This window comes from Sminthopsis crassicaudata, chromosome 5 (assembly GCF_048593235.1).
Source record: "Sminthopsis crassicaudata isolate SCR6 chromosome 5, ASM4859323v1, whole genome shotgun sequence".
NCBI classification, from domain to species: domain Eukaryota; kingdom Metazoa; phylum Chordata; class Mammalia; order Dasyuromorphia; family Dasyuridae; genus Sminthopsis; species Sminthopsis crassicaudata.
The window spans coordinates 303947096-304060640 of record NC_133621.1 but is presented as its reverse complement, the minus strand read 5'-3'; the positions used below and the strand labels follow the sequence as shown (position 1 = coordinate 304060640).

General features: G+C 41.9%; 2 protein-coding genes across 2 annotated transcripts; both read left to right on the top strand.

The window, feature by feature from the left end:
- Window positions 1–32526: 32526 nt before the first annotated feature.
- PNPLA5 (patatin like domain 5, triacylglycerol lipase) lies at window positions 32527–51155 on the top strand. Its single transcript, XM_074271922.1, has 9 exons — window positions 32527–32922; window positions 35628–35860; window positions 39296–39361; window positions 40551–40760; window positions 42536–42596; window positions 44586–44798; window positions 47453–47585; window positions 48982–49098; window positions 50712–51155. Exons 1-9 carry the CDS (start codon window positions 32736–32738, stop codon window positions 50851–50853), a joined length of 1362 nt encoding a protein of 453 aa, XP_074128023.1. The 5' UTR covers window positions 32527–32735; the 3' UTR covers window positions 50854–51155.
- Window positions 51156–58390: 7235 nt separating this feature from the next.
- On the top strand, window positions 58391–106302 carry SULT4A1 (sulfotransferase family 4A member 1). The gene is made up of 7 exons (XM_074271921.1): window positions 58391–59137; window positions 91134–91264; window positions 92819–92899; window positions 92987–93113; window positions 101105–101199; window positions 102949–103087; window positions 104387–106302. The coding sequence occupies exons 1-7, from the start codon at window positions 58969–58971 to the stop codon at window positions 104497–104499; spliced, it is 855 nt and encodes a 284-aa protein (XP_074128022.1). The 5' UTR covers window positions 58391–58968; the 3' UTR covers window positions 104500–106302.
- The last annotated feature ends 7243 nt before the right edge of the window (window positions 106303–113545 follow it).

Sequence of the window (113545 nt, the reverse complement as noted above, 5' to 3'; positions counted from 1 at the left end):
TAACAGGGATCCGAATCAATGACCAGAGTTCCTTGGTCACTTTCTGACCAGTAGGAGGGAGCCCCACGGGACCCCTATAAAAAGGCCTGTTTCCCTGATAAGGAGCTGAGCTGAGTGGGGTCAGTAAAACTTCCTCCAACGACACCCATCCCCAAGAGAGACCCCATTCCTGCTCCAAGATGGTTTTGTGGTAGCAGGGAGCCGCTGTGTGAGAACCCGGCTGTCTTGGAAGGAGGGCAGAGACTCCAGGGAGACCTCGGAAGGTCTGAGCTGTGCCATGGCAGTTGGGTTTGTCCAGTCTTGTGTGCCCTGGTCTTGCCACAGTGCCTTCTGGGCCACAGAACATGGAACAGATCTTTGGCTCCAATGCCTGTTGATCGGTGTCCAGGTTTGTGCTCCTGTCTTCTCTCTTCTGCTTCAGTTTCCTTATTCATGGAGCAGAGATAAGACTGTCGTGCTGGCTACTAGACTACTGCAGTATCGTGTGATTGTGGGAAACTGAGGATCATGGTTCAAGTTCTGTAACCCTAGACAAGTCACCTTCACCTTTCAGTGCTGAGAAAGTAAGACCTGCATTGGTCCTAAAACCCCACCGTGTATCACCAAATAAAGTCTAAACTGCCCATGAGAGGGAAGTGTCTCACTGAATCGCCCCATCTTTGTATCTGTTCTAGCATGGTGCCTTCTGTAGAGTTGACACCCAAATACTCATTCAGTTTAATGTGGATGTCTCCCATGAGCCCTCTGTGAGACAAAGGGAGATGGGTCCCCACCGGTGGGTCGGCTTGGATGCTCGGGAAGTGCTGTGACTGTTGAATAGACGGCCCCCAGGAAAAGGTCGAGTTCTGAGCATCATTATCCCCCCAGAGCCTTTCACATCACAGAGAACCGTTCTATCTGCAGCCTTCATGGCTTTGTGAAGTGGTCTCCAGGTCTGTGCCAGAGGTTCTCATGGGCTCATGTTTCACTGGATGAATTTCCTAAGTTCCGCTCTAGAGCAGAAACTCCATTTGGTCTTTATCCCCAACACAGCGTCTGATGAAGCGAAGCCTTTGTGAATTTTGTTTGTAAATAAAATTAAAAAAAAAAGAAAAGAAATGAGTATTTTTGAACCTGTTTCCTCCACAATAAAAAGGAGATCCATCATCTTTGTCTGTCCTACTTCACAGGGACATGAGGGGGCGAGACTAAGAGCAGCAGGGCATGTGGGAGCTGCCAGTGGCACTGCTGAATCCAGAGGTGGGTGTATGTGTGGGCCATGGCTGCTTTCAAATATTCCAGGAGTTGTCTTGGGCAACACATAATGGCTGGTGGTGCTCTGTTGGAACCGAGAGCCTGGAACCAGGAAGAATGGATGGAAATTGCAGAGGCACATTTAGGCTGAATACCAGGAAACATTTCTTAAAGATAACAGGAGGTCTCCCAAAGAACAGGCTGTGCTGGATGAGAGAAAGTTCCCTGTAAAGTCAATGTGATTCTGTAGAATTGTATGTGGGGGATGAAGGGAGGGAGGGTCTTGTAAAGGTCAGATCACCTGCCTCCTCGGAGGCTCCTCCCAACTCAGAGATTCTGCAATTCTAAATCAGAAAGAGTCATCATAAGCCCTCCTCTTTCTCTTCCTGGCTTCATGATCCTGGGCACGTCACATCAACTCTTTGAACCTCCATTTGCTCATCTGTAAAATGGGATTATAACATAATGGGACTATTTTGAGAGCATGTGTGCCAACCTTATGGTAGCAGAGAAATGTGTTGTTTTTATTGAACGAATGAAGCTTGTGCAAAGCACTTACTAAATGCTGGCCATACAACCGAAAAGTAGATCAGACCCCGCTTCCAGGGGCTCCCATTCTAACAGGGGGGACAATACACATCTGCAAGTCTGAGGGATGCGTCCTCTGGTCCTTAGGATGGTCAGTTCTCTCATGCCGTTCTCACAGATGACATCACATCCATTTCTGATGATGACCCTCTGGATAAGACCGAGGGCTTTGATGGCAGAAGGCTCTTGTCTAGGTCCTTCCTCCAGGGCTGCAACCCTGCAGGAGCAGTCGGGCCCTGGGCTGCATCTCCCAGGAGGGGGAAAGAGAGCACGGGACTGTTCTCCTCAGGGTCTGAAGGGCAGCAGAGGCAGTTTGACCTTCCCAGCTCATGTTGCCCCCTTCCTCTCCCTTGGGGTGCCTGACTGCTTCCCTTAAGCTGGCTTGTCACCCTGTGGATGGCAGTGGTTGGTACGGCTGGCCCCTCACAGGAGCTGGATGATGGCTTTAAGGCTTGAGCTGGAGGTACAAATAGTGGCTGGGGTGGCAGGGGTGCTTCTGCCTGTGTCCATCACTGTGTGTTCATTAGATTTGATAGCAGTTGGTCAGAGTTCCATTAGAAAATGGAACAATAAGAATTGACTATCTTTGGGACAACTACACAAGCCTGAAGATCAGATGCTTATTGGTTAAGTCTCATTTTAAAGCCCTTGTCTCCCTTTTCCTCCTTTACCCTTGGATGGGGTTTTAGGGGCAGTGACCTGGACTCAGCTGGCCACTGTCTCCCCTGGGATACACGTACCAAGTAATACAATTCAGGGCCATGTGGTATCCCAAGCTGTGATCAGAGACCATCTAGTCTCTTGCTTTATTCCCCACAACTCATAGTCGAAGTAGATAGAGCAGCTCCCTGCCCTGGGAGTTATGGTCCTTGAACCCCAAAACATAAACCAATACACAAGACTGAGCCTTTCCAGCGCCCATCACAGCCCACTCCCTCCGGAAGGACTTTCTGCCCTGACCCTTGGTCCTGGTTCCACCCCTGAATGGGGCCCGGGAAAAATGCAAGCTCCCAGAATTCCCAGCTAGCAGGAACCCCAGGCAGAGCTGGTCCCACACTGGAACAAAAATCTCCTTTCAAGCAAGTTGCCGTTTAGTCTTTGTATAAGGATTACCAGGGTAACCTTAGCCCAGTTAGGACATCTTGTGCTTTCCCTCCTTCCTCTCTGTTTTTCCCAGTTTTGCCTCTGAGTGGAACAAAACCAAGCCCTTTTCTATTCCACAGTCCCTCAGATGACTTGATAAGGTGTACCAGGAAGGAAAAGGGAGGCACACACCGAGAAGGCTGAGTAGGGGGTTGAGGGATGAGATCCTGCACCAGAGAGCAAAGGGCTGAGGAATGGTGGGGTTAGAGAAACTGGGAAACATCTGCTGCTTTTCTGCATGAAAGCAAAGAAGGATGTCGGGGTAGAGTGTGGGAGTGTTGGCGATTAGTGAAACTGTTTTCTCTGGCAGACTTTAGGGAGAAGGGGTGATGGTTGGCTGTCCCATGACCGGCACAGAACTGGCACACAGAGACAGGACTGGACCTGCGACATCGCACTGGCACCCTCTGCCTAGACTAGTGATAGATGAAGTAACTGGAAGTGTTTGCGTCAAACCCTCCCAGGCTTCAAAGCTGGATTGCAATGTACTACTACCCCAGGATCTGCTATTGGTTCCCATTACTTGTGACAAATTCCACTGAAGGCATTGGGGTTGGGTTAATTTGGTTCTTTTGTTGCTGTTATTCAGTTATTTCAAACTCTTCATAACCTCATCCGGGGTTTCTAGGCAAAGATGCTGGAGTGGTTTCCTTCTTCAGCTCATCTTACAGATGAGGAAACTGAGGCAGACAAGGTAAGTGATTTACCCAGGATCACACAGCTAGAAAGTACCTCAGGAAGGATTTGAACCCCGAAAGGTCCATTTTCCTAACTACAGGGTTGGCACTCCCAACGATACCACCAAGCTTCTCTTTCAATCCTTGGGGGCCAAGTAAAAATTGAGACAAAAGGAAATGGCTTCAGGATTCGCCTTCACAAAAAAAGTCGCTCTGGGAGTGTCACCCTACTCTATTCAGTCATCAAAGCAATTTTCCTAAAACACAAATTTCATTTCGTTAATCTCCTCTCCCCTAATTAATAAACTCCAGGCTCCCTATTGCCTCTGAGGTCAAATACAAAAGGCTCTGTTTGGCATTCAAAGCCCCTTTATAACCCAGCCCCCTTTCAACTTTCCAGGATTCTTACACTTAACATTCCAATGCTATTAGACTGCACCAGAGCTCTGAGCCGATGACACTTTATTAAAGGGTCCATGGTCCCCTCTAACGATGTGGACCTCAGACCTTCCTCATGCTCTGAGATGCTCTATTCTTCCAGGGCTCTATTTTTATAGGGCTAGATAGTTAGACATTCAAGACTAGTTATATCAAATATAGAATAATTCCATCCATCAGCATATGACTCACAAGCAAAAATGATATGTCAGCAGGGTCATGAGTTGAGTGAAGCAAGGAATATTTTTACTAACCAGATTGTCAAAGGATGGATGATCAGGCAGGAGGAGATAGTATAAACTATTACGGATTGGGTGTAGCATGGGGCACCTGCTCATGCTGGACAAGAGGGAATGGTTTGGAGGTTTTTAAAAATATATCAGAGGACTTTCCATGGTGTTGAGTTATCTGCCACATTGGGCTTGGTCACAAAGAAAAACAGGAATGGAGAGCCTCTAGTTAGCTTCCTAACTAAGCAAGTGAATTTAGAATCTCTAGCTTATAGCTCTGGGACTGACAAATAGAACTTATAAGTACTATCCATTTGGAACCATACCAAATTGGTGAATACTGATTGGAACAGAATAGGAGTCCAAATGGATTACTCCTCACTTTTCCCTTCTCCATTTTTGATCCAGAGAAAGATACCGGTCTTTCTTAGGATTGTGACAATCTAAATGCATGGAAAGCCATCCTCCATGATCAATGCAAAACTACAAGGGGACGATCCTCTTACTGAAGCACAAAGGTGACATTATAATGCAATATTATTGTTCTATAAGAAATGATGAGCAGGCTGGTTTCAGAAAAGCCTGGAAAGACTTACATGAACTGATGCTGAGGGAAGTGAGCAGAACCAGATCATTGTACACAAGATTGTATGATAATCAACTATGATGGACATGGCTCTTTTCAGCAATGAGTGATCCAAGATAACTCCAATGGACTTGGAATGGACACACTTGCATCCAGAGAGAGAACCTTGGAGACTAAAGCATATTCTTTTCACTTTTTGTTGTTGAATCCCTTTTTTCCCCTCATGGTTTTCCCCTTTTGTTCTGATTTTTCTTTTTTTCCTTTTCCTTTTTTTTTTTTTTTTTTTTTTTTTTTAGGCTGGGGTTAAGTGACTTGCCCAGGGTCACACAGCTAGGAAGTGTTAAGTGTCTGAGACCAGATTTGAACTTGGGTCCTCCTGAATTCAAGGCTGATGCTCTATCTACTGCACCACCTAGCTGCCCCCTGATTTTTCTTTTACAACATGACTAATATGGAAATAGGTTTAAAATGATTGTGCATGTCTAACCTATTTTAGATTGCTTTCTGATTTGGGGAAGGAAGAAAAAAAATTGGAACTCAAAATCTTACAAAAATGAATGTTGAAAACTATCTTTACATGTAATTGGAAAAATAAGATATTATTGAAAAAAAACACAAAGATAACATTAGAGTACAATTTATAATATACTGATTGTGTTCCTTTTGATTAAACATTAACTCATAACATACTAAATATATGACTATCTGAGGTGACTCTCTCACTGACCAAGAGCCATAAAGGACATATATCTCCTATAAAAGCAAACCCTATAAGATGTAAAAATTATAGGGCCATTTGTTCAAGAGCAGCATCTCAAACCATGTCTGCCCTACTTATTTACAAAACTAATTCAAACAATTTAAACAAACAGCCACCCCGTTATGGAGATGAGAGGCAACATCCCTGAGGACAACTCAAACAGATCTAGACTTCTGTAGCATAAGAGCATGGAGGAAAAGAAGGATTGGTTATTATTGTCAGTGGTGAAGCAAAGGCTAAAAGAAGAGACTGAAAGGAGCATTCAAAGTTCCAATCACTGTGAGCTCAGAACAACTTGGTTATGAAACATTTATGGAGGGGAAGAAGATGATGAAAATGTCAGGCTTACTCATCACATCTTATACAGTTGTGCAGTCTCTGAAACATCCTTTGACACAGTTCTGTGGTCTTCAGGAGAGCTATCTTCTTAGGAAACCTAGAATGAGTAGGACTTCACAGCCACTTCTAGTAGATTTGCTTCTCTAGTTCAGACCACTTGCAGAAGTCCCCTTTTCTGTTAAAAATCTCTAACAAAATAGATCTTAATACAATTATATGTATTAATAAAAATAATTATTAATAATTAATTAATTTCACCATCAGATGGTGAAAGCCAGCTCAAATCTTAATAGCACTAAGATGAACATCATCAGACTAGAGAATTTACATTTTTAGGTGAACAAATTCAATTAACTGAAAAAGTAAAAAATTCTGATTCCAAATTTTATGTTTGACATATATAATTAACTAATCTTAATGCAAGTATTTATTAAAACCAACTGAAAAATTATCACACTAGCTATTTTCTTTTCTACCAATTTTCTTTTAGCTATTCATCTCTCGCTTAGAAGGATGAGATTTTTGCTAGGGAATTATTAAGAGCACTTTTACCTTCCCCCCCTCTACTTTTCCCCTTTCCCTTCCACCCCAAGCCATAACTAAAGATGTTTCTGCTTAATTAATAGAACAACAATTTGGCCCCATAAACAGTTCCATCAATACCCAGCTATTGTCAATACATTTTAAGGACTGAAATTTTAGACTAAATAGATCAAATCTTATATCTGTATCTCATTATCATAACTCTGATGTGTTCCAGTATTAGTTTATGAAATAAAGATTTAATATTGTCTTTATACTGATAATTTGCCATGATGATAAAAATTTGCAATAGAAAGAAAGTTGGGATGTTATATAGTAAGGAAAAAATGCTTCTCTAACTTCATGCCAATTACAGGATAGTCATGTACATGGTCAATTTTACTAAACTAGACTTAAAAGGTGGAATATTTTCTATTTAAGAAGAAATGTCAAGGGAGCGGAGCCAAGATAGTGGAGAGGACACACATTTCTTTCTGACCTTCTCCCATGACCTTTAAACTATGATCAAATCCAGCCTCTGAATAAGTTCTGGACTGGCAGAACCCACAAATATTGGAAGTGTAACAAATTACCAGCAGAAGATAATTTCAAAGATCGCCAGAAAAGGTCTATGTCAATCAGGCACAGAGGGAAGTGGGCCAAATGCAAACAGGCTCAACACAGATGCCGAGTGTGGGCAGCACAGACCCAGAGAGGTGTGGGATCCGGGCCAGAGAATCTACAGGGAGAAATCTACAGCAGTGTTGGCTACTCTGCCCTGATTGTAAGCCAGTAAATTAGAAGAAACACCCAACACAAATACAAAAGGTAAATAATAAACCCCAAACTGCCAGAATTTTATGGAACCTGGCCATGCCCACCCAGAACCCAGAGTGAGTTAGCACTAACTCAGCACAGCTGCTGCAGCTTGTAAAGGAAGCTCAGACAACCTCCTTTTCCCTAAAAGCAGATCTCAACATTTTTTAATGAGTAAAAAAGCAAAAAGAACTCTGATCATAGATAGTTTTTATGGTGAAAGAGAAGAACAGATTTTCAACCCTAAGGAGACTAAAAGCAGATCATCTCCATATGAAGCCCCAAAGCATGATATAAATTTGTCCCCATCACACAAGACTCTCCTAGAAGAAATTGTAAAAGATCTTAAAAGAAAGCTGGAAGAAAAATGGGAAAAGGAAATGAGAACTTTACAAGAAGGTTTGGAAAAGAAAACACAGAAATTATGTGAAGAAAATTTCACTACAAAATAGACTTAGTGAAATGGAAGCATATAACTACTTTAAAAATAGAGCTGACAAAATGGAAAAGGAAAACAACTCCTTAAAAAACAGAATTTGTGAAATGAAAAAAAAATCCATAGAACAAACATTTAAAAGTTCAATTAGACAAATACAAAAAGAAGTTAAAAAAAATAAATGAAGAAAATAATTCACTAAAAATCAGAACTGAACAAATGGAAATGAATGATTCAATGGGACATCAAGAATCAGTCAAGCAAAAGGGAAAACAACTGACCTGGAAAATAGATCTAGGAAAAGACAATCTAAAGATTATTGAACTCCCTGAAAGCCATGATGAAAAAAGAAAAATAGGAAATCATCAAAGAGAATTGCTTGGATGTCATAGAACCAGAAGGTAAAATAGTCATTGAAAGAAGTCACCGAACACTTCCTGAAAGAGACCCCAAAATTAAAATTCCAAGGAATATTGTGGCTAAATTTCAGAACTATTGGACCAAGGAAAAAATATTACAAGCATCCAGAAAAAAAAAAAAAAAAAAAAAAACAATTCAAATACTGAGGAACCACAATAAGGATTACCTAAGACCTACCAGCCTCCACCTTAAAGGACTGAAGGGCCTGAAATCTGATATTCCAAAAGGCAAAAGAACTTGAAATACAGCCAAGAATAAACTATCCTGCTAAACTGAGCATTTTCTTCCAGAAAAGAAGATGGACATTCAATGAAACAGGTGAATTCCATTTATTTCTGATGAAAAGACCAGAGCTAAACAAAAAATTTGACCTCCAAATATAGAAGTCAAGAGAAGCATAAAAAGGTAAAAATAAAAGAACTGTTGAGAAATGTATTTATGTGATGGGTATACATAGAGAGTGCATGTATAATTTGATTTTACTGTTATAATATAAAAAAGGAACTAGAGATGAAAAGGGGATTATACCAGAAAAAGAGGAAAGTGGAGGTAAAATGAGAGAAATTACATCTCATAAAGAGGCAAAGGAAACCTACTATATTTGAGGGAAAGAAGGGAAGGGGATGAACATTGTGTGAATCTTACTCTCATCAGATTTGGCTCAAAGAGAAAATATTAGACATATTAGGTTTCACAGAGAAACTTCTCTCACCTTATAGAAATGTGGGAGGGGAAAGGGGGAAAGGGAAGGGGTAGGCTAAATAGAAGGGAAAACAGAAAAACAGAAAAACTTGCTTGAAGCAAGTGGTACTCATAAATAAAATACTGGGGAGGAGAGAAAGGGGAAAAGGAAAGAGAAAAGTATAATTTGGGGTTAATAAGATGGCAGGAAATACAAAATTAATAGTCTTAATCATTAATGTGAATGGGATGAACTCTCCCATAAAGTGGAAGTGGATAGCAGACTGGATTAAAAACCAGAATCCTAAAATATGTTGTTTACAAAAAACACATTTAAAGCAGAGTGATACATATAAAGTAAAGGTAAAAGGCTGGAGCAGAATTAAACTTTGTATTACTGTTTTCACTTCTTCACCATAACTTGATATACAGTGAAAGATCGTTCAAAATAATGGCATTAAAAGACATAGTTATATGAGTTTCTAAATGATATCAAATGACATCTACTTTACTATTAAAATTTTTTATTTCTCTACTTTGGATGGGAGAGGTCCTAATTCTTCAAATGACAATTAGAAAAAGTACCTATATATGGCATAGCATTTTGTTTAATTGTATTCCTACAAAGTCTGAACATTACAGTGTTCATCCTTTCACCAGTGAGGCACTGTGTTAAGCATTCAGGACTGTGTGTTTTTCCCAACAATTCTGGGAGATAAGTGTAAATATTTATTATTCACTTGGTATACACAAGAACTGATTAAATTCACTAATTCACTACCATTACAATATCTTCAACCCAATTAATTTTGATTTATAATGACTGATGGCACTAATAAAGCTTCATTTTGCACAAGATTCCATTATTCTGAATTGGCTTATATTTAAAAAAAAAATTCATGATGACACTCCCAACTATTATTATGATGTTATTTTTATAGCTACTATGCTTTTTTTGTTTCTTTAATTTACCCAAAGAGCCAAACCAATACCTTAAAATTTTCTTTTATCTCCATTTAATCTTTTATTTTTCCCAATTACATGTAAAACTTTTTTTAAACATTTTTAAAAACTTTTGAGTTCTAGATTTTCTTCTTTCTTCTCCCCTCCCCTCATTGAGAAGGCACATATGAAGTTATATAAAACATTTTCATAAAAATCATGTTGTGAAAGAAAACATAGATCTCCTCCCCCCCAAAAAAACCCTCAAGAAAAATAAATTAAAAAAAAAAGTCTGCTTCAGTCTGTATTCAGATTGAAAACATTTTTCATCCTAAGTCCTTCAGAATAGTCTTGGATCATTGTATTCCTGACAATAGCGAAGTCATTCGACATCCCACAATAGTGTTATTACTTTGTACACAGTTCATTTCACTTTGCATGAACTCATGAAGGACTGAGAATATCCAGCTCATCATTTCTTATAGAATAATAGGATTTTATAATAATCATATAGCACAATTTTTTCAGCCATTTCCCAACTGATGGACATCCCATTAATTTCCAATTCTTTTTCCTGAGGAAAGAGCGGCAATAAATAGTTTTGTACATATAGATCCTTTCCCTTTTTAAAAAATCTCACTGGCTCCCAAGACCCACTTCTGGTTTCCCTGTATCCCAAGGCCCCCTCATCCTAGTGAGATAAACTTTTCCTGCTGGCTTTCCAAGGTCATCTTTGATGTTTGTGGACTGAGAGATCTGGAAACCATCAGTGCTGCCACTGATTCATAGGCCCCAAAGATCTAATCCTGGTTTTCTAGTCCAGGGGCTAGAACCTTCATTGGGACTGAGCTGCTCTTCCTCCCTGGTACAATAGACCTTTCCTGCTGACTTTAAATTGTCTTCAGTTTGAAAATGATTCCACTCCATCCTTTTGTGCGTTCTGATGCTCTAAAATTTGTTTAGAATCATTATTTTAAAGTATTTGGAGAGATTTGGGGGAGAGCTCAACAAGTCCCTGACTTCACTCTAACATCTTAGCTCTGCCTCCCTAATTTTTTAAAATTATAAATCCTTTAGCAAGATTATTGAAACCAGAGCACAGAGTTAATACTTTATAAATCAATCAACATGCATTTTATGAAACACATTTTTTAGTCATCTATTGATTGAGAAATGAAAACATGCAGCAACTCTCAAAAAGGTATTGCTTAAGAATATTTCTAAATCTTATCTATTTCAGTAGGATTAAAACCCTCTCTGAAATTTCTTTTTTTAAAACTCTCAAGCCCTTTACTTTCATTTTAAAAGTTTATTTATTTATTTATTTATTTGTTTGTTTGTTTGCTTATTTATTTATTATTAAAGCTTTTTATTTACAAAGCATATGCATGGGCAATTTTTCCAACATTGAACCTCGCATAATCTTTTGTTCCAAATTTTCCCCTCCTTCTCCCCACCCCCTCCCTTAGCTGGCAGGTAAGTTCAATACATGTTAAATATGTTAAAATACATGTTAAATCCAATATATGTATACATATTTATACAGTTATCTTGTAGCACAAGAAAAATCAGATCAAGAAGGTATAAAAAGAAAAACAGAAAGAAAACAAAATGCAAGCAAATAACAACAGAGAGAGTGAGAATGCTATGTTGTATTCCCACAGTTCTCTCTCTGGGTGTGGATGTCACTGAACAATTGGAACTGGTTTGAATTATCTCAGTGTTGAAGATTGCCATATCCATCAGAACTGATCTTCTTATGGGGGCAGCTAGGTGGCGAAGTGGATAGAGCTACAGCCCTGAATTCAGGAGGACCCGAGTTCAAATCTGATCTCAGACACTTAGCACTTCCTAGTTGTGTGACCCTGGACAAGTCACTTAACCCCAGCCTCAGGAAAAAAAACAAAACAAAACAAAACAAAAACAAACAAAAACCAAACCAAAAAAAAAAAAAAAAAAAAAAAAAAAAAAGAGCTGATCTTCTTATAATCTTGTTGTTGCTGTGCATAATGATCTCCTGGTCCTGCTCATTTTACTCAGCATCAAATCATGTAAGTTTCCCCAGGCCTTTCTGAAATCATCCTGCTGGTCATTTCTTATAGAACAATAATATTCCATAACATTCATATACCATAATTTATTCAGCTATTCTCCAACTGATGGACATCCATTCATTTTCTGGTTTCTAGCCACTACAAAAAGAGCTGCCACAAACATTTTGGCACATACAGGTGCCTTTCCCTTTAGTATTTCCTTGGGATATAAGCCCAGTAGTAGCACTGCTGGATCAAAGGGTATGCCCAGTTTGGTAACTTTTTGGGCATAATTCCAGATTGCTCTCCAGAATGGCCGGATTCTTTCACAATTCCACCAACAATGTATCAGTGTCCGAGTTTTCCCACAGCCCCTCCAACATTCATCGTTATTCGTTCCTGTCATCTTAGCCAATCTGACAGGTGTGTAGTGGTATCTTAGAGTTGTCTTAATTTGCATTTCTCTGATCAATAGTGATTTGGAGCACCTTTTCATATGGCTACAAATAATTTCAATTTCTTCATCTGAAAATTGTCTGTTCATATCCTTTGACCATTTATCAATTGGAGAATAAGCTCTTTACTTTTAAACCCTGAATATATGCTGAGAATATATGCAAACAGGCTCCAACTTTCTTTACTCATCCACTCATTCTTAATTTTTCCTATTTCTTTATGCAACACTGCTTTTTCTTTTAGCTACTTAATTCCTTAAACCCCTTTTTGGTTCTTTAGTGGTTATAAATGCACAATTTATGCCAATTTCTTTAATGATTTTAGGAAATTAGAATTAGTTACAATCACTTAGTTTTTGATGAGTGATAGACAAATAGACTCAAAAATAACTTACTCAGAGCAAGTTCCTTATTTTAAGCAGGGGTTCTCAAACTATGGCCCGCAGGCCAGACGCGGCCCACTGAGGACATTTATGCGGCCTGCCCGGTTATGGCAAATGGGCTGAGGGGTGAAGACAGAGTGTGAGGTTTTGTTTTTACTATAGTCCGGCCCTCCAACAGTCTGAGAGACAGTGAACTGGCCCCCTATTTTAAAAGTTTGAGGACCACTGTATATTTAAGGTATCAAAGATATTAACAATCGGATTGACTCAAAGAAGAAATCATCTGTCTCCTCAAAGTTACCCTCATTTATGCTGGAAAGGCAGTCATCCAGCTGCTAGAGCTCAAGGAGACCCCAGAATATTGGTATTCTAGACTGGTGATGCAGAGGTACCAAAATAATTTGGGGAACTTAGGGAATCTCCAAGTCAAGAGGTAGATTTTAATTATTTTAATGCCAGTTAAAGTGGGCTAAATTCCAAAAGAGGAAGATAACAAGGAGTAAACACATACATTTGGGAGTATGAACAAAGAACAGAGAAGGTTAAATGATATCATGGGATTGGGGTTCACATGACTGGTAATGGAGACTAATAATGAACCCCTTTCTTCTTTCATGAAACTAAGAAGGGCTCATTGTTTGAATCTAGGTGTGAGAAACCAGCCCAGACTTTTGGATGACAAACCAGACATCCTTGAAGGATAGCTGAGTAGGATAAAGATATCAGACTCCATTCCCTTTTTTCACACCTTCTTCAAAGCTATTCCACACTTTTCTCAATAGTTACATTCTGAAAGTTGAACGACCTGGGGATTTCTTGAAAAGTTTTGGGGTCTCTATTACTACTGGGGTTTCCAGTATTTCATTCTCAAGATCAAGTAACCTGGGGGTTATTACTTCAACCTTCCAAAGAGCTGTACTAGGTCACTGCTATTTTGGCAATGCTCAAAGGGATTGGTTAAAACCCAAACATGGATAGGAATGTAAACAGAAATTGAACTACTAGAAGAATATCAGATGGAGATGCTAATTTTTTAAAAGACCTCAGGATATAACCTTTATTCTACTTTCTTTCAAATCACTCCTAAGTCCTTTATTTCATTTTTTTTTTTGTTTTTAATAAGCAAATTCTGCTTTTCCCTCTCAAAATTTCACTATTTTACATCTTTGTGAGCTATATGCTCATTTTAATTTGATTTTTAAAAATCTGACCATCCTCTATTATTTATTTCTATATCTATTTTTATATACATGTTCTTGTTTAATTCTATTTTCAGTAATTATGTCCCTAATTTATTATAGCCTTATTCATATAATTTGATAAATTTATGTAATTTTCACTAACCAATTGATTTCAACACACTTTTTAAAACTAAAAAAATTCAGTAACTTTTTATTTTCAAAATACATGCAAAGATGGCTTTTATCATTCACCCTTGCAAAACCTTGTCTTCCAAATTTTTCTCCCATCCTTTCTATCTCTCACCTCTCCTAGAGAGCAATTAATTTAATATGAGGTTAAACATGTACAATTCTTCCACACATTTCTACATTTGTCATGTTCTCAAGAAAAATCAGATCACAAGGGAAAAATGAGGGGGAAAAGCAAGTAAACAATAATAAGAATAAAAAGGCTCACACACTATGTTGTGATCCATACTTAGTTCCCATAGTTCCCACTCTCTGGGTGCACTTAGTTCTCTCATCATCAAAAGACCATTGGAACTGACCTGAATCATCTCAATCCTGAGAAGAGCCATGTCCATCAGAATTGATCATTGTATAATCTTGCTATTGACATTATGTTATCTTGGTTCTGCTCACTTCACTCAGCATCAGTTCCTGTAAGCCTTTCCAGACCTCTCTGAAATCATTGTTTCTTTCAAAACAATAATATTCCATAACATTCACATAACATTCAGCCAATCTCCAATGATGGGTAGCCACTCAGTTTCCAGTTCTGTGTCACTACAGGAAAAGCTGCCACAAACATTTTTGTGATACCTTTGTGATCTCTTTGGGAAACAAGCCCAGTAGAGACACTGCTGGATCAAAGAGTATGTACAGTTTGATAGCCCTTTGAGTATAGTTCCAAATTGCTCTCCAGAATAGTTGAGTCAGTTCACAACTCCACCAATATTGTATTAGTGTCCCAGTTTTCCCACATCCCCTCTAACATTTGTCATTATTTTTCCTGTTATTTTAGCCAATCTGAGACATGTGTAATAGTACTTCAGAGTTGTTTTAATTTCTCTGAATTTAATTAATTAAAATGGATCATTTCTCTGATCAATAGTGCTGAATTACATAATTTCAAAATTTGTTTCTGGTCTACCTAAATATTTGACTTATACTGCAATAGTATCAATATATTTCACTTATCTTTGTTTATTCTCTAATTTCATCTCGGTTCCTTTTTTTGAGAGCACTTTCTGAGATTAATCTTCAATAGGGAGTCCCAATTATAATTTGCTTGGTGCCCTCAGGTTGGTTGCTTAAAAGCAGTGAAAAGGCAAATGCATTCCAATTCTACTCACTTTTCTTTTCTGAAAATGGCTAAAATTTCCTTATTCTGCCTTCTAGTAATAAAAATTCCTTCCTCTAATAAAGTGTTTAAGTATACATTAAAATTAAAAAGGCACTTTCAAAGATTGACACCCCAAAACTTCAGGCTTAGATATTGGCTGACAAACTTTTTCCAGCTTAGTAATTGTTTCCTTTTTAAATTCTGCGTTGTAGAATTATTTAAGCTCACAAGAGTTTTAATCTAATTTCTCCTAGACTATTTCTCAAGTTTTATTTTTTTATTTTAACATTTCCCTGGATTCTTATTTCACTGAATTTCCATGCAACGACTAATAAGACAGTTCTTAAAATGCAAACTTCAGCCATAAATCAATCCCTAATCATTTTAAAGGTCCCTTTTAAAGAATTACTGGTCTGTGAATTTTGTTATTGTTTTCATTAAACTCTACAGAGTTTGCTACTGCCACATAAGCTCATCAAAGTACTTTGTAAAGACACCCCAATTGTAATTTAGAAGTAAAAGATTGAGTATTCCTTTTTCACAAATTTGGTTTCCAATCTTTTTTTTTTGGTATCTTAGTTTTCAATTAATTCCTGTATCTGTTGTTCATGTCATCAATCTCCAACATGGCCAGTGTTGGAAACAGAGGGCAAAAAAGAGAGATTTGTCCTTTTTAAAGCCCTTTTTGAAAGCTTATTTTTTAAAAATAGACTATTTCCTAAGGGTAATTATCTAAAAGAAAAGGCAAAGATAAGACAACTATTTGCTATGAATTAGCACAAAGCATAAACACATTTCCCATTCTCTTGAGATTTTTTGTGATTGTATAAGGTCCCTTTCTATCTGAACTTCATTTCATCATCAACAAATACACACAGAACATATAACAAGACACAAGATTAAATCAGACCTGAACTTCTCACTTTTTTTTTTCCTCCTAGGAGATTCTGAAGTCAAGATCTTACCTGTCCTCTCTTTTAAGTATAGAATTTACGATCACCTTGTGGCTGGGGTTTTGCCATCAGCTTAGGATAATTCTTCTATTTCCTAATTATGTTAATGCTTTTAGACTCTTACAAAAAATCTAATTTAGTAACAACACAATTTGCCAATTGGGTTCACTCATTTAAAATATACTTTATATTTAGTTCCTTATATTAGTCCCTAATAGATTGAAATTCTGGTTAAAGTTCCATTTTTCTAGACTTTTTGTCAAAGCATTACCACAGGAAGAAGACCTGAGAATGATGTATAACCTAGCAATTTATTTGTTCTAAGCTGATTTTGGAAGATTGTTCAACAAAATTCCATAACTTTCTAAATAATCGAAAGTTCCATACTCTGATCAAAACAATCGCCTAAATCCTTTGTATTCTGGGATCAAACTTTAAACAATTTAATAACTCTTCGATCATTCCCTGACAGGGAGTATACCCTTGTGCCAACCAGGATCCTGTAGCATGCATTTCTCCCCTTATGTCTGACCTCATCTCTCCTGTGGGCATCCATGATCAGGAGTGGAACTTCTTTAGAGGAACTTCCCCTAAGGGAAATGAACTGGATTCCCAAAGACCACCTTATTGGCTATTCCTTCTGAGAAGTTCCTCAACTCAAGACACTGGAGATTGCTTCCCTTGAATATGAATGAAGCAAGTGGGGTAATTTTCTACCCACCTGAAACTTACCTACATGGGGCATTTTTTCCTCATAATTCCAGGAAAGGAATTATGCATCAACTCCTATATCAAATAAAAACAAGAAATCCACAATTTTCTTGTGAAATGACAGTGCTCTAGAGAGAGAACAGATTTTTTCTTTTTGTTAATATTTGAGAGTCATACTATACTGTAAAGTTCTGATCCTCTCTCAGTTGTAATCCTTCTCTGGGAGGAGGTTTCTTTTCTGTATGATATTCAGGGATTTGTTGTTGGCAAATCCTCCAATACTTTCGATTCTTTTTTTTTTTTTTTTTTTTTTTTTTTGTTAAGACAATTGGGGTTAAGTGACTTGCCCAGGGTCACACAACTAGGAAGGGTTAAATGCCTGAGAACAAATTTGAACTCAGGTCCTCCTGACTTCAGGGCTGATGCTCTATCCACTGCGCCACCTAGCTGCCCCAATACTTTCAACTCTTAAGTGTCTTAAGACCAGTCAAATAGGGCCTAAAGGTACTTTGTAAGTGAATATTCAGCAAAATTTATACCTACTTTCCTTTAAAAACTTCCTGATAAATCACTATTGATTAGAGAAATACAAATTAAAACAACTCTGAGGTACCATTTCATACCTCCCAGCTTGGCTAAGATGGCAGGAAAAATTAATGATAAATATTGGAAGGGCTATGGGAAAACAGGGATACTATTGTTGGTGGAGTTGTGAAATTAGCCAAGTATTCTGGAGAGCAATCTTACTCTATGCCCAAAGGGCTATCAAACTGTGCATACCTTTTGACCCAGCAGTGCCATTACTGGTTCTGTATCCCAAGGAAATCTTAAAGGAGGATAAAGACCCACATGTGCAAAAATGTAGCAGCCCTTTTTTGGTAGCAAAGAATTGGAAAATCAGTAGATGTCCATCAATTGAGGAATGGCTGAACAAGTTATGAAATATGAAGATAAGAGAATATTATTTTTCTATAAAAAGTGATGAACAAGTTGATTTTAGAAAGGCCTGGAAAGATTTACATGAATTATTCTGATGAAACAAGTAGAACCAGGAATATGTTATACACAATAACAAGAAGAATGTGCCATGATCAACAATGAAAGACTTGGTTCTTTTCAGCAGTTCAGTAATCCAAAGCATTCCTAATTGACTTTAGACAGAAAATGCCATCTGCATCCAGAAAAAGAACTATGGATATTGAATGTAAATCAACACATGCTATGTTCACTTCTTTTTTTTTTTTCTCCCTCTCCCATGATTTACTCTTTTGTTCTGATTTTTCTCTTGCAATATGATTTATAAATCAATATGTATTAAAAATTTTAAAAAATCCTGAAAATTTAGCTGTGATTATCAATAAGTCACTCAATCCTAAGCAAATAGAAGTAAAAAGAATCTTTTCTTTTCCTCATTGTGTAAAACTAAAATGAGCCTTCTTCTCAGGTCATAGAAAAGGGTGGAATTGCTGCCAGAGTGATTACATGCCTCAAAAGCTTACAATTGAGGTGGGAAAAAAAAATAAAACTGAAAGTTTCCCCTTAACCAATTTAAGAAATTTCTCTCTGATGACAAGAATGATTTGGTTATTCCTGGCTAAAAGAATTTAAAGGAAAAAAAAAACAAAATATTTTAACCCTGCCAACAGGAAGTTTTAAAATTAGCTAGGTAGACAGCTGGCTTGAAATGAGGAACTAGAAATTCCATTGCTGAATCTTCCTGGTCTTAAACAAAATGAAAGTGAGAAAAACAGAAGAAAAAAACCCAGTAGGCTATGTATAAAAGTTAAAATTATGGTCATATAATTTTTATAAAAATAGAATTTAAGTGTTCTGGAGCTTATAAATGTAGGTAGATTAGTCACAAATTCCAAAAGTCCCCCTTAGCCCAATCAGGGAATCTTCTTAAAGAAAATGAATTTAGGGTAAATCAAGGCAAGCTCTTCAATCTTGAAGAGACTTATTTGGGTGCAGATAACAAAGGGAGTCCCACCTCCCAGGGCCTATAACTATGGGAGGGCTATCAGCAAAATTGGATCTGGTGTACAGTGGGTCCCTTGCAGGGGTTGGCCAAAAGAGGATAAGATTCATGCATTGCCATCCCCTCTGGGAGGCCAATAATGTGGGGATTAAAATTATCCCACCTAGAATAAGAGAGACTGCGGTAGAGCTCTGAGCCAATGGCACTTTATTAAAGGGTCCACGGTCCCCTCTAATGAAGTGGACCTCAGATTCTTCTCATGATCTGAGATGCCCTCTTTTCCTAGGACCCTATTTTTATAGGCCTAGACAGCTAGCCATTCAGGAATGGCTGAACCAAATACAGAATAATTCCATCCATTGATACATGACTCAGAAGCAAAAATGATGTCAGCAAGGTCACAAGTTAGTGAAGCAAGGAACATCTCCCCTAACTAGGTGGTCACTAGGTTGGGCTTCTCTTTGAGTTAGTTTGGGTGAAGCATTGGGCATCCCCACTGACTAAAGGGTCATAAGATGATCATGTTGGACAAGAGAGAAGATCTGGAGGTACACCGGACTTCCCATGTTGTTGAGTTGTTTGTGTCGCTCTAGGCTTGGTCACAAGGAAAAACAGGGGTGGAGTGGCTAGCTTCCTGTGATTAAGCAAGAGAACTTCGAGTCTGTAGCCCATAGCTTTTGGACCCAACATCCAGAACTTAGAAGCACTGCCCCTTTGGAATCACTCCTAATTGATGAATACTGATTGGAACAGAGTCCGAGTTCAGATGAATTATTTCTCACACTGGCCTGCTGGATGTTTTCAGAACAAGGCACTCGATCTCTCTCTTCTGGGCATTCTCTCTGGCTGTCCCCCTGGCCTGGAATTCTGTCCTACCTCATCTCCTTGGCTTCCTTTAAGTCCCAACTAAAATCCCCCTTCGATAGAAAATCTCCCCAAACCTTCTACATTCTAGTGTCTTCCTTGGGTTATTTCCTATTTATCCTGTATGCAACTTACCTTGTATATATTTGTTATCTCAGGGACTATCTTTTGCATCCTTTTTTCTTTTTCTTTTTGGTGGGGGGAATGAAGGGATATCCCCAGAGCTTAGCAAAGTGCTTGGCACTAGTACAGGAATAGTTAATGTTTATTGAATTGAATGGAAGCTGGAAGCTGATTGGACCCTGGAAGAAAGCTCTCACTTGAAAAGTCCCCAAAAGTCTGGCTTTGGGGTAAGTTTGGGGCTCTCTCACCTCTTGCCACCTTCACCCTCATCTGTACCAGTAGGGAGGTTAGGGCACTCATGCAAAGTGCAGCTTCTCTTCTGGCTCCCCATCCTCTATCTCAGAGTCCAGAGGTGGGACAGCCGGACTAGAGGTCCCAGTGTTGACACCTCCAGGGATGGCTTGCCCTTCCTTCTTGAAGCCCCTGCCCCAGCCTCCCCACAGGGTGTTAAGTTCCCTTCCATGGGAATAGAGAGCCAGAGCCTGTTGGGAGTCGAGTTCCTCACTGTGGAACTCCTGTCTCAGACTGTTATTTCTCCAAGTTTCAGGCTTCAGGGCTGCCCCCTCATCTCCCAATGCCAACCATCTTCCCTGGCTGCGGCCCATGCCTGGAATGCTCTTCCCCCTCATTTCTACTTCCTGGCATCCTTGGTTTCTTTGAAGACCCAGCTCACCTTCTGCTATGCTATTAATTATTCAGTTAATTGAGCATCTAAGCTCTCAAGGTACTAGGTTGGACTTTAGGATAATCAAGTGAAGAAATCTTGCTCAAGGGAAGTTTGAAAGCTAAGGTGCAGCTAATAATAAAGGGTGACTCAAAAAGATGAGTGGGATGAGTGATGAGCATTTTCATCCTTGCCTCATAGATCAAAAAGGGAAAGGTCAGAGTGTCAGAGGGACCATATCACAAGGCAGCCCAGGGAAAAGCCCCATGGACTTGGAGACTGAGTGGCTTTGACCATCAGCAAGTGTCACTTCCCTATGGTTCAGTTTCACTGTCTCTGTGTCTCTTTCTCTCTATCATATATATATACATACATACATATACACACACTATATACATACTATATATACTATCTAGCTATATAGCAAGAGTGCTCAGTGTGATTAGTTCCATTTTACAGGTGTGTATACACACATATATGTATTACACTTGTGTAACATATTTGCCTTCCACTTGGAATGTAAGTTCTTTGAGAATAGAAATTGTTCCAGTCTTTGTATTTGCATTTTTGGTACTAGAACAGCTACTCATAGTAGGTGCTTTTCCCCCGATGCCACTTTAAAAAATATAATAGCTTTTTCTTTTTCAAAATACATGCAGAGTTCTCAATACTCATCCTTGCAAACCTTCCCTCTCTCCCCCCTCCCCTAGACAACAAGTAATATAGTATATGTTAAACATGTGCAATTCTTCTCATGGTAGACACAGAATAAGTGTGAGTTGATTGATTGATTGGCTCAACAAATCAATGTTCTGGACCTAGACCATCTGTCATTACACTTGGAACTGTTACTCCCAACTGCTCAGATACAACATCGATTCAACAATTTAAGAACAGGATTCTAAATACTGTGCTGATCAATCCTCATAATGTCCAAACTGTATAGAATGAAGTTGAGTGTGGGCATAGTAGAATCCAGTTACAAGTAAGGGAGAAGTGAGTGGCAGAGTATAGCAAAAGAAGGCACTAGAGTTACCAGATGTGATATCTCAGGGCAAATCACTTTCCCAATCTGTGCCTCAGCTTCTTCTTCTTCTTCTTTTTTTTTTTTTCTGAGGCTGGGGTTAAGTGACTTGCCCAGGGTCACACAGCTAGGAAGTGTTAAGTGTCTGAGACCCAGATTTGAACTCGGGTCCTCCTGACTTCAAGGCTGGTGCTCTATCCACTGCGCCACCTAGCTGCCCCAACCTCAGTTTCTTCACCAGTAAAATAGGAGTGATACTCTCTCAGCCTCAACAAATGTTATGTAAATTGATCGATTAATTGACAAGCAATTATTATTATAATTAGGCTTAAATGACTTGCCTAGGGTCACACTGCTAGGAAGTGTTAAGTGTCTCTCCCTTTTCTTTCTTTTCTCTTTACTTTTCTTTACATTTAAAATTTGTTCTCATTTGATTTCTTTTCTTTCTTTCTTTTTTTTTTTTCTTTAGCCATTTTTATTGTTATACTCATAGTGAAATGTATTTTTCTTATTTTGGTTATTTTGTCTGCATCATTTCACAAAGGTCTTCCTACAATTCTTTTAATTTGAACTCAGGTCCTCCTGACTTCAGGACTGGTGCTCTGTCCCACTGCACCACCTAGCTGCTCCTCGACAAGCAATTATTAAGAATCTTCTAAAGGTCAGGTTCCATGAAGAGCTAATTCCAAACCAATCTGAATATAAAGGAGATTGAACATGATGGACAAACTAGATGCTTTTGTTTAAATAAAATGAAAAAACTCCATGAAATCATAAGCCACGAGGTTGCTGACAGCAGAGAAAGTTCCTCACTGGGCACTCTCTCCACAGATGAAATTACTGGGACAATTTTAAAAAAATTAAATTTAATTTAAATTTAAAAAAATTAAATGGAGAGAATATAAAGAATTTCTAAAATAGGAAAACATTTGTACCAAACATCACCAATAAAAGCCTCCCTCAGAACAAAGAAAAATGGCAAAAAGAAAAACAACAATGATCATGTCTGTTCATGTCTGGGGCAGCATTCTGCCCTAATCATCCCTTACCTCTTGTCAGTGAGGAGGAAAGGAGGGCTGTTTCATGAAATATTCTCTGGGACCACCAGCGACTTTGCAGTTACACAGATTTCCATTCTGTTTTGGTCAGAGGTTCCTTACCTGACATGTGAATTCATTTCTGAAAAATAGTCATAAATGTAATTGGGTATCCAGTGTAATTCTATGCATTTTAAAATGTTATTCTGAGAAGAGGTCCATAGGTCTCACCAGAATGTAAGAGGAGTCCGGGACACAAACAATTGTAAGAACCCAAGAAATCTTGATTTTTTTAGAGATTTGTCCCTTCCTATCTTCTCTTCTTTCTTCTCTCTCCCCACCTTTCCCTTTCTCTTTCCTTTTCCATTTTTGTTTCCTTTCCCTTTTTCTACTCCTTCCTTTTCTTTCTTGTCCCTTTTTCTTGTCTTTTCTCTCCTTTATTTTTAAACTCATTCTCATTTAATCTCTCTCTCTTTTTTTTTTTTTTTTTTTTTTTTTTGCCATTTTTATTGTTATAGTCATTTTGAAATGTGTTCTTGTTTTGGTTATTTTGGTTGCATCATTTCACAGAGATTTTCCCACAATTCTTTGAATTATTTATATTTGTCACTTCTTACTACACTTCAAAAATACATTATCATATAATGTAAGCTCCCTAAGGGTAGGGCCGTACATTTCTTTCCTTGTATCCCAGCACCTAGACCAATGCTTGGCATAGAAAAGCACTTAATAAATGTTTGTTAATTGGCTACTTGATTGGTATAACATTGTTTTTGTTTTTATTTTCAGACATTTGCCAACTGATTTCCTAATTTATGCTTCTAAGAATATTGCTGTAAAGACTGTGCTGGTAAACAATGACTCTGTTTCTGTCTTTGACCTCCTTTGACATCTTCCTGTAATCAAGGTGTGGAATCACTGAATCAAAGTCAGGGGTGGTGGGGATTGGGGTAGTTTCTCAATTGATTCAACGAGATATCTATGAAATAGGTAGTGTCAGTTAGTATGGCATAGTGGAAAGATTTTTCTCTGACACTGTCTCTACCACTGGTCGGTGGGAGATCATAAAATTGTCCATTCTTGCATTATGACCATTTTTATTATCTGGTAAATAAAGGAGATGGACAAGATAAAAGTGCGTCCCAGTTCTGACTTTGTGACTTCATCCATGTAGGTCAGATCACACCCCTCATGTACTTAACAACTTACAAGGGAACATCCAGGTGTCCAAGATGTTTGAACCCTGAGTAGAAGTAAAGAAATATTGTCTGGAAAACATTTCTAAGCCAAGGCTTGAATAACAATGCTAGGTGACCTACTAGTAAAAAGAATGGAGATGATGAGTAATGAGCCTACTTGTCTCTGACCTATGGCTCAGAAAGTTCAGAATTGGAAGGGATTCCAGAGATCAAGATGGCCCATTTCAATCAAGAATTTGGAGTTTCAGGATGGTCACACTTAGCTGGTACAGAGTAAATGCTTAATCATTGCTTTGTTGGCTAGATAGTCCTAGTTATCCTGTGTGAGCAAAGGGAGCTTAACCATCTTGTTAGTCATCTCCCAGCACTGAATCAGGTCTGAAACAAATTTGTGGGTCTAGAGTAGAGTAGCCCTTTTACAAAGAAGAAAGCATAGTGCCCAGTTATCTTGGCACCTCAATGCTAGGTAGTGCCAATGGCAACGAAAAACTCCTAAAATCATAGTTTGGGAACTGAAAAAGAGATTGCAAAATGTCTATTCCATCACACCTGGTGACAATGCTAGGTGACCTAATAGTAAAAAGAATGGAGATGATAAGTAATGAGCCTACTCGTCTCTGACCCATGGCTCAGAAAGTTCAGAATTGGAAGGGATTCCAGAGATCAAGATGGCCCATTTCAATCAAGAATTTGGAGTTTCAGGATAGTCATACTTAGCTGAGTTTGAGGAATGCTCAGTGACTTGCATAAAGTTACACAGACATAGAAATGAGGGGAGATTTCAAATCCAGTGCTTTCCTCTGCCTATTTGGCTTTTCTCAGGACCACTCAATTTTCTGAAATTATAGCACTTAGAATTTCTTTGACACCTTATGGTTTACAAAGTGCTCTCATAAATATTATCGTACTTGTTCAGCTTGCTCTTGGTTACATAGTTAGTAAGTGTCTAGATGGAGTTTGAACTTACCTATCTTTTTCTGGTCCATAAAGACCACGTAGTTCAGTTGTATAAGGTATGAGAAGCTATCAATATCTTGGAGAACACTACAAGAAGCATGGCCTTCATGTCTTGGTTCTTATTGAACAAGTTATTTTTTAAAAATATGTATAATAATTTTACATATTTCCATATGGATCATGTTGGGAAAGAAATAACAAAACAAAAGGAAAAACCATGATGAAAGAAAAAACAAAATAAAAGGTGAAAATAGTGCGTTTCAATTTGCATTTAGTCTCCATATGGATAGAAGTGGATAGAATTTTCCATCCAAAGTCTATTGGAATTGTTTTGGATCACTGTATTGCTGAGAAGAGCTAAGTCTACTCATCACACAATCTTGTTATTACTATATACAAGTATTCTCCTGGTTCTATCCATTTCACTGAGCTTCAGTTCATGTCTTTGAAGGCTTTTCTGAAATCATCCTGATCATCATTTCTTGCGGAACAATAACATTCCATTAACATTTATGTACCATAACTTACTCAGCCATTCTCCAACTGCTGGGCATCCACTCAGTTTCCAGTTTCTTGCCACTACAAAGAGGGCTGCCATGAACATTTCTGCACATGTGGGTCCCTTTCTCTCCTTTATGATCTCTTTGGGATACAGGTCCAATAGAGACACTGCTGGATCAAAGGGAATGCACAGTTTGATAGCCCTTTGGGCATATGAACTGGTTATTCTTAACAAATATTTAGTAAGTATCTAATGTAATCTATCCAGTGGATAGAGCCTAAAGTCAAGAAGACTTATCTTCCTGAGTTCAAATCTAGTCTTAGAAACTTATCAGCTTTGTGATCTTGGGCAAGTCGTTCCACTCTTTTTGCCTCAGTTTCCTCATCTGTAAAATGAGTTGGAGAAGGAAATAGCAAACCACTCTAGTGTTTCTGTCAAGGAAACCCTGTATGGGTTCACAAAGAGTTGAACATGATTGAACACCATCATCATCATCAATAAATAGACCAATAGCCATACATATGCCAGGTGCTGTGTTGGGTACCAGGGATACCAACAGAAAAACTTACATGAAATAGTCTCTGTCCTCTCTGAGTAGGGTACTTGATGGATCCTTCCCACTGCTAGATGATAAATCCTGAGATGAGAAGTGAAATGCAAAGTGTGAATGGGTAGGATCTGGAGCCAGGGCATAGAATCCCAGCTTGGTCCTTAGCCAGCTGTGACCTTGGCAAGCCCCTTTCCCTCTCAAAGGATTGGGATGGATGATATCCAGGCTTACTTCCAAGCTCTAAGACCTTAATGTTTCTGGGTCTATCTCTTCTTTTCTTTCCTACTTATTTACTCCTCTCTTTTCTCTCTCTCTCTGTCTCTGTCTCTCTCTCTCTGTCTCTCTCTCTGTCTCTCTGTCTCTGTCTCTCTCCCTCCCTCCCTCCCTCCCTTTTCTAAGGTCACACAGGAAGTATATGACAAAGAACAAGATTTGAACCTAAAACTTGGGACTCCAAAGTCAACTTTTTCTCCATTGTATCATTATCCTTATGGTTTGGTGAGTTCCTTTGGGAAGTGATTTGATTTGTTAGCAGTCCTTTGGGGATGAGCTTCCCTGAATTTGACGGCAAATCATGGAGAGTCAAGATCTGGATTCGAAGACCGAGGACTTGGATTCAAATCTTATTTTGTTCCTTATTAACTATTTGACTTAGGAGAAATCATTTAACTTCTTTATGTATCTGTAAGATCCAGAGACTGTCCGTTAATAAATATTTATCAAGTACCTACTGTGTGCTGGGCACCATGCTAAACACTAGGGATACAAAGCAAGGCAAAACCCCAATAGTCCCTGCTCTCAAGAAGTTCACAGCACAAGGAGGGAGATGATATGCAAACTTGTTAACATCAGAGGGAAGGTTCTAAGATAGAAGAGAAATGCACAAACATTCTTATATGAAGTGGGATTTTGGCTAAGACTTGAAGGAAGTGAGGGAAGTTTTGAGGTGGACAGGGGGAGGGAGAGAGCTCCTGGTTTCAGAGCAGCCAGAGAAAATGCCAGAAGTTGGGAGATGGATTTCTTTGTAGAAGAATAGAGCAAATGGTACCATTGGGTAACAGAACATGGTTGTGGGGGGGATGTAAGATGGAGAAGATTGGGAGGGGGCCAGGTGTGGGGGCTGAGAGTGCCTGAGGATCCATCTTTGATCCTGGAGGCCATGAGAAGTCACTGGAGGTGGTTAGAACTGAATATTAGGAAGATCATCTTGGCAGCTGGAATAGGGAAAGATCTGAGGCACTCTGAGAATGTCTGTTCTAGAATATGAGCAATAAGAAACAGCCCAGGGAGGGGGAAAGAACATGACCCAGAATTGAGTCTTTACCCTTGTAAATCACAAAATCACTAAAGCTTTCTGGCATAATAGCTGCACTCCTGTTTCATACATGGAGTTTAAGATATTGGTAAAGTCCTTTGGAAACTTATTTATCAACATCCATCAGGATCATTGAATTTGCCCCCTTCTCTGGGTCCTTCTGTAAAATTGAAGGCCATACTGATTTTTAATGTCTTTTTCTGTTTTCTACTCTGAAAAACCCTGTGGTTCAGATGGGAGAGCCATGGCCTTGCCTCCCATCCTTAACTTCCTTTGGCCACTATTCAGTGGTCCCCAACACAGTGCCTTGAGCAGATGCTGGGTTCTGCTCTGACAGCTTCCCTCCACCAGGGGATCTCGTGCTCAAGTCCACTAACCATCTGCTCCCCACCACCCCCAAACCATTCTCCCCCTTCTAAAAGATCAGCATTCTCCCCCCCATTTATTTATTTATTTACAAAGCATATGCATGGGTAATTTTTCCAACATTGACCCAAATTTTCCACTCCTTCCCCCATCCCCTCCACTAGCTGGCAGGTAGTCCAATACATGTTATATATGTTGAAATATATGTTAAATCCAATAAATGTATACATAATTACAGAGTTGTCTTGCTGCACAAGAAAAATCAGATCAAGAAGGAAAAGAAAAACTGGGAAAGAAAACATAATAAAGCAAATAACAACAGAGAGTGAGAATGCTATGTTGTGGTGGATACTCAGTTCCCACAATCCTTTCTCTGGGGTACATGGCTTTCTTCATCACTGAACAAGTAGAACTGGTTTGAATCATCTTATTGTTGAAGACAGCCACCTCCATCAGAATTGATTGTCATAGTTTTGATGTTGAAGTGTATAATGATCTGGTTCTGCTCATTTCACTCAGCATCAGTTCATGTAAGTCTCCCCAGGCCTTTCTGAAATCATCCTGCTGGTCATTTCTTACAGAACAATCATATTCCATAATATTCATATACCATAATTTACCCAACCATTCTCCATTGATGGGCATCCATTCAGTTTCCAGTTTGTAGCCACTACAAAAAGGGCTGCCACAAACATTTTGGCACATGCAGGTCCCTTTCCCTTCTTTAGTATTTCTTTGGGATATAAGCCCAGTAGTAACGCTACTGGATCAAAGGGTATGCACAGTTTAATAACTATGAGCATAGTTCCAAATTGCTCTCCAGAATGGCTGGATCCATTCACAGCTCCACCAACAATGTATCAGTGTTTCAGTTTTCCCACAGCCCCTCCAACATTCTGCATTATCTTTCCTGTCATCTTAGCCAACATGAGAGGTGTGTAGTGAAGATACAGCATTTTTTAAAGTAAACATATACAATGTTACAGAATGCTAGAGTGGTTATTGAGGAATGAAAGTGACTTGTCTAAGGTCTCATGGTGGTCCAGGGACAGAACCAGTTCTCTTCAGCTTCTAGCATTTATTTCTATTAATTTCTATGGGCAGCAAATTTATTCCCTTAAGAAATAAAAGCCTGAGCTTCTGGGGAGCTTGGTTGGGCAGAACCAAGAGTGATAGGTACAAGTTGGGAAAAGATCAGCTGAGGATCCTATGAGAACTGCCCACACATGGAATGGGCTGCTGTGGGAGGTGGGGAGTCTCCCATTACTCCAAGCTGATCCTTACGTTTAAGAGGAGATCCCTGGGCAAATATTTCTAGTTTTTTCCCCCTATAGAATTTAAGCTTTGAAGGGAGGGATTGTTACTTTTTTGTCCTTGTATTCCCAGCATCAGTCCAGGCTGGACACATAGTAGGCTTGTTGAGAGCTTGATTATGTAATATATCATAACAAATATTATTTGATTGATTTAATGTGACTCCAAATAAAAGTTGCTATTTCCTTATAGAAACCCTTAGGACACATCTGCATATTCCTTTCCTTTCCAAGAGATGATGGATGGCGGGCCTTGATGTAAGTAAGGCTTCACAGGATGGATGCCTTATGTCTCAGGTGGTGGAAGGAGGGCAGTACTTGGGGCCAGATGCCCCTATCTGTCACTGGCTGGTTTTGTGCCTCAGGAAAGTCTTTGCCTGTTTGGGCTTGGCGGTCCTTTTTTTGTAAAGTGAGGTGACCCGTCAAAGCCTGTCCAGATCGAAATCCATGATCCTATTCTAGAAACAGAGCCATGTACAGATTCATATGGTATTGTCTTCGTTTTACAGATGAACAAATGGAGGTGAAAAGAATCCAGATCTCTGGACACCCAGTTCATTGTTTGTTTGTTTTTTGGTCACAAGGAGGGGGATTATGTAACTTGAGCTGTTTTTTAGGAAGCTAGGTCAGACAGTATGTGCAGGGTTCAAGGGAGTAAGAGAAATTAGAGCCAGAGAGGCAAACCAGAAGGCATGATCTGGGACACGAGGTCAATAGAGGACAGAATTTTAGAACTGGGAGGAACATTGGAAGCAAGTCATTCATTCCACAACTATACAAGAAGTCTCTCTACCTCATACCCAACCAATGGCCGTCCATCACTTGCTTGAAGACACTAAGGAGACTCGAATAGTCCTGACAATTGGAGTTGTCTAAAAGTGGAATGTGTTATCTTGGGAGGCAATAGGTTTCCTTCCTTGGAGGCTTTCAGGCAATGTCTGGCAGCTACTTTACACCACAGGGAGGATTGTATGTGAAGCTGGTGCCTTGGGGTCAGAGGACAGAGAGTTTTGAATGCCAGGCTAAACCATTTGGATGGCCATACATTGTATATATATATATATATATATATATATATATATATATATATATATATATATATATATATATATATATTTTTTTTTTTTAACATATCTATCTTTATGATTGTTGATTATTAAGTTCATAAATAAGCAAAGAAAATTTAAATTAATGTTTAAGTGCTTGGTAAATGATATCAGCTACTACCAACTGGGTCAGATCTTGAATTGTTTGTAGTAGGGCACTGTGGAGCACTTCCTGAGCAAGGCACAGGTGGGAGGAAGGAGAAGAAAGATGACTCTTTGGGAGGAAAGGTTACACCAGAAGTACATGCAATGCCACAGAGTGGCTTGGGGAGGACTCAGGAAGCAGAGGCTCATCCCCTGAGATGACTGGCTCAGTGGGTGAGAGGGCAGTATTAAGGAGCCCAAAATACAGACTGGCTTATGGAGAGATAGGTTCTGGTCAGGGATGCAGGAGCCTTGGATCTGAGTTCTGGCTTGTCCACTGACTTCCTGGGTTTGGGCAAATTCCTTCCTTTCTCAGTCTCTCAGTTTTCCCTTCTGTAAAATGAGTGACAAATTCTGATCTCCTTGCCTTGTAGGGTGCTGTTGAGGATCAGGTGAGATTGTGGGTATAAAATGCTATTGAATCAAAGACTCAGAATCCAGGGCTCAGGAGGCTGAGCTGAGATGCTCAAGGGGAACTCCCTGACAAGTCAGGGTCCATCTTTATTTGAAGATCTGTCACATAGCAAGTCACTCCCTTATGAGGCAGCCTATTGCTCAGCTCAGAGAGAAACAGGAGCTCCTTCAGTCACTTGGCATCCATAGCCTCACAGAAGGCTTCAACTTTAACCCTGATGCCTGTTAACTTTTTTTTCAGATGTAGAGAGAGGGAAGAAAGTTGGACTGAGTATAGTTCTTCCTAAACTTAATTTCTTCATGTGTGAAATGGGAATAATAGTACTTGTCCTTCCTCATGGGGTTACTGGAAGCAAAGTGACCTGTAAACTGTAATTCTGCTGTAAAATTAAATATCTAGTTATTTCTATTGTTGGTGGTCAAAAGGGGCTACTGGGTGAGAGTATGGAATGGTCATGGCTTCTCTGTTGGAAGTGACCTTTCCTCTTGGGAGTCTCCAACAGGTCACTCTCTGCTTTATTACTGTGAAGATGGCACACTCTCTAGTTTTATAATGATTTCTCTCCTTGTGTCCTTCCCTCTCTCCCTCCCTCCTCCTCTCCCTCTCTCTCCTCCTCCTCTTCTTTCTTCTTCTTCTTCCTTCCTTCCTTCCTTCCTTCCTTCCTTCCTTCCTTCCTTCCTTCCTTCCTTCCTTCCTTCCTTCCTTCCTTCCTTCCTTCCTTCCTTCCTTCCTTCCTTCCTTCCTCTTCTTCTTTCTTTCTTTCTTTCTTTCTTTCTTTCTTTCTTTCTTTCTTTCTTTCTTTCTTTCTTTCTTTCTTTCTTTCTTTCTTTCTTTCTTTCTTTCTTTCTTTCTTTCTTTCTTTCTTTCTTTCTTTCTTTCTCTCTTTCTCTCTTCCTTCCTTCCTTCTTTCCTTCCTTCCTTCCTTCCTTCCTTCCTTCCTCCTTCCTTCTCCTTCCTTCCTTCCTTCCTTCCTTCCTTCCTTCCTTCCTTCCTTCCTTCCTTCCTTCCTTCCTTCCTTTTTCTTTCTTTCTTTCTTTCTTTCTTTCTTTCTTTCTTTCTTTCTTTCTTTCTTTCTTCCTTTCTTTCTTTCTCTCTTCCTCTTTCTTTCTTCCTCTTTCTTTCTGTCTTCCTTTCTTTCTTTCTTTCTTTCTTTCTTTCTTTCTTTCTTTCTTTCTTTCTTTCTTTCTTTCTTTCTTCCTTCCTTCCTTCCTTCCTTCCTTCCTTCCTTCCTCTTTTTTTCTTTCTTTCCTTTTCTTTTCTTTTCTTTTCTTTTCTTTCTTTCTTTCTTTCTTTCTTTCTTTCTTTCTTTCTTTCTTTCTTTCTTTCTTTCTTTCTTTCTTTCTTTCTTTCTTTCTTTCTTTCTTTCTTTCTTTCTTTCTTTCTTTCTTTCTTTCTCTTTCTTTCTTTCTTTCTTCCTTTCTTTCTTCCTTTCTTCTTCTCCTCTCTTTGTCTCTGTCTGTCTGTCTTTGTCTCTGCCTCTGTCTCTCTCTCATCCCTTTTTCCCCTTCCCTCCTCCTGTGTTAGATAAGTGGAAGTCAAAAGCTTTTTACCTTAGTAGCCACCAGTGTGGTGATGAACAAAGGGATCCTTTGTAAATTTATCACAGAACAAATGAACGATAAAATAAGCCAATGAATGTGGTAATTAATAAGTGCACTCAATAAACGATTGAATATATGAATGAATGGATGAACGAGTAAAGGAATGAATGGATACTGGAGAAACGTCAGAGCAGCCCTAATGAGAGGGTTTTTTTTTTTTATTCCCCCCCTTTTAATCGTGGAAGTCTAACATGTTTTCCTGGCCGGCAACTTACTGACAAACCTGCTCCGGTCTGACCTGGGCATCCTCTCCCTGGGAGGATGTAAAGCTAGGGACTGCGCTTCCCTTCCAGCTGGAGCCCTCAGGCTCTTAGGAAAGCGAGGAGCTCCCGTCCCCCGCACTGCAGAGGAGGCAAGCCCCACCTGGCCTCCCGGATGCTCGGTATAGGCTGGACAGCGCCATTGACCTGGAAAGGCCGGGGGACTGCTTCCAAGGAGCCTTCGGCAACCGAACCTGGGCGGGCGCTGGACCGCAGGCGGATGAGGGAAGGGGGAAGGGCGCAGCCGCCAGGATTGGCCGGGCCGGCGGGTGACGTCACGGCCGTGGAGGCAGTAGAAAGTTGGCCGGCTGCTGGAGGCCGCAGTCTGGCCGGCGCAGGCTGCTCTGGGCCAAGTGCGCCCCGCGGCTGTCCCGGGCTGCTGGGCTCAGCGTGGCTTACCCCCTGAGCCCTTGGAGGCGGACGCCGGATTTAGGACGCTGCAGCCATGTTCGAGCAGGAGGGAACCTGGGATGTGTCCTTTGCAGGGTCGGGCTTCTTGGGGCTCTACCACGTGGGCGCGCTGGCCTGCCTGAGGGAGCGCGCCCCGCAGCTGCTGCGCGGGACCCGCCGCTTCTACGGCTCCTCTTCGGGCGCGCTGTGCTGCCTCGCCGTCATCACCAACAAGTCCCTGGGTGCGTGGCTCCTGCGGGGGCAGCTCGATGGGGGAGGTCCCCTGGCCTAGGACTCGGACCGCGTGGCTGTCCAGCTGTGCGCCCCCGCAATGTCTCCCTTCTCTTAGAAAGGGGAGGGCGCAGGCGCTCTCTAAGGCCTCTCCTCAGTTTGTAGGGCAGGGTCCGAAGCTCTGGGTCTGAGCCCCCAGTGATCCCGGGCATCCTCCAGCTCCTGGAGCCTGCCCCATCTCAGGACAGGATCGGGAAAGCTTAAACCTTAAAACCTGGAAGGAAAATGGAAAGGGGGGCAGGAAGGAGATGGAGAGCAGGCTGGAGGCTCTCTGTGGGGCTCCCCAGACAGAACTGCAAAGAGCATCTAAGAGCATCCCTATCTCCCTTGCCTGACAGAAGGGTAAACTGGGGCCCAGAGGGAAGGGAAGCAAGTTGTGGAAGGCGGCCTTCTGGGACGCCCTGGCCTTCGCCTTTTGAGAATTCTTGTGGGGAGCAAAGGGAAAGCGGGAGAGGAGCTTTCTGTGACCCCTGCCCCGCCATGCCTGAGCCAGCTCCCAATAGAGGCGGGAGAGACTCCAAAAACACAATCCTAGTCTGAATCCATGGTCTGGGCCAGAGACGAGGCTGTGGTGGCCAACTGGAGGGAGGAGAGAAACAAACTGTCATAAGAAGGGAGGGGAAGATGGGAAGATGGACTATCTCCGTGTTGTCATGAGGGAGAGAACTCAGATTTGTTCTTTTTTGCCTCAGAGGGAGGAACTATAAGGAGTGCGTATGTGTGTGTGTGTTAAAGTCTGTGAGTGTGCATCTTAGTGAGTGTGTAGGGCAGAACTGCAAGGAGCATATAGGTGTTTGTGTGTGAGTATGAATGTATATTACTGGGTACGTGTGTGAGCATGAGTGTATATGTCAATATGTATGTTAGTGTGAGTGTGCGTGCGTGTGTGTGTGTGCGTGCGCGTGCGTGTGTGTGTGCGTGCGCGTGCGTGTGTGTGTGTGTGTGTGTGTGTGCAGGTGTGTAGGAGTTGTAGAGAGATTCCTAACAACCTTCCTAAACCAAAGACTTCCCAATAATTAGAGTTGGCTAACATGGGATGGGTTGAGTCCAAAGGTAGTAAGTTCCCCTGACTGGCGGTACAGAGGCTGAGGGACCACTTGTTGGAGATACTGGAGGGGAGGATTCCTATTCATCTGGGAATGAAACCAGATGAGCTTTGTGTGTTCTCTCTGAGGTGAAGAGTCTGTGAGGTTACAAAGGAGAAAGCTTTAAGGCAAAAAAGACAGAAGCTCATCTCAGAGCTGTTATGTTTTGCAGTTTGCAAGGTTCGCTCCTTATAACAGGCAATGTAAATAGATAATGTAGATAATGAAACTGAGGCTCAGTAGGAGAAAGAAGTTGTTCCCACTGACACTGTAAGAGTGTTGATCCCTTGGATCAAAATATGGTGTTCATCTCCTTCCTCTATGCTGAATTTCAGTCCCATAATTGAGAGGGGAAAACGCTGCTAAACACCCTCAGTACTTTCCTTCCGCTCTTCCCATCTGAGATTTCATCAGTTTTAGAAGTCTCAGTGATAGTGTTCTCTTTACTGGCATAAGGAGGCAATTCATCTTTAATTTAATGACTTGCCCAGGCTCATACAGCTAATATGTGTCACAGGTGAGACTTGACCCCAGGTCTCTATTCTGAGACCAGCTCGCTATCCATTAGGCAACACTGTCTCTCCTTCCCCCTTCTTTCTCTCTGTTTCTGCCTCTCCCTCTCCTTTCTCTCTTTCCCCCTGTCTCAATCTCTCTCTGTCTCTGTTTCTTTCTGTCTTTGTCTCTGTCTCTGTAGTTGATAAGCATTTTGTAAATTCTTACTATGTGCCAGGTACTATGCCAAGAGCTATGGTTGCAAAGAAAGGTAAAAAACATAATCACTGCCCTCAGGACAACTGGAAAATGATTGTGCAGTATTAACAGATCTGTGGGAGGGAAAGGGGAAGGATGAGAGGAGCAGAAAGGCTTTGTGCAGAAAATGGACTTTAAACAGTGCCCTGAAGGAAGCTAAACATCCCCAGAGTCCTCCAAGCTATTGTTAATTTGTTCTCTTTTCATTTAGATTTTGTCATCTTTATTTAGTATAACCTTGCCCAGTCTGGGATGGGAGTGGTCTGGTTTTGTTTTTATTAGGATAGGCATAGGTTGGCCATGATGGATCTCTTGAGTTTGGGAGCTCTGAGTTGTAGTAGGACTAAAGCTGATCAGGTGTAAAGTTCTCTTTCTCTTTCTCTCTTTCTTTCTTTCTCTCCTTCTCTGTCTCTGTCTCTCTCTCTTTCCTTCTCTCTCTTTCTCTCTCTCTTTCTCTCCCTCCTTCCCTTCCTCCCTCTCTCCCTTCCTTTTCCCTCCCTCTTTTCCTCCCTCCCACCTCTCTCTGAGTTTAAGAGGAAGAGGATTAAGCCTTGGGGTGGTAGTGGAGAGCACCATCCCAGACTGCCTAAGGAGAGATCAAAGCGTTTGGAATTAGGTCTGAGAGTGGTCTCTGCTTCTCTATTTTGGGTGAGAGAGAAACTCATTGTGGAAAAGGAAGGGGAGGGAAGGAGAAAAGAAGGGGAAAGGCGAGGAAGGGAAGGAGCCACTAGAGAACGGGTCATGGACGCCCTCCATCTCACCCACTTCCTCAAGCCTAAGTGAAGGTCTTATCTAAGACAAGAGCTGCTCTTTCCCCGCAGATTTCTGCTGTTCCAACCTCCTGGACATAGTCAAGGAAATCCGGAAGAAAAGCATCGGCATCTTCCACCCCTCCTATGATTGCATCAGCTTTGTGAAGAGTCGCCTTGAGAATAACCTTCCTGACAACGTCCATGAGTTAGCCACCCAGAAGGTCGGCATCTCCCTCACTCGGTGGCCAGATGGGAAGAATGTGATTATCACTGACTTTGCCGACAGAGAAGAGCTCATCCAGGTGAGTCTCTGTGCCTGTCTCAGGCTCGGGGTCCCCAGCAAAGCCGATGGCAGATCAGGCAGCCCCAGAGCATAGCCGAGCCATGCTAGTTTGGGCTGGGAGAGCTAGCTTTGACCCTAAGCTCTGCTGCTGACCAAGCCTGTGGCACTTTGAGCATCCTCCCGTGAAAGAGTCTGGCTAGGAGATTCTGGCTCTAAATCCTCTGATTTCCCCAGTGGCTCTGGAGTGGGCCTGGAGCATAACAAGATGCACTTCAGGTGGGGATGACCATCCCTGGAATCTTTGCCTTCCCTGTGTCCTTGCATGGAGAGGATCTTCCCAGCCTGCTTTGGGGGAAATACCAGGTCTGGCTAGGAGGCAGTAGTGGGGCAGGGCAGAGGTGTCAGATAGAAAGGAGGATTGCATCACTGTACCCGATGATACCTGGGGGATGCAGTGACTTGGGAAACCACATTAACATTATCATGTTTTCTAGCTAGTTCAGGGCCAGTGTTACAGTTGCATGAGGTATCCTGCTGGATCCTTCCTGCCTTGGGTTGGGAGACAAAATGGCCTTCAAGGCCCCTTTCAAGCCTCTTAAATTCAGTTCGACACATTAACTGCTTACTGTGTGCAAAGTGCCATGCAAGCTAGGTAGGAAGAGCCAGACAATCAGGATGCAGAATTCCTCTTAAATAACTTCTAATCAAATGCAACTGATACCGAAGAAATTGAGCTAGTGTTCTAAGAGGAACTCTACAAGGGAATGATCACTCTCAAATGGTCAGTGGAGCATCCTGGGCCTTAAAGGAAAGAAGGGACTTCAGCTAAAGATGGGACATCATGAACAAAGATGGATGAGCAGTGATGGGAGGGTCAGCTTTGACTGGTCTAGACAAGGCATGGAGACTAGAACCAGAAAGTGGAGAGCTTTGACTGACAAACTAAGGACTCCTGAGGTGACTGAGGCAAAGAACCTCTTTCACCTAGTCCAGAAAAATGTAAATAAATATATAAACAAATAAAGAAATGAATCTGGGAGGGGTTTCTGGCCAAAGCAGAAATGATTGCTATTTACATGCGATCTGAGTCAATCAGAACCCAAACAAAGACCAAATGACCTTTGGGGCTTGACTTAGGACCTATTTGTGGCCAATTAAGATCAGATTGGTTTTGGTTTAAGACCTTGTTCTTAAGAGAGAAATCTAGGAGCAGCTAGGTGGCACAGTGGATAGAGCACCAGCCCTGAAGTCAGGAGGACCTGAGTTCAAATGTGGCCTCAGACACAATACTTAACCCCAATTGCCTCCACCAAAAAAATAAGAGAGAAAACCAGTAAACCTCTTGGAGGCAATCAGAGGTGCAAAAGAGGAAAAGAGTGCTTTTAAGAGCATTTGTAGGTAATGATAAGTATGATATGAGGGAGGAAAGAAGCTCACAGCTTTACTCACAGATGTTGTTATTTGTCCTTTGTTCTCGAAGAGGACCAGGACATCAGGAAGTCGATGCCATGACATACAAGTGAATTGGATTAAAGTGAGGGAGGGCTATGCAAGGTCATCTACCTCAGCAGAGACAAGAGAGCAAAATACATCGAGGATATGACCTACTGGGTGGAGTGTAGTCAAGAAGAACAGAGACAGAGAAAAGACCACTGGACCAAGCATCAAGGGAGTTCTTGGTGATGTGGAAAGAGCCATCCTAGTGGGATGGGCAGGCCAGGAACCAGGTGATAGGAGGCTGGAGTGGGTGGCAAGGGAGAAGGCTATGAGTGTGGAAAGTTTTTATAGCCCTTGGGATACAGTTCCAAATTGCTCTTCAGAATTGGATTATTTCACAACTCCACCAACAAAGTATCAGTGTCCTAGTTTTGCTACACCCCCTCCTACATTTGTCATTGTTTTTTCCTATCATCTTAGTCAATGTGAGAGGTATGAAGTGGTGTCTCAGAATTGTTTTAATTTGTCTTTCTCCAATCAATTGTGTTTAAGAGCTTTTTTTATATGACTATAGATGGCTTTATCAGAAGACCTTTATCAGAAACACTAGCTGTAAAATTTTTTCCTAACTCTGTATTTCCTTTTTAATCTTGTTTGTGTTGTTTTTGTTTGTGCAAATCCTTTTTAATTTAATGTTATCAAAGTCGTGCATGTTGCATTTCACTACATTCTCTAATTCTTCTTTGTCATAAATTCTTCCTTAGGATTAGGAGCCAAAGATCTCCTAATCTTCTTATGATATCACCCTTTATGCCCAAATTAAGTACCCATTTTGACTTTATTTTGGTATGGGGTGTGAGCTGTAAATCTATGCTGAGTTTTGGACATATTATTTTCCAGTTTTCCTAGCAATTTTTGTGAAATAGTGAGTTCTTACCCTAGCATCTGGAGTTTGGGGGTTTATCAAATACTAGATTGCTATAGTCATTGATTATTGTATTGTGTAACTTTTGATCCACTAGTCTATTTCTTAGCTAGTACTAAATGGTTTTGATTACTGCTGCTTTATAATATAGTTTTAGGTCTGGTACATCTAGGCTACCATCCTTTGTATTTTTTTCCTACTAATTCCCTTGATAATCTAGATAAGCAATTTTGTAGATAGAGGGAAGAAATGATTTATTTAGCAGGCAAAGAATCTGTTTTCTTTAGCTGGTGGAAAATGGTTTTTATAAAAGAAAAGGAAAGACAATCTACTGGAGCATCTGGAGCTAGGAAAGGCCCTTAGATGTCATCTAAATCTATTTCCCTAACTTTTTTTTTTACATGAGAAAAATAAGGCACACTCAAGGAAAGAGAATGACTAAAGGTGATAGCAATAATAAGTAACAGAGCTGAAAATCAATCAATTCATTCACGAACTGACAAGAATGGAAATGCCTTCTTCTTTGGATATACAAAATTGAAACAGTCCCTGCCCTCAAGAAGCTTTCATTCTATCTAGGGATACATATTATCAACCAAATATGTACAAAATGCAACCAAGCTACCAACCAACCCATCAATCACCAAGCTTTTATTAGGTGCCAAGTGTGCCAAAACAAAAGGGAGAACACCACCTGCCCTACAAGATTTAGCATCCTTTTAAAAAATTCTTTTCTTTTCTTTTCTTTTTTTTTTCCCCTGAGGTTGGGGTTAAGTGACTTGCGCAGGGTCACACAGCTAGGAAGTGTTAAGTGTCTGAGATCACATTTGAACTCGGGTCCTCCTGAATTCAGGGCTGGTGCTCCATCCACTACGCCCCCTAGCTGCCCCCATTTTATTTTCAATCCAAGGAAGAAAATGAGCATTTCCATAATCCATGACAATGGTCGCAAATCTACTATGTACAACCTGCTATTCTCTCCAAATGTACAACAAAGCTATCATATAAATGTGGTTTTTAAAGCCTGGGAGGAGTCAGACCTTGACCTAGCAGTGATAATTGAGCTCATTTTCCCCCTTCTTCTCTTTCCAGGCAGTCCTCTGCAGCATCTATTTCCCCTTCTACTGTGGCGTCATACCGCCCCGGTTTCGGGAAGACGTAAGTCAGCAGGGGCTTTTCCCACTCCCTTGAAGAGCTCTGGGGAAAGATGGCAGGGACAATCACACTGGACTTGGGTGCCACTTCTCCCACTTGCCAGCTGTATGACTCTCTTTGGGGATAAAATTGTCCCTGAGTGAGTGAGGTCCTTCCAGCTCTGAAGCTGTAGGCTGGCTGGCTAAATGACTTTAGACAGTAATCACCTGTGCTTATAGAGTGCTTTAAAGATCGCAAAGCCCTCCATGTCCTCAGGAAGGGAGGTGCTGCTATTTCCCCCTATTTTATAGATGAGAAAACTGAGGCACAGAGAGAGGAGGAGTGATTGAAGCAGGGTTTGAACGTGGGGACTTCCCATCTCCAAGTCCTACACTCTTCCGGCTTCCCCACCTCTGGGCCTCAGTTTTCCCATCTGTAAAATGAGGTTGGACTAGATGCCTCCCGTTAGATTATCTGTGAATGTATTAGGAAGGGGTTTGAAGCCCATTCTTGTCTTGAAGCAGCTTGGAATTGCCTTAGGAGAAGAAAATCACTTATTATTCTGCATTTACTTAAGCTGGGTATGTGCTGTTTTGGGGCGCTAGAGGGAGCCAGAGTGCACAGAGTGCAGGGACCTGGAGGGAAAACTCATCATCCTGAGTTCAAATCCAGCCTCAGACACTCCTCATTTGTGTGACTCTGGGCCAGTCACTTACCCCTGTCTGCCTCAGTTTCCTTATCTTTAAAATGGGCTGGAGAAGGAGCTGGCTAATCACTCCAGTGTCCCTGCCAAGAAATGGGTTATGAAGAATCAAACAGACTTGAAACAACCCAATGACAAGAGCCACAGGACAGAGCTCTGGGAGAGAAGGGCTCACTTTGCTTTTGTCTCAGTGCTGAGCACAGTAGCTGGTGTGGGGAGGCATTTAATAAGCGCTTGTTAGTGGTTACATGAATAAACAAACGGACAGTGGAGGTCGCTCCTGAGGATCAGATGCCCCTCAGGTTTCTTGGCTTTGGCTCTGGACAAGACGCTTTCCTCCTGGAGCCTCAGTGTGCTCATCTGCAGTTGGGGTCAGTAATGCTTGCCTTACCTCCTCCTGTTAGATCCAGCAGGCAGAGCGTGGGAGGAGGCACTCGAGAAAGGGGGGGGGGGGGTCCCGTCTCCGGGCATCTGTTCTTCAATCTTCCCTTGTCTCTCGCCGTCCCTCAGCGCTACGTGGACGGAGCTCTGAGCAACAACGTGCCCTTCACAGACTCCAACGCCACCATCACCATCTCCCCTTTCCACGGCTCCGTGGACATCTGCCCCCAGAGCAGCTCGGCCAGCTTGCACGAGCTGAACCTCTGCAATGGCAGCTTCCAGATGTGCATCAGGAACTTCCACATGGGGATTATGTCTCTCTTCCCCCCCGAGCCCGAGGTGCGCCCCCGCTCCGCTCTGGCCCAGTCTGGGGCCCTGGGGTTGGGGGGCTCAGTTTGGTGTTGGCAGTGGGCTCAAGCACAGACCCCGGCTCGGAGCAGCTGCGTGACCTTGGCCACGTGGCTCCCCATCCCGAAGTCTCAGTTTTCCCTCTTGTCAAATAAGGGGTTTGGAAAAGTTTGCAAAACATGTTATAGATGGAATCCATTTGATCCTCACGATAGCTCTGTGAAATGGGTGTACTTCTTCCCATTTTGCAGATAGGCAAACTGAGGCAATTGACATTAAAGTGTCTGAAAGAGAGATTGAACTCAGGCCTTCCGGCCGAGGTGCCTTCACGGGTTTGAATTTCTCTACATTCAGTTCTGCCTCTAAATCTAGGATCTTGCCACTTCTCTGGACCTCAGTTTCTCCCTCAGGAAAATGAAAGGGTATAGCTGATGATCTGGAGACATGGTTTTCACTGCCAGAATGAATGAGGAAAAGCTAGGTTGAGTTGCTGGACTCAGAAAAATGGACTAGGTTGTTCCAGAAGGTAGTGAGCTCCCCATCCCTGCAGGTCTTCAAGTCTGCACCCCATGAGAGTCTAAGAATCTCACTAAGGAGGGCTGGCTGCCATTGGACCATCAGATATTAAAATCCTGACCATGTTCATCCCTAGGGAGCTTTAAGTTTTCAAAATGCTTCTTTCCCCAGCAGATTCATCAGTTAGGCAGTGTGAGTACTATTGCTGGAACATGCTAATCACTTAATAAATGGGTTTTCATCCATTCATACCAATTTAACAGATGAGGAAACTGAGGCTGAGAGGGGACATGGCCACATAACTAGTAAATGGCAGTCTGCCAGCCTGGTGACCATCACCCTAGCCAAAAACAAAATGCAGCTTGCGGCATGTCGGGGAAAGCTGACTGAGACGTAAGACAGAGCAGAGTCGGGACTTTGTACCGAGTGAGATAATAGGACAATAAGGCTGAGCAAAAAGGCTGGCTGGTCCAGCCAGACCAAGCTGAAACTCCAGGAACTACCATCATCTAAGGGTGTCAGCCTGGGGGTGGTCAGGAAAGGTTCCAGCAGCCTGTGCAACTTGGGCTGGGCCTTGAAGGTAGGAACAAGTCAGGTGAAGAAAGGAGGCGAAGGGCAGGCTCTTTTACTGCAGGTTCCTGGATTCAGAGGGTGCCCCTGGCCTGGCAATGGAGCTCAGGCCTGGGGGTCTTCAAGCAGAGGTACGTTGGCTTGTCTAAGTTTGAATTAAGGGCACATGGAGACCTCCGGAAGGAAGAAGGTACTGCAGGAACGTCTGGATCGGCACGTTCACTCCACGCAATTCCTCTGGCTCTGGAGAGTCAGGAACCCTGCTTGTGCCTCAGAGTTTTCTTCGGTGTGTGTGTGTGTGTGTGTGTGTGTGTGTGTGTGTGTGTGTGTGTGTGTGTGACAGAGAGACAGACAGACACAGAAAGAGCGATCGAGAGAAAAAGGAAGAGAGAGAGACACAGAGACAGAGACAGACAGAGAGAGACAGAGTACACCCAGAGGAAACTTGGATGGTGACAGGTGGGTTGGAGGAAGCCTCTAAGAGCTCTCTCCATGGGAAGGGCATAAGGAACTCCTTGCCAGGGGCTTCCATTTCCCAGCCTGACCACAGGACTGGGCCCGTGGGAAGGGCAAGGGTTGTGTGGGGGATGGGAGTGGGGGGGCGCAGGGCATTGAGAGCAGAAGCTCTGCTAGGGTCCATGCCTCACCTCCACGGCAGCTCTGGTGCCTTCTGTTTTCAGGAGGTGGCAGATTTCTGCAGACAAGGCTACCTGGATGCTCTGAGGTTCCTGGAGAGACGAGGTAAGTCTTTGCTGAGGTGGATCTCAAGAATGGGGCTCTCCCCAACACAGGCAGTGTCCCATAAGGGAGAGAGTTGTTAGCATGGGCTGAGCGGATGCGTACAGGGCAGCATGGACAGCTGGTACAAAGGAAAACGCACGGGTCGAATCCCTCTCTTGTACCTGGGCGATCTTGGGGAAACACCCATCCTCAGTTTTCTCTTCTATAAAACGAGGGGACTGGACTGAGCACCTTTCAGTTCTAGAGCTCTTCTTGTAAACCTTGGCTCTGACCCCAGCAAGGACTTCACCTCTACTCCCCTTATAAAAAGGGGGTCTCACTGACCTCAGGGCGATGTTGTGAGGACCGTACAAAGTGCAGTGTGGATGTGAGGTAGTGCTAGTCACTATTATTCCTTCATTATTCCTTTAATGCCCCACCATAATCTAGAGATGCCTTGTGGCTAGAGGGAGGCAGTGCCACGGCCTTTCTGTGGGCCTGGAGAGGATGCGTGTTGTCCTAGGTCCAGTCTGGCCAAGTGTGGAACGGCCTGGAGGGAACAAATTTTTCCAGCGACATCAATTCAGAAAAAAAAAATATTGGAGGAGGAGGAAGGGCTGGGGTGCTGCACTCTGTATTAATGTGGGGAGAGAGAACTCAGTGATAACATTGTAGATATTTGTAATATGGAAAAGATTTTTTTCCTTAAAATTACAAACGACATCAGGAGTCCTCCTGATCCATGATATTCTGGGAAGTGGGCTGTTCCAACCAGTCCTGTCATGATCTTCTTTCAACTTTGATAATGGTCTTTATATACGAGTGGAGAGAATTTTGAGATGGGAGTCAGGAGACTTCCTAATAATCAGACTGTTCCACAGTAAAATGGACTGCCCCGAGGGCTTGTGGGTTCTCTCTCTAGGGAGATCTTTCAGCAGAAATGAGATGACCACTTGTCAAGAAAGACATAGAAGAGATTCTTGTTCAACTGATGGCTTCTGGCATTCCTTTCAATTGTGAGATTCTGCAATTCTAAGAAGTGCTTTTGGGTCTAATCTCTGAAAGTTGGTCATCCAAGCTACCCGAAGACCTCTGGGTTCTCTGCAACTGTGTACAACTGATTTTTCTAAGTCTTCCAAAGTTGTTTATCTTGACAATACTCTTATTGTATAGATGATTGTCTTGGTGCAGCTTATCTCATTCTGCATCAGTTCATACAATTCTTCCAAAGTCTGAAGGTATTTTCCATTTCATGACTCCTGGCAATTCCCATCCATCTTGCTTGTTCTGGGTTTCTAGAATCTTCTTTGTCCCTAACAATGGCCACCCCTTCTATGGTACATCCAGGGCTATTCCCTCAACGCCTCTTTGTGAGGTACGGGGAACAAGAATGTCAGCCCTACTTTGTAGGGAAGAAAAATCCAGCCCAGAGAGCTCAAAAACATTTGCTCCAAGCCATCCAGTTTATTAACTGGAAAGACCAGGCTTGGATCCAGGATATCTGCTGCCAATTCCAAAGCTCCTTTTGTTTTTCCACAATTCAGACTCTGTTCAAATAAGGACTAGAGAAGATGTCCTTCTGGATGGGAGTGTTTTGGTCACCTTGAACCCATCCCTTCCCCTTCTCCTCCATTTCATCCTCTACATATTGAAGAAGTTGGAGCTAGGTGGCTTCTAAGTCTCCTTTCAGCTCAGAATCCATGATCCCAAATCACAACCTCTCCAACCCTCTGTTTCCTCATTTGTCAAACAGGGAGAACAATTTTTAAGCTACAAGCTTCATAGAAGTGTTGTAAAGGGATTTGTGAATCTTAAAAATGTTCAGGAGACAACAGGCTCCACTTCTTGCCCTGGACTCTGCTTTGCATGCCCACTTCTCCATAAATGTGTGGGTGTGCACATATATAAAGCTAAAACCACAGTGTTCTGTTCACACTGGGAAGTCTGCTTCGTGGTATTTTTCCTTTGTGGTGATTGGCATATTATTTTTCATCTTTTCTCTTTCCTCAGGTATCACGAAGGAGGGAATCATCACAAGCTTGTGTAATGGGGCGACCTCATTGCCTAGCTCTGTAATTTGGCCAGCCAGCAGTAACCAAGGAAAAAATGGTGGTGGTGAGAGAGAAGGAAAATCTGGAGGACCAGTTATCAACTGGAAAGTGCCCAATGTGGTGGTCAGAGACATAGCACAGTTTGAGCTCCTGTCACCAGATCTTGAAGCAGGTAATACTAATTCACCCATCCATCCATCCATCCACCCATCTGTCTATCCATTCACCCATCCATCCATCCATCCACCCATCTGTCTATCCATTCACTCATCCATTCATCCATCCATCCATCTATCCAGCAGGAATCCATCAGCATTTACAGGGGGCAGCTAAGTGGCAAAGTGAATAGAACACCAACTCTGGAGTCAGGAAGCCTCCTCTCTTTGAGTTCACATTTGGGCTCAGACACTTACTAGCTGTGGCCCTGGGCAAGTCACTTCACTCTGCTTGCCTCAGTTTCCTCATCTGTAAAACGGACTGGAGGTTCTGGCAAACCACTCCAGTATCTCGCCAAGAAAATCCCAAATAGGATCAAGAAGAATCGAATGTGACCAAATGACTAAATAACAATGATGATAAACATATAGTACATGCGAGGCACTGAGATGGCTTTCAGGGACAGAAGTACAAATAATGAAATAATCTGGACTTGACGTTTTAGAAACCTCTTCTGGGTTCAAGTCTCTGTACCCTATACAGGATACCATGGGGTCCCATAAGTTGCTAAGATCTTCCTTCCTGTCCAGGAGCTTTTCTTCTTTCTGAAAGCTCTTCTCTCCCTGCTTCCCCCCTACCTTTCTAATCACTCCTACTCAGCCTCCCTCTCCTCCTTGTTTTTCTAAATGGGGATTTTTTCTTGGGGATTATTTTTGGCTTGAGGGGTACTCTGGGATCCAAAACCACTGAATATTTTCCCCTGGAGGGTTCAGGGCCACCTCCAACTTGATCTGGCATACCCCGGAACCTACCCACGTTCCTTCTTGCTGTTTGTGATAGAATCCTCCTCATACTGCTTTCATTCTTTGCCCTTTGTTCTACTTCTCAAATCTCTCCCCCATTTGTTCTCTATTCTCTACTTCTACTGACAGCACCTTTAATTTGATCTCATCACTTAGCAGAATTATTACATTAGCCTATTAACTCAACTCCATATCAACAGTCTTTTCTCTCCAATTCATTGAATGTATACTGCTCAAGGAACTATCCTAATTCACAGTCTTGATCATGTTAACTCTCCCAGCTTGAAAATCAATGGTTCCCTATGGCCAGAAAATAAGTGTGAAATCCTTAGCTTGCCAGAAGATGTCTATAATCAGTTCCCACCATGATATTCCCATTACTCCCTTTTCCCTGCTTTGTGTGTTCTTTATTTCAAATTGCACTCTTCACTTTTCTTGGAGTTTTTTATTCCTAATGTATTCTTTTTGAGGGATGGGAACTAGACCTGTGACCTTGATGGGAGAGGATGGGGAAAATATTCCTACCAAAACCTCTCATTCTACAACATATTGTCTTAGGAGAGTTAGGTGGGGAACCACCAAGATGTCAAGGGACTTGCCAAGGACATCACAGCCTTTCAGAAGTGGGACTTTACCAGGATCTCTCTCTATTACATTTCTCCTTGAATTCTGCCTCAGACAACTTACTAGCTGTCTGACCCTCGGCAACCTACTTACCCTTTCTGGGGCTAGGTCCTCAGCTGTAAAAAGAGGGGGTTGGATGTCAGGTCCTTTCCTTTGGATGCTATGACCAGTCCATCCTTTTGCCATCTGCTAAAATTCTATTTGTCTTTTGAATATCAATTCAGATGCCATCTCCCGGATAAAGTCAAACAGGTTCCTTTCCTCTGTTCCCACTAAACTCATTTGCTTTTTCTCTTAGAGGATCATCCATAACACTTGCCTTGCATCTCTCCTATGTCATACTTCTTGTGATGATTATATTGTACTTCCTTACATTCCTATTAATAATAGTTGGTGGTAGAGGGGACCTTGGGCTTTCCAAACCTCTGCCACCTGTGCTCTTTTGTTGGCAGCTCCTCCCTATCAGGCCAGGAGTTTCCAGAGCCATCCCAGTGATGGTCAGAGGCTGTCTGATTACCCAGTCTGGCTAAGCTTAACTGTCAGGGCTCGTGATTGGGTGCAGGGAGATCCATTTTTAGCCATAGAAACTCTTGAAGGCCATGGATGAAGTCACAAAGGAGTCGGAGAAGAGCCAGTAACAAGAATAATGATTGTTATTATCAGAGCTTCCCTTTCCATGATAGTCAGGGCTGAACACAAGTGAACAAGTGATTTCATGGCAATGGGCCTCTGGAGAATGAAGGGGTTGGATGGGATGGCCTCTTACGTTCCCTGTTAGTTTGAAATCTAGGCTGCTATGTCCAGGGAGGCACCATAAATATCATTATCTCTGTTTTACAGAAAAGAAAACTGAGGCACAGAATAGTCAACAAGATTCCTTTGGGGATTGAGAGAGTACGGGAAAGAGCCCAGTCTATATAGACAGTATAAAAATGGCCATAAGTTTGGATAATTGTAAAGGGAGTAGTTTTATATTGAAAATGTTATGATGTGTTAGAATGATCCTTGGGCTGACATGCTAATTCCAAGTCTGTCCACTTCTTATCAAGTTTAGTGACTTTCCTAAGCTCTATGCGCTGCAGGAAAATGAGCGGGTTAGACTAGATCATCTCTAGGTCCTCTTCCAGTCCTGACATTTTTTGCTCCCATGTTTCTCCCAGGCATGACCTTCCCTATTTTATAGATTTGTCCCAGTTTTTAGGGTCTAGGCTTCTCAGTCAAATGCCCCAACATGTTGTTGTAGCCTTGAAGAAGTCATGTGAAAGACCCAGTGGATTCTTTGCCCGATTTTCCCGATCGATACCTGGCCAAGTGCTGACCTATACACTCTTGCCATGCATACTACCTTTGGAATATGTGTACTTTAAAACTAAGAGGTAAGTGAGATCTTGTTGCGGGTGAGGGACGCAATGAGGATGGAGCTGGACACTGCTTTGACAATGAGTAAGTTCAAACTTTAGAGACGTGGGGAATAATCATTTTTATTTCATGATTGCAGTAATTCCTATTTTGATCACATTTTAAGGTTTGTAATAGGAGAAGGATGGAAGACCTGTGGGCTACAGGGAGAGTCCAGCAGAGGTTGGGCACCATACACTGGGAGTGGGTAAAGGCAACTTGGTTTTGGAAACTCCAAACTCCAAGGAGTCTCCACAGTGAAGTAGTTGATGGTAGAAAATGGATGCTGAAGATCCAATGCTGAGAATCAGCTGCTTAAGGCCCAGGAAGGTCAAAAAGTCTAGAAGTTATAGTCAAGAAGGGACATTAGGAAATACCCTTTCATCATAAAACAGAGCATGTTTTGAACTAACCCTAGAAAATAGAATGTTAGAATGTAGAGCACACGACTTAGCACCAGAAGGGAGCTTAGAACAGGGGACGTCAGAGCCCGGAGGGGGCTTAGAACAGGGGGTGTCAGAGCCGGGAAGGGGCTTAGAACAGGGGGTGTCAGAGCCGGGAAGGGGCTTAGAACAGGGGACGTCAGAGCCCGGAGGGGGCTTAGAACAGGGGGTGTCAGAGCCGGGAAGGGGCTTAGAACAGGGGACGTCAGAGCCCGGAGGGGGCTTAGAACAGGGGGTGTCAGAGCTGGGAGGGAGCTTAGAACAGGGGGTGTCAGAGCTGGGAGGGAGCTTAGAACGGGGGTGTCAGAGCTGGGAGAGAGCCTAGAACAGGGGATGTCCGAGCTGGGAGGGGCTTTAGGCTTTGTCCAAGTACCTCTTTTTACAAATGAGAGACCTGAGGCCAGAGAAGGGTGCTGGCTTTGCTCGTCCATGCTCCCTGAGGTTCTCGTGCCATTGTAAGCCTTGGGGAGGGGAAGCTGCGCTGTTAATAGTCTTGACAGATCTATGTCCACTTCTGTATTAGTCTTCTCCAGGGGCTGATTCTTCTTCCTCTTTTCCAGGCTACAAAGCCTCCATTCCTTTAGCCTTGATTCATCTATCTATCTTCCCAGCCTCCCCAAGGTATTTAGTAGGAGTTCTTTTCTCACAGCCCTGAGGGCAGATCTGTTAACATCCCCTTTGTTGTAATCGTGGCTCAAATGACATTTTCTCCTTTAAAGCTTAAAGGGACCATAGATAGCACCATGTCTAACTCCCCTCATTTTACATAGGAGAAAACGGAGGTTGAGTGGGGCTAAGTGACCTGCCCAAGATCATACAGCTTGTAAGTGTCTGAAGCAGAATTTGAACCAGTTCTTTCTGCTTGCAGGCTTGGTCTTTTATCTACTGCTTCTTCCCGTGCTGCTAACTCCCAATCCCTTCTTTTTTACAGAATAATTAACTGGATTCCAGAGGCCCCGGAAGATATCCGGTGGATGCATCAGGAACTCAAGAAGTTTGGGGGCTTTGTCTTCTCTGAAGTGAAAAACAGACTTCCGGGGTCAATTTGGTAATTGGGGGGTGGGAAGCCGAGTCTTCCAGACCATGATGGCATGATGGCTGAGGGCTCCACCTTCTCTCTCATCGGTTTTGGGATCTAAATCTGATCTTACATCTTATCTTACTCTGTCAATTTACAAAAGAGTAAACTGAGGCCCCGAGAAGGGAAGTGACCTGCCAGGGATCATACAAAAAGTATAACAACAGCTTATTTTACTCAAAATCCATTACTCTTTCTTTTACACTACCATAAAATCTCGCTCCCTTCTGACTCTCCCATGGGAGACATGACTTCAAATTTCTCTCCTCTTCCCACCCTCCCACTACCTGCTGATGTGTTCTGGGAATTCTATTGTTTGGACAGTGGCTAATTTTGATACTGCCGCCATCATCCCTTGATGCCCAGGGTTCCTCAAACACCTCCCCCATCCCCAAACTGCTCCCTTCCAGGGAACCAAGAGGGGGCTGGCAGCACATGTTCTTTCATCCCGAGCTAGAAGAGACCTCATAAATCGGGTAATCAAACCCTCCACCTGAACAGGAATCATGTCTACATTAGCATAGGGTCTGGCACATAGTAGGCATTTAATAAATGCTTATTAATTGATTGAGTGATAGATCCTAACCAAGAAGTTTCCAGCCTCCATTCTGACACTTGTATTGATGGGAGGGAATTTTGCACCACCTCTCTAGGTGGACCTTTCTACTTTGGGGCAGCTTTGATTTCTAGGAGATTTTTTTCCTTTTTGACTCACAATCTATTTCCCTTTAATTCCGGCCTTTGATTTAAGTTTTGTCTTCTATGGCCAAGAAATACAAGTAAGAACTTGACAGGAGGTCATTTCCTCATTTTACAGATGATGCCCATGAATAAAGCCACTGGTGGCTAAGGGCTTAAACTTCTGGCCTCAGATCCTGCCTTTAACCCTCACAAAGTGTAAACCCAGGCAAGACACTTCACATCCCCGTGCCTCAGTTTCCTGCTCTGTAAAATGGGGAGAATGAGCACCTACCTCCCAGAGGTAGGTGTGAGGAGAAATATGATCATATCTTCAAGCCTTGTGATGCTACATCAGTGCTAATAATTAATTACAAGTGGCAGAGCCGGGATGAGGCCAGCTGGTCTGATTGTATGGGGGGGGGGCTCCCTCTGAGCTTGCTTCCAGCTCCTTTTACTCATTCTTGCCTCTACAATAGCCCTCCAGGTAACGGAAGGTGGCAGATTAGCCTCCAAGTTAGCAGCTGGCATGTGCCAGTGTGAGGAGAGGAAGCTTGGGAGGTCACTCTACACACCTTCCAGTGTCTGAAGGGCTCAAGGCAGACTGGAAAGAGATGATGGAGTAGGGGTGGGAAGGGAGAGGAAGTTGCGGAAAGACAGAATTATGTGCCTCTATATAAAGGCAAACTTCCTAACAATCAGAGTTGTCCAAAGCTTAAAAGGATTGTTTTGGGAGATGCATGATGAATGATACATGATGGATGACCAAAGGTGCTTCTTGCTCAGGTTTAGGTTGGCCTGGAGGCTCTCTGGGTTTCCTTCAGACGCTGTGAATCTATGACTCCATTTAATTAGAATCCCAATAAACTGACAGTTGGATCTGAGGGCCCTTCCTTTCTTTCCAGGTTGAAGAATTTCTCTTCCCCTGGTTCCTCCAATGTGAAGCAGCCTCCTCCTCCTCAGTCAGACTTGTGGAAATTTGATCACTCCAAGATGCACATTTCCTTGGCCGAGATTGTTTTGCCCCCTCAACCCCTGAGGGCATGAGCTGGCTGAAAAGACAGTTCCTGAATGAAAAATGGTGGCAGGACCTTTGGAATTATTGTCCTTTTTCTCAGCTCCTCCAGCCATGGCCAGAGGACAGCCAGAGTTGGGAGTGCCTGTCAGGCCTGGCTTCCAGGGATGCAGGCTGGATGGGCAGTGGGCACAGTTCTCTAATTGTAAGGTGTTCTGGAGCATACCTTCTGTTCATTGGGTTTTCTAGGCCTACAGCTGCCCTGATTAGGGTTCCAGAGTACTTGGAGACTGAAATGGACCTGATTGGATGCTTGGAACATAAGAAGTATTTAATAAACACATGTAATTGGTTAATGAATGAATCTTGTTCCAGTCCCTGATCCTTCCCTGTTCATGTCACCCCTCTGCTCACATTTCAGATAGTCTTGACCTACACAATAAATTTCAACCCCCTTTGCCTGGCATTCAAGACCCTCTCCTACCTGGGATTGGATAGGATCACATATCTAATGTGATGACTAGCCAGGTCCTACACAGTTTAGGAAAAATGGAGATTTTCAATTTCCCCAGATATGTCTATGCTTTTCTACCTACCTGCCTTTATTAACCCTGTTTCCTATGCATGACGTGCCAGCCTCCACATTCTGTTGTTTAAAAACCCAACTCAGATGTTATCTCCTTCATGATTCCCCCCAATTAGGGAAATTACCCCCCCTTGGAACTCAATAGAATACTTTCTTTGAACCCCCTTTATAAGAAAAATCTAGATAGGCACTGTGATCTTCCTTGAGAAATAAATTAGAAGAGAAGGCAGACTTTCCACAAACTGCTTTTTTTGAAGCAATTGGGGTTAAGTGATTTACCCAGGGTCACACAGCTAGGAAGTAACTCCAGGGCTGGTGCTCAGATAGAGCCATCTAGCTTCCCCTCAAACACTGCTCTTTAGGATACCACATCTTTACCATCACAAACTGCCTGAAAGGTAGAGAGCATCTAAGATGCTACTGCCCTTGGATTAGTGATTAGAAAATCCTAATGTTCCGTAAAGTGAACAAACGTCCTTCTCTCAACAAGGCAACCCCTGGGCATATGTTCAAGTTGGACAAGATTCATTGAAAAGTTACATGACATATTGGCCAACCTGCCATCTGGGGGGGGGTTGAGGAGGGGAAAAATTAGAACAAAAGGTTTGGCAATTGTCAATGTTGTAAAATTACCCATGCAAATATCTGGTAAATAAAAACTATTAAAAAAAAAGAAAGAAAGAAAATTTACATGAGAGATAACAATGTTTGGGGCTCAGATGATTAATATTAAGTGCAATATAAGAGTACATAACATGGCATTTGGTGCCATCATGGAGGAAGTCTAGCACTGTCTGGGTTGAAGATGGATCAAGTTCTTTAGCTGTCCCTGTTCATAGAAAACAAATGCTGATAGAAGGAAAACCAAGCCCAAGACTACACTGCTAAGAGATTCCAAAATGAGATCTATAAACACTCAAAAGAATTTGGCCTGATCATCCACACTGGAAAAACCAACTGGATGAAAAATGTTTGTTCCTCAGACTGTCCTATGCAGTTGGATGGATAGTCTATACAGTTGGATCATGGATATATATACCATGGACAGATACCATAAATGGCCAATGACCTGGATCGCCTAAATTTTCATCTAGGGAGGAAGAAGGAAGAATGCATAACATATGGGAGATCTCATAGTCCTTTAAATGTCTTCAGATTTCTTCCTGAAACAAAAGTTAATATTTATGTCACTGACTCTGTATGACTTTGAATCACAGAATCCTAGATCTACACATGGAAGAGATCTTAGAAGCTATTTAGTTCAAACCCATCATCTTACAGATAAGGAAACAAAGGCCCAGAAGGATGATTCTAGAGACAATGCTCTTTTTACCATGCTACCAGGCTGGAGTGACTGGGGCTTTGCTTGGAGCTATGACTTATGGGATAACACTTTCTCCTGAGAATAGAAGTTGAAGATCAGCCAAAGATAAATGGAGAGATATGGGATGGATATTAGTAAGCAGCAATATATCACAAAGAATTGCATAGTAGAAGTGGTGGAGAGGATGCCATCGGGGAAATGTACAATGGAAAGAAAATATAGACTGGTCATTGAGTAAGAAAGAAGGATAACGGATGAGGAGCCCATGTGTTCTACTGGCATCTATGTAGTGTTAGAATATATACAGGGAGGCCTTTCACTGAGCAGATTTATAGGAGGCTAAAAGCAAGAGTCATACCGGATGGGCTTGAATAAATGAGTATATCCTTATCAGGGAAACCACAATCCATTGATGTATCTAAGATAGTGTCTCCTTTTTATTTTTCTTTCTAAGCAGCAATTGATTTCCTAATCAGATAATTAGCCAGTGGCTTACTGTCTGTTAGGCTACAATCAATTTCATTTATCATGTCTGTGTTTATGAGTGATGTCTAGTGTCTCCTGCCTCTTGGAGGATGAGAAAGTACCCATGAACTAGGTGGTGCAGTGGAGAGAGCACCAGCCCCAAAGTCAGGAGGACCTGAATTCAAATGTGACCTCAGACACTTAACACTTCCTAGCTGTGTGATCCTGGGCAAGTCACTTAACCTCAAGTGCCTCAGCCAAAAAAAAAAGTTTTCTTCTGATTTCATCAGAATCAGAACACCCAACCAAGCCAGCTTAGTTCCTCCATGGGTTTCTGGATTCATTGACTAGAGAGAGCTCATCCTCAAAGTCTAGATTTGGAAGCAGGAAGCAGCTTGGGTAGCTCTGAGAGATTTCCCTGGTAGATCTAGTGCCTTTGATTTCTTCTCTTCCCTTTTGGGCCTGGCTCCTGGCTCATCTGCAGAACCTAGCTGGTGCTATGTACACTGATGTACAGCTTCAATGTGCTGTCCAGGGATTGAAACCATGGACCACAATGAATTCCATTTGGATTATAGACTTGGAAATAAGCAAATCTAGGGGGGGAGAAGCTAGTAATGCCTTTATTTTAACTATGGATAGAAAAGAAATTTCTATTTATTGAAAAATGTAATTCTAATAATAGTTGATACTTAGGAGGTATCTTACAAACATTTTCTCATTTGACCCTTATTTTATTTGACCTTAACAGGAAGATTGCTGTTATTACTATAATTATCTTACAGATAAGGAAACTGAGGCCTAGACAGGTTTGTTATGTTCCCAGGGTCACTCCTACTAAGTGATAGATGGGGTTCTGGCTTCTAGGGTAATGTCAATTCTTCTGTTCCAGACTGCCTCTAAGAAATTATGGAGAACAATATAGATGTAGCTAATTATATATCTATTTCTTTTTACTTGTGCTGCAGAAAGTAATGCAATTAAGATGGATAGAAAAATCATAAATTGGGAAAAATTTTTATGTTATTATAGATAGTAACTTGATCTTTAAAATATACAAGAAAGTAATAGAATTCAAAGAAGACATTCATAAGGAAATGAATGACTAAATCATTAAAGGAATTGAACTAATATTTTTTGAAAAGGGCAAAACAAATTTCAAATACTTAGTTGGGAAACTGTTCAAGCTTCATAATAATCCAAGAAATGTAAATGAAAATAAAAATTCTGAAGTCTGACCTCATATTCACAAAATAAGTCTAACTTAGAATAAAAAATGTCAGACCTAGAAGGGGCCCTAGAACAACATGTCAGCACTGGGAGGGATATGAGAATGTCATAGAACATGTAGTCTTGGACTTAAGAACAAAATGTCAGAACTATGTCAACTAGCAAAGACTTTAGAACAGAAGATATTAGAATACTGAAGGATGTTGTACCTTGGAGGAGTCTTAAAACATGGAATTTAAGATCTGTAAGGGAAAATGGAAAAAATAGAAAAAGGAATGTCAGAACTGGGAGGAGTCTTAAAGATTATATATTCTGAAGATATATAATCTTAAAGATATTATTAAACAAATATAAATATATTTAATATTATATTATATATTATATTTAATAATAATATTAAATATATATTACATATAAAGATATATAATCTTAAAGATTATATATTCATATTATAGAAGACATTAATTTCCAGATAGAGGACATAGCTTGCCTAGGGTAAAACAGATAACAGAGCAGAAAAGCATGAATTTTATATTATTAAGTACCAGTAAGGCACTGTGCATACTACTGGGGCTAATGGCACCCTTTCCTCAAGGAGCTTCCTGGGGAAGATGACACAAAAAAGGGGAGTTGAAAAGCCAGGGATTTAGCAGAGGGCACATATCTTCACAGGGGCATGGTGGCAAAATCCAGACAGTCCAGGGAATTGACAAGTATGTGGTTGAAGGGGGGCTAGAATTCAGGTCTTCTGGTACCCAGTCTAGTGTTCATTGCAAGGCTAAGCTTTCCTTCTGGTTCCCATATTCATCTGCTTCCCTTTCTCTCTTAGGTCACTAAAAGAGAAACCCAAATCATCCTTATTAATTATGTGGATGTGATAGGCATCTATTCCAATCCCACCCCTAGAAATCCAGTTTTTACATTCCTTTTCATGCACTGTTTTTCTTTGGTCTTCCTGCCTAGCCCTCACCACCCCCTCATAGATGAATGGGAATTGAGTCATAAGCTGTGGCCAGGAAGAGAAGTTGGAAACATCCAGGAAGTCATTTAACAAATAAAATCCAAATCTAATACATTGAATTTCCCTTGTAATCAGCGGTTCTTCCTAATAAAGGAAGGGGACTGTGGATGAGCTCTCTGCTGTGTTCTGCCTTCTTTTATGGGAACCCAGGATTGGAGGTGTCATTTGGAGGGTATTTATTCATGAACTCATTCATTTGATGCTTTTATTTATTCAATAAATTAATTCATTTATGATTTTTCACTTTTTTCCTTCTCTTTCTCCATATCTGCTCATCTGCTGAACAGTGAATTTGTTGAGGAAGCAAAGTCCCATATGGACCTGGAGGTCTATAGGTAACAGTCATCAGGATTTAGATTGGATGATTAATTTAAATAATACCATATGTGTCCTTCTTGTTTAGTGAAGGTGATTGAGGGAGGGAAGCAACAGGGGAAAGGAAATATTCTGACTTGGAAGTTAATGGTGGTATGAGACAAAGTGAAGCCAGTACTAGAAAAGATACTGAGGGAAACAGTCTTTGGAGAAATCCATTCCTCAGTGATATCTAGAAGAACAGGCATTCCAGAGGGCACATTCTAGAGTGGGGAACTGGGGAGGCAGTAGGATTGTAGTAGATAAACCTGAGGGAGGATTAAGTCTTAGATAGGGAAATAGGGTTTATAATCAGCCTCAAGGGGTTCAGCTTCACTGGGAAGAGAAAGAATGAGAAGGGATTATCCAAAAGTAGAATTACTTCCTTGGGAAATAATAGGTGTCCCTGAACTAGAGACCTTTGCTGAAAATAAATTTCTTAGTTTTTGTTGTTGTCTTGAATTAGGCGAACATCAGCTCCAAACAGGAGTATTTATACATTCAGTGAAGAACAGAAAATGAACATTCATGAATTTCAGTTATGTCCATTTATTGGGCATTGTGGTTGTTCATTCATTCTAGTTATCTATGACCCTTCAATGATCTTATGTGGGGTTTCCTTGGCAGAGATATTGGAGTGGTTTCCATGTTCTTCTTCAGTTCACTTTTATAGGTGAGCACACGGAGGCAAATAGAGTTAAGTCCAGGATCACAAAGAGAGCCAGATTTGAAGTCAGGAAGACTAATCTTCCTGAGTTCAAACACAGCCTCAATCCACTATGTCACTGGCTGCCCTTTCTTTGGCATTAGGGGCTTTCAAGCAGCATATGAATGATTACTGGACATACAGGTTATAGAGGAGATGTTTTATTTGGTACAAGTTGGACCCGAGGGGCTCTGAGATCCCTTCCAGTTCTGAGCTTCTAATTCTTTGAGCTGGTCTAGTTTAGAGTATAATACATGGTTCCCATTTCTGGAAAAATATGTTACTTTACACTGTACATGAAACAGCTTCGAATCATTGAAGGCAAAATGTACCCATTCAAACTAACTTCATCACTTCCTCTTATTCAATTCTGGGTCCTTTCAAAATATATTTATTGATGGACCAGTCTATAGTCTAGCTGTTTCTCTAACTGTACTGCATTATCTAAACCAGTGGTCCTCAACCTTTTTAAATAGGGAGCCAGTTCACTGTCCCTCAGACTGTTGGAGGGCTGGACTATAGTAAAAACAAAACCTCACACTCTTTCTCCACCCCTCAGCCCATTTGCCATAACCCAGGCGGGCCACATAAACATCCTCAGTGGACCACATTTGGCCTGTGGGCTGTAGATTGAGAACCCCTGATCTAAACCATTCCCTTGGTTTTTTACATGTAGTTTGTGACACTGAATTCTTTTGAGTGGCCATAGATTTCCTTTAGGAGACTGAAGCATTCCAAGTTTCAACAAAATCAACGCAGTATTACCTGCAAAACAATACCTTGCAATCTATAGGGAATCTCTCCTCCATTTGAAGTTGGAACAGAACATCATCTATAACGGACATGAATGTTTTTAAAGAGCTTATGTCTTCAAGCTCAATATCCTATTTACTAAAGCACCTCCCTTACATTCTCTGTTCTAGGAAACTTCTCAGTACTGACACTCTATGTTCTAAGGTCCCTCCTAGTTCTGACATTCACTATTCTAAACTCTTTTCCAAATCACTCATTTTCTGTTTTAAAGTCTGTCTGACACTCTTGGCTTTTAACACCCCATTCCCTGTTCTAAGCTCACTTCCAGCTTTGACTTTTTCTGTTCTAACATCCTTCCTAGCTCTTATGTTCCCCATTCTATTGACCCTTCCAGTTCTGATATTCCTCTTCCAAAGTTCATTTCAAGTCTTAATTTCTATTGGGGATCTCTCTCAATTATGACATCCCCAGTATAAGGCCCATGTCACCTGTGCTATTTCATGTTCTAAGCACCCTCTCAGTTCTGACAGTGTAGGTTCTAAGGGCCCTCAACAAAACACTTTCTACTTTTTAAGGCACTTCCCAGCCCTGACATCCTTGCATCTGACTATTATTGTTGCTATTGTTATCGCAGTGTTGCCTGAAATTAGGGAAAGTCTCCCTTGCTAGACTGTAAGCTCCAGGAGGGCGTGGCCAAGTCTCATATAAACTTATTTCACAGCACAGAACATAGAGCTCCAAACATAACAGGGACATTACAAGTATTAATCATCTGGGATGCAGTTGATGGCTGGTCCTGATACAGGAGAGAAAGAGGCGGCTGATGAGAGTGTTTGGGCCACCTGCCTTAGCTAAGAGCATCTCCAGCACCTGTGTGACCTGGGGCCAGCCCCTTTCCTCTCTCAGAGCCTCCGTTTCCTTCTGGCATCGGACTAGGTGATCTCTAAGGTTTCTCCACCTCTGATGCCTGCAACCCTGGGATCCAGAATAGGATGGCAGGTGCAGGGTTAAGGGAAGGCGGGGCTCCGAGATGGGGTGGTTCCGAGGCTTGGGGCGGAGGGGAGGCGGAGCCACTGTTGCATTACGTCACCTTCTCCTGAGCCCTGGTGCTGCGGGTGCGGGCTCCTCTCTGGGGCGCGGTGCTGTGTGTGCGTGTGTGTCTGTGTGTGAGCGCCGTGGGGGAAGAACCCTGCCGGACGGGAGAACCTCCCTCGGTCCTCCGCCCCCGCATCCCCAGAGGCGGGGCCTTTGGCCAGGGAGCTCAGTCCCTCTGCTTGTCTGTCCATCTGTCTCCCGGAGCATCCAGACTTCGTTGGGGGAGGAAGCACGGGGGAGGGAGGGAGGGAGGGAGGGAGGGGGCCTGGGGACCAGCTGAGCCTCCAGTCCGGGTTCCAAGCAGCCGCAGGAGGCGGCGGCACGAGGAAGACGCGGGGACGGGGCCCCAGGACCAAGGACAGCGGCTTCCTCGGGCTCAGTGCAGCATCCTTCCCTCCATCCCTCCGCAGGCGGCGGCGCCCTGCCCCTGGGAGAGAGGGGCCAGATAAGGACCAAGGACAGCGGCATCCTCCGGCCCTGCGCAGCGTTCCGCTTTCTATTCGGAGCAGCTGGAGGAGACCGGAGAAGCGCGAGTTAAGGGCCGGGGGCCAGGGCCGGCAAAATCCTTCCAGCTGAAGCTGCGGGAGCGGCGGCCGCGAGGTGGGGGGGCAGGATGGCAGAGAGCGAGGCGGAGACTCCGAGCACCCCAGGCGAGTTCGAGAGCAAATACTTCGAGCACCACGGGGTCCGGCTGCCACCCTTCTGCAGGGGGAAGATGGAGGAGATCGCCAATTTCCCAGTGAGGGATAGCGACGTCTGGATCGTGACCTACCCCAAGTCAGGTGGGAGCCTCACTCCTTCCCTCAGCCAGTCTCTGTGGGGTCAGCCCTGCCCGGGAGGGTCCTTCTCCCCCACTCCTTTTCCTCACAAACTCTCCCACATCTTCGTCCTTCGGACAGGGCGCGTGGGGTTGTGGGAGGACTTGGCTGGCCCCAGTCTGGGGTGGGGCCGGAGGGGGGATGGGGAAAGGTTTAGGAGTCTGGGTGGGGGTAGACAAGGGCAGCAGGTGGGAGAGAAGCTTCACTCCCAGATCTCAGAGAAGTAGGGTCACCGATTTAGAATAGAAAGGAATCGTAGGGACCATCTAGTCCAGCTCCTTATTTGGCAAGGAAATTGGGGGTACTGAATCCTAGCGAAGGCAAGGGACTGGCCTGAGGGCACACAGGAACTAAAGGCCTGAGCCAGAATTTGGACCTAGGTCTTTTGACTCCAAAATCCAGGTTCTTTTCATGGCCAGATTGTGGGAAGCTGTGGTGTGGCTGTGGATGAGTCTGTGGGGGGGAGATATATATATATATTAACAGGTGCCTCTGGCAGGTCCTGGGCTCTCTTGCACTTTAGGTCAGGCCTTCCATAAACACAAATCCAGCTTGATCTGCGCAGGGCTGGGTAGGTGTTCTAAATGCCGGGCCACAAAATCTCACTTCTTTAAAACGAGGGGACTGAGCCACACCATCTTGCAGGTCCCTTTCCAACTGTAATGTTCTGAGTGCTAGATTGAAAGTCAGGAAATCTGGGTTTTAGTCATGCTTTTGCTACTGTGCTACTTCGGGTGAGTCACAGCCCCTCTCTGGGTCCACTTGAGAAATGAGTATGTTAGATCAGATGACCTCTAATATCACTTCCATTTCAAACGATTTATTAGCAGGAAGATTCCCCAGCTCCACTTGGCAGGTTAAAAATTAGTCAGGATTTATTGTTATGCCTTGGATAGTTCAGAAATCTCCAAGTCTTGTGTCTATTAAAGCCACCTGGGTAATCCTAGGATTCTTCAACTGGCGCCTTCCTGGGATTTGCCAAGAGGTGGGATGCCCTCAGCTCTTCTCCGAATGGAAGGGCCTAGTTCCATCCAGGATTTACTGTGTGACCTTGGACAATTCACTTGAGCTCTGTCCCTACTTCCCCTCCAACCATATTGGAGAGGGAAAAACTGCTTGTTTGCAAACAATTGTGGGACTCCTATGAGGAACTGGTCCAGTTAGTTAGTAATAGGGTAGAATCATCCATCTTCATCAGCCACTATATTCCAAGTGCTTACATGTGAATTGTGTCCTAGTGAACAGAAGAAGAAAACAACTCAAAAGCACGGTGGGAAAGGACTTGGGTTCTAGGCTGGGTTCTGTCACTAGTTAGCTACACAATACTGGGATCTCTTTCTTTTTCTTTAACATGAGAGAGATGAATTCTATGCTAATGTCTCATCCAGACTGCATGATTCTATGAAATATAAAAATCTGGTTTCTGTCCTCGAGGGGCTTATAATGTAGTTGGAGAGAAAGGACATATAGAATGAGAATAACAGAGCTGGAAAAGGATCCCAGGAGACCATTAGGGCTGCTGCTTCTGCCTTGAGGTAGGTAAAAGGCAACATGATGCCAAGAAGTGCTGTGCGACTTCCTCTCCAACATCATCTGGCACTGGGTTTGTCCCTGTCTAATGTACTAATCTGGATAAGAATGTACATTAGCATTATTGGGGGGGAGTCCTATCTTCTTATTAAACTGTGTTCTTCACCACAGACACAGAACCTCTAAATTTAGCATCTTCCCCAGTCTCCATGCTTGTAGGATCTGCATAGAATAAGTGCTTAATGCTAATTTCAAGAATGAATAGTCCAGGGATGCTCCAGAGGTGTTATGTTGGACTTTTGCCCCTGCCCTAAATAAGTCCAGAAAATTCTACATTTGAAGCATTTTTGGTCAATTAGAAATATTTTTCTTGATCTTCAAGGACAAAGGTTCCATGTCCTTCCTATAGAGCAGGGCTTGAGTGTGTACAATTCATTTGGTAGTTTTATAATGGGATTCCACATAAGTATCACTTGTTCTTCAGCTGAGGAAATTTTAAAAAGTTGTAGGTTCTCTCTCTCCCCCAGTTTTCACCATCTTTCAAGAAAGTTAAAGTACTTCTCAGGGTGATTAAGAGAATTGGGTGTTTTGAATGTTACTTTATTTTGATTTTTCAATATTTTTGTGATCTCTACCATGTGAGCACTTGTTCCAGTGGTATAGATCATGTACCTCTATCCAAGTCTGCCAATCTTCTGTCTTGATGGTGTCCTACTGAAAATACTATGGAGGAAGAGGGGAAGAGCCACCCAATGGCTTGAGAGGGCTCTTCCTCTAGTTTTAACCTGATTTTGATCATGGACTATTTTGGAGAAACTTCTTTGGACAATGTTTTTAAATAATTGACAAGAATGTTCAATTTTAGTTACAGTTTAATGAAAATAAAGATGTCATATTTTCCCTTTTCAAGTTCATGAATCCATGAAATGGCTTGGCTTCTTCTTTTTTTATTTTATATATTTTTATTAAATATTTCCCAATTACAGCAAAAATTTTTTTAAAACAATCCTTTAAAAATTTAAATTCCATATTCTCTCCCTCCCTCCAACTCCCCCCTCTTTCTTGAGAAGATAAGAATTTGATATCAATTATACATGTGAAGTCATGCAAAATATATTTCCATATTAGTCATATTACAAAAGAAAACACAGACAAAAACAAATAAAAAAGAAATTTAAAAAGTCTACTTCAATCTGCAGTCAGAGTCCAAACTCTCTGGAGGTGGATAGCATTTGTCATCATAGGGCTTTTGGAATTGTTTTGCATCATTATCTTCACCAGAGTAGCTAAGTTTTTCACAGTTGATTATTCTTACAGCATTATTGTGTCTGTGTACGCATTCTTCCATTTCTGCTCATTTGCTTTTTGTTTTTGTGTTTGTTGTTCAGTCATGTTTAACTCTTCATGACTCCATTTGGAGTTTTCTTGGCAAAAATATTGGAGTAGTTTGACATTTTCTTCTCTCTCCCTAGCTCATTTTACAGGTGAGAAAATGGAGACAAATAGGGTTTAGTGACTTGCCCAGGGTTACACAACTAGTAAAAGATTTAAACTCGGGTCTTTCTGATTCCAGACCTCCTGATTTAACCACTGTTCTGCTTAATAACTTTCTCACTTATTTTGCATTAGTTCATATGGATCTTCCCAGGTTTTTCTGAGAGCTCTTCTCCCCACCTTGCTCATCTTTTCTTATATCACAACGATATGCCACAACTTGTTCAGATATTCCCCAAATGCTGGATATTCCTTTAGTTTCCAGTCCTTTGCCACCACAAAAAGATATTTTTGTGCATATGGATCCCTTAAAAAATTTCTTCAGAAGTAGTGGTATTTCTAGATTAAGGCTATACACAATTTTGTAGCTCTTTGATATAGTTCCAAATTTTTCTCCAGAATGATTAGACTAGTTCATAACCCCACCAACAGTGCATCAGTGTCCCTGCCTTTCCACATCTCTTCCAGCATTTGTCACCTTCCTTTTCTGCCACCTTCCCCATTCTAATTGGTGTGAAATGATACCTCAGAGTTATTTTAATTTGCATTTCTCTACTCAATAGTGATTTATAACATTTATATATGATTATTGATGGTTAGCTTTGATTTCTTTGTCTGAAAACTGACTTTGACCCTTTATCTCTTGGAGAAGGCTCACATTTATTTTACAGATTTGGCTTGGTTTCCTATATATTTGAGTAATGAGGTCTTTATTGGAGAAATTTGTGGCAAAATTTTTGCTCCCCACCCCGTTTCTTGTTTTCCTGCTAACTTTGGTTACATTAGTTTTGTTTCTATAAAAGCCTTTTAATTTCATGTAATCAAAATAATCTATTTTACTTCCCTCATCCTTCTCTATCTCTTGTATAGTCATAAACTATTTCCTTATCTATAGATCTGCAAGGTGCATCTTTTCATGTTTCCTTAATTTACTTATGCTGTCACTCTTTATGCCTAAATTATTTACCATTGTGATTTTTATCTTGGTATGAGATGTGACTGATTCCCTGCTCTACAGTCCCTCACTGTTGCTGCCAGGGTGCCCGCCTCTCTTGGCATGGCCCTTTTTTCCTGCCTGAAACATTCTGATATGCTGTGGGCTGGACAACTGAGAGTACCACACTCGTTAAAACCATGTGTAAATTAAGAGTGAATAGGCTTTGTGTTACATCTTGAGGGTTTCTCCTTTGATTATCATGCACACGCTGCAGTCAATGGACTTAGCAGCAATTAGTTTCCAACTTCATTGTCCCTCTGCTTCTCTGATCCACAACTACACGAAATCAATTTCCTGCTCTCCATTTCTAGAACACTTGGTTCTTATTTATCTTCTGGCTCTTATTATACCTAGTATTATAGTTATATCCCTCACCATACAGTCAACTCTCTCAGGGCAGGGATCATGTTTTACCTTGGGACAGGCTGCCAGAAGAACTAAGTAGCCCTCCCTTCATCCAAGCAGGAGTTCTTCATGGACTTCCATCCATACAGTGAGCCAGAGGCAGGGATGTGTGTGGTGGTAAATAATTTAACAACTGGCTCTTTGAAAAGCTTGACATACTCTTCAATTTAATCAGCATTGATAACATTCCCCCCCTCACTTCATTAATTCTGAACAATCAGTCAACAAAATAGCTATTTGTCTTGATTTGTATCATCTGCCCATTTTGCAAATGCCCAGACTAAACATTTAACAATTAGCCTTTTCAGTCGAACTCCAGCACACCTGTGGGGAGAAGGAGCATGACTCAGAAATCAGTCATGGAATGTCAACTAGTGTCAAGACTCGGTTCAAGGGACCAGACAACCCCTGGATGATGAAAGAAGCTAGTTTGTTTAGCCCTTGCTGGGAGATACCTGCTATTCAAGCCTGTGTCACCAATCAGGTCTAATGAGCTATAGCTGGTGCTAACAAACATTTTTTGAGAATAGTCAGGAAGTAGCAGAAGGATCATTATCTTAATCAGGAGGGACCTTCATTTCAAACCAACTTCTGATGGTTCCTATTTGAGGGACTCTGGGCTAATCAGATTCCCTTACTTTGAGGAACTTTCATTTGCTCCTGTGAATGGTGAATAGAATACTACTGTAGAACCCACATCCTAAAATTGTTGTAGAGAAAGCCCTTTATAGATTATAAATCCCTGGAGAAATGCAAGTAGTGAAATTAAATATTTCCTGAAGGACAAAGATATATAAAACAGTCCTTCTTCTCTAGCAGCATGTTACCTAGTTAGGAAGACATATCCAGTGATAACAGGGTTTCTAACAGATATTATCATGTCCATTTTACAGACTGAGAAAGTGGAAACCAGAGAAGTCACAATATTATACATTGCTAATAAGTGGGAGACACAAGATTGAATCCTGGTCCTCTGACCTTCAGACCAAAGCTTTTTGAATCATAGCCTCAAAAGACCTTTGAAATCACAGAATCCTAAATCTGGAAGGTCTTTGAAAGATCATGCAGCCCATTCTCCTGCCTTAATGCTGCTTGTACCTAAATCATCCCATATGGCTGGGAATCTGCTGAAACAGACTGTGGATATTAGAGGGAAGAGCATTCATAGACCTTAATTATGATTTTCTCCAGATGCAAACAGAGATTTTTTTTCTTTTTCAGATAGGGGCTGAGGTTACAAAAATTATAGCACAGCATTCTGCTTTTGATCATAGTCAGTACATTAATTGCTATAAATGTTATCCTAATCCCATTCCCAGACAAGCTCCTGTTTCTGTCCCTGCATCATTTAGAGCCCAGTAGGTGTGGGCACACATTCATGGGGGATGGCATGCACATGCCTGGAGGGATCAGCATCCATCCATCCATTCATCCATCCATCCATCCATCCATCCATCCATCCATCCATCCATCCATCCATCCATCTATCCATCCATCCATCCATCCATTCTCTCCTTCATCTATTCAACAAACATTTATTAGTCACTTACCATGTGCCAGGCACTGCACTGAGTATTGAATTGGAGTTACAAAGATGAAAAGACATCAGTCCCTGCCTTTAAGGAGCTCACATTTTCTTTGGAAGAACTCAATATAACCTTTGAAAAGCAAATTTGCTTTAAGATATGAAAACCCATTTACACTAGATCTCTTTTTGATCTTCACAACAATCCAAAAGGGAGGAAGCTACTAATTTTATACCCATTTTACTTATGGGGAATTAAGGCAAACTGAGGATAAATGATTTGACCAGGTCCCACTTGAACTTTAGATTAGAACTCCAGGCCCAGTGCTCTGATCACTAGGTCACTCAGCTACCCATATTTACAAAGCAATTATTGGAGGAGGAGGAAGCTACTAGCAATTGGTAGGAACAGGAAAGGCCCTGAAACATAAGAGGTGAGGATGGAGGGCCTTCCAGACATGGAGGGCAGGCTGGGCAAAGGCAGGGAGATGGGAGGTGAAATGTGCCGGATACTTTAAGAAGACCAGCTTTGCTGGAAGAAGAATGAATAAGGGAAAGGAGTGTGACTGGGGATGTAACCAAAGCAGACCTTGGGAGACAAGGCCTCTGGTCAGGCTTTGCAGAGATCAGAGCAGATTCTGTTCCTTTCTATGAAGGGTGGGGCACCTACTCAGGCTGCCAACCAGACTTGTAGGAGTACTTTTTGTTGATGACGATATGCTGATTGATTATAGAACTCATATTGGAGGCTCTACAAGACAATCAAAAGAGTTCAGGCTAGCCATCCACTCAGGAAAAACCAAGTGGATGAACCATAACTCTTGTCTTGACCATGACATGTAATTGTATGAACAGCCCACAGAGCTGGCTCATGAACACATACATTTTGGATGGACAGGATTGGCTGGACAATGAACAAGAAGAAACTTGCACATATTATGTATATAATAAATTCTTGTTGAATTAAATGAAATGCCATTGCCACCCATGGATTTAGAATTTCACAGAAAAGCAAATAGAAGATTAGGTATCTAATTATCATATGTATTGCATAGGCCTGGCACATGGTGAGTTTTTTTTTTAAATACATATCTGATATGCAAATGATTGTTTTTCCATTTCCCCTTTCCTTATACCAATAAGGTCTATCTGTCCCTAAATATTCAGTCCCTCAATAGTGATAGAAAAACCACCTGGCTTTCCGTTCTGCTTCTGCCACTTAACCATCATGTGACCTTGGCCAAGCCACACTTTCTCTGGTCCTTTGTTTCCTCATTTGTGGGATAAGAAGGACAAGATGATCTCTGAAGTCTCAGATAGACCCAGTATCCCATGTTTTGAGAAAGCCAGGTGATACAGCAGATAGAGCACTGGTTCTGAAGTCAGGAAATCCTGAGTTCAAGGCTGACTTTAGACAAGGTGGTTGGAATGACATAACATTGAGATAATGCTAATAAAGCAATAGCACAGTGACTGGCACTTAGTAAGCACTAAATAAATGCTTATTCCCTTCCTTTTACTAATATTTACCTCCCAGAATTGTTGTAAAGATCAAATGAGATAATGTTTGTAAAGTGCTTATTACAGAGCCTGGCACATTAATAAATGACTATTTCCTTGGCAAAGTCTTTTTAGCTCCAATGGTCTACATTCTGAGGTCCCTCTAGATCTGACATTTTATGTTTTATGTTTTCTGATATTGTTCAGCTTTTAATGCTTCAGGGTTTTAAGACTCAAAATATCTTTATCCACGCCCTGTGTTCTGCACTCAGCCCTGAGGTTGGCACACCATAGGAGCTCCATAAAGCATGGCAGATGAAATAAAGGGCTAGCTCTAGCCCTAGGAAGATACTGACATTTACTAGGCAAATCGCCTAACTTTGCCTCAGTTTCAGTAAAATGGAGATAACAATTCAGAGACCTTGATTATGATTCTCTCCAGATGTAAACAGAAATTTTTCTTTTTCAGATAGGTAGTACCTGAGTCCCAGGTTGTTGTGAGGATCAAATCCTGGAAGGGGCGTTTCTCAGTCTTCTCTAGACCTTTCCTGCTAGAGTCTTCCTTCTGGGATTATTACCTCCATTAACCTCATATAGATCGAGACTGTTTGGTGAACCAGTTCAACTCTACACTGTCCTTTTCTCTTGAGCCCTCAGCCCCCGTGATCATATTTCTAATTATGCCTTGACAAACCTCAGCCTTGGATTATTCCCATCATTCACTGCCTTTGCACTGTGTTTCTAAACAAAGATGGACACAATCACATCACTGTTCTGACTGGATCCACTACAGATATGTTACATGACTTTAACTGGGCTCTCGCTGCCACATGGCAATCCTATTATTTCTCTTTTATCAACTCACTCTCCTACTTTTCATAGCAGCTCTTCCAAATCTTCTCATCCTCCTCAACCTTCCTCTCTCTCACCTTCTCAGCTGAGTACTTTGAGAACTTCATATTTTATAGAAAAAATTGAGGCCATTTGCCAAAAGCTTTCTTATCCTGCCTCCTCATCTCCCATCACTCAGATGCCTTCTGCTATTCTTTCTTTCTTGACTTACATGATAAAGTGGCATTACTTCTTACCAAGTGTAACATCTACTTGTTCAACTGATCTCATTCTATCCTATCTCCTTTGACAGATTGCCCATTGCCCCCTTTGTCATCCCCATGGTATCACTTATTTTAAATCTCTCCATGTCTACTGATTGCTTCCTACCTCCTTGTAAGGAGCCTTTAAATGGGCTGCACCACAGCGCATCATTGAGACCCGGAAGTAATTTCTGTGGATATTAGGATTGCCCTTGGGCGGGATCCTGGCCATATTGAGATAGCTTCGTAATGGGTGACTCTCTCGCTGATTGGCTATGTGTGTGACCTCACAGGCCCTATGTAAGCCCACTGCAGGCAGCAGGCGCTCTCTTTAACCTGGCGTTCTTCACCCTGGCTCCCCAGCCTGGGTGGCCAAGCCAAGATGGATAGCCAAAAGAGGTAAGGGTTTTGGTAGTGAACACGTGGGTCTTCTGACCAGGTGTTCACTCGGGAACCAACAAGTCAGGGCATCAGTTAGGGCATTATGTCAGTAGGTATAATAAAGGCTTTTAAGATTACACGTGGCTGTTCTTGAGTGCGCTACCGGTTATTAAGCTATAGATTCAAGAGATTGTGGCCAGAGACCTTTGAAGGCCTCAGAGGAGGCGAGCCGGGTAGAGTTCACACTGAAGAGGACAGTGGTCAAAGGTACTCTGGTGGATCTAGGACAGACTAGTAATTGTAACTGCCAGGAGAGCACGTTACACCTCCTATAATGCCCCTAATGCCTACATGCCCCTGTTTACTTCATCCTGGAAAAAAAACCCTTATTATCATTTCATATTTCTTTAGCCCTTTGTGGCTAAATTTCTTATGAAGGCTATCTACAATAGGCTGTCTCCACTTTTTTTTCTTCTTACTCCCTTTCAATCTAGCTTCTGATCTTATCATTCCATTGAAATTTTTCTTTCCAAAGTTATGAAAAATTATATATATACACACATACATAATTAAATATTCCCCTAGTACATTAAAAAATTTAACCTTCATTTTTAAAAATTTTGAGTTCCAAATTTTTTCCCTTCTTTTCATCTTTCCCCATTTGAGAAGGAAAGCAAGATGATATTAATTATAAATGTAAAATCATATATAACACATTTCCACTTTAGCCATGTTGTAAAAGAAAATACACATTAAAAAACAAGAAAAATAAAACAGAAAAGAAGTGTGTTTCAGTGTGCACACAGAGTTCACCAGTTCTCTTTGGAAATGAAAAGCAGTTTAGTCCTTCAGAGTTGTCTTGGGTCATTGCCTTGATAAAAGTAGCTAAGTCTTTCACAACCTATCTTTGTTATAATATTGCTGATAATGTGTACAGTCTTCTCTTGGTTCTGTTTAATTCACTTTTCATCATTTTATGTCACTTCCCAGATTTTTGGAAACCATTTTATTTATCATTTATTGTTCTATGAGCACAACAATATTGCATCATCATCATCATACACTACAAAGTGTTCAACTATTGTTCAGTTAATGGACATTGCCTCAATTTCCAATTTTTTGTCACCACAAAAAAGAGCTATCAATATTTTTGTACACGTAGGTCATTTTTCTTTTTATTTCATCTCTTAGATATAGACCTAGTTGGGTATTAAAGGACATATACAGTTTTATAGCCCTTTGGTCATCCATATTGTTCTCCAGGATGGCTAGACCAGTGCACAACTTCATTAACATTGTATTAATGCCCTAGTTTTTCCACATCCCATCCAGGCTCTGTTATTTTCCTTTTTTCTCATGTTTGGTGATTTAATAGGTATGAAGTGGCTCCTCAAAGTTGTCTTAATTTGCATTTCTCTAATCAAAAGTAATTTAGAACTTCATAATTTCTTGACTGCCAAATCCAGTGACCTTTTTTCAGTCCTCATTCTTCTTGCCCTCTTTATGGTTGTTGACACTGCCACTTTCTCCTCCTTCCCTCCCTTTTTTCTCCCAATTCTTTTCTTACCCACCTGACAGTTTCCTTACATTTTCCTTCTTTGGATTTTACTCCAAATCATGCCCACTAACCACAGGTGTCTCTCAGGTTTCTGCCTGGGTCTTCTCTTCTCCCTCCATACTACTTCACTTAGTGATGTCATGAGTTCCCATGGAGTCAATTACCACCTCCATGCTGATGATTTTCAAATCTACTCATCCTGTCTCACCCCAAACTCTCTGCAAACCTTCAGTTTCTCTTCTCCAGTTGTCTTCTAGATAAATACCTTTGTAATACTCCTCAAACACACTCTCTTCTCTACACTTCCACTACTCTGGCACAAACCCTCATCACTTCAGGACTGTATTATTGACATAGGCTTCTGAGGGTAGGGTCTGACTGTCTCATCAGTCCATCCTCCATTTCCAATCCCTCTTAATTCTAGTGCCTTTCTTCTGAATTACTATTTATCTTGTATATAGCTTGTTTGTATATATTTATTTGCTTGTTGTCTCTCCCATTAAATTGTGAGCTCCTTGAGAAAGGGGGTTCTCTTTTGCCTCTTTATGTATCCTCAGAGCTTGGCACAGTGCCTGGTACATAGTAAGGATTTAATAAGTATTTATTGACTGACTATATATCTTGTATTATATTTACATAATTTTTTTCATATTGCTTCTATAGCTGGAGTGTGAGCTCCTTTAGAGCTGGGATTGTTTCTTATATTTTTTGTGTTTCCAGTGTTTGGCCCAATGCCTGGCACAAATTAAGCACTTGATAAATACTTGTTGATTGATTGATTGAATGGATGGAGATTGCAACACATCTATGCTGCCCATCCTGTGAGACACTTGTCCATGTCCTCTCATAGCTTCATCATAAGAAGCCCACCTAAAGTGCTAGGGACTTTTCTGAATTTTTTCTGATGTCACAAGGGTACCATGGAGCACTTGGTCTGTCACCTGATCATCCCTTGTTAATGACCAGCTCTTCTTCTCTTTCCTGATAATATCCTTTACTCCTGTTCTTCGGGATTCCTGATTGGTCATTTGTTTCAGCTTGGTCATTCTCATTTCCCTCTGTGTACCACTCTTTTTCATTTCTTTGGAGATAGTCGTATCCCATGTCTCAGTAGACATGCAACATCAGGAATTTTGGGGTCTTCAGATTAAAAGATGGGCTTTTGTGGCATTGGTTAGTTTAGGGTCATGGACAGCTCTGTGTGATTTTCTAAATGTGATCTTGGTCATCTCCTTCCATTCAGTCCTGGAGTCAGCTTGGTATCCATATACAAGGGCTACCTACATCATTCATGAGAGTATATACCTTTATGTATTAGAAAAAGCATTGGATTGATCATTGAAAAGACTTGGGTTGGAATGTCTGCTCTGAAGATAACTGTGATTATAATGCTGGAATTTCAAGTTCCAGAAGGGGAGAGCTTGATGGGGATTCAGCTAATGTGGCCCATATTAGTCTCTCCCTGCCACACTTGGGGCTGCCTAGCACTCAGTCTTCTATAGATCCTTCCCTATTGATCATCATAAAAATTAATAACGCAGGTTTATAAAGCACTTAATGCAGAATCCTTTATGAGCATATGTATGTTATGTCTCTATATTTAATCTTTACAATAATCTGGTGAGCTAGGAGCTATTATTATTTCCATTTTTCAGATGAGGAAACCAGAAGTACTCAATAAGCATTTATTAAGCACCTTCTATACATCCCACACTGTGCCAAGCAGAGTTTACCAAGGAGGTTACAATCTAATGGGAAAAACAATAAATAAATAAACATGTACAAATAAACAATATACAAAAAAGCCAAATCCTTAAAAAAAGGGAAGGCACTAGAATTAAGAGATTGAGTCAGGTATTTCTGCGTGTCTGTAATAAGATTTGAAAGCAGATCCTTCTGACTCCAAGTTCAGTGCTCTATCTACTGGGTCATCTTACTTGCTTTAAAGGCCACATTCTCTACGTGCTCTTATCTTAGAGATGAGACTGCACTAATTGTACTATGCCACAAAATCAATCAACATTTATTAAGCCCCAACTGTATGATGGGCACTGGGGATATAAGGCAAAACATGAAACAATCCTGCTCTCAAGATACGAGAATAACCATTTAAAAGTGGATTTTATGAGTGTGCCCTGAATCCCCCAAGAGAAGTGTCAGTATCAGACAAGGACTCTGAGCAGTGGTTCTTGGAAGGAGTGGCAATAAGGAGTAGAGGGTGGCAAACAGCCCTGAAAATGGGTCCCTAGACAATCCTGTGTTTGTGAAGGATCTGGCTCCTTTGTCCTAAAACCATGGAACATCTGACTTGGGAGGAACCTTGGATTCAGCCATTGCATTTAATTTTCTCTTCTAAGGCTTAGAGAGGAGTGGAGGCTTGTCCCAATTCACAGGTTTAGTGATAGAGATCCTCATCTCCAGACTTCAAGTCTGTTTCCCTTCCTAACAAGTGGCTCTTTTCTAGCTCCTCAGCCTCATCTCAAGAAAAGAAAGAACTGAAATTCTAGAATAAATGAATATATATATTTTTTTTCCTTTCCATGTCTCAGGTAGAACATTTGCCCAGGACAGAGGGTGAGCATGGGGCAGACTTTGTGAAGCAGATCAAGTGACTGAATGTCCAGAATATAAGATTGCATTTCTATGGGGTGAGAAGGAACAGATTGTGTGGAGAATCACAGCTGTTCTTCTTCCTCCTTCTGCACGCTTTCCTGCTGAGGAAATTGTGCAAAGTGCAGCTTAATCTAAATTGACACAGCTGCTTTAGGTCTAGGAAGCCCACTCCCAAATTCTGGAGCCAGCCTTAGCTTTTCAAATTTCATTAAATTTTTTTCTCCCCACCCCAATTAAAAATATTGATAAGCCCTCAGGAGGTGGCTTAAATATAATGATACATAGAAACAAGCTGAGAGAACAATTAAATATTATTATAATCACTTGAAAAAATTCTCAATCTCATTAATAGTCAGAGATTGAAATTCAAATAATTCCAAGATTTTCCATCACACCCATCAAATTGGCAAAACAATTAAGTGCAAAGGAATTTAGTACTGGTTGGATTGTACAGAAATAGGCACACTTGTTCACTGATGGCGGAACTGCAAATTCATCGGACCTTTCTGGAGAACAATTGGGCAAGGACACAAAGTTACAGAAAGAGCCATATCCTTTGACCTGATGATTTTGTTCTTGGGAAAGACCCAGAGAGCATTATTAAAAACAAGAGAAACAAGCTCTGCTTAAAGATTTTCATCATTTTTCATCATTCAGCATATTATGTAATTACACAGAACTTCCAATAAGCTGTTTACTAGGAGAATACATTAGTGAATTGCATACTTTTGTACGGCACATCATGGTGCAGGTTGACAAGTAATCCAAAGGAAAAGTCAGCATTGAAGAAGGGAATGCACCTCAAGACTCTTAAGAGGAGGCAATAAGAATGAATAGTCTGAGAATCCTAGGGTCAATCTAGGAGAAGAAGGGAAAAGTTGGGAAAGTCTAGGCATGGAAATGAAAGAAAATGGAAAACTGTTTCGGTTTAAATTGTTATTGACATGCTGTTTTTATGGCACCTACATTTCCCACCATATCTTCTCTTCAGAGTATCGTCCTTTATAATAAAGAATAAAAAAAATCAGTCCACTTAAACTAACCTATCAACTGAGTCTAATGTTATATTTAGTGTTTCATATTTGAGCTCTCTCCTACTTCTGCAAAATCTTTTTTTTTTTGAGGGAAGGAACAAAAATCACCATAGACTGTTTTCTCTCCAGACTAGCCCTCAGATCTGACAGATTCCCTGGGGTTTAGTTTCTGAGTTTTGGGCAAACCACTTTTCTTCCAAGACCCCCAATTTCCTTATCTGTAAAATGGGAAAGTTCAACTAGTTCAATTCTCAAGCCTTTAGCACTTGATCACAGGCTATATTTGTGTTATGGACCCCTTTAGAGATCTGGCGAAGCCTTTCTCAACATTGTGTTTTTAAATGCATAAACTAAAATTCAGTGATTACAGAGATTATCAATTACTGAGAATTACAGAGGATTACAGAGAAAATCAGGTGGGCTAAGATACTATCATCAAAATATTTTTAAAAATCATGAACCCCAATTTAATAAAAATGGCTAATATTTAAATAGTATTTTAAGGTTTGCAAAGCACTTTATAAACATTCTCAAAATCCTCACAAGGATGCTAGGTCCTATTCTTATACCCATTTTACAGATGAGGAATACAGAGATTAAGTGACTTGCCCAGAGTTATCCAGCTAGGGAATGTCTGAGGCTAGCTTTGAACTCATCTTCTAGAGCTCCATCTATTACCACTCGCCTGCTCTTCTTTAGCAATCCTGTGAATTCTTGATAGCCCCAGGATTCTGCTGGGCTCTACTGCTTTCTGGTCCCGGAGATGGAGCTAAAAGTCCCTACTGTCTCCTTCTCTAGAATCCTGATGGCTCCCAGTGGGGTTTGGAGGGAGCCTACCATTCCAGTCTCTGACATCATCAGTGCCCAGTCTGCAGCTATTGCCTTCCTGGCCTTTGTGGGGCTCAGCAAGGCTGCTTCCCCCTATCACTGCCATCTGACTGAAGCATGCTTGGCTCCTCTTACCTACCCAGCAAGGTGGCTCTGAGCACAACCGCCCTCCTGTGCTTCTATTTTTAAACTCAGCCTTCTCTCGACATCAGATTGGATTTGCTGTGGCAATTAGACTGCCTCGCATCTGCAGAGTCGCAATTATGAAAGGCAAGTTCCCCTCGATGGGGTTGGGCTCTTACTTGATGAGGGGGAGGGTGTGAGCAGCGGGTGGAGGAGGTGCCCTCCTGCTCAGCCACCTGTCTTCTCAGGCCTTTTGTTTGACCCAGGCTTTCTCCTTCCCGCCCCCTATTCATTCAGGGGCCTAAATAGACTCTTGAATCCCTGCTGAGCCCACGAAGGCATTAACCCATTCAGAGAAGACACCATAAAACGGTTAGATCCAATAGAGATCCAGCAGTCTGAAGTGGACCTGGCCCAAAAGTAGGCTGTGCAGGAGGGGAAGGTTGGCCCGAACTTGTTCCTGAGCAGGAAGCCCCTCATCAGACTCAAGTCTGTCTCAAGATCCTCATGGGCTCCTGTCTTCAGTCATAAAACCTCATTTCAAATTCTTGTTGCCTTGGTGATTTGTTCTATATGACCCTTTCCAACCCAGTCCAGACAGACCTTTCCAACCCTATAAATGTTACTTCCCTTTCAATACCATGTGATCGAGCCAACCGGCCTTTCCTCATACATGGCACTCCATCTCCACACATTTGCACCAGCCACCTCCCTTGCCAGGAATGTTCTATCCCCTTACCTCTGTCTTTTAGAATACCAAGTTCCATTCAAAAACATCTTAAACCCTACACTGCACATGTGGCACCTTTCCTGTATGTCCCAACGGCTGGAGCCAGAACTACCTTGTCAAAAATCTCCACTCTTTTTTATAGACCTTTACATGTACATATTTATTCTCCTGAAAGATCATAAGCTCCTAGAGGCAAGAACCATTCATTGTAGGCCTGCTCACCTGACCTGGCACAAAAGAGGCCCTTAACAAGCACCTTGGGCAGTTGGACATTGCTCTCAGGGAGACCCTGTCAACGGGCTTCCTCATCCTCATCTGGAGAGCGAAGGGATCCAAACAAAGGAGCTCTGAGGCTCCTTCCAGGTAGAAATCTGATGATTTCCTGAATTCCTCAGTTTTTGTGTGCCTTTATTTTTATTCGCTACAGATACTGTCTATATTTATCTATATAGAGAGTGCTTTCCCACAGAAGAGAGTAAGCCCCTTGTGGGCAGGAACTGTTTCTTTGCTTCTCTGTATTTTCCTCTCTATATATATTCTTGTTGGATTGAATCAAATTAAATTGGAAGGGTCTTTATATCCATAGTGATAATAGAAAGATGCTCAATATTAGGTATATAGAATCTTTAAATTCAGATTTGTAGAACTTGGCAGCAGGGCAGCTGGACAGTTTCTAGACCCTCAACTGTTCACCCCTTTAGTCAAGAGAGGGGTGATGAACCTTTTCTGGATTGGCAACATTGGCTCAGCCATCCATCAAAGATCAGTTCTCATGCCAGAAAGCACCTGGAGGACCCCTAGTCTAGACCCTGCCTGAGAAGTAATTCTCCTTCCTAACAAGTGATTATCAGGTGACCAATCAACAGCACACCTACTATGTGCCAGGCAGTTTGTTGGGCAATGGAGATACAAAGACAAAAATGAAACAGCCCCTGACCTCAAAGAGCTTACATTTTATTGGGGATACAACGTGAACATCCATATCACACACACATAGATCTATGTATGTGTATACATCCATATATATGTACATGTACATATATATGCATCTATGTACATACAACTATCTACACAATACATCATATACAACATAGCCATAAGGTAACTGAAGGGGAGCACGCAAAATTAGGGAGAAGTTGAGGAAAGACTTTATGTCGGAGGTGATGCCTGAACTTAATCTTGAAGGAAACTAGGACTTCTATGAGGAGAGAGGGCATGTGACAGTACAAAAGCATGGGGACAGTAGATGGGATGTTAGGTATAGAGAACAATGAGAAACCTAGTTCGCCAAGCTCTAGTGCATGAATGTGCTATGAGCCTAGAAATATAGTTTGGGGCTGGGTTGTGAGAGCTTTAAAGATTTATGTTTGATCCCAAAGGCAACAGGGAGCCATTGGAGTGCATAGAGTTGGGGGAGGTTCCTCCAAAATCACTTTAGAGAAAATTGAAATATATTTTAAAAATCACTTTGACATCTATGTGGTAGTTATAGCTTGAACACCCGTGGGGGCTCAGAAGTCAGTCAGAAAGGCCTAGTAGACCTCTCTCGGCCTATGGCTCACATTTCTCCCACTTGTGCCTGTTGGGATGCTGACAACTGTCTTAGGGACCCAGAGAATCATGGACCCTAGACTCCCAGTGCTGGAAGGGATGGTGGAGGCCATCTAGCCAAGTCCCTTCAGGGAGAAGACCAAGCCTAGTTAGACATGAAATGTGCAGTCTATCAGAGGTAGCAAAGAGGCTAAGAGGGTGAGGGGGGTAAGATAGGGGGGTGCTTGCCAGTTTCACAACCCAGATGGAAAATCCTCGCCAAGTGTCTTGACTAGATTCCAAAGTGCATTGGGCAGCTGGGTGGTACAGTGGATAGAGCAGCGGCACTGGAGTCAGGAGGACTTGCATTCAGATGTACCCTTAGACACCTGACATGTACCAGCTGTGTGATCCTAATTGCCTCACCAAAAAATAAGAAGAATAAGGGAATTGAAGCACCACTCCACAGGCAGGAGGAAGCCCTTATGCATGGGGCTGATCCATGAGAACGGGGACATGAGGCAGCTCAGACACAGCTGAAAGAGTTGATAGTGATGGAACTGGACTTTGGCTTCTTCCCTCTAAGAGATGCTCCTGAGTTATCCTTAGGCCCATCAAGAAGCAGCTGTGGCTGTGCTGGTCCAGAGAGAATATGTGGCCAGTCCCCTTTGCTCCCTACCTAAGTATAGTCATCCTTCAAGGGTTCATCCTCAGATACAGGGGAGCATTTTCACCTCCCAAGGCAGGCTTCACAAGGCATGAGCTAACTCAGGCCAGAGCATGTACTTGAAGAAATGTCTCTGAATCCTGGATCTGACATTTTTCTAGTTCAAGGAGCTGCGGTGAGACATTTCTCAATTCTATAAGCCTCAGTTTCCTCTGCATTACCTTCTCTACCAGGATGTTAGAAAGAAAATGCTTTGTAAACCAACTTCCCTTTATATATGGACTGAACCAGATGGTCTTTGAAGTCCCCTCCAACTCTTGAATTTTGTGAATTAAGAATACTGTGAAATTAATCTGGAAAGAAAGGGTAGCAAGAGATGGTGAAGGCCTTTAAATGCCACGCAGAACTGTTTGTGACTGATCCCAGAAGCAATGGGGAGTGGGTGAAACTTCCTCATGATGGCCTGAGCTTCAGGAATATCAGTGTGGCAGCAATGAGAAGAAAGGATTGGAGAGGGGAGGCAGGATGACCAATTAGGACTCTGTTTAAGTAATTCAGGTAAAACTGAACCAGGAGGGTTGGCCCTGTGAGTAAATGGGAAGGGGATGGATGTAGAGCTGTTGCGGTCAGCAAGATTTGGCAACTGGGAATAAGGAAGAGTGATGAGCTGGGAATGACCCCAATGTTTTGACTCTGGGCTACTGGAGGGATAGTGGTTCCATCCCAGAAATGGGGAAGTGTGGGAGAGGGGTAGATAAGGGTCATAATGACAAGGAGTCTGATGGAGATGGGGTAGATAAGGGTCAATTTGACAAGGAGTCTGATGGAGATAGTGAGCATGGGGGAAAATGTTTTTGGCTCAGTCTCTAGGAGCTCTCTGAGGAGGAGATGACTTGAAGTTGGAGCTTTGTGGAACAATTACATGGCAGGCATGGTGGATGAGTCAAGCCCTGAAGGGTAGGGGGGACTTAGAAACAAATGAGAGGGGTGGGAATTCCAGGAAGGATGATACAGAAAACTAGTTCTCCTCAACCTTCAAGGGCAGAAAAAATATAAGCAAACAGAGGCTGTGGTGGAGCTGAGTTTGAATGCTGCCTCTGCTCCTCAGTATCCATGAGAACACATTTCTCCTCTGGATATCATCTTCCTCATTTATAAAACAAGGAGGTTAGACTAGGTGAACTCTAGGTTCCTTCCCAGTTCCAGAGTAGAAGATTAGGGCTCAGCTATTAAAAACATTTCCCCCAAATAAGTTATCCCCAAATGAAATGGGCTGCTCCAGGAGGTCTTCAAGCAGAGGCTAGATGGCCCCTTTTCAGGGAAGGGGCACGGGGCTCCCATTCAGCTTCTCTTCAGACAAACCTAATCCAAGGTGAGCTGGGAACAAGCTGAAAGGAAGAAGCTTCCATGGCCTGGGGTCTGTATAGGTTGAAGGGAAGCCAGGGAGGTAGTTCTGGGGCTATTTCCGGCCCACCTCACAGGATCCCAAGGGAAGTCCCCACAGAGGGTCTGGAGACCCACACTATCTGTTCAGGCTAGGCTATCCTGAGCCCCAACAAGGGGAAGCCTCAGGTTAAGGGCAGTGTTTGAAGACCTGGGCGGTCTCTGAAGAGGAGGCCACCATGAATAACAACATTTGATCCTTACAATCTCAGATAAAGATGTTGGAAATAAAAAGAGATGTCCATTTTAAAGGTGAAGAAATGGAGGAGGAGGAGGAAATGGTCACAAAGCTAGGGATCAACCTTCACTGATTTAAGCACCTATGGTGTGGAGGCCTGTGCTAGGTATCGGGTGCATAAAGACAGAACTGAAAGAAGGAATACCATCTCTGTGGAAGTGAGTGAGCAGGGGCAGGAATATCAGGGAGCAGGTTGGGAAGGGGTCACAAAGAGAGCTCAGCTTTCAGAGAGAGGTCCTGGCTGCCGCTCAGCAAGAGTCAGTCTTCATTCTCTTCTTCAGACTCGGTGGCTGAAGGCCTGCTATCGATGTGCCTGCTTTGAAATAGTCCATTAAGGGGAGGTTATGTGCACACTGGTTTTTATGGGTTCTCTTCGGAGTTATTTTTGGTTTTCTCCATTTGCTTCCTCCCAGAGGATTCCCACATTCGTTCAAATCACACTGGGGATGGAGTGTCTAGCACAGTAAGAAAGTCATGAATTGTGGACTCTGGGAGTTGAGAGGGACTTCTGGAGTCAGAAGGGTCACAGGGTGAGCTAAAAGCAGCTCTGGAAATCACCTCATTTTCTAGAGGAAGAAGCTGAGGGAAGAGCTCTGTCCAAGGTCACCCAGTAAACTACTGCGGGGAGCAGGTCCTGAAGCTCAGGTTTCTTTGCTGCCCAGAATGGCTCACTTTTCTCTATGTCATTTTGGGAGGGCAACCTTGAGCTTGGATTTGCAAAGGGGGCACCTGACAGTTCAAAGTGGGACTTAGAACTCAAGTAGCTGAGGTAGGTATAGAGACATTTAAGGAATCGGAGAGAACAAGAGCTGCATTTACTGCATGACTTCCCTGGCCTTGAAGCAAACTCCAAGGTCTTCCTGAGCAAGGAGGTAGAAAAAGAGAAGGAAAGGTCCTCCATCTTCTGAGCATCTTAATGTTCTCAGCTTTGCTGCTTCACCATTCCAAGAGCCCTGCACACATCAGTCTCATCCTTGTACTTATTATCCAGGCCTTCTCCTGCCTCAGTTTGCTTCTTTCTGCCGAGGGCTCCACTCCCCATCTAGGGTCACAGCCTTGGATCAACCTTGCATCTTCCTCTCCTTCCTTCCCCACAGACAACCACTCAGAGGTCAGTGTTGATTCTGTTTTCACGACATCTCTCACTTATGTCCCCTCCTCTCTATGCTCAGCGCAACCGCCCTGATGTAGGTCCTTAACCCTTCTTGTCTGGACAGCTGCAATTCTTTCTGCCTGATCTCCTTGCTTCCTTTCTCCCCTCTCCAATCCATCCTTTAAATTGGAAACAAAGTGAAATTCTTTTGGAAAATAGCTTTGTATTGATTTTTGTTTTTACATACATCATCCACATTTTCCAATACATCTTTTTTTTTCTTCCCCTATCAGAAAGCCATCCCTTATAATAAAGAATAAAAGATGATTTTTAGTTTAGTTTTCCAAACTAAGCAACATATCAAAAAAGTCTGATATGATATGCTGTGGGCCATACCCATAATTCCCCCTTTTTACAAAAGCATAGGGGAGGGACCTTCTTATATTTCTTCTTTGGGTTAAGCTTGGTCATGATGTAGATTAGTTTCCTGGTTGTGGTTACTTCCCTTTGCAACAGTTAATATATGTTTCATTATCTATCATATCCATTGTTTCTTTTCTTTTTTTAATTAAAGTTTTTTAGTTTTCAAAACATATGCATAAATAATTCTGCAACATTGGCCCTTGCAAAACCTTGTGTTCCAGTTTTCTCTCCTTGCCCTACCCTCTCCTGTAGATGGCAAGTAGTCCAATATGTATTAAACATGGTAGAAATATATGTTAAATCCAATATATGCATACATATTTATACAATTATCTTGCTGTACAAGGAAAATCAAATCAAACCAGAAATAAAATAATGAAGAAAATAAAATGCAAGCAAACAACAACAGAGAGAGTGAGAATGCTATGCTGTGAACCACACTCTGTTCCCATAATCCTCTCTCTGGATGTAGTTGGTTCTTTTGAACATAAGACCATATATGCATAGATAATTGATCTGAATTAGCTCATCCTTGAAGAAAGCCGCGTCCATCAGAATTGATCATCGTACAATCTTGTAGTTGCTGCGTACAATGATCTCCTGGTTCTGCTCACTTCCCTCAGCAAGAATTCCTGTAAATCTCTCCAGGTCTCTCTGAAATCATCCTGCCAGTCATTTCTTATAGAACAATAAATGTCCATAAGAAGCAGTAATACATTATTACATTCATGTATCCCCTGGTCGATGGGCATATATTTTATCCCCAGTTCAAAGGGACTATCTTAAGGCACAGGCCTGATCTGCCACGTTTCTGCTCAAAAAGCTTCACCTCATTCCCTCTAGCTCTCTTCTTTGCTTGACATTTAAAGCCTTTCCCAATCTTTCCAGGCTATTTCTAGTTCCCTAAGATATATAACAAGTTACTTCCTGCACACACTTGACAGTTCAGCTAAGCTGGCCCTCTCATTCTTCCTTGTACATTCTTCCTTGTCCTCCATCTCCAGTCTCCTTTTGTCGGTATGACTGTTCCTTATACCTGGTGCATTTCATTTCTCACCCTTGCCTCTTGGAGCCCCAAATTTCCTCCTACTCTCAGGTTATGGATCAGGCTCTTATGAGGCTTTTTCAGTACTCAAGGATCCTCCTTCTTTGTTTTTTTCCTTTCATCCACTCTTCAACATGGCCTAAGAAGCCTTCTCTTCCTCTTGAAACCAGCCCATCTGTCATTTGTGGTCCATGGCATTGTCCCTACTAATCTTGAGCATGGAGGACATTATTCAAGTTCTTCACCTTCTATTCTAGGAGAAAGACCTCCTGTACTCATTCCTTGTCTCCATCTCCAGTCTCCTTTTGTCGGTATGACTGTTCCTTATACCTGGTGCATTTCATTTCTCACCCTTGCCTCTTGGAGCCCCAAATTTCCTCCTACTCTCAGGTTATGGATCAGGCTCTTATGAGGCTTTTTCAGTACTCAAGGATCCTCCTTCTTTGTTTTTTTTCCTTTCATCCACCCTTCAACATGGCCTAAGAAGCCTTCTCTTCCTCTTGAAACTAGCCCATCTGTCATTTGTGGTCCATGGCATTGTCCCTACTAATCTTGAGCATAGAGGACATTATTCAAGTTCTTCACCTTCTATTCTAGGAGAAAGACCTCCTGTACTCATGAACACCTTAATCTCTTTCCTAGAGCAGAAATTCTAAAGTCCAATTCCATGAAGGTCGTTGTGTATTTTTCCCATTCCCACCTGCTACAAGTGAGATCCCTAGTCCTCTTGGTTCTTGCTGGAGCCTCCACTGGAAAGCTGTATGGGAACCTTAAGCTATGTTTGTAGAATCTGCTCTTGGATGTACAGACCCATAGACACATAGGTGTCATGGGGATGCTACTAGCATGAAAGTCCCAAATCATCAGAATCCATTGAAGCTCCCAAGTTCCTTCTCTAAGCAAAGTTGGGAGGGAGGAGAGGAGGAGACCAAGATTGAGGCTGATGCCCCATTCCATTGGATTTCTTGTTGGGGGCTTAGCTGAAATGCTCTTTCTTCTCCATTGCCAGACATGGGTTCTAAAGTAGCCCTTGCTCAGGCCCTCATCTTATCAGAAGAGATCCCCTTTCACACCTTGCTGGATGCTATTGACTGATTCAAGGGGTATACACACACTTAGTTCTGATGAACTGATTCAAAGAGCAACATCATTATCTGATACAGTTGATTACTTTTAAGTGAGGTTGGATAATCAATGTAATCAAAGATGTCAGAGTAATCACCCTTTTCCTTCTCCTCTAGGTGTCTCCTTAATCTTTGGAGGTTCTTGATGTTGAATGAGTGAATGAACTGATGAAAGTTTCCTCACCCTTTCCCTTCCAACTATCCAATATAATTTATTCTTCAAGGCCTAGAAAAGTCCTGTTTCAGCCATGACGTTTTTCCTCTGATCCACATGAATTTTTTTCATTTTTATTCAGTTGTGAGCTCCCTGAAGGCAGGATCTGGGTTGGTTTTCACCTCCATATTCCCAATCATAGGACTATCCCTGTTAGTATGCATACTTAATAAATATTATTAAATCCCATTAAGTTGCTGACTTCCTATAGCAATTATAATTCTTCATCAAAACTACCACTTGCAGGACATTGCATTCTGGGAAGAACCCTTGGGTATAAGTGACTGTTGCCTGACTGAACAAGGACTTTCTTTTCCAAGCCTCAAAGAGAACTACCAACATTTATGAAGCACCTATTTGGTATTAGGTATTGAGGATGCAAAGACAAAAATGAAAAACAAAAACAAAATCTGCTCTTAAAAAGCTTATAGTTTACTGGACTCAGTTTCTTATTCTGGCCTCAGGACAATTTCAGTTGAGTGGTAGGAGTAAGATTCCATTTGTAAGGAGTAGCATAGTTAGTATAAATAAGTATTATTAAGTATTACTCTTGTGTTCTCTTGAGGATACAAATACTAATACTAATGGATTACCAGACAACATGCACATCTATAAATACATACAAAAAATTTAAAAAGCTCAGAATAAATACAAAATCAAAATTCCAGTAGACTCTGATACTAACTTTCACTATCTAGATCAGATTTATTTAATCAATTTGATGGAGCTCCTCAGACTATAAGAAGACTCATCACCTTATCATATCAGCCCCTTATTTAGTTACTCATGGCCAAAAATAGGCTCATCAAGCCTTTATATAGTGGATTGGAACCAGGTGGTCAATATGTACATGCCCCATATAACCCACAAGGAAGGGCTATTGCAAGTCTGTTTAAAAGACTGGTTTTTCACTGTCTAAGTAACTCCCCACCTTTCCTCCCCTCCTTGCTATTTACATAAAGATTGGTCATACAAGAAGGAAAGCAGTACCACAAAAGCCAGAAAGGAGAACATATATGGGAGTAGAGAGGGGTCAGCAGTGTCAAATGCTTTCAAGAGGTCAGGGACAATGAGGGCTGAAAAGAGGCCATCAGCTTTGGCCGTTAAGAGACCACTGGCGACTTTGAATAGAGTGGGTTCAATTGAGAAGTGAGGTCTGGAATGACATTGCAGACAGAGAATTTAGAAGAGAATGAGAGGAGAGCCAGTAGACAATGAATATTGATGGTTTTTTCCAAGGGATTTGGCAAAAAAAAAGGGAAAAGGAATGAGGTATCTCAGGGATGATGAGATCTGGGTGCATTTATTTTGTTGCTACAAGAGATTTTCTTTTTTCTTTTTTTTTCCCCTGAGGCTGGGGTTAAGTGACTTGCCCAGGGTCACACAGCTAGGAAGTGTTAAGTGTCTGAGATCATATTTGAACTCGGGTCCTCCTGACTTTAAGGCTGGTGCTCTATCCACTGCGCCACCTAGCTGCCCACTATAAGAGATTTTCTATGTCATGTCAATGAAAGAATGGATTTTCTCTTCCCCATTTCCTTTGTTTGGTTAAATATTTTCTTGCCTGTCCAAGCTCCCGCTCAGGCCCCTGACCATACCAGTGAACTTGGTTTAGCAGTAAAGAGAAAGAGAAATATGGAAGAACATCTGGAAAGATGAACAGAAGGGTCATAGGAATGAGGAGATTTGAGTTGTTTTTAGGAAGAGATCAAGTAGCAGGAAAAAGGAGGGGCCATGACTGATGTAACTTGATAGTGGAGAGGGAAGGAGAAGTCATGAGATCATGGTATCATAGAGAATGGCCTGAGTGACCAGAGGATGCACACAATGAGTGATGCTGCTGCTGCTGCTAAAAGGGCTTAAACAGCGGTTCTCAAACTACGGCCCGTGGGCCAGATGCGGCCTGCTGAGGACATTTATGCGGCCCTGCTGGGTTATGGCAAATGGGCTGAGGGGCGGAGACAGAGTGTGAGCTTTTGTTTTTTCTATAGTCCGGCCCTCCAACAGTCTGAAGGACAGTGACCTGGCCCCCTGTTTAACAAGTTTGAGGATCACTGGGAGAGGAAGAAAACTGAGAGGGTTCCTGGCATGAAGTGAACTTTTGGAACCCGTGTTCCAGATATGCGTCTCATCAGGGATCTCAGTGAAACAGGAAGACAGAACGCCCTGCCCTAAGTACGCAGGCTTGTAATTAGTTTTCTGAGGAGACTGAGATATGACCTATTGGATGGGCCCCAGACCCAAAAATAACTTCCTTAACAACAGAGCCCCACTTAATGTTTAAATATTTCATAGGCAGCAGTAGCCAGGGAAGTGCCCAAGAGATGCCAGGGTTAGAACAGCTCCCTCCTTGCCAGGGGTAGGGGGAAGGGCCCTCCATTTCCTCAGCCCCTTTGGCTCCTGTTTCCATCCAACACAAGGCAGGGAGCGCAGCGGTGCTTGATACTGTTAGCTGTACAGCATTCTGTTCTGAACGTGTTCTGAACGTGTTATGAACTTAGGCAGAAAGCAGTTACCAGACTTGACAAGGAAAGTATTCCCCAATCTCTAGATTTTCAAAGGCAGCTTGGTATGAGGGAGGGAGAAGCAAGGCATTCCGGGTTCAAATCTTACCACAGGCACCAGTCATGTTCAGCACTTGCCTTCTCTGGGTCTCAGTTTCCTTATCTGTCAAATGAGAAGGTTGGACTCTGACCTCAAAGGTCCCATCAGACTCCAAATCTATGGTCTGGTCCCAGTTCCAGTTTGTCACTTTCTCAATGTTTGACTTTTTGCAATTTAATTCAACAAAGAATTAATAAGTGCTGCCCCTGTGCCAGGAAGGGGGGATACAAAGACAAATGTGAAATTGTCCCTGCCCTCCACTAGAGGCAAACAACATGTAAAGGGTCACGTAGTTATAGGATCACGTATGAAGTATATACAAAATAACTGGGCATTTGCCAAGGCCCTACCTACAGGAGGACTTGGGGTAAATCTTGAAGGAGAGAGCACTCCAACCAGAGCAAGTGCTCCAGGTAGGAGGCCAGCTGGGTCCCCAGGAGGAGGATGGAACGTCCTAGACAGGGAACAACAGCAAGTCATGGCTTAGTCTGGGGGCAGAACTAAGGCTTCTGGGAGATGATTTCTTCTTTCTGGGCCTCAGAAATGGTTGAATAAAATGATACCCCTCAAAGCTAAATCCTGTGATAATTTAGAGAGAGGAAGATGTTGGCTCAACACAAGGAAGAATTTTCTAATCACTTGTTCAAGTGTTTTCCAATATGTCTGACTCTCTGGGATCCCTCTGGGATCTTTTGGCAGAGATACTGGAATATCTGCCATTTCCTGTCCCAGCTCATATTGTGGTTGAGGAAACTGAGGCAAACGGAATTGACTTAGGGTCAGAGTTGACCCTTACTCAGGGTCACAGAGCTGGTAAGTGTCTGAAGCTGGGTTTGAACTCAGAAATATCAATCTTCCTGCTTCCAGGCTGGGTACCATACCACTTGACTGCCCTAATTTTCTAATAATTAGAGCTGTTAAACAATGGAGGGAGTGTGGAAAAGGGATTAATGGGAAGATAGAACCAGAGGATTAATCATTACTTAGGAATCTCATTTGGGATTTGGGGGCTAGGCAGTAGCATGTAGCTAGAGTTCTAGACCTAGAGTCAGGAAGACCTGAGCTCAGACACTTGCTAGCTGGGTGATGTTGGGCAAGTCTTTTTGCCTCGGTTTCCTCAATTGTAAAATGAGAACAACAACAAGTTGTTGTTGATATTTGTAAGAAGCATTTAGCCTAGTGCCTGGCACATAATAAGTGTTCTATAAATGTACTTTTTAAATACTTATTCCCTTTCTCCTCACCTGATTCCAGTGAGCCCTTAGTGCTTAATCCTGTTCTGGGAGCTGGAAATTTGGGGGGCTTGCCCTATCCCATTAAAGGGTCCCAGTGCTATCCTCATGAAGATTGAGTTTGGTCCTTAGAGAACCTGGTCTTATAGTGAGGTGTCAAATGCTTTCTACTTTTACACTCTGCCTCTTTAAATCCTTATGTCAAAGCCTTGGGCAAAATCCCTTCAAGAAAGTGTAGTCTGGCTTAAGTCTTTTTCCTAAAGGGAAGCAAGAAAATACTCAATGTATAGCACAAATCAGGCATACTCACACATACAAACACACATAATCCTCACAAGCGCCCCTCAGATTGACTTCCTCTTCCTGTCAGTGGCCAACTTCTTGGAGAAACTTAGTGATTGCTGTAAGAAGCCCCTCTCCCAGTGCAGCTGCTGCTGGCCAAGGCTGCCAAATCTCAAACTCACGAGGTTGCTTTCTAGGAAGGAAGCTTCCTTCTCAGGCTTGATGGCAGATTTCCTCTGCTCAGGGGAAGAAATACAAGCAGGAGAGGCAGCCAGAGCCTGGGGATGACAGGAGTAGCCCATGCTCTCGTTACAGCTAAGAGGGGAGAGGACTCCGAACCCCTTCCCCACAGCATGTTCTAGAGATAGTTCTATACCATATGTTCTAAGGAGAGGAGGAGAGGAAGCTCTTTCCCTTCTAAGTCTGCCCAGTGGGTGATGTCACTGGTCAAGCCCTTTTTCCCCATGCTGCCATTATGGGACCCTATGGGGCAGAGTCATCCCAAAGCTCCAAGTCCTTTAGGGCTGGGTGGCCTGAGAGACTCTGCAGGCTCCACAGAATGGTCCTCAGAGACTCATCCTTACACATGCTCCATGGAGTATGTGCCAATCCAACTCCTCCTACCTTTGGAAGGGAGAACATCCAATAGAAAGACCTTTATGGTGAGACCAATGGAAACCTTGGCACATGGGGCTCAGCCTGGAGAAGACTTGGGGTGGTTTGTAATTACTGACCTGAAATAAGTGAGAGGCTATCACAAGATGAAATCTGGTGACATATACTGTGAGACTTCAGAAGGGATGACTTGATTAAACCTAAGTGGAAGTGATGAGGAAGAATACTGTAACCTAAGGCAAGCGTCCCAAAAATTAAAGCTGTACAGGGACCAAGTTGGGTAATGAATGCTCCCCCAGGCCCTCGGGGGCTGATGAAAGGGACACTAGACGAAAAGACTTGTATGGTTGAGGGTTTGATGACTTCTAAGGCCTCTTCTGACTCTGAGGTTCCATGACACCATGGCTTAGGGAGAAAGGCCCTAAGGGATCCTGTCTTCTCCCCGGCTCAGATAGGAATTGCTGCAATAGTAGATTGTCTTGTAATACTTTTTCTGGCATTAATATTTCATGAAGATGAGGTGCAGCGGCCAAGATCTATAAGAAAATTTTAATGTTCAAAAATATTCCTCTGGTTCATCGGCCTATGAAGGAGAGGGGGGAAGTTAGCGCTAAAAATACAATAGGTCCTAGGGCCAGAGCATGGAAAGGACCTTTCTGAGAATGACGTTTCTGTGACATTGTATAAATGGAGGCAGGCTGGAGGCTTGAAGACTTTGCTCATGCTATTTTCCTAGCCCAGAGTGTTCTGCCTTAATCCTCTGAAATTTAACTTATTCCTCATTCAGAGCTTTATTTAAAAATGTCTCTTTCTTTCCTTTCATCCCCACCCTGCCCATGATTAATCCTGGCTGGCTCCAATCATAGATTTAGAATTGATTGGGACCTTAAAGGCCATTTTAGCCAATTTGCCCATTTTAGAGATGAAGAGACTGAGATCCAGGGAAGTGAAGTGAAGGTCACAGAAATAATAAGTGGAGGAGCCCAAATGTAGACTTCAAATCTGTGCTCCTCGTCTTCCCAACCACCTTAGCCCCCCATCATGGAAAGTGTTGAGGCTAAGATTTGATCTAAGAAATGACTTACTGAGTATATATGTGCATAGAGCACTGGACTCAATTCTAGAGGACATATAAAGGCCTCATGGCGCTCACAGTGTAGTACAGTTAAAAGACAAACACTTAGATAATTTCAGCATCCCATGTCAAAAACAAGTGCACAAGAGAGGGAAGCTGCAAACAAAGAGCTATCTAGATCTTAGAAGGAAGGTTGTTGGCCACAAGGAAGCACAGGGAGAACTTACTGGAGGAGATGGCACTGAAGTTCAGCTGCAAACACTCATTCAGCAGATTGTAAAGGGGTGAGAGTTTAGACTGGACAACCTTAGAAGACACTTCCTGCCCAGTGATTCTGGGTGCTTTCCTTTCCTGACTGACCCTTGCAAGGAAAGCAGGGACAATTCCTCATCCACCTGCGTTCCCCCTAGAGACCCTAAAACAGGGCTGTGCTCAGTGAAGGCAGCTGATGTAGTCAAGCAGCCAGTCAGCAAGCATTTATTAAGACTCTACTTTTTTGTCAGACACTGTGCAGTGGGCCCTGGGTAGGGGCTGCATCCGTGCATATGTATATGAGTGTGTATATGTGTGAGTATTGCATGTATATATGCATGTTTATGGGTATGAAATTCTTTGAACTATTTATCCCTCCAACCTGAAAATCTTAGGGGCAAGAACATTTACATTCAAGGGGATGGTGATGGTGATTCAGAGGGGAGATGGAGAGAGATAACGACGGGTTAGAAGAATAAGACAGGAACATCCTCAGTCTTCAAGAACTGAGCTCCTTATTTCTGTCCATGGCAGCAGCATCTGGTATCACTGATTTGAACATATTCAAAGTCATGCTGAGACCTTTGATTCTTCCCTGTTCCTCCTCCAATCCCTCATCAAGTCCTATGGATTCTGGGCCAATGCCATCTTCTTCTGCACTGCTTGGAATGGGGTAGGGGTGAAGATTGTGGAAAACCCAGAGAGATCTTGAAAAGCAGGCAGGAGAAGGTTCAGGGCTCCCAAGCATGGAAATAATTGTGTAATCAAAGGGGGGGAAAGTTGAGAGAGAGAGAGAGAGAGAGAGAGAGAGAGAGAGAGAGAGAGAGAGAGAGAGAGAGAGAGAGAGAGAAAAGGAGAGACAGAGAGAGAGAAATAGAGATACAGAAGGAGAGAGACAGAGAGAGAGAAATAGAGATACAGAAAGAGAGAGAGAGAGAGAGTCAAAGGCAAAGCTGTTTTATACGAAACATGGTAGATAGGACTGGAGAAGACTAGGGGAGAGAGGGGAAGGCTATAAACTATCCTTAAGCAATGAAAGGTTCTCATGGAGAAAAGAGGTTTAATGGATTATGATTGGTCCCCATTGATGGTTCTAGAAGCAAGAGGGAAAAGCTGAAAAAAGACAGATTTGGACTCAAAAGAAAGGGGGGAAACTTCCTAACAATGACAGTCAATCCAAAGTGAAGGGGACTATTTTGCCAGGCAATGAGTTTCCTTTGACTAGAAGTTTCCAAGAAAAGCTGGCTGACCACTTGTCAGTGAGCAAAGAACATGGGTCATCCCCTATTCTATGCATATCAACATCAGAGAGGTTGGAGAGGGAATACCTTCTCAGGCTAGGTGTTGGAATGGATGAATTCTAAGGTCCTGCTGATTCTAGGATTCTCTGGGCTGGAACAGATGGGGTGGTAGAGGTTATGATGGGCCTTGGGGAATGGTTAGGATTTGGACAGAAGGTGGGAAGAGGAGAATTCAGATTGGGTCCAATCACAGAATGGGAAGGAGGCTGTCAGACTGGGGAGGGAAAGTGAGGAGCATCCTGGCCTGACAGGGTAAAGAAGTGAAGCTGTCCTCTGGGGAAATTCAGGAGAGCTTCTGGGGAAATTCAGGAGAGCTGCTGGGGCCAGACTGTAGAAAGCCTTGACCACTAGATTGAAAAGTGTGGGTCTGACCCACTTTTATACTCTAAGTAAAAAAAAAACAACATCAAAAGGGCCATTCAGAAGGAAAGGGGAGCGGCTCAGAGGAAGAGCAGCCATACACACAGGAGGAGAGGTCTGATACAGGCTTGGCGTGTGGCCATCGTGGCCCTTGGCTTGGGGAGAGTGGGCACTGACGTGTTTCCCCGTGTGCCATAGTATTCCATCTTCTGGTGGAAGGCCCAGGGGCCTTCAGGCCTCAAATAGACACAGAGTTTTAGACAAATTGCTGACATAGTCCAAACAGCAGATTGTCCCAGGATCCATGGGAGGAGATAATAAGATGTTCTCGAACATTTTCTGAATGGCCTAGTACTGGAGAGGAATGCAGGGCAGACACCCAAACTGTGCCATGCATGGTAGAGTCTGGGGGAGGCAGAGGACAATGCTCACTTCCAGGCTCGTCAGTTTTCATCTGTGTGTCTTGGGGGCCTGGGGCCCGTCTGTCCAACAGACAAAAGATGTGGCCACGAAGTTCCTACTTCACAGGATTGTTGGGTGGCTCAGGTGAGACAACGTGGGTGACAGGAATTGTGGTCCGTAAAGTCCTGGCCAAATGAAAGCGGATTCTAACAGACATTCTGGGGTGCCTCACTCCTTTTGTTTTCCAGGCACTGGCTTGCTCCAGGAAGTGGTATACTTGGTGAGTCAGGGGGCTGACCCAGATGAAATCGGCTTAATGAACATCGATGAACAGCTTCCTGTCTTGGAGTACCCTCAGCCGGGACTGGACATCATCAAGGTGACTGGCCAATCTTTTTGGGCACCTGAGTCTCAGAAACATTCAGTGAATACCAACCATGGGGTAGAAATTCAGGATGCATCAGAGAGGGCCAGACTTGGAGTTAAGAGGGCAATGGGTTACCATTCTACCTCTGTCACTCGTTAACTGTTGACTTTGTAGAAGTTATTTAGCTGCTCTGCACCTCAATTTTCTCTTCTGTAAAATGATGATAGTCCTTATCTTAAAATCAGGGCAATTATGAGGATACAATAAGAAGATTTATGTAAGTCTTAAAGCCCAATATAAATTCACATTTTAGCAAGGGCATAAGACATAAACACAAATATCTATAATGAAATAGAAATATAGTAATATATTTTAGAAATTTTATAAATATTGTCAATTAATTAGTATTATAATATTATACATAACTAAAAATAAGTCTTACAAATATTTAATAAAATAATATAATAATATATAAAATAATATAATATAATAATATAATAATAAAATAAAATAATAAATAATAATTAAGAAGCTTTCTAAGAGTTAGATCCATCCTAAAGTGGAATAAACAGCCTGCAGAGATGGTGGTTAGATAAGGGTGGATTTCTTTGGTGTGTGAATTAGCCTTGGTGGCCACTAAGATCACTTCCAATTCTAAAAATCAGTGATTCTATGAAATGTCCACTGTTTCCTAGCAAAGCTTACATTCATCAACTTCTTAAAGGCTGGGGAATAAGTGCTTGTTGAATTGAATTGAACCACATTAGGAAAGTATAAGAGAAGTGCTCAGAGAGGTCTCATGATCTGCATTGTGTATTATAAGTGAACAAATTTAAATTGGTGATATATAAATCAATCAACAAACATTTATTAAGCACCTACTGTTTGCCAAGTACTGTGCTAAGTACCAGAGACACAAAAACAAATAAATAAGAGTCCCTTTCTTGAAGGAATTTACATTCTAACAGGGGGTGAAATCAAGTATGTAAACAAGTATATACAACATACATACAAATAAGTACAGGTCATCAAGAGGCCCTCAGAGTGCCCAGAGCATAGGGTTGGGAGTTAGAAAGACCTGAATTCAAATCCTGCCTCTTACATTTATTAGTTGTGTGCTACTCAGCAAGTCACTTAACCTCTGTCCACCTTAATTTCCTCATCTGTAAAATGGAGAAAATAATGGTACCCTCCTTCTCAGTGAGGCCTTTGCAAACCTTAAAGGGCTATACAATGTTTTTGTTGTTGCATTAGTTATCGTATTAGTATTTTTTTTTTTACTTCTTACTTTATAGACTTGTTCAAGCAAACCCTGAAACACTGCAAGCATGATTATACTCATTTTACAAAGCATTTTACAGCAAACATAGATTCAGGGAGGTGATAACAATTAGATAACATCATTCAAAGACGGATGAAATCTTCGAAGTCATTTAGTATTTTGCAGAAGGGGAAACAGAATATTTGCTTCCTACCTCAGAGGATTGTTGTAAGGAAAATCTTCTAAAACTATGTACTCTTGTCAATATTATCATAATTATTCTTGCTATGCTTATTCTCTTGCAGGAGCTAACATCTCCACGACTCATCAAAAGCCACCTCCCCTACCGTTTCCTGCCTTCAGACCTCCACAATGGCGACTCCAAGGTAATGGCCATCAAATGCTCTCCCAGCTTCTAGGACTAGCCTACGGGAGGTCAGCCAGAATCTAATAATGTGTCTTCCTGTTGATAGGTAATATACATGGCTCGCAACCCCAAAGACCTGGTGGTTTCTTACTACCAGTTCCACCGCTCTCTGAGGACCATGAGCTACAGGGGAACATTCCAAGAATTCTGTCGAAGGTTCATGAATGATAAATGTAAGAAAGCATCGTTTTGAGGAATAGACCATTGTATTCCTTAGACATTTTAGCTTTGTTTAAAAATTACAACTGGCTTGTCATAGTTATTCATTCTCCTAAACATTTTTCAACCCTCCTATCTGCAAAGTCTCATGTTGGGTGCTGGGAACAATGTAAAGGTAAATAAATTATAATCCCTCTCCAAATGAAACTCGGAGGCCAGAGGGGGTGATTGGAGAGGAATGTAATTCACTCTGCTCCAGAGTACCAGTGGTTCTGGGCTCTCACCAATGGAGTGTAGATCACAGTCCTTCATGCCCTCCCAAACTCTGCTGGTCTATGAGAATGCCAAAGGAACTCCACTCAGTGTACCCTCCTTGCATTCCTGACTCCCAGATGGTATGAGCAATGTGGATGGAAGGCTGTCCACTCTCAGCAGTCCTTCTCTTCTGATATGCCATTTCTTTTATAAATAAAAGCAAAGGGGGGAAAGTTGAGAGAGAGAGAGAGAGAGAGAGAGAGAGAGAGAGAGAGAGAGAGAGAGAGAGAGAGAGAGAGAGAGAAAAGGAGAGACAGAGACAAAAGGAGAGACAGAGACAGAGAGATGAGACAGAGAGAGAGAGACAGAGACAGAGACAGAGAAATAGAGATACAGAAGGAGAGAGACAGAGAGAGAGAAATAGAGATACAGAGAGAGAGAGAGAGAGAGAGAGAGAGAGAGAGAGAGAGAGAGAGAGAGAGAGAGAGAGAGAGAGAGATACAGAGAGAGAGAGAGAGAGAGAGTCAAATGTCTTGGTGACATTTCACAGCTTGCTCATACCACCCCTCCATTATTCTTTAGGTGAATCCCACTTCAAGCCTTTAGAGATAGAATGTGAACAGAACAAGTGCACAGGAGAGGACTGGGGAAATAGTACTTCTAATCAGGGGAAACAGACTATGGAAGACTTCCTAAAGAAAGTGGCATTTAAGCTTGGTTTTCTGGACAGAGAAGATTCAAGGAGGCAGAAATGGATTGGAGAAAAGGGTGTTGCAAACACAGGGAAAATCATGAGTGAAAGTGAAGGGTTTGGAGGAGAAGTGTGCTCAGGAATTGGTAAAAAAAAAAAACATAGGGTGAGTACCCTTGGGAGAAGATGGGAAAGTTGGGGCACCAGCAGGTGGCAGGACCTAGAACTCTATTACTCATGTCCCATAGTATTCATGTCATATAATTCAAATCAAAGAACCTATGTGGAATCTCTAAGGGCTCTTTTGTGTCATGTGAATAGAACTGAAAACATTGTTCAACCATAAACTTGGAATAAGCATTGTGAGCCACCTCATCCATTCACCTGCCTCAAGCTGGGCTTTCTCCTGAGTTCTAGCTCTACACCACTTGTTGGACATGTCCTGCAGGCTTCTCAAACTCAGCACAGTCACATCAGGACTCTCTAGACTTCTCTCAAGCCCCTTCTTCCTCCTCCAAATCTCCCTGTCTCTGTTGAGGGCACCACCATCCTTCCTGAGATTGAGGTTTGCCTCTGAGTTATTCTTGACCCAAGATGATTCCTTTTTAAAAATTCAATTTTATTTCCATTTCTAAATTCTTTTCCTTCCTTTCCTCTTTTCCACCAATGGAGAAGACAAGAAAAATAAAATCTACTACAAAATCATGTAAAACATATTATTGAATTAGCCATGTCAAAAAAAAAGAAGAAAAGCAAAACGTGCTTCAGTCTGCTCTGAGTTTATCAGCTCTCTCTCCACTGTGATATGCTTCATCATGAGTCCTTTGGAATTGTGGTTGGTTATTATGTTAATTGGAGTATCTAAATCTTTGAAGCTGATCATCCTTACAACATTGTTGCTATTGCAGAAACTGTTCTGGTTCTACTTATTTCACTTTGTGTCATAAAGTCTTCCTAGTGTTTTCTAAAACCATTTCCTCCAATGTTTCTTATAATACAATAGTATTCCACCACAATCATATGCCACCACTTGTTTAGTCATTCTCTGATGGAAATCTCTTCATTTTCTAATTTTTTGCTAATACAAAAAAAGAGCTTCAATAAATATTTTTGTACACAAAGATCCATTTTTTTCTTCTTCTTTTTCATCTTCTTGTGGTATAGACCTAATAACCCATCACTGGGATAAAGGGCTTATACATTTTAATAGTTTGTTGGGTTTAATTTCCAGGACTAGTACAATTATAGCTCTACTAACAGTCCATTGGTGTCCCTATTTCCCCACATTTCCAGAATTTGTTAGTTTCCTTCTTTTGTCAACTTAAGTCAGTCTGATAGGTGTGAAGTGGTACTTTAGAGTTGTTTTAAGCTGCATTTCTCTAATTATTAGTGATTTGGAACACTTTTTCATATGGTTACTATTAGCTTGGATTTTTCCCTCATGTCTCTTGATCATTTATCAATTAGGAAATGGCTTTTATTCTTGTAAATGTGGCTCAATTTCCTATATCTCCTAGAAATGAGAGCTTTATTAGAGAAAATCGCTGCAAATATTTTCTCCCAATGTCCTGCTTCTCTTCTAACATCATCTGTGTTTGGTTTTATTTGTACAAATTCTTTAAAATTTTATATAATTAAAGTTGTTCATCTTACCTCCTATGATCTTCTCTATTGTTTGGTCACAAACCTTTCCCTTTTTCATAGATTCATAGAAAGGTAATTTCTTCTATCTTTCTCTAATTTAGTTATGATGTCACTTTTTAAGTGTAGATCTTGTACCCATTTGGAACTTATCTTGGTATATGATGTGAGACATGGTCTACCTATAATTTCTGACTTTTAAAATTATTCCAATAGTTTTGGTCAAATAGTAAGTTCTTGCCTCAGTAGCTGAGATCTCTGGGTTCATTAAACTAGCTTAGTGGGCTGCTTTACACTATATAATCATATGCCTACATTATTCTACCAATCAACATTGCTGTTTCTGACCTAGTGCCAAACTGTTTTTGACAATTACAACTTTGTAATATAGTATTAAATCAGATACTGTTAGGTACTCTTCCTTTTTTCCCTCTTGCTCTTCCTTTCCTTCCTTCTCCCCTTTCTCCCTCCTTTCCTCTTTCTCTCTCTCGGTTTCTGTCTCTGTCTCTCTCTCTCTACTTTCTCTCTCCTCTTGGCCTTTTATCCCCCTCTAGCTGATTTTTTTTTTAGTTTTACAAAGCAGTCTTTTGATAATTTGATTGGTATGAAAATGAATAAGTAAATTAATTCATGTAGGATTTGGCTTTTTATCTTTCTCTAGATTATTTTTAAAATTTCTATAAAGTAGTCTTTTGATAATTTGATTGGTATGAAACTGAATAAGTAAATTAATTTATGTAGTATTGTCATTTTTATTATATTGGCTCAGCCCATCTATGACTAATTAATTTTTCCTATTATTTAGATCTGCTTTTATTTGTACAGAAAACATTTATAATTGTGTTTATAAAGTTCCTGCATATGTTTTGGCAGGCAGACTCCCAAGTATTTTACCCTAAATGGGGTTTTTCTTTCTATCTCTTCCTACTGGATTTTGTTGGCAATATACAGAAATGCTAATAGTTAATATCACTTTATTTTATATACTGCAACTTTCCTGAAGTTGTCAGTTTTTTTCAGATAGTTTTCTAGCTGACTCTCTAGGGTTTTCTAATATACTATCATTTCATCAACAAAAAAGGGATAGCTTTGTTTCTTTTTTGTCATTTTATCCCTTTAATTTCTTTTTCTTATTGCTACAGCTAGCATTTTTAGTATACCACTGAATAGTAAAAATGATAATGGATATTCTTGCTTCATTCCTGATCTTATTGGAAAGGCTTCTAGTTTGTCCTCATTACAGATAATGCTTGATTTTGGTTTTAGATAGATCTTTCTCACCACATTAAGAAATGTTTCATTTATTCCTTAGCTTTCTATTTTCTTTTTCTTTTTAAGCAAGAGTGGGTATTATATTTTATCAAAACTTTTTTTTGCATCTACTAAAATGATCATTTTTTTGGTTATTTTTGGTGTTATTATGGTCAACTTTGCTAATAGTTTTTCTCATATTGAACCAGCCCTGCATTCCTGGTCAGCCAGATTATGGTATATGATTTTTTTGTGATGTATTACTGCAATCTCTTTGCTTGGATTTTACTATATTGTATTGTAGTGATATGTACTAGGGAAACTGATATATAGTTTTCTTTCTGTTTTGTCCTTCCCTGATTCAGGTATGAAAACCAAATTTGTGTCATAGGAGGAATGTGATTAAGTTCCTTTCTTTACTTATTTTTTTTGAAATGATTTATATAGTATTAGAATTAATTGTTTTTTAGATGATTGGTAAAATGCATTTGGAAATCCATCTCATCCTTTTTGTCCCCTTTGGGAATTAATTTATGATTTGTTCAATATAGTTTTCTAAGGTAGAACCATTTAAATATCCTAGTCCCTATTCTATTAATCCGTTAATATTTTTGTAAATAAATTTTGGGGCAACTAGGTGTGCAGTGGATAGAGTAGCAGCCCTAGAATGAGGAAGATCTGAGTTCAAATTTGACCTCAGACATTTACTAACTGTATGACCCCAGTCAAGTCACTTAATTTCTATTTGCTTTAGTTCCTCATTTGTAAAGTGGGGACATATTAGAAAAAGAAATGTCAAACTACTCCAGTATTTTTGCCAAGAAAACCCCATGAACAAGAGGTCACCTAGAATTGGATGTGATCAAACAAGAATAACAATATTCATGCATTTAATTTAGATTGTCAGATTTATTGGCAAATAGTTGAATGAAATAACTCCTAATAATTGCTTTTATTTTTTTATTCATTGGTTGTAAATTCACCTTTTTCATTTTTGATATTGCCAACTTGTTTTTTTTTTTTGGTTCCTTTTAAATCAAATTAACTAATGGCTTATCTATCTAATTGTTATTTTAAAAACATCCCAGTTTTTAGTTTAATTATTTTTAAAAATCTTTCAATTTAGGGAAATCTCTCTTTTTAGTCTCAGGAGTTATATCTTAGGTTTTAATTGGAGGGATTTTATTTTGTTAGTTTTCTAAATTTTTAAGTTGCAAGACAAATTTGTTGACTTGCTCTTTTTTTTCTCTTTTATTGAACTTAGCATTTAGAAATGTAAAATTTCCCTTAAATAGTCCTTCAAATTTTGTTTCATTATCTCATTGTTGTCATTATTTTTAGTGAAATTAGTGAGTTTCTATGATTTTTTTTTCTTTAACCTACCCCTTCTTTAGAATTAATTTATTTAGTTTCCAACTAATTTAAAATTTTTGTTTCAAAGGTCTTTACCAAAATTAAATTTTCTTGTGTTATGGTCAGAAAAGGATGAATTTAATTTCTAGCATATTTTGCATTTATTTGTGAGGATTTCATGTTCTAATACATAGTCAATTTTTATGAAAGTTCCCAAAATAATTATATTTCTTTCTATTCCCATTTATTATTCTTCATAGGTCTATCATATCTATTCCTCCCCTAAAATTCCATTCATCTCTTTAATTTCTTTCTTTCTTTTTTTTTTTTTTTTAATTAGATTTACCTAGTTCTGAGAGGGGGCAAATTAAGGTATTTCACAATTTACTTTTATTATTTCATCTTGTAACTTATTTAACTTTTCCTTTATAATTTTAGATGTTATATCAGTGGATACATATATATATATATATATATATTATCAAGTTAAATTTATTATGTATGATATCTTTTAGCAAAATATAATTTCCCTGCTTACTGCTTGTAATTAGATCTTTTTTGCTTGAGATTATGAATGTTATCTTCTTATTATTTTATTTTAGCTGAAGCATAATTGATTCTCCTCCAGCCCCTTATTTTAACTATGTGAATCTATAAGTAAACTATTCTTGGATTCTGAAATCCAATTCATTCTACTATTTGTTTCCATTTTATGAATGAGGTTATACTATTCACATTGCCAATTATGATTGCTAACTGTATTTTTCCATCCATCTTATTCTATTATACTTTTCCTCCTCTTTTTTCTCCTTCTTCCTCTTGAGACTTGGTTTTGCTTCTGACAATTGTCCTTGCTCTTATTCCTTCCTTTAACCTTCTTGTTAGATATGATGAATTTCTATACTCTACTGTGGATGTATGTATATTCTTCCCTCTTTTAATCAGTTCAGATTAGAGTGAGCTTCAAGAATTGCCCTCTTCTTGCACTGACCCTTTCTTTGCATTAACACTTTTTTTTGCATACTCCATTTATATGAGATAATTTTCCCATTTTTCTTTTCTCCCCTTCTCTCCCTCTTTCCCATCCTTCCATTATTATTTTCAGACCATTCAAACATAATAGAATCACACCCAGGCCTTTTGTCTAATTAGACTCCAGCGAAGACTAATGATAATAATATTCTGTGAGGTTACATTATCTCCCCATATAAGAATGAACATCAGTCCTTTATGATTTCTCACTCATGTTTTTTCTTTTTATGCTTCTCTTGAATCTTATGTTTGCATTTCAGATTTTCTACACAGTTCTGGGCTTTTCATCAAGAATACTTAGAAGTTCTCTATTTCATTAAACATCCATTTCCTTTCCTCTCCTCCCTGGATCATTCTCTGTTTTTCTGGGTCAGCTATTCTTGGTTGTAGGCCAATATCCCCCTCAGAACTGAACACAATGCTCCAGACACTGGACTGACCAAAATACAGAATAAGCTGCCAGGTGCCTCCTTATTCCTAGAAGTGAGTCCTCGCCTAAGATCCCAGTAGCTTTTATTGGAGACTGTGTCACCCTGTTGAGTCATATTAAGCTTGCAGCCTCTGAAATTATGTCTTTCTCCTCATTCTTCAGAGGAGACTGTGATGGAACATGGTGCTTTAGGGAGATATAGAATTAGCCTTGGTCAGAACTGGCCCTGCATGGGTATTAAATAAGCTATAAGAATGTAGTTTGATTTCAAGATCAATGAAAGACCTTGATGTCCAATTATATCTCTCTAACCAACAAGCACCACAGCTTAAAATTCCCACTTTAAGTTGTTTTTATTGTTGGGGTTTTGCGGGGAAGGAAAGGGGATATTAGGGAACTGAAGGCCTATTATGAAAATGCACATGTGTTATTTAGTAGGGATTCATATCCATTAGCCCTTCCCAACAAATTGATCAGATTTCTCCTTGTTCTTTGACCCAGCAGAGAGGAGACCACTGAGAGAAAGGAATATAGTACAAGTCAGGTACTGCTAAGTAGGCGGGAGGGAGGGAAGGAGATCATGATAGACCAAAAAGATGGAATGCTACCAGGGAAGAGCAATGGACTAGGGGAGAGGTTGGGAAGAGGTTTGAGATAGGGGGAAAGAAGTCCGATGGGCTATCAGACCTGAGAGCATTGAATGCCAGAGTTAGAAATGGCCTTAGAACAAAAAAAGTCAAATCTAGGAGAACCTCATCAACCCTCTCATCCCAGTGCTCTGAAAAATGGACAAGTTGAGGCCCTGAGAAATCAAATGATGTGTCTAAGGTCAGAAGGAGCAGAACCGGAATTTGAACTCAGGTCCTCTGTTACTTCCTACTACATCTCACTCAAGGTTCTTTTAATGAAAAGTGTTAACAGACAGGAAAGCATTGGCAGACTGGCCATTCAGACGGGCCAGTAGAACAATCACTGAAAGAACTAGGAACATTTCACTTGTACAAGAAGAGGAGACAGTGGAGTAGGGATCTGCAGAAATGGCTCAAGAGCTGTAGTTGAAGAGGGTTTAGATTCAGCATCACGGTCATACTTGGATTTGTGCTCTTTGACTTCAGAGACTGTTCTCAGCCCTATCTATCTATCTCAAGGATAATTAGAGGTTTCCCAAACTGGAACGGGTTATCTTCAAGCATAGGCAGGACAGCTGCCTACATGCTAGAAAACCTTTTCAGATGTTACCTGGTTTCTGGGGTTGCTTTGTTCCATATTTGGAGGAACATGGCAGTGGGACAGAGGTTTCCTCTGCCTCGGGCCTGCTGTGGACAAGCCTGTTCTCTGTTATTTCTTTGCAGTAGGATACGGTTCATGGTTTGAGCATGTCCAGGAATTCTGGGACCACCATATGGATTCAAATGTTCTTTTCCTCAAGTATGAAGACATGCATCGGGTGAGTGGAGTCTGGGGGCACTAGTGGCTTGGGGTCTCAAAGGCACTGACTGTGCCCTTCAGGCAGCATTCCCATCATACCCCTTCTTCCCCACAGGGTGCATCCTCATGCTTTTTCATAGCTTAACTCTAAAATCAGATTGGATCCCCATGGATCAGAAGTAAGGGACACCTTCAGGAAATGGATATGTGAGGATTTTCAAAGTGTGAAGAATCAAGCCACCTAATATATATACAGCATATACATAAAACATGCTTTTGGATGGGTGTGCATATAATATATATGTATATTAAATTATGAGATTAATTCAGTCTTGTTGATGTGAAAAAGTTCAAAGATTATCATGTCAGAAGCAAAGGATCCATAGGACTCATCCAGCTTAATACTCTCATTTTACGTAACTAAGGCCTGAGAACGACATATGACTTGCTGGTAACTGGCACAGCTGGGCCTCCTGGTCCCATCCTAGTCCTTCTTCATATATACATGTGGGTATGTGCAAATCTTCCTTGTCTCTCGCACACCAACCAGCACATGTGCTTTCACACAGTATTAACTCTTTCACATACATCTATACAACTACTCTCCTCCCTTAGTACGTGTTTTCAGCTTCCGTGGGCAACACCAAAGTAAATGTGTTTACTGCTGAAGAGTGGCAAGTTGGGTTGAGTGTATCCACTGCAGGTTAGGCAGCTGGGTGGTACGGCGCTGGATCTGTGTTTCTGGCAGCCTGTTCTTGGTTTCTTTACTTTCAGTATTCTTTGTGGGTGGGTCAAGACCTCAGCCTCTGGTCTTCCTTTTGACCTTTTCTGAAAGTGACCAGGAGTTGGAATCCAGCTTTACAACTTGTACTTAGGACTCTTTTTGATCAGTCACATTCCTCTCTGGGCTTTGGGTATATAATTGGGGATGGGGTGCAGGATGAAAGAGTTAATTTTAAAGGGTTTTCCTGGCTTCCAATTTTATGATTCATTTTTGAGAGGAAACGTCTCAGGACCAGAGAAGGAAGTGACTTGATGACAGTCACACAGCTATTTACATGCCCGAGCTGGTGTTCAAACTCAGATTCAATGATGACAGAGCAGGATTGTTTTTAATCTACCATTCCAAACGACGCTCGAACTGAGCAAGTTTTGAGTCTGAGCCCCTCAAGGCTGGGGTTTTGTTTGCATACAGCACAGCATCTACTATGCAGCTGGTCACTTAGAGTAGCTCATAAGAGACTTGCTGACTCCAAGTGAAAAGACAGGCATTTGGGACACTCGAGGGCGTCAGTGTTTCAGACTGGCATGAGAAAGGAGCCAAGAGAGAGAGAAGAACACACTGGATGTCCTGCCCTTCTCTGTGGACCCATGTGAACCTGCATTGGCCGTTTCCCCTCTTGAGGCCTCAGTTTCCCCAGCTGTAAAAAAAAAGGGTTGAACTAGTTTCTCAGGTCTCTTCTGTTGACTGTGAGTGTATAAGCTGCCAATACCCATCAGTTTATAACATCTTCCTTTGGTGATTTAAAACATGCCGCCTTTACACATCCTGGGCTCTAGGGCTGCCAGCTGATTGCTGCCACGTGGGACGGGGCTGGTCCCCATCCTACCTCTCTGTTCTCTTGGTCCTGGCGCAGCTCTGCATGTCATCCTCCTTGGTCCTGTATGGGACTTGGCCCTCTGCAAGAGTGAGGGGAGAGGGGAGGAAGGACCCCTGTGCTGCCCAGCCTATGTATAGCTCCTCATGCTTCCTGTACGTCTCTCCCAGGACCTGGCGACGATGGTGGAGCAGCTGGTGAGGTTCTTGGGGGTGTCTTATGACAAGGCCCAGCTGGAGTCCATGGTGGAGCATTGCCACCAGCTCATTGACCAGTGTTGCAACGCAGAGGCACTTCCTGTTGGACGCGGTAAGCTCTCTCCTCCCCATTGCACCTTCTGGCCCCACTTCCCACTACTCAGCCCCGCTGATCACATCCTTCCTGAGGGCAGAGCCCTGTCCCTCTGTGAGGCATCCAGGCCAGTACAAGAGACGCTGCCATCACGGGGTCAGACGGAAGCTCGGATAATAACAACGTGTGCAGTACTATTGCTAAGCGGGTGGTGTGGGGAGCATGTGAGGGAGGGCAGCACTGACAGAGGGAACTAAAGACTATCCTCTGGCCACCACCTGCTTCAGGCTAGATCCTGCAGTAGCCGTTAATGACTCTTCTCACCTGGAGTCTCTCCTGGTTCCAATCGCTCCTCCACTCAGAGGGCAGTGATTTTCCCACAGGCCAGGTCCTGTTTGCCTCTCAGTAACCATCAATAATGTCTTGTTGCCTCAAGTATCAAGTCCTCCGTTTGCCATCAGAGCCTCTCAGCATCTTGCCCCAAACTCCTTTCTGGTTGCAGGGATGGAAGGCCTTCCTTCTTGTTTCACTTGCAGACTCCACCTCCCACCTCAGCACCTTTCCATTCCATTGGCCTTTTGCCTAGGCCCTGCCTCGTGCCTGAAACATGCTTCCTCCCTACTGCCACCTCTTAGAATTCCTAACCTCTTTCCAAGGTCGGCTGAGGACCCCCCTTTGTCCAGGCCTTTCTTGACTCCACTTAGTTGTACTTACTCTCTTATCCACTGAAATGACTATTTATCCCATATATAAGTGGTATTATTTGTGCACATTGTGCACATGTGATTTTCCTTATTGAGAGCAGACTGTTTCCTTCTTTTTTTGGACCCCACAGACCAAGCATGGGCCTGGCCTATAGTAGGCATGTAATAATTGCCAGGTGAATTGAAGTGAATCTTTTCAATCCCTTTGAGCTTCAAATTCTGTGATCATTTACCTTAGATTTTTCACAAGTCGATTGTTACTATTGAACATTGCCAGCATCTGGCACTGTGCCTGGCACCCAGGGGCACTGGTTGGGTGGTTCATTGCTTTTTCAGGCATAGGCTATACTGGCACTCAGTATGAATGTTGTAGAAAGGAGTCATGACTGGATAGTAGTAGAGCGAAGGCCTCCAAGATCCAACGCTGAGATTCTGTGATTCATATAATTGGATGCAGAAGATCTGCTGACTCTGTCCCTGCCAACCATGTTCTACAGTGGAGTCTAGAGCCTACTGTTTTCATTGCCCAAGCCTCCCGGAGTCCCTATCATTTAGAAATTAGTACAGCAGACATGCAGAAATCAAATGATACCTTGTCTACTTTTCATTTCAGGAAGAGTTGGGCTATGGAAGGACATCTTCACTGTATCCATGAATGAGAAGTTTGATCTGGTATACAAACAGAAGATGGGAAAGTGCGATCTTGTCTTTGACTTTTATTTATAAAAGAGATAAAGAGAAAACTCAAACTACAAAAAACTTTGCATGCTCGCAGCACCCGTGTCCTGTACGACTAGCTAGAAGCCCTTGATGCGTTCCCTTATGACTTGCTGGACAAACATTGGTAGCTCTGTGTAAAACAACTGGAAAAAGCCAACGCTAAGTACCTGTAGGCCACATAATTTCCTTCAGTCCCAAACAGCCCTCTAACCTGTAGTGTTTGAAGTCCCTTATCTACTCGTATGAACATAAGCCGTTACAAAAACATGCAGCTGTGATGGACTGTATTATATATATAAGTACAAAGTATGTAACATATATGCAATTAGAATGTATGCCTTTTAAGCCCCATCCTGATTATTTATTGTATTTTATAGAGCTTTTCACCAAGACTCTGAATAAACAAAGTAAACCAAAAAAATGTTCATTTCAGAGGGGAATCAGTGACTAGCCCAAATGGAATTCTAGAATGATCTCAGGGGTTAACTGTTCTATTTATTTTTGTAGTTTTATCACAAAGGGCAAAATTAGCTGGTTCTTAGATGAGTAATGGCTCCAAGACGGAGGGTGGGGATGGGGCAAGAGGTTAGAAGAGAGCTTTTACTTCTTTGATTTTTCTAGGGCTCGGTCTTTGGTGTCTCTTCTGAAATATAAGCATATCCTGGCTTCCCATAGTTCCTTGATCTTATGGAAGCATAGTGTTACTAAAACAAACAAACCTAGAGGGTCAGTTAAGCCTCTACGAATGATATTACCAATCAGACAGTAAGCAGATTGGTGGTGGACTCTGCTTGTACTCCAAGGCTAGCTCATATCACTCAAATCATTTTCCAGATGGGGGGGGCTTTCTGCATGTTTTTTTGGAGGGTGTACTTAGAGGCTTGTGGGGATTGTTAGGAGAACTTTGGTGAGAGAGTTATAGCAAAAGGAGTCCAGCACACGGGCATGTAACACAATTTGAAGTATTCACATGGAAGATGACATTACAGTGACAGAAAACATTAGCCATAAACTGCAACTGGAAATTGTTTTACTCCATAGCTGCCTTTTTTGTCCTCTAAGACAGCAGTCAACTGAAACTGGCAAGCCGACTGCCAACTATGAGATTGATAAAAATATTCTTGCTTTTTCCATACTGTTCATGTTTTTCTGTCTATACTTGAATCCTTGGCTGCAGGAGAAACATTTTGCAAGCTTGATACTATATATTTCACTCAGACCAGTACTTGCTCCTGTTTACATGAGCTCTGAACCTCATGGTATCTGAAGGGAAAGGGGTATATCGTTATTGCCTTCCCACTAGACCTGAAGCACAGAGAACCCAGAGGGGTAAGGAAAGAGACTCTCAAGAGCATTGGAGAAAAGCATGGGGGACAGGAGAGTGAGAAGGGAGGGAGGTAAGGATGTGGGCGGCTGCCTTCTGGTTCTGAATCACTTTCCATGGGAGCTGTGACAATGCTTGTCTCTTCTAAGATGAACCATCTGTTGAAATGCAGTACTTACCCAATTTCTAGCACTAGAAGGTAGATACCACCCCAAAGGGCTCAGTTCTGTGCTGCTTTATTTGAAACACAAGTGTAGACACTGGATTTATACTTTTATTCCTTTTTAAATAAAAGAAAAAGAAAACACTGGAGAGCAGGTGGCTGATAGTGTGGCCCAGCACCTTCTCTTGTCTAGCTGTGTATGAGGCTGCTTTCCATGAAATTTTATTTCTATTTTTCTATTTTTCGTATTGTATTGATCTTAAGCACTGCGTGTTATTTCTGTGCTTGCTCGCTTGCTTCTCTAATAAAGACATGTTCCGTGCCTGGGGTCCTTTCGGATGCCTCCATCATCATGGTTTATGATGCTCTTGGGTTTTCTTATTCTCAAAGGACTGTGGTCAGTCCAAGGATTTTAGTTAAGGGAGGAAGTTGATACCCAGTGAAGGGACTTGACCCGATATCACCCTGCTGGGGAGGGCCATAGACAGGACTTGAAGGCAAGGCTTGAAGGAACCTTGAGACAAGATTTTCTGCCTACAGCCCATGTTACTTAATAAAGGCTCATCCTTTTCCATTGACAAGTCAATGCTACCAACCCTGTTCACCTGTGCAGATCACTGCAGGGATCATCACATAGGAGCACCCCCTTATCCCTGGCTCAATCGCAACCTTTTAAATCAAGGCAAAACCCCTCTCAGGGCCAGTTTTCCTCATGGTCACATTGAAGTCAAATTCCTTTGCAAAAGTGGAGTAATGAATTACCTAAAACTTACATATTGGCTATATTTCCATTGGGTAGTTTTGCAGGCAAATTTCCTAATATCTCCTGAATTCTATTAACAATTCTTGGATGCCTGTTGAGCTGCCAGAGTCCTAATCCCTTCCCATATATACTCCAGAGGAGCTTATGGTCTCTTTGGTCAACTGGTGTGTACATGTTGTTTCCCCAGTTGAAGTTCCCCCATACCTTGATGTGATAATGTATCATGTGAGGTAAATTTAGAAGCCATTGAGTACAAATGTTTCATTTTACTCAGAAGAAACTGAGGCTCACAAAAAATGGGACTTGCCTAGAGTGGCAGAGAAGGGCTCTGGATGCAGGTCTGCTTGACTTCAAACAAATGCCTGCTCTACTCCACCAAAACAGGACTTGTTTCTTTTTTGATCTTTGTTTCTCCAGAGCTAAGCAAAGTACCTGGTACACAGAAGGCATTTAAAAATGAAAGCTAGGAAGTGACTTGTTATAGTTTAGACTTCAAATGATAGAAAAAGAATAGAATAATTATAGAAAGCAGACTTCAAATTATAACGAAATAATAAAGTAATAAGCTTCAAATTATAAAGAAATAATAAAGTAATAAGCTTCAAATTATAGAGAAATAATAGAATAATTAGAGAGAAATAATAGAATAAAATATATTCTAAAGCAGTGCTCCGCAAACTTTTTAAATAGGGGGCCAGTTCACTGTCCCTCAGACTGTGGGAGGCCGGACTATAGTAAAAACAAAACTCACACTCTGTCTCTGCCCCTCAGCCCATCTGCCACAACCGGCAGGCCCCTAAACGTCCTCAGCGGCTGCCTCTGGCCCGCTGGCTAGTTCGAGAACCCCTCCTCTAATGTAATAAGTATAAACACTACAAAATAATATCTAGTGCTAGTTAATAATTAGAAAAGTAGATCAGTGGAACATGCAAGATAAGGAAGCGCTAGAGAGAACTGAACTTACTAGGACAATATGTAATAAATCCAAGAACATAAATTCCTTAGGGGGAACTTATTTGACAAAAATTGTTGGGGAAAATGGAAAGCAGTCGAGTAAGATATTAAGTATGACCAACCTTTGATACTGTATTATACAATAAGCTCAAAATGCCAATTAAAGGCCAGATCATAACAAAATTAGAAAAGCACCAGATCAGATACTTTCATATCTATAGTCCAAGAAGAAGTGAATTCTAGAAGTGATCCTAAAAGATAGGGAAAAATTTCATTTTATCTTCCCTGAAATTGAAAAGCTTTTACATAAATAAAATTAAACAACAGGCATAAGAAGAAAAAAATCTTTCAAAAGGATCTGATATACAGGAAATGAACACAAATATATAAGTCAGTGCTCAAAGGTAATGAACAAACCGTTCTCGAGGGAAGAATTGCAAACTTATGAAAAGACATCTCCGAATTACTACAAATTTAAAAAGGGCAAATGATCCTGAAGTTCTCTGAGAAACCACTAAGCTTCCTTTTTCTTATCTCGGAACAATTTTCATCCGCGGGTTCTATCTATGAGCAAGGAATATCCTTGACAAGTCTATTGGAAGATAATAGATACACTTGTGCGAGCGAGAGCCGTGACCAGCCAACATTATACAAGTTAATTTACAGTTAAAGGATACAAGTTAAAAGTTACAAGATACCAGAAGCAACCTTGTTCAGCGACCCTCTGGTGCTGCTCCAGGAGGAGTAACCGGAAAACGTCCGCTCACCGTAACGTTGGCCAGCATCCTGACGCTGAGCCACAACCGGGCAGAGAGGGGGTTCTCACGGAGGGGGGGCTCCAGCTCCTCCTCTTGGCGGGGCTATGTGCTGAGTGCAGCCGCCCTTGGACGCGACAGACTTAGAAATGAGACCCATAATCCTCACGTGATTTTGACTCTTAAGGAACATTTGCAAAAACGTCAGCAGGTAGATAGTCACAGTTTAAGTGGCCACAGCTGTGGTAGAGGAGGAGGGGGGATACGGCCTTCCAATCAAATCGCGGTGTCTTGTGATGCTCTCGGTCACTTGTGCCCAGAGGAGGATGGAGGAAAACATCGTGCGAGACTAGGGGATGGATGGGCAGGACGTACGGCGTCGTGGTTTATTCCCGGGGGGGAGGGGGGGACTTATCCGGACGCTGAGTAGCACCTGACAGGAAATGTCCTGGGGGCTGGGGGCTGTGCACAGACCGCTTCCGCCTGGCTACAGCAAAGGCAAACGCCGGGATGTTTCTGACTGGAAATAGAGAGAAAAGGAAATGGGTACCGAAAAGCACGAGGCCCCGCCCCTCTCCCACATTAGACACGCCCCTCTAGTCTCCGTGTGGCTCCGCCCCTCACTCCCACTCTCTCCGAGGCCCCCCTCGTCTCCCTCTTAGAGGCCCCGCCCCTTACTTTCACCCCCTCACGAAGGCCCCGCCCCCTTCCTCTCTCTTCTTCGCGGCTCTCCTGTTTGCCTCTCTTCCCCGCCTTTTCTTCTTGCGTGCCCCTCAGCGCGCGCACCCACCTGTGCCTTTCCTTAGCCGAGGCCCCAGGCCCCAGGCTCACCTCGGTTTATCAGACAGCCCTCCCTCCATGCGGTTCCCTCTGATTGGCCCCTGATGCGGCTGGCGAGCTCGGATTGGCTGACTTTGGAGCGCGGGCTCTAGAAGTCCCGCCTTCAGCCTGTGAGGGGGGAAGAGGACCGAGGATGCAGAGAAGGGGAGTCCTGCCTCGGCTCTGGGGTCGCGAGGCAGCAAAGGGACCCCTCCCCACAGTGGGCATAAGATCTGCCCAAGGCTTTCCCTTCCCCGGGCCGCAGTTTCTTCTCCAGGAACACGGGGAGAAGTCTTTCCTGCCTTCTAGAAGCCAGTTGTGGGGGAAAAGGCGAAGGGTCACCCTGGGGCTGACCATGGCCCTCCCGGCCTCGGGCATGAAGCTGAAGGGAGGGCGTGGGAACTTCCAGTGTGGGGAGGTCCTTCCTCGAAGCTGGTCAGCTCCCCCCTCCCACCTGAGGGTCTGGCTCCTTCTGCAATAGAAATGAAGGGGCTTGTAAAGGAGCTTGATAACCAAGGGCCGGAAAGGCCAGAGAATCTCGCCTGGATCATCCTTACAGCCCCTCCCATCATCACCATCATCATCATCATCAATCATGATCATCAGCTTCAGCCCAATCTTTACCAATCATGATCATAGGGCATCACCCTTGGACAGCACTTGGGACTCTAGAGAATGCTTCCTAGGCAATGTCTGTGTGCTTGCAGGGTGCGCTAAAAGGAGCATTGAGTTTGGAGTCTGAATCAGGTTGTGCCACCTTGATCCATTCACCTCTCAGCCTTGGTTTCCTTACCTTGCAAAAGAAGAGTTAAATGGAATGATCTCCAAGGCCCCTTCCGGCTCTAGAGCTACCGTCCTACAGTGATCATTGATTCTCTCATGAATCTCTCAAAGCTGCCCCAGAGCACTGGAAGTACTTCCATTCTATTTAAAATTTAAGAAAATTTGAGTCTCAGAGAGTTTTGCGTTGTTTAAGAGCATTGCTGTCCATTCACGTCTTTGACTTCCAGTCTAGCTTCCGGTCTCACTGGCCAGCACCAGGATCATTTTCTCAGGCCCCGACTATTTCTGTCTCACAGAGGAAATGAGGGATTGTTTAATCCAGTAAGTTTTGTTCATGGAAATTGTTACTGCTATTTGAACTTTAGCTCTTTTAATTATCATGCCAAATTTTAAGATGACTCGAATGAATTTGGATTTATATTTAGAGTTTTTTTTTATTAAGCAGTTATTTTCTTAAAAATATGTTAAAATTTCCTAGGTATTACCTTTATCACCATCACATTCTGTCTAGCATAATGATTTACTTACCTATATGAATGAACAGAGATTCTGCTGCAGAGTCAGGGAAATCTGGGTTTAGGTCTTGCCTCTGATGCATACCAACTGTGTGACCTGGGGAGGTCACGTAACCTATGGTTATCTGCGGCAGTGAAGGGAGTTTTCTCATGGGGATTGTCCTACAAAATGGGCAGGTCCAAAAATGTACAAGCCATGTCCCTTAGAAGGGAAATACTTTTATTTCATCTTTGAATCCCTAAGGCCCAAGTCAGTACATTGTAGATAGATGCTTTACAAATTTGAATTAAGTGAGATTTCTATTATGTATTAGAATCAAATTGTGCTTTGGAGGATTTTGAATGAAATTTAATGAATGAAATTTATAATTTTATAAAGAAATTTAGCAAGAAAAAAAGGATTTTTTTATACAAAAAATTTGGTTTCCAGGGTATTTATTTATCTTAGAATATGTAAATACTCTAAATGAAGTATCCTTGCATCCCTTAGTAAATGGCTTTCTTTACAATTCAGCTGCTATCCCAATTTCCTACTCTCTCAAGGAGTCCTCCAGTTCCCCTCCTGCTAGTGCCAACTCTTACATTACTTCCAGTTTATAATGCATATGGTCATATGGCATAGCAGTTTGCATGTTGTCTCTTCCATCAAAATGTTAGTTTCTTAAGGGTGTGTGTGTGTGTGTGTGTGTGTGTGTGTGTGTGGTGTGTGTGTGTGTGTGTGGTGTGTGAGTGTGTGTGAGTGTGTGTGTGTGTGTGATGTGTGAGTGTGTGTGTGGTGTGTGTGTGTGTGGTGTGTGAGTGTGTGTGTGTGTGTGTGTGATGTGTGAGTGATGTGTGAGTGTGTGTGTGTGAGTGTGTGTGTGGTATGTGTGTGGTGTGTGTGTGTGAGTGTGTGTGTGTGTGGTGTATGAGTGTGTGTGTGGTGTGTGAGTGTGTGTGTATGTGTGTGTGGTGTGTGTGTGATGTGTGAGTGTGTGTGTGTGTGGTGTATGAGTGTGTGTGTGGTGTGTGAGTGTGTGTGTATGTGTGTGTGTGTGTGATGTGTGAGTGTGTGTGTGAGTGTGTGTGTGGTGTGTGTGGTGTGTGTGTGTGTGAGTGTGTGTGTGTGTGTGTGTGGTGTATGAGTGTGTGTGTGGTGTGTGAGTGTGTGTGTGAGTGTGTGTGTGTGTGTGTGTGTGGTGTGTGAGTGTGTGTGTGTGTGTGTGTGTGAGTGTGTGTGTGTGTGTGTGTGTGTGTGTGTGTGTGTAGTGTGTGTGTGTGTGTGTATGTTTGCCACACAGAAATAAGAGAGAAATGATACAGGTCTGTTCCATGTTTATTTTATTAAAGTGTTTTTCAGAAAAGTTTAATTATATGTTTTGCATACAGCTTTGACATAGAAAATGAAGCCTTTGCTATAGTGAGGCAAACAAGTCACAGGATATTCCGTCTGCCTCTTCTGCATTTGGTGTTGGCAGGATGGCTTGGTTTGGTACATCTCAGGCTCTTGCATTTTAGCTCTTCTCAAAACTCTATAGTTATCTGCAGGCATTGCTCAATCCTCGAATGGGCAGACTCATAGGGAAATCATTTTTTGGACATAATTTACATAGTTAATCAAGTTTATTAACACAAGTTAGTAAAGTTTAGAGTTACCAGAAACAGCAAACTAGAATCACAGGATCACATAGGAGAGATCTTTGAGATCATCTTATTTCATCCTATCCTTTTACAGAGAGCTTGATCTTGAGGCTCAGAAAAGGAAAGTTTATTAAGATCATCTAAGTAGTAAATAACAGATCCAAGATCCCAATTAGTAAGCTTTCTGTTATACTCTGCTGCCCCTGCCCATGTTTTTCCACATTCTCTTTGAGTCCTGAATTGTCTTAATGCCCTGGGGGTCAGATCTTTTTACAGAGAGCTTGATCTTGAGGCCCTAAAAGGGAAAGTAGTTTATTAAGGTCATCTAAGTAGTGAATAGCAGATCCAAGATCCCAATCCAGTAACCTTTCCATTATACTCTGCCCCAGAGCAAGTTCTTCCACATTCTCATTAAGTCCTGAATTGTCTAATGTCCTGGGGTCAGATAGACAAGAGCTAGAGTAGATTGGGACACCTTCTCTTAGTGGGCAGGCCACACCAAAATGCTTGTCTGATTCTTTTAGTGATGAGAAAAATGTGACTTTTTACCCCCCCAGGACTTGCATCCCATTGCTGAACTCTTAAGCACAGCTGATGTGATAACATTCCTTGGGGTCCACTGGATGTGGTAAGTCCTGCCATGTTGTGCAGAATCTTTTTTTTTTCTCAATAATATTTTTCCCCAATATGTGTAAAAATAGTTTTCAACATTTGTTGCTTAGCGTCTCACATGGTAAAATGTTTGATCCTGGGGAGGTCACGTAACTTTTGGTTATATGGATCAGTGGAGGGGCATTTTCATGGGGAGTACCCTATAAAGGCTTTTTTTTTTTTTGCTTGTTTTTTTGGAATAATGTGGGAAGTAGCTGCCACCACACCACCTAACTCTGAAAAGCAGTCCAAGCAGAGGCCGCATGGGAATCTGAGTTCTTCCACAAGACCCTGGTCTGCTAGGTGCCACTGCTTCCCTCGGATGGCAGCAGTGATGAAAAACCATTCTATTGCCATCAGATCTCTCTCCTTCCTCTTTTGAATGGGGATTCTTTGTACTGAAAGTTATCACTGCAGGGGTACACACATCCCTCTGCCCTCAAAGCCTCTCCACAGGTTCTAGGAGAAAGGAAATACAAATGGACAAGATCTTATGGGACATGAAGCCCTTATTTAGTTTTTCTAAGATGTATTTCTGTCAACTCTGGAGCATCTTTTCAAGATTAAAAAAAAACAATGAAAAGCAATATTTGAAAAAATATAAATAAAAAGAAACTATTATGACAGAGGGAAGGATGTTCAAGACATGAAGCAAGAAAGAGCCATTTTCTCAATCGTTTAAGAGAAAAATATGGGTTGTGTATC

Coding starts and splice junctions, on each gene's coding strand:
- SULT4A1 (XM_074271921.1), top strand. CDS start 58,969: ATGGCAGAGAGCGAGGCGGAGACTCCGAGCACCCCAGGCGAGTTCGAG. Junction 59,138..91,133: donor CGTGACCTACCCCAAGTCAG/GTGGGAGCCTCA, acceptor TTTGTTTTCCAG/GCACTGGCTTGCTCCAGGAA. Junction 91,265..92,818: donor CGGGACTGGACATCATCAAG/GTGACTGGCCAA, acceptor ATTCTCTTGCAG/GAGCTAACATCTCCACGACT.
- PNPLA5 (XM_074271922.1), top strand. CDS start 32,736: ATGTTCGAGCAGGAGGGAACCTGGGATGTGTCCTTTGCAGGGTCGGGC. Junction 40,761..42,535: donor TCTTCCCCCCCGAGCCCGAG/GTGCGCCCCCGC, acceptor TTCTGTTTTCAG/GAGGTGGCAGATTTCTGCAG. Junction 49,099..50,711: donor AGACTTCCGGGGTCAATTTG/GTAATTGGGGGG, acceptor CTTTCTTTCCAG/GTTGAAGAATTTCTCTTCCC.